At 39.5% G+C, this 144,179-nt stretch overlaps 2 protein-coding genes across 3 annotated transcripts; one reads left to right on the top strand and one right to left on the bottom strand.

The window, feature by feature from the left end:
- Positions 1-513: 513 nt before the first annotated feature.
- On the top strand, positions 514-88,800 carry AKAP7 (A-kinase anchoring protein 7). 2 transcript variants are annotated; one of them, XM_055810658.1, is made up of 9 exons: positions 514-920; positions 3,750-3,899; positions 4,936-5,081; positions 9,765-9,901; positions 15,264-15,424; positions 27,355-27,467; positions 37,941-38,085; positions 86,548-87,179; positions 87,515-87,626. In XM_055810658.1, the coding sequence occupies exons 1-8, from the start codon at positions 737-739 to the stop codon at positions 86,748-86,750; spliced, it is 1,239 nt and encodes a 412-aa protein (XP_055666633.1). In that variant the 5' UTR covers positions 514-736; the 3' UTR covers positions 86,751-87,179; positions 87,515-87,626. The 2 variants fall into 2 exon arrangements, with proteins under 2 accessions (XP_055666633.1, XP_055666634.1); XM_055810659.1 differs by lacking the exon at positions 86,548-87,179 and having other exon boundaries at positions 87,515-88,800.
- MSH5 (mutS homolog 5) lies at positions 30,823-34,749 on the bottom strand. Its single transcript, XM_013305032.3, has one exon. The coding sequence runs from the start codon at positions 34,177-34,179 to the stop codon at positions 31,744-31,746; it is 2,436 nt and encodes an 811-aa protein (XP_013160486.2). The 5' UTR covers positions 34,180-34,749; the 3' UTR covers positions 30,823-31,743.
- Positions 88,801-144,179: the final 55,379 nt, after the last annotated feature.

Here is a 144,179-nt window from a genome sequence, read left to right on the forward strand (position 1 = left end):
GGCTTCTCCCACAGAACGTGGCAACAGGATTTGGCTTCCAAGAGGCACCAACTCTGTATTTCAGAAAAAAAGCGTCTCCCATTCCTTCCCTCGGAGAAGCAGCTTCTCCTACACACTTCAGAGGCCGACTCCTAACAGGAGCCTGTACGGCCACTGCAATGGTGGTTGTGCCCGTGGTCGAGGGTCCCGGGGTGTGCGGTAGGGTGGGAGGGGTGCGGTAAGGAAGGAGCTTAGCGCACATTTAGAGCCAGACTTGGCTGTTCTCCCCCCAGACCGCTGCTAAAGATGTCAAATACTGCTCTGCAGCCCTAAGCTGCAAATGCTTGTTTCGGGGAGACACCAGCCCAAACCACTCCCGTTAAATGCCGCTCTTCTGTGGGACGAGCGCTCAGCCAGCCACGTTTTGTTACAATACCGAGTGAAAACAATGCACGCAAATGCAGATCCTGCATTTCAGGGCGCACCCGAGCGCGGCACTACGGCCCTCCGGGCGGGGGAAGGCGGCGGGCGCGGCCGTGCAAGCCTCGGGGCCGCCGTCCCCGCCATGCCCCGCGCGGGTCGCCCGGCGCGGAGCACGCCGGGAGCTGTAGTTCCCCCGAGCGCCCGGCCCCGCTGTTTTCCGCCCCGCGCTCCCGCCGGCGGCAGCCCTCCGCTTGCCCGAGGGGCGCGGCGGCTGGGCTACATCCCCGCCGGTCCGCGGTTTCCCGGTGGGCAGCCTCGCTCGCCCTAACCGGGCATGCAGCGGCTGCTGCGGCGGCTTCTCCCCGCGCTTTACTCGGCGCGGCCGGCGGCAGCCCGTGCCCTCCTCGCTTGGCGGGCTGTGCCCGCGCTCCCCCCTCCCATGGCGCTGCGGACGGCGGCGGGAGCGGGGGGGGGCGGTGGCGACCCCTCCTGCGCAGGCGGCGCGACCCCGGAGCACGGTGAGGCGGCGGCGAGGCGGTGTTGCGCGAAGCGAACAGGGCGGGCGCGGGGCGTCGCTGCCGTCTGAGCGCGGGCCGGGCGCCCTCCGCTGCCGCGGGCGGGGTGTGGGTCGTGCCGGCGCGGGTGGGGGGTGCTGTGCTGAGCGGTGCTGTGCTGAGCGGTGCTGTGCTGAGCGGTGCTGAGCTGCGCTGTGCTGTCCGTCAGGCGCTAACGGCTGTAAAAACTACGACTCGTGCACACATAGGCACGTATCAAATGGAAAGGGGATTTCACAGCAGGGGTTGTGGGGATCGTAGGGGAAAATGATTCAACCTATTTGTGGGCTGTTGCTGGAAAATCGCCTGCTTGTGTTTTCCCTGCCTGCCCTGCTCTGTCCCGGGACTTGCAGTCAGTGTAAGCGTCCGACCTGGCTGAATACTAAACCTACCAGTTCCCCGCCCCCCCCTCAAAGTTTGTTTTTGTTTCAAATCTTTTCCAGTTCTCTGACTATGTAAACGCTAGTGCCAGCACCAGAGGTTCCAAATGCCTGCAGAATAAGACCATCTATTTCTACAGCAGCTTTCTGTTAAACTGTCTCTAAAAGATTCGTTTGTTACTAAAGATATGAACATAAACATACTAAACATAAACAAATTAAAAAGGGAACAGTGCCTGGAGACCTAATCTCACTGTGATCTGTAGGTGTCAAATGATAAAAGATCTCTCCTTTATGAGCTAGGTGTATCATGTTTTTTTTCTGCTGGAACAGATGACTTAAATACTGATGAATATCAGCCACTTAAGTACAAATATGGGAATGACGTGTGTACCTGTTCATGTATGAAAATCAGGCTAATATAATTAAGCATGCAATTAAGAAAAAAGGGTTTATCCTATAACAACTTAATGGTCATGGAGTTCCTATGGAAGCTGGTTTTGTTACTCTGGGTCTGAGGTTATCTACATTATGTCAAGAATTTTGAAAAATCTTGTTTTCGGATCTAGAAAACAGTTCATTAATTTCATCATTGATTTTTTTTTAATAAATATTTCAGAAAAGGCGAGGGATGGAGTTTTTGCTTGAGGCACAACCTGTAGAATTCAGAAGCAGTGCCTGTTCAGCTAATTGATTTGAGAAGGGGCATTGTTAATTATTATCTGTGCCTTTACTATGACCATCTGCTATTGTGTGTAGACAGAATTTTTCAAAGTGGCACAAGTATGATTTTGAGCAGAATTATTAATGCATCATCTGTAGTATATATCCCTCTCATTTATCCGAGTCCTTGTTCTCTAGCTGATGCTACCTTAACAAATCCCTTTTGCTCCCAGCTGGTTAGGATTCTGCTTTTCTGAGTTTCCTGGGTAATTTTTCTGCCCCAGCCCGGCCTACTGGTTTGTCAGTTTCATGGATTCCTGTTTTGTCCTTCAGTTTGAGATCTCTTTTGAAGGCAGGATTGCTGTTTCCTGTGTGGTTATGGATCACCAGCAACAATCTGTTTTGTGTGAGCTTTAATCTGAATGTTAAGTAATAATTTTATTATTGCTTTAACATCTGTTTGTTTATCATAGTTCTTTAGTGTCTACAGGAAGAACAAGCAACCTATCTCACTGTTTTTTTAATAGCCCCCAGGATAAAGTTAGGTGTCAGACCACAACCACAGAGTGATTTATGCCTCCCTACTTTAGACTGGAGTGAATTAGCATTTAATTGGGTTGTTCTTTTACTTATCTTCCTTAGCATAAAGTGATACATGGAAGAAACATTTCACAGGGTGGTAACAACCCGGATTGGATATGTAGTATTGATTTTATACACGTAGTGTAGCTTTGCATGCCACAGGAACATAACGCGCACTTTTGCTGCCAGATTTTCCTCATGGGCCTGATTTGGGCTATCTGCACTGGTCACAAGAGGAGCTTTGAAAATGCATTGTCTGTAGTAATGAGCTGTCCTGGGATAAACTGCAATTCTGACATAAGGCTTCTTCCACTACAGTAATCCCATTGTGGAGTTGTCTCAAAAGAATACTGCAGGAAGTCTGGTTATATGCACTTTTTTTGCTACTAGAGAAGATTATACTGTTTAATTTTTTATTAGAGTTTACTGATACAGAAATGTGAAGCAGACATAAGGAAATAGCTCATACTTGTTGCTCTGAGGAAAAAGATATTTTAAAAAATTGTTAGTGGAGATTATTCTGTCATTGTATTACTCTGAGATAGACCTTCATGTATGTCTTTATACATACAAGATGAGTTTTGATTTATATTGATTCCTTTAAATACTAAAAGTCAGTTTTTAGAATGAGAAGTTCAAATCATTGCTATGACATGCTATACTGTGTGGGAGATACAGGAATAGAATAATCTCATTCCTGAATAATATCGTCAGCTGAGAACTCTTTGTTATAAGTGGAATGGTAGGATTCCCTTTATGCTCCTTCATGCCTCATTTTCAGGGTGCTTACATTGGAATTAATTTGCCAATGTTTATTTGCACTGAACTTCATATGCCATTACTGTTACATAAAGGAACTTCTTTTTAATGCTTGATTATAAGTCTCTTTTTTTTTTTTTTTGCATGTAATTGCATTTACTTAGAAATAAACAAGACCATAAGTTATTAAATGTAGAAGGCTGAACTCCCTTTTTTTTCTGTTCCACATAAAGTATTTTTGCTGATATGTTAACAAGGAAGAAGAGCAGCATTCTTAAGGGGGTTTATATGTCAATATTTATTTGCTGATAATTAGAGAAACGTATACTTGGTATATTGCTTGTGCATAATGTTTCTACTGTTTATATTAACAACTGAGAACCAGTGTGTTATTTTAAATATATTACAGATGGGCTGGAAAATGTACAGCAAAAGAAAATCTTTAAAGATAATAAGAAGACGACACAACAGAGAGAAGAGCCATGTCCTGCTGATTCGGTAGACTCTCTGATGGCAGAAATGCCATTTGTCGACACAGATATTGAAGATGAATTTGTCAGTAAGTATATTAAGTAGAAATAGTGTGGAAATATAGACACATTATGCATTCGGTTCTTGATCCTGCCTGTTGGCCTGTGCAAGTGGGCTGTGCATGTAGAACAGAGTCTCCCTGCGAACAGGATCCAGGCCAGAGCCTCTTTTATTAGTACTCAGTCCTGCAAATACTTGACGGTGTTGAAAATGTACCATTTCGTGATCCATTGCAGCAATGAGTCACAGAATAAAAACATCTTGTATGTCACATACTGTATATGAGTTTCTCAAGTGATGGCTTTTATGAGCTGTCTTCCAATATGTATATTCCCAGCGTGGGGCTCAAACACCTCTAATTGGACAGTGGATGTCTGCAGCCTTGTCAGTTTATGGGTATGTATCAGGCCACGTGGTGAGAGAGGGTCTGCAGAGGCTTGAGGAAGTAAGCTGGGAGGAAAAATAATTTATGGTGCAAAGGAAGAATTGAGGACACTCCTTTGCTGTGTTGGAAGGTGTCTTTGGGAAAGGAGGAGGTAGAGAGTTGATCTGGCTTGGATTAGATATTCTTCTGGGTTGGATTTGGTCCTTGGACTACAGATTGGCCTGTTCTAGTCTAATAAAACATTTTCCTCTAATAATCCTATGTGTTACCATATTTTATATTTCAAAATGCAGCATGTGTGGGATTTTTGAAGCTTAATATTGGCCCATTTGCTCTGAAGTCATGTCCATGTTCAAGTGTAGACAATTTTCAGGCCTATTACACTGCAGTGTGAATTCGCTAAATGAAACACAGTAGTTTGGAAGCTGCATGTCTGTATTAGCAGCTTATAAGCCCTGCTTAGAGGTCTAAACTGTTAGTTCAAGTATATATGTATGACTACATTAATTCAGGTTGGAGTAGGATCCCAGTCAGACAGTTCAGCACACAGGCAGATCAGATGACTGGGAAGACATGCTCCAGTCAGTTGGTTGAAGTCCAGCTCCTGTTGGCATGATATTAAGTGTATATTTGTTTTGATTTGTCTGTATGCTGAAAGTAATTTTTATTTTCTCTTCAGTGCCTGCAACCTCTGAAATAAATATAAAAAAGAAAAGAAAGAGGACTACTGGAAGGGAAATTGGAGAAGGCAGTGAGAGAAAGAAGAAACAGAAAAAACAGTATCAGCCGAATTATTTTGTTTCTCTTCCAATTACTAATCCAGAGGTGATATTCTTTATTATACTAATTTGGTATAACCAGAATTAATTCAACAGCTGCATGTGTTTATAGTAAGAACAGTGTTTGATCTTAAGCACCTCAATAATTTTTTTTCAGGTATTTTTAAAGGAGTGTTAGCAGCCCAATAAAAGAGTAACTTTATGTAACAATTTTGTGAATAAAATTGCTTATTTGGAAAAGGTAGAGGAAAAATGTTTATCTTTTTATTTGGTTTGTCAGTCTTATGGATTTCACATTATTTTGAATGAAGGTGGCTTAAATTTCCCTTCTGGACTGTTCCAGTATTGCTTATTCACTTAAAATAGGGAGGAGACATATTCCTATTTATTTTAGTAAGTAAATTCCTAGCAATGTTTTTAGCTCTCCTTATAGATAGGAATTTATATTTGTATCTATTGCTGTTTTAACTAGGCAGTTTGTAGTTTAACATTTTCCACTGAAATTGATCATCTTATTTAAAATTCAAACAAACTATTGTTTTAATTAGATGTTCCAAGTGGATTCAAGAAGTGCAGAAAGCTCTGTAAGAAAATGCATTTTCCTGTAGTTAGCATGTGTTGTCTCATTTAGACAATGAATGAGAATGATTTCTCACATGCTGTAGGTTGTCTCTGGTACAGTTTTGATACCTTTTGTGTCTGCAAAGAAGAAAAGTAGATGCATTATGTTTAAAAACTTAAGCCCAACAGTTTACCACCATTCCCAAATTTAAATTTATTTTTTAATACTAGGTGCTATTTCAGTTGAGTTTTAACTCATCCTAATTCTCTACTGTCTGTTCTCTGAGAAGGTTAAAGACTAAGAGAATCTGAATTGAAAATAAACCAAAGTAGGTTTGAAAATTACAGTGCAGTCTTTGATTCTTCAAAACATACATGTGAAGAAGAAATTGTAGAGGCAGGTTTTCTAAGACCTGGGATAGCCTGCAAGAATAATGTAGGGGTTATATAATCTGGTAATTTAGAAATTTTGCTCACAATTGTTATTATGTTGAATAGGAAAGTCTTAACTATGCATGCTTTTTTATGCCATGTGTTTAGCCTTGTATCATTACAGAGGTAAAGGAACAGCTATATGAAATCTCAGAGCATTTGGGAATTCCAGGACTTTACTAGAAAGTTTTGTTTATACTTGCCTTAGATGTAGAGTTGTTTTGAAAGTAGAAGATACTGTTGGAATTTGTATAGGCAACATTAACCAAAATTTAGACTTAAGACACCTGGTTTCTTGATAGCCAGAGGGAATTTGGTAATTACTGGTAGTATTTCAGTTAGTAATGAGACACCATTCTTTTTTTTTGAGGATCTGATTTTGTTCCAGTGAAGTGGTTTAGACTTTAGTACTCTTCTTCATATTTTATGTAGTATTTTAGGCTTTATACAGAGAATAATTTTGTAGTAAGGGATATTTCTGGAACATTTAATGAACTGTTCATCTTGGAAATCAAGCTATTTTCTTGCTTGCATTTCAGTTATGTTCTGAATCTTCAGAAATAAAATGTAGTGTTCCATTAATTTTGAATTTATATTGAACTTTGCATAATTACTTGTGCAAAAATAGTTAAATGGATGATTAATATTATATCATTTTCTGTTACTTTATGTTATGTTTCATCTGATGTAACTTGGTAGGTTAGGGTTTCAGGGTCCTCCAGTCTTGATTATAATTGTAATTAATCTGGTAAATCTTTAAAACTTACAGTCTTTATATTCACTTACTAGTAATACCCTTGCAATAAGCAAAATAAAGAAATTTTTTTTTCTCTGAGTAACATATTCCAATTAATGGGAGAGGGGCCCCTGAAATCAGTATTTGAGGCCTTTTGGAGCACTTTTAAAAATAATCTAAGGAGAGAATTGTTGAGTATTATCTGCCTCCAGGCACTTCTTTTAGTTAAGTTAGAAAATCTCAAGTGAAGAGAAGTAGTCAGCATGATAGCAGTTGAAAGATAAAATAAAACTTTTTAAGGTAATTTAAATAGCAGTTTAAATAGCAGTTTAAAGTTTTTATTTATGCAGTGGGTCATGACTAGTTATACAGAGATGTAGGAAGAGTCCTGGTTTGCTTAGTTAAAATTCAGTGTATTCAACTGTTAATTGCACCTTAGATTTATTGAAGAAAACACAACGAATCTGAAGTTATATTATGCACTGTGATGGCACAGCAATTCTACAGCTGTTGTGTTACATTTTGATCACAACTTCTGGGAGAACACATTAAAAATAAATTCCTGAAATTCACGAAAATTTTTTTCTTCTTTCCAAATAGCATAGATTGTGTAGAATCTTGTCCCTTAACCAAAGAGCAAGAATGTGCTCAGTCTTCTTTCCATTTTGCCTTTATTGAAAAGGCAGCTCATTTTATGTTTTTCTGGTGGATTCAGCAATAGCTCATCTCTGGAACTGCTAACTGGCCATCTTTGGAATTAATCCTGTTCCAAAGGTATGTTATTCATTAGGTTTTTAGTTTGGTTTCCTAATGGACTTTATACAGGTGTGAGCTGCCTATCCGTTTGCCTTGTTATAACCAGGCATATAACCACAAAAATTGAGGTTTTGTGGGTTTTGAAGCTGCTGTGGGTTTTCAATCTGTTGTCCAAATTTGGCTAAAAAAATTTGACATCTTGGAGGTACTGATTTCCTGCAATTTTTGTGAAATTGGTGCTTGCATAAAAGAGGGAGCCTTGAAAGAACATGCTTGTGTTGAATTACCTATTGTTCTAGACCTGCCAGCTGACAAATTAGTATCTGCATGTTTGTTAGCCAGTCAGCCCCGTAGAGCTCAAAGTCAGTCACAGCATGTAACACTTCTTGCCCAAGCCAGAACTGGACTATATGAAAGAGCTGGAGGTGGTTTAGCACATGAGCAGAAACGGATGTTGGGTATTGGCTGCTAATCTGAATGCTGAATAACACTGATTTTTTTTTCAGAGCTAGGATGGTTTTATTACTATGATATCACAGTTCCATACCTGTCCTCTGTATTCTGAAGGGCTTGTACACTTACATTTATATATTTTTGACTTTGCCAGCTCTCATGTGCAAATTAATTTTAGAAGCAACATTTGAAAATGGAATAAAATCGTAATTCGTAGAATAGGTGATTTCATATTTGAGGTTGGGTTTTTTTTTTCTTTATGGGGCTAACTGCATTTGCTTTAGTTTATAAACTTAATTATGCAGTTGATACATTGTAATTATCAGGGATTACATTTACCAGTATTTTGGTTAAATGTGGGTTAAATTTCTCCTGTATCTGAGACAATAAAAGTGTTATTTATCCAGGATAAGATCAGTTCTGAGATATGAAGGAAGATGGTCTCACTACGACATGATTAAGGATCAAAATATCAGTGCAGTTTTTTTCATGTCTTACACCACCTAAGACACTTGTGGTTTTGTAGGTGCCATATCACCTTTTTCTGGCAAGTGGCTTTTACTTTCCTTCCTTGTCCCCACCCTCCTTAGAGTTGGTTCCTTTCAGTTATAATTTGGTTTAATTTATATGGCACTACTAGATGCCTATGGCACATCAGGTAAAACTCCTGCATGGCAAAACTGATCTTAGGAAATTTGGTCAGAAAAATACTGAATGCTGCCATTAGATTGTGGTTTTTTTCAGGAACTTTGTTTCTTATGATCAACAGAGCTACCAAAATGTATCAAGGTGGTGGTTTGTTTTTGTTTTTTTTAAAAAAACTAAGAGCCACTTGTGCTTACGTTATTAAAGCCAGTATGTGCAGTATATTTGTGAAGCATTTACCACTGAGTTTCAAAGAAACAAAAAAATCAGACTGAAGTTTTCTACATGCTTCTTTTAGACCTTACACACCAAAGTCTGTAATGTCTTGCTTACTGTGCTTTAAGAAGTAACTCATTTTTGTGAAATGGTGAAGTTTATTTGATTTGAAGTAATTTCACCTAACATATTCAGGAATTGTTGCAGGGGGGTATGTGTGTATTGGTTTGGTTTTTGGTTTGTTTGGGTTTTTTAATCACTGCAATACAACTATCATAATGGCAAGCACAGTAAGCATTTTGTAAAGCATGTATAACCATATAAATAATTTTCAAAGAAAAAAAAGTGATTCAAACAATTTTAAAGAAAAGACTGATGAAGTTAGAACTGTATACATGTTGGATGGGAATTCATTAAAATAAGTTTGCAGAGAGTAAATTTTATCTGTCTATTAGACAGTATAATCAGAATTGTAAATTGAGTATCTCTACAAATTATTTACTGAATATTCCTGGTTTGTATGTGCTTGATCCTGCAAAGATCTTTTTCCAGACACTTGCATGCACATAGCAACGTACAAGTTTAGCAAAGTGGGCAGAGAAAGTCCTTGCAGAAGCCTTTTATTTGTATTACTGGCAGTGTAAAACTGGATGATCTTAATCTGCTCCAGGAATTTGTCATACTTATGGAAGCAAACTCCTATTAAGATGTGATGGGGAGTGTCCAGTGATTTATTAATCACTCCATTTGTACCCACTTTGGGTTTACTCGGGTCAATTAGCACAGCTTTGTTGGAGGATAAAACTTCCTTCTGCTAGAATGATTTTTATATAAATGTTTGTTTTCACTTTATATGCTTTTTTGTTCACTTGCATGATGGGATACAGTAATTGTAATGGCTAACTGTTGTTTCTGTGTCTTTCTTCCCAGATTACTGGCAGTATTCAGACTGTCCAAGATGCAATAATACAAAAGGATCAAAGGCTTTCCAAAGCAATGGTTCACTCAGGCTCATTGCATGTCACCATGTTAGTGATGCATTTATCCAATGAAGAAGAAATCAGCATGTAGGTATTCGGTATTAAATTAAGTTTATACAAGTATTTTTGCTAGAGGAATTAATAAAAAGACAAGAAGAGGTAGCTGGTGCTTACTTTCTGCAATATACAGTAACCCTAAATTGCTAGGGTTACTGAACATTTTATTTTATATTTTATATTTTATATTTTATATTTTATATTTTATATTTTATATTAAAATATAAAATATTTTTATTAATATTTTATATTAAAATGCTAATCACAACTTATGGTACGTTATGAGCTCTGGACAAAATACATTTTTTCCCTTGTGCTTTTCTTACTGTGTGCTGAACTTGAATGCACAAATCTCATATTTGCTAAAGTAATTATTTTAAAACAATGTTCTGATATAGGGGACACTGAACAGATTGCAAGGGAATTTTCAGAATTTCATAGCTTAACAAATGTTATAAACCAAATTAGTAATTGTCACTGAAAGACTTTAAAGAAATAAACCTTAGCTCCAAGATAATGCCTCATGCAGTTAGAGGGGTTTTTAATGTCCCTAAATGAATTTATTATACTAAAAATTTAAGTACATGAAAAAAAGAGAGGTGGCTATTAGGCCTTATCAAAAATACAATTTTTATGTTGCTTCAGTGATTTAGCTGTTTGGGGGTTTTTTTTGTCATATAAAAGGTAGAAAAGTTGTGGAAAGGCTTAGGACTTGTATGGTGATGTCATGTGTCTAAAATGTTAGGTGCTATGACTTGCTTTATAAAAATGCAGTTCTTTGATTTTTTTACTGTTTATCACATGCTGTACTACTATCTGACAAGCCTACTTGAACGTACAAGTTCAATGGTTTAATACGGTGATGTTCAGACTTAAGTCAGACTATACACCTGTAACTTATGAATGTTCAGTATAATAATTTGTGTGTATAGCTGTAATTTTGACTTGAAAACATAATTGTATTTTATAGTCCTGCTTTACGTGCTTTCTCATGTTTACGTTTCTGTTCAGATGTAGTGCCCAATAGCCTGCATGTGTGAATATAGAGACATCACATATTATAATTGCAGAATTGAGATTGCAAACACTTTGGTAACTGTAACAGAGTATTATGTAAAATGCTGATAAATGGCCTACTGGTATTATATGAACATCTGTGAATCCTCCATTGCTTATGTCAATTTCGTAGTGAATTGCTAATGAATCAAAATTCTTCAGATCCTTGTAATTCTGTGAAAGAGAAGCCTCATGGTTTCATCCTCCCCCATGTGAGTTCTTTCAGGGGCCCTCTGTCATATATGTATGTATCTCTGTGTGTGTTTGTATACATATATATATCTTACTGGTTTTTCTCTGCAGTGGTAGAAGACGTGGTCTATATACTGAATTAACCTAGATCAAATGATGAGTAAGTGCAGTGAGACATTGCTTTGGTTATGGTAATATAGTTACAAAAGAACGTGTCTAGTAAGTGTGTGTTGAATCATTTTTTCCCCTAGAAGGTTTGGCTGTTAAAGTGCAGATTGTTCATAAGTAAGTGAGAATTCAAGATAGAATGTAAGAACCATTTGGTAGTCTAGGGCATGCTTCTAGAAAGTAGAAGTATTTTGGTTAAAAACCTTTTAACACACCTAAAAATAATGAGATATCAGTATATATAACTCAATTGCCCTGCTTGTTTTTCACGCTTGTTTCTTTGAATGCTGTATCTTTGATGCTTCTGTGTTCTTACCTCTCGTGTGAGGATGCAAGGCTGTCAGCATCCTTGTCTCCCAACAGTCTGATCTGAAGGGAGACAAACAGATAGCCAGGAACAGAATAGAAAGGAAACCAAAGGATACTAGATCTGGACTCTCCATGTGTCTTTTGTCTCCAGGAGTAGGCATACTGTCTTTCTCCTGCCTTGTTTGATGAGCAAATTCTGATAGCACTTGAAAATTGGTGAGAACAACCACTGACTGCGTGTGTGTTTTTCTTAAAAAGGGTTTAAAGTATGAACTTTTTAAAAAGAGAATATCAGAGCATATTTCAAAGGTGTTTGCTTCCTCAGTAATATTTTTTTAGAGTCTCAAACTATATCAAAACAAATATTCTCAAATTCAGTATCTTCTGCTACTCCTTGAGCTTCTTCTCATCTTTTACTGTCAGACTGCCACCCAAGCATGCAATTACGGAGTTCTTTTCTGCCTCTCCCAGCAGAACTCCACAGTCCAGGCACCCAGGGGCTGTGTAGTCTAGTCAGCAGCAGCTTCCCCAGAGATTCACCCCTATTCTGGCCAGATGCCTCCTATAGCTATCTAGCTTGGCTATCCCTCAGGTATTCTAGATTCTGTTTTCTATTATATGGGATTTTTTACTTTTTTTTTTTTTTTTTCCCATGACTGGTGTTTTCTATTTGATCTTTTCAGAGAACGTGAAGAGTAAAAATGTGAATTTTCCTTTCTTTGCTTCACCAATTTTTGATAGCAGGTTAACGGAAAGAAACCAAGATTCAGGCTGGCAAAAGAACCTGTGTGTAACATAGGATAAGAGTAATTCCTCAAACAAAGTGCATCTAGTCAACTGGGCATCTGAGAGTTCACACATCCTTAGGTTTGGATGCATTAAGTTACTTAGATATCTACAGTTTTTCTAGTGTGTTTGCACAATAGTGCCTCTGTCTATACAGAAATGAAATGTGTTGAATGCTATTTGAAGTCAAAATGCGTGATAAGAATGTGCTAAACATAACATTCAATTCAGCACAAAGCCCCTTGTATGGTATTTTAGTACGTAACAGCTTTCACCATGAAAATGGAAGATCTGTATTCTAGGCCGCACTTTCTAAGGGAATCCAGACCTGCAATTCCCATGCAAGTTTTCTGACTGATTGGCTGTGGTCTAGCCTTCGTGAATGCACTTCACATCTCTTTTTGTAGGTCTATATGAAGTCAAGAATGTGAGATTTTAAAAACCATAAAGCAAACAAGCAAGAGTCATGACAGCACTCCCTTCAAGCAAAAGAGTTCTAGTCCATGCTAACTGTATGCAAGGTCATAGAATCAGGTACTAGAAATCAGGATGCCTGCCCTCACAGAAAATTACCAGACTATAGTGTCAAGTTATCCTTTCTTGTTATCTGTCAAAGACACTGTGAATCTAACCTTTTCACTATAAATATGAGAGCTGAAAGGATTTGGTTTAGCTTTTTTTGCAAGATCACTTTTTCTAACAAGTAATCAAAATGAACAATTCAGAAATTTCTAAAAACAAAATGACATCAATTTTAAGTGCTGTTATAATGTAAATACTATTATATAGAAAAAAACCAGGCACTGCTTCTGTAATCCTAGTTTGTATTCACTTTGTATGTGCTGCTTAATTCTTTTTTTTTTTATTTCTTTTCTCTACGTTAAAGCAAAATGCTTGTAAACTTTTTGGTTATCCTTGTGGGTTAATTGCACTGTGTAACTACTATTTGGCATCATGAATACTATTTGGTATAGAATAGCAAGAAAATGCCACTGTTGGTTTTTGCTGTGTACTTCAGTGGAAATGTTTGCCCTTGTGTATTATTCCTACAAAGCAATTGTCAGATGTGGTAAAGTGATTTATATGAACATATTGAATATGCTAGAGAGAGGTGACAACTATTTTTCTAAATATTTTAGTGTTTACAAGATTATATGTAAAAGAAAAAGTAGAACTAAATCTTCAGTGTCAGTGTGAAACTGAAAACACACTGCACTGTTTGATTTGATCTCTTATAGACCCTATTAGGTAGAGTTGAACTGGTCAGTGAGTTCTACAGCACACCTTACAGTATGGAAATATAAATCTTTGTTCAGCTGGGGAACAGAGCTTTCCGTGACACTCTTTCTACCAGTTCTCAGATGCAAAAAATCCAGAGGTGGGGTTTAGGTATATGCATGATTCACTACTTCAAAGCCCACTGCATCTTTGACACAGTGTATTTGGAATATCTGTACTTGTTTTGGAACAATTTTCAGGTTCATGTCAGTAAATAAATCTACACACAATTCCCTGTAAGTAATCTGACAAGTATAATCAGTATTAGATGGTGGTTTTGAAAGGTTGTGAAGTATAGCACATATGGAAGACAAAGGAACATGCTGGTCTAATGGTGATAAAAGGGTAGGTAAGTGGTAGAGACTGTGCTGAAAGAAAAATGCCTTTCCCAAAGAAAGAATAATGGCATTGTTGTTTAAAGTGGTTATATAGGAGCTAAAGTACTTCTAGGGTGTACATTAAAGCCCTATAAGAAAGTATGGGAGAGGACTATTATGAATGAAGGGTATTTTGTCATGTAATCAACGTCTTTCTTAACCTGACCTAGGCTTCAATTAAATGCATAGATCTCATCAAGAGTCCATTTTGTTAAACACAGTGGAAACGTGTGTAGAATTTTCTGTAATTGTAGAGGCTTAAAGAATATAATTAGGCCTAGGTTAGAAATCACAGTGATGGCTTTCATCCAGCTAGGACAGATAAAGTAAAATAAACTCTCTTGGGTGTTCTTAACCTGTTACTGCCATCTAGCGTTTGCAGAGTTAGCATTGGTTTAGTGAAAAGTTTAAATTCAGTTTTGTTGAATAGTGCTTAAAACTATAAACATGTGAGAGATCTTTTAGAAGACACTAAGGATATTTATATTTCTATTTAGCACGTGAATCAATTCAAGCACAGGTCAGAAGAAATATATTTCATGTAATAGTACATACGCATAATATGGCTAATTAAAATTATTAAAAGATTACCAGGCTTGATCCATGCTTGTTACATGTAGATTATGTGTGCATGCTACTTAACTCTTAAATAAAGTAAGCACCAATTTAGATAGTGCTTTTAATAACAGTTCTCAGTGAGCTTAATAGTAATTTCCATATCGTTATAATTTATATATATATAATGTCACTAACCTCTGTTTATAATATTCAGTAACAATCTTTAGTAACTTTGAATGCAGCAGAATATTAGTGTGTTCAGTTGAGCTATCAGAAGATTAAAAAAAATAATTATTTTAAGAATGGAAAACCAAAAGCTTCCAAGTAAGCATCTTCTTTAAAGGGGATGCACAAAGTTACAGAGACACTGTCATCTTAATATCTAGTCATCCTGCAGGCTTAAATAAATTCTTGTGAGTAGTTACACCTGCTGCTAGGTCTGCCTATTTCTGTGGTTTTACAGCAAGGTGTATGAACCAGTTTACCTTTACAAAATTGTAGTAATAATACTATCTGCATTGATTAGGAAGTAGTGCAAAATTACCTCAGTAAATAATAAATTTAGATACTAATAAAACTTCGATATTTTTGGGTATAAAGAATAATAGCAATGTAAAAATTATTAATATATGTCACTTTCACATAGATACTTTATTTCCTCTTGACAGAGCAGTTGGGGCTCTTTCAGACAGCAAGGATTTTGTAGAAGATCTCCTGAAAGGAAAAACCGTGGATTTGTCTTTTCAAGGAATTGATCACTTCAAAAATGAAGTTGGATTTGTGAAGTTGGCAGAAAATGATCATACAACTTTACTTACAGAAATAGCAGGTACAACTTGTCAATCTAGTTTAAGTGCTTTAAAGACTTTTTGACAACCTAGATGAGAATGGAGCACAAAGATAAGTTGGTGCTAATTTAGTCAATGTTAGTTTACTTTTAACAACTTCAAAGGCTACATAATGAATTTCCCAGCATAGTTCAAAAGGGTATTAATGAATGACAGACAGTACTGTTCTCAGATATCTTTGTATTTAGTCTATGTAAAAAATGAAGTGCAGGTTTGTAGATGGATATAAAGACTCCATTCTATGTTGTTTTGGTCCAGGTACTGTCTGCTGTTTCTCAGCTGATATTTATACCCCTTTCAATTTGTGTATTCATACTTACTGACTTTAAGAACTGTATCTTTGATGCAAAGTTACGTAGTTCTGTCATTTGTGTTCATGCTGAGTAGAGCACTGAAAGGCAGTGATGTTCCTTCCTCATGCATGGTCTGGGGAGACTTTTAATTTTTCTGTTTCCTGTATGTTATATGTATCAGTCTTAAATCTCAGTGAATTAACTCTTAACATTCCACTCCCACATGTGTAAGTGCATACATACATACGTACATATATATATATATAGGTGTATATATAGGTATATTTATCTGTACTTTATACATACAGTTGCATATATGTATTAAGTCTGGAGTTTCTCTGCACCCATGGAGGATAAGGGAAATTCAGGAGAAGGACATGACTCATCTGCCAGAATAATGGAATTTGAATCTACGCTGCTTTAGCCTGAATTTTTATTATTTTTTTTGAGCAGTGTAAGCACGTCTCTGGCTTGTTCAGTGTTGTCTTCCCTTAGCAATTAGGAAGTTACTGAAAGATGTGGCAGGTACATGCTGTTATACATGTGTACATGTATGTTCAGTTCCAGAGCGAAACTCTCAGTCCTATCTTAACAGTGGAGCTAAGGCCACTTCCTTTGCCAGTCAGATAAAATGCACCCAAAGATACAGTTCAAGTCAGTAGGAATATATAAATCAAAAGGAGTATAAATACTAGCTGAGAAACAGCAGTCAGTGCCTAAACCAAAACAAGGTAGAGGGAGTTTTTATCTGTCTTATGAGTCTATACTTAAATTATGTTGTTTACAGATATTAAATAAAAATTCTCAGAGAACAGTACTGTCTGTAATTCATTGGTGTCCTTTAAAACTATCTCAGCAATTCCAACTATTCCTTGGAAAGATTCTTTAAAAGACTTTTTGAGTATTGATGAATTATCTTTTGTGCTCTGAGGAATCTGAGGTCACACCATTTTTTAATAGTGCAATAACCCATATAGGACATTTTGCCGAGCAGTGAAGACTGCTTCTGTCACGCTACCTCTTTGCATTCCAGTATAGAGAAAAAATGGAAGAAGTCTTTATTAATACAGTGCTTTCTCTAGCACTTTCGTTAGTTTAATTTCTGAAGTACCTTTAGAAAATGTTTAGTATTTTTTAACTTACATTCTAAAGAAAGGTTGAGTAGAAGACTGAGCTTTTCAGCTTACCCAATTGCTTATGCTGTTATTTGGCAATGCTTTATTATTTTAAACAGTGCTCAATGCAGAAGTATTTCTAATATCCAGTATGGTAGAAATTGAACAGTAATTATAGTTCCAGAGAGGCTTTGGTTGTCAAATAATCCCATAATTATTTCAAAGACCGCATCTACCAAGTATTTCTTCAGTCCTTTGGACAATATGCTTCCTCATTCTTGTCTCTTGAGTTTGTCTTTAGATTTCTTTTAAAGGTGACAGAATATTGTATGTATGCTATTTTACAAACTGAGGTAATTAATAAACTCTTGTAAAAGGAGATTGATGGTTTCTGTTAGTGACAGTAACTTTTGATTTTGAGAAGTTTATAGTTAAGAACTCCAAAATAACTGAAGTTGCTAGACATGAAGAGCCAAGTATGTTTTAACTATAGGAAATAAAGAAGTTTGGTGTGAGTAATTTTCTACACATCTTAGACTAGTGAACCAGGTTTTGATCAGAATTAGATGAGCAGAGATGAGATCAGATTTTGACCTTTGTTTTTCAGTTTGACAGTCCTTCGTAGTAGACAAACTCATAATACAGGCACATTTAGCAAACAAGCAAACCTATGTTTTCTTTATAAAGCATAACTACTGACACTCACCGGTGAGCATTCCTTGCTTATGTTAGAACTACGACTGTATGTTACTATTTTCACTTACCACTGCTGCTTAGTAAAAAAATTTCCTATTTCAGTGTTTGGTTTTGCCAACCCAATGCATCATTTCTTGGCCTTACGCCTGTGGTTCAGTCTCTATAGACTTACACAGCGATGATTGTTTTGTTAGGATTTAGTTCAGAAACAGGGTAGGGAGCTGAATATAACCAGAGGAAAATGGTGAAATAACTGAAGATGTTTAATGGGTTTGACTTCAGGATATACTATTTTACCATATCCTAGTGACTGTCATAATTGTAACTTCTCAGTTGCTGCTAATTTCAGGGTATCTTTTTGTGCCTTAAGTGCTATATTATTTCATAACAAGAAACCTATAATTCATGAAAGCAAATTCAATTTTTGTATTGATGCTTGTGCCAGAAATAAAGATTTTAAGTCTGTAATTATGCAACACTGAAAATTATACAAGTTTATTTCAAAAATTAGCTTAGTTACATATTAAACTAGTGGAAAGGCCAGGTATGAGTAGGAAGAAAATGAGTACATTAAATGGTTTCTATGTATGTCTTCATTAGATTAAATTGCAAAGAAAGTAAGAAAGTAATCTGTTAAAACCAGAGAATTTCTTATTATACAGATGACCTTCAGGGCAGTGCAATTTAGAATACAAAATTAATATTAAACAAAAAAATCCATGTGAGCTCTTCAGAACTGATGAGGTAAACAAGAGAGCTGATAGGATTTTCCCCCCTCCCCAAAGTGTATTACATGTATAATTCCTTTAACAGAAGAGTACATTTACAGGGTTAATTGCAACACAGTTTAGTCTGCATAGAGTTTTTACAAAACATTAGCAGACAGTCCTGTAAGGGCCAAACTTCCTACTAAAGGTGTTGCATTTTAGGGAGAAGACCATGTAGTACTTTCTGGGCTGCATTTGACACAATGTAAAGAACCATATTAGCAGAAAAGTGAGTTTATTTTCTGTAATACATTTCATATATTAATTCAGAACAGGCAGTATGTCAAAATTATGTCTTGTATTCCTGCTCTGTGGATAGTATCCTGAATATGCAATTTTAGAGAGACAGCTGCAAGAGAAAATACTAGAAACTCTTTTCTGCTGGGCTGCTGTTGTCAGGATCTGTGTGAAAATTTCTATCAGCTCTTCCTGTATACTGCTGTGAGGTTATATATGTTTGACAGAAATTAAGTGTCACAAGTTTGCCTGTCATACAACTAGTCTCCCTGGAAAACTGCTGTTTTAAAGCTGAAACTTGCAGAAAGAAAAAAAATGTACAGTATTGCCTTCAGAATGTTAATCATTCTGTTGTCCATTGAACAGTAGATATCACTTCTGTAGCTGGTCTGATTTTTTTTTTTAGAAGATCTAAGTTTATGACAGAATTACTGTTTTGCTGCTTCAAGATTGTTTGGTTTCTGCTATGCTGTAAGGTGAATTTTGACTTCATGTGTTACATTCCGCATGAATGTTGAAGGAGAAATACTGATGACACAAGCAATAGGAAATATATGAAATTAAATTAGCTTCTTGTAAGAGCCCATTTAGTTCTGCAAATTATATGGGAATTTGTTTGATATCAAAAGCATCTGAATGTGGTACAGTATTATAATGGTCAGTGCACGTCTGCTAAGACCAATATAAATGTAAGTTTGCCAGAGACAGAAGTTCAGGAAAAGCAGAGCTAATATGGATCTTCATTTTGTTGCAATTTGTTAGTTATTTCCTAATAATCCATTACAAAACATGAGCATCATATAATTATGTACAAGGAATAGTGCTAAACTGTTATGACAGAAGTTAGAGGAGTTTTTTAATCACTTTTTGTCCAAGTCTTTTTAGAAATCCTGAGCTGAAAGTGACATAGACACTCACAGTGATTTTTAAAAAACTCTTCATTTCTTGTGCTTTGCTACACCACAGAATATTTTAAGTACCAGGTTAATTCTGAAAAGGTAATGAATTATTTGACTTCGATTTTAATTTTGATGTTTACATTACAAATACTGATAGAAGTAGATAAGTGAATCCTGATTTTTAGCTGCAGGATTTGCAGATTTTGGTTTTATGGTCTGACCATGAGGGGGAGCTTGTATTTCATGAACAAAAAAGTTAGTCTTCCGTTTATGCAGATAACTATTTCATTTGCTTTTGGTCCTTTGTTTTTAAGAAATGTTGATTTGTTGGGATAAATATTTTAATGCAGTTAGGACTGCACTAGAAAGACATGTAGTACACCTAACTAGTCATTTCCTTTAATTTCATATAAATGACATTTAGTCTAATATCACTAAATTGATTTTCCTAACAGTCTGTACTAGAGAGAGAGAAATGGAAAGCGAGTCATACTGCTCATCTTCTTCTCTAGGTTATGGCCTTACTTAAGTGTAAGCTGGCATTGCCACCATAACAAAGCAGTCCAGCCCCTTTTGTTGTGCTGGGGATTTGTGCAGCCACATGGTGAAGTCAGCTGTGGTTAAATTAACATATTTACCTTTTCCAGCTAATTTTTAACCTATTTAGTTTGCCAGTGTAGTTTATAGGTACACGACAGCACAAAAGATAAGGAGCACTGGCAGGCATGGGGCTGGGGAGGAACAGTTTTGGCAAGGGTAATGGTTTATGAGCTTCTTTAAAGATTATGAAACCACACATTTAGAATCTATTTTAGGGTGAGTTGCATTGCCCTGACTTCAGAGAGCCTAGGGAAATAGTTTAATTCAATTAATTTAGTTCACTTTAGTTCCAGATGGCTGAAGCTAAGATAAATTAATTTTGCCTCTTGTCAGTTATTCTTGGGTCGTTTCACATGATGGAAAAACCTGAGAACTCAAAACTGCTGTATTTTGCTAATAAAACAACTGATTTGTACAAAGTGAACAAAAAAGCTGCTAGTTCAAATCCATAACAGTTGCACTGAAAATGTACTGCTCTAATGTTTGATTTTCTTCTAGTCCATGTGCCATTAGTTAGTTACAGTTCCTACTAATGCGTGTAGCATGATTTTGCTGGCCTGTACAGAAACTTGTGCACAGCAAGAAGAGAAATGTGTTCCGAAGCTGAAAGTGTCAATGTTCTGCTATATTGTGTGATGAATATAACCAGCAGAAAAAAATTCTTTAGTTGATTTCATTATAAGAGCCAAGACATCTATATGCTGATAGTACTTACTTTCCTGAAGGACTGATTCCAATAGACCTGAGCGTTGTTTATGCCTTTTGATACTATGAAGTTTTCTGCATGCAAAATTTTCCAGTTCAGCTTTGTGCTACATGACAATTTTCTTTGTTATAGGCCCCTTAACTAGAAAAATGCTGACAACAGGGGCAAGCATTTTAGTGAAGATGAACAGTCACTATTACGGTCTGGTATAACACCAGTTAGCATTATAAGTTTGCACTTCCAATAGATAATAGCTATTTAATACAGTTTGCTCTGGAGATTAACATTTTATTAGTTGCATGGGAATATTAAATGCTGTGCTGTTGCCAGATCTCTTAGGTCACCTTTTTTGTGTGTCATGTGATGAGTAGAAGAGGCTAAAGTAATATGCAAGAGCAATAGGTTGGGACAGAGGCCTGGCTTTGGAGCACTGTACTGGAGTACCTCTCCTGCCCTTTGACTCTGCTACTCTTCAAGCAGATAATTTTGATCAGCTGTGTGGAAGGAGTCAGAAAGAATCTTTTCAATTTGCTAAGTGATTTGGCTGTATAATGGCATTTTCAGCAAGGTACAGAGAGAACAGGTACAAGGGAAAGAATTAAGGTTTAATAGAAAGGAAGTTGGGGTAGCGGGAATAAGTAGAGGTCTGTTTGTAAGGCAAAAAGAAAATAAATCTTATGGGAGGATTTTGGCATTTACAAACCAGGTGATCCCTAGTTTGCTGTTGTGTAGTTAATGCAATAAATCTTGAAAGCTCCTGATCTGTGAATTCCACACTGACTCCAAATGCTTCTGCCATGTATCCTAATGTCAATGTCCGGTAAGACTCTAGGAGATGGCTATAGGCATGAATTCTCATTTCCCATACATAGTATCAATAGTGAGGTGCAAACAGCCAATCTTTTTTCATCTCTTGCTCTGCAACAGCTAATGACTGGGAAAGGGCTGCATAATGTTTATGCATATATATTATGTTATAACATAAGCAAAGTTTTAAACTGTAGCAAGTAATTTATTCAATTAGTAGTGAGTCTGAAACATCTTCAGTTTGTCACAGTATTTTGTCTTTGCATCTTGATGTTATAGTTTTTATTCTCACTGTAGATGCGTATGTGAAATATATAAAACACGCTTAACTATGTGCATATGTGGCTCTGAATCTGCCATTTAATTTCTTTTTGATCATTTATTATGAGGTGGTTTTGTTAACAACTGTCTGTACAGAACACATGCAATGATCTGGTTAAAGGCCACTGAACACTGCTGTATTATGTAAATAACGAAATTAGGCGTGCGGTTCACTATGTTCATTGCCTTCATTCCTCTAAAACACCCATTAGCGATCTCCACATTTGTTCCTTAATACTAAAAATGTGAAGCATCGTTCTCTGACAGCAAGGACAGCAAATGCTTTTAGATTTTCATTTACTTTCTTCTTCATATTGTGCTGCCAAATGCTGAATAACAATAACTTTGATAAATATGTCATTAAAATGAATCAATAAGATATCATTTTTGTTGTTTAAAAGAAGGTAATCTCACCCACTTCTTCCTGTGACCTTGACAAACTTCTAGGTAGTATTGAAATGGATTAAAGCTAGTAAAAGAACCGAGGAGTTTTACCAGGAAGTCCTACCTAAGTTTCCATTTCAGTCTACCACTTTGATCCTTCACTTTATCATTGTTTGACTTGTAAGACTTACGTATTGGTGTCTGTACACAAAGTGAAGATTGCTTGGTCCGGCTGCTCCTTGGATCCTACTTTGTGAATGAGCACGTCTTTCTTCTATCTATGTGTATGGTGATGGAGAGAAACAGAACAACCCAGGCATACTGCCGATACGTGTTTGAAATAACCATACATCTCACTGAAATGTGATAGTGGTATGGTACAGTAACAACTCACTGTAGAAAAGCCTAAGTAATATATAACTAAGTAGAGTGGAAGAACCATTGGGAAACTGGATTGACTGTGGTTTACCTTTTGGCACAGTGTAAAGCTGACTATTTGCAGAGGAATGGAGAACAAATAGCCTCTTTTCATATGGAGAGGTGAGAAGCAAGGCCTTGCCTTTCCTTTCCTTACATCTGGGAGATAAAACTCACCAGCACATAAGTAGTGACTGACCCTGGTTTAGCCACCATTTTTTCATCACAGATTGGAAATTGCTGAGGTGTTCAGGAGTCGGTGGATTTTGTCAGGCAGCAGCCATGGAAACTCCTCAGGCTGATACTGTCCTTCATAGTGGTCTTAATTGTAGGATGATAGAGTTTGGTGCTTGATACAGCCATTGATTATATATTCCAAGCATAACACGATATCGAAAATATTTTTTTGATGTGTGGTGCTCACCTCTGGTGACATATAGTTGAGGTCGTGATAAACACCACATCTGAAACAAGATGGCTTTGAGTTCTTAATTTGCTTGGAAATTAGGTCTTGTAAGGCTTTGCAAATGCATTATTCTCAGTGCTATCAGGAAAGGAAGAATGACCAGAAGAGCTTCTTTGTAAGCCTTAAACTTCTGCTGATAGCCAAAAGAATACTCCTAAAAAACTAGCTAATAATTTAAAAATTTAAACATGGCTTACATGATAGTTATAACTGTAAATTGTCTATTGTTGGCTTTTCTTCAGTCCCAAGTGTAAAGTAAAAATTTTTTTTCAATAGAGACAGAATACTGTTTCTAGATGCTAAACCGTTTACTTGGGGGAACATGGTTTAGAGACAAGCAGAAATCAATAGACTAGAAGAAATTGTACATAAATAGCAGTTTTACATATCTAATGAGATCTTGGAAGAGAAGATGGCCATGTTTATTACAGAATATGGCTCAATGCAATTTTTTCTATGAATCATTCTGTATTGATCTAGCAGTTGAATTTTTGAGCCTTTCCAGTATATAGTGGTTCTAAGTAAGTTTCATATATCACATTTCAAGTCTAATTATGGGGAAACAGTTGTCTAACGGATTCAGCCACGTCTAGTGTAAGAGAGGCAGATGACATTCAGTAACTTTGACATTATAAAAATAAGGTACAAAGTGGTATTGCAGAGAAATTCAAATTGCATGAAAGATGGTCTGAAAGCTGTTCAGAAATTTGTTCCAGGAAGTCACTGAGCTTGTAAAAATAGCCTTTACTTTTCTGGGGTATACTTTGACACTGCAAACATTGGTCAGCCTGAGACTAATAAGGGAAAACGCAGAACTTGTTTTATTTTTCAGTCTAGTTAGTAATGTTGATGTCTGGAAGAAAGATGGCAGATCCTTGTTTGTTAAGGCCCATGGGCATTGTGTGTCTACAGTTCTTGTCACTGGCCTCTAATTTCTTTCCGTTCATGCAACGCCTGTCATAAACTTTAACCTTTGTTTATTTGCTAAGTCTTCAAATCCACTTTCATGCTGTCCTATAAGCTTGGAACTTTCCCTTGCCCACAGCATCTCTGCTTCCTTCCCCATTTCTTTTAAAACCCTTCTTGTGGCCACTCCAAAGAGCTGCATGGATATTAATACCATTACATTATCTTTTAACCTTCCTGTGCTCTCAGGAAAACATTTCCCTTTGTTCCTGCCCGCCCCGCCCCGCCCCTCCCCCCCCGCTTCATCTACTTAGACATCTTTCTATTTTTATTATCTTTGAAGAAGGAAACATTGTGCTAATTATGTTCATAAATCACCTTAACCAATAAAATATCACACTTTCCTTAAGTGTAAAATAGTACAAAACTGGGGCTATCTGTGGCCAATCTCTTGAGCCTGTGATGTTTAATAAAGACACATTTATAGTGTCGTATGATCAGCCTGCCCTGTTAAGAACGCTGAATTTTAAGTCCTGTGATCAGATGCACGTTGGCAAACCACTGCTCTGACACTAAGCTCTTACTGGAGTTAGGAGGGCACCCTCTGCGGTGCAGATCTTCACCAGCACAGATCTTAATTGTAGGGTGGGAGATAAGACGCTGCTTGGCATAAGCATGATGGCACAAAGAATTTTAGGGGAGAAAAAGGAGTGCAGTCCACAAGACCAAGTCAGAATATCACAGGTTAGCATAAACCTGAATCTGATAAGACTAAGCCTTTGCTGGAACACCAAAGTCAGTGAGTGCCCAAATGATGCAGTTCAGAGAATCAAACACAGGAACCAGAAAATGACTTTGTTGCAGATAATTTCAGTTTTAAATAAATGTTACATTTTATTAGCTTACCAACATTAGAAAATAAGCAGGCCATTGGATGCATGGAAATAACATGCACACTTTAACTAAATGATTTAAGGTGAACTTCCATATCTCAGTTTGAAGAAGCAGCAAACGTTTATTTGTAGTCCTCTGTTTTGATATGCTAATCTGTTGTTCAGCAGCGTTTCTGCACACAGCTGCACAAGAGCTTAGTGGGGATTCAATGAAAATTTAGAAATATTTCCCACAGACACAATTTAAAATAATACAAGTAGGTAAGCTGTACTTGTGTATAGATACATAGCTATATATATATATATAGTATAGATACATAGCTATATATATATATATATATAGTAGGTCTATAGATCTGGATACATAGTTGTGTAGATTCAGGTGCATGCATCTACAGATCCATGTAACAGTTATGCTTGTATATACATCAGTGGGCACAAACTGAAACAAAGGAGGGTCCCTCTGAACATCAAGAAACACTTTTTAACTGTGAGCATGACCAAGCACTGGCATAGGTTGCCCAGAGAGGTGGCAGAGTCTCCATCCTTGGAGATATGCAAAACCCATCCAGACATAGTCCTGGGCAACCAGCTGTAGTCCTGCTTGAGCAGGGAGCTTGGACCAGATGACCTCTGGTGGTCTCACTTCAAGCACTGTGGTAGGTTATTTTCAGCATCTGCCATAATAATATGACTCCTATTACCATTGTGTAAATGCTTCAGAAAAGTTTTAATCTGGTTGTCCTTTCGCTATCCTGTGAGTTAGAATAAAAGACTGAACTAATTCTTTTTTTGAAAAGTGCACCAGCACCTTGTATGTGGGGAGTGAAGGCTGAAAGAGAATTTTCAAGTGGGCCTGTTTAAGAGATGGCAGTTGGGTCTTTGATTGCCTTGGCTTTTTTCAAAATCCCAACTTTTGGATATACTGTGGAGCCTAAGGTTATAAATCATATGCAGCAGAGAAAGAGAAGTGAATTTTGATCTTCAGGTCTCAAGTGAATACTCTGAGCTTCTTCTAGGACTTTTCTGTTGCAAAGTAATTCATAAACTTGTAAAATCTCTTCTTAAGTGTGATTTCAAAGTAGCTCACTTAAATAGTTACTAGAGAAAAAAAATGGTAAGAGTAAGGACTCTGGAATGACATGTTACAGGAGCATGAACTGGCACTTATACTAGCCAGCTTTATATGCTTGTATTTCTCTTCCTTGGGCCTTCCCTATTTTTTTTTTCTTTCAGCCAGCTATGCTGTTTGTTTCCCAGTGTAAAGTTTTCTTCCAGGTGGGAGAATAAAGCACTTGATCTTTGTGTTACAGTTGAACTATCAAGCCAAGAGATGATACACTTAAATGCAAATCCATCGTTATTGTAAGGGTTGATTAAATTAATGTAATGGGATTGATCACACACACACACACACACACACCCCCACACCCCTTTTTAATTTTCATTCAAGGTTAGTATGAGTCAGCTAGACTACAACTAGTGAAAAACTGGAAGTTGTGTTTGCAAAGGAAAAAAATATTTTTTGCAGTTTTTCTGGTTTTCAGTAATAGAAATACCCTACTTACTGGTATTATCTTTGCCACAGGTTTTAACAATTTTATCTAAACTGTTTAAAAAACAATTATAACAGATTTTTTTCATTTAAAGTATTTCAGCTAAAAGAAACATGGACTACAATTTCTAAGTCATACTGAAATTTATTTCTGAGAAATGAAACATTACATTGGGCACATGAGTTGGGAAACAGTAAACCAGGTCAGTGTAGTAGAGTTGCTTTGGCGTGGACTGTAGGCAGATAAAATTGTACATTTAAAAATAGGAAATTAGCTTGAAAGGCAACAGTGAAGCTTAAAAAACCAAACAAGAATCATCAGCATACCTGGTATGTTCTCTAATTCCGCCATGTAAATCCAGTGCCAGAATTTAGAGCTTTCAATTTCAGATTTCCTTTGGTCTGAGTGGAAGATTACCCAAATACTGATAATAGAACTCACCATAGAATAGTGATTTTTGAAGAGAGACAATACTGTTTCAAACTCAGAGTTTTCCTGAAGTTTCCAAAACTTCCAGTAAGAGTAAAACCTGAACAGTTCTAATGTTAAGTTCCTCCTATTTTGTTAGCAAAAGCAGACAGCGTGGACAGCTTACTAACAGCCATTATTCTAGTAAAGCTAAATTTGTGACCCATATTAACTGCAAATGTAAGACTATTTCCACAGGAAATACTGTGTGCCTTTGAATTTAACTAGAAATCTCTCTGCCTTTTAGTACTCATCTTGTTTCTTCCATGTGGAGTGGCTGTGACTCTTATTACAATTGAAAGTACATTTTTAAGCATTCTATCATGTAATATCTTTGTGATGTGAATTCCCCTTCCCCCCCCCCCCCCCCCCCTCTTTAGAGAGTATTAAGAAGATATTTCAAGAAAAGGGCATCTTGGCAGGAGAAGGAAGAGCTTTTAAACCACATCTGACCTTCATGAAGTTGTCAAAATCAACACAGTTACGTAAGCAGGTGAGCTCGCATTTCACATAGCTCAGCAGCAATCTAGAAGAAAGTTTAATCTGGAGACAAACAAAGGAGTTGCCTGTGCTATAGCATCATATTTTCTACTTTATAGCTGAAGAGGTAAGACTTTAAAATACTGATGTTTTTAAGAAAAAATAATCAGTACATTCTGCCATATAAACAATAGTCCTGTACAGTAATTTAAATTACCACTCTTGATATTCTTAGTACAGTAGTACCATGGTGTGCTTTTTTGTGTGAAACTATGCAGGACCAAAGGGTGAAAGTACTTGTTCAAAATTACAGAATTATTATTAGAGTGTAGATTATATGCATGCTGTTTGTTTGGATAGTTTTGTTTTGTTGCTGTATAGGAGAAAACAGGCAAATAAACAGCGATATTTATATTTGGATTATGCATAACAGGCAGACTGTCAATTCCCTTTATTGAGTATGCTTTGGTGAATTTCAGAGTAGTCATGAAACACATCTATATTCTGTCTTGCAGACAGTTAATTCTTGCCTATTATTAGCTTTTAAAACAAAATATACAAATATATAAAAGTAGGTTATAATTGTGATAATAAATATATAGAAGCAATACTACTCTATCTAGTTTTTTATTTCATAACAGTAATATTGTATTATTTAACATAAGGTATATCTCCATAAATATTTGTTGCTGACATTGTATAGAATATTTTATGTGATCCTTTAACATTGACCAGGAAAATAATTTTCAGAAAAAAAATTATTTTAAAATAAGAATCAAAGTGCATAATATAAATATTTTAAGGTGGGTTCTTTTTCTCTTCATAGTAAGCATTAAAGAAAAATACTTTAAAACTTCATTAGAAATAACTAAAAAATGCTAAGGGTCACATTTTAATTAAGTAGCAATATGTAAAATCAGTTGGAAGAAGGCAGTGGGATTTGCAATACATCAAGAAACTTCAAGTGCACACATACTTGCTCTAAAACAGAAATAAGGACTTGTTCACAGGTTGTAGGTGGTACATTATAGCTATTACATTTGTAAGCTCACATAAGCTTTTGCTTGTATTAACAGATGGGTTTTAAACACTTATTTTAAAAATCCACAGCTGTTCTAGAATATCAACTGCTTAGTAATTTAATTCTTTGGTTAAAACATCTGAGACAATCAGTGTGGGGGTTTTGCCATTCTTTTTTTCAGTTGTTTTTTGGCTGGTTGTTTTGTTTACATTTATCTGCCTTGTATGAACTATTAGCTAGGATGCATACTTTCTGTGTACTGATATTCACTGCTGCTGACAGAACCAGGTCAATGTCATTCCAAATCATCTTCCTTAGCCCTCCATAAGGCTGGATAATGCATAGGGTAGTCTAAAGATACACTTTACACAGTATAGAAAGATGCTATGTATTAAAAATCTATAAATTTTTCTCTGTCAATCCACTGTTGGGCATAAGCACTGGTCTTTATTATAATTTTTTTGGTTTATTGCATTTAGTGAGATAGTTTCATGCATTTACTGAAAACAATTAAAACCATGAAACATAAAAGGAATCGGTATTTTGTAGTACATTTTAATATAATGTCTAATTGCATTTTCAGATCATAGAACAGCATGAAAAACAAGGGGGAGTAGATGAAGATTACATGAGAAAGCATATAAAAGAGCAAATAGAACTGAAGTAGTTGAGCATAGTTCACTGCTATAGCTTTATAACAATAATTTTTTTCAATGTAAGTTTCCTTATTTGAAGCAATACTCTGTTAAGCCAGTCTCCTCATAATGATATCTAAATTTCACCAAAGTTATCTTTTGGGGAAAAAAACCAAAACTGTTTTTCAAACCTTGGTATAGCTACAGGCATTTTTGAAATGTGTGTATTCTGAAAAGATTATTAACCTTCTCAAATATTTACAAAGCAAAGAATCTGAGAATTCAAAATTAGTAAGTATCTCAAGAAATCAGCTTTCCACTTTGAAGATACAGCATTAAGCTAAAAATGGTAAATGCAAAAAACTTGGAAACAGACATTAATAAAGGATAAAAATGTGAAATAAAGGGTTACTGTACCCCATTCAGCTTCTCAGATTAAAGAACTTACTTACCTATTCATAAGTGAGAGCAACTTATTCTTCATGCTTACTTGGACAATTCTGTGATCAAAGGGGCCACTGAAAACTTGCCCAAAATAAGGAGGTGTATTGTGCCTCTAGGTGTCCTTGTGGAAGGAGACAAAGGGATATAATTTACTTGCACATGTTTACCTATTTCCACAGTTCTTTGAATGATAAGAATCTTGGGTTAGTATCACTGTCTTCTGTACAAAGAACCTAATGAAACACAATGAAAGAAGCAATTGGAGTTTTGCACTTGAAGGTAACATTTCTATTCCTGCTTCCCTCACTGGCCTGCTGTGTTGCCACAGGTCAGTCACAACCTCTGTTTTTCATTCGTCCAGACTGCTGTTTATTTCAGGGCATATTGTGAGGCACGCTTGATAAATGCTGTGTGACATTTGGAGATCCTTTGATAGTGCAGTCCGAACTGCAAATACTGTGAAGTGGATTTTGTAAGTAGAAGATGACTGACAGCAAAATTGCTCTGATGGCATCTGCTTAATTAATAAGGAGTACAGTATATCTTTAGAATGTTGTATGTATAATTAATAAAAGAATATATTAGTGAGAAAAGTCCATTTGTATTTATAACACCTGCAAGTGTTGTACAAGGCCTGATTCACTGTTACCATTCAGCTTCAATGGTAACATCATCAAGGTGCTAGATCTTATTTTGTAGACAGCGTTGTTATGATTGCACAGGAAACAGCAGTAATTGCATGGTTCAGGAATTTATTCCTGTATTTTTTAATGTAAATTGTGTTAAACTTTTGCCACTATCCTAGTTTCATATAAAAATAACATAAGGTACTTATTTTTTAATAAAAATTCCTTCATCATGAAGGAGGAAATTCCACACTGAATCAAACCCAAAGCAGTCTCCGAATTCAGATCTTTTTGATGTGCACTCATGTTCATCTTTTTGCTACCTTCAGCTAGACATACCACATAAGATGTTTAATACTGATAATTTTGAATGTAGTTACTTTTTTCTCATGTAAATTTTCTCTCAATTTATATGACATTAATTTTTTTGCCTTCTTGAAATCAAATGTGGCTGAAGAGAGATTTAGTGTATCTGCTGATGTCTTTTATAGGCCGTACTGTAAGCAGTTACAGCAAGTTTGGCAGTCAGATAATAAGCTATCTAATGTCTCCTCTGTCTTACTTAGATAAGGAATCTCAGGCATTTATCTTACTGCAGGAATGATTATTACTTCTACAGTACTTAGATATCATGTCTCTTCATTAATTTGTTAATTTTTGTTGCATATGCATACATCAGATACTGCGCTCAGTAAAGATCCTCTGCATGTCAAGAGAAGTTAAAGGAGATCCTCCCCTTCTGGTATTATTCCTTTAATGTTAAGTTTTACTCAATACTGGGAAATAGAATATAAAATGTGAATTTCTGTCTTACATTCCTAGTATAGTTTTTGGTTTCCTAGATTTGTAATTTTGCTTTTATTTGTACCCATATGGCATAGATACATAGTTGTACCGTATAGAACCTTACAAGAAGAGGGTGATTCTCAGTAAAACCAAAGCACTTCTGTTTATCAGTCCTCACTGGTTCTGACCTCCAGCATTCTTTTTATAAAAACTCCTGGGATCTCTGGCATTTTGCACAGAAATGCTGGTATAAGAAAAGCTGTAGAGCTCATTAAATCCCTTTGTTTTTCTGTTTATCAGCCTCTACATCAGTGTTTTTTATTGTGACAACTGTTACTTGCTGATATAGGAGTCTGAGGCACACACCTAGTTGGAATCTTTGATGCTGATCCTAAAATGGCTGCAGCTATCCCTTTGGCACAATACAAAACAATAAACACTTTGCTTTCACAGTCTTATGAGACCAGCAGAAATGTTTTTTGTGATTTTTTTTACCATATTTTTTTAATCTGAAGATCTAACAACAGGGGCAGAAAACTGGGTGACCCAACAGCTGGAAGAGGTTCTTAAATTCTCTGTCTTCCTGCTTTCCCACCATTCACCCATTGCAGAGATATGTAACTACAGTACTTATTTTAAACAACAAGAAGAAAGGATGTAACTATAGAGAGTTTGTTACAAGCTAAAGGTAGCGTGAGTCATTGTTCTTTAAATTACCAAACTCTCCTGCTGAACATGGTAGATACAATGTCATCCATGCATTTACACATGCCCATGTTACAGGACTGAGGCTGCAGAAGCCAGCACCTCGTTACACATGAACTCTTGTAAGTCCACATGGGGATCATCAAGGTCTAGGTGAAGAAACTTTTCCACAACAGACTTGCATTTTTCCATCTGATCTCCTTTTGAAGGATGATCAATACGTTTGATAGCTTTTCCATTACGAATCAGTTCTGACACTTCTACTCCTCTTTCAATAATTTTGGCTGGCATTCCTGCCAGTGCAGCAATGTTGGCAGCATGACTAACAGTGGACAAGCCTGGTTTGATCTGGTAGAAAAATACCAACTCAGCTCCATCTTGGTGGGTCTCCATGGTCAGGTACTCCAGAAGAGGTGTGTCAGGCAGGAGTTCTAGCTGCATTAAACTGTGAAAATTAGTGGAGACAAAGACCTGTGGACACTGTGTTCCTTGACTGATCCAGTGCCTAAGGACAGCAGCCAGGAGGGCCAGGCCATCCAGCGTGTTGGTCCCTTTACCAAACTCATCAATAAGTACCAGGGACCTCTCTGTGGCATTGTTTACTGCCTTGGCAACCTGGTTAAGATCAATCATGAAAGTGGAAAGCCCTACAGAAACTGACTCCCTGCTGTGAATTCTTGTGTAAATCCCATCAATTATGCCAATCTCTGCCTCTGCTGCAGGGACATAACTGCCGATTAGAGCCATAAATACTATGAGACCTACTTGTTTTAAGTAGATGCTCTTTCCAGATGAGTTGGGCCCTGTGATGATCTTTATTCGTCTTGTAGCCTCGCCACTGTTTGCAGGATTGGCCACAAAAGTCTTTGCACATAGTTCCATGAGTGGATGTCTTCCATCCTTGATGTGAAAACCATGGCGGTGAGTAAAGCGTGGCCGGCAGTAGGCGTTCTCCCGAGCCATCACTGCCAGAGCTAGTAGCACATCTAGGTGTGCAGTATACTCAATCACACTGTTAAGGACTTCAGACTTCTCCAAAATCTTTGTCTGCAGCTGATGCATAATAAGTGTTTCCTGGTCTCTGATCTCACAGTGCAAGTCACCGAGCAGTCTGTCTAGCTCCTTAGTCCTATCACTTCTGTAGTGCAGTTTATCCTCTGACAAGAACATGAAGTCCAAGCCTTCAATTTCAAAGTCACTCTTATCCACCATAGTTGGTAGCCGTGGAATGGAGAGAAGAAACCCAATCAAAGGAATGTAGATCACACAACAGGAGGGGATATGATTGTCCAAGGTCTCCAATTCTTTTCGTGCCACTTCTGTAAGGAAGTCTGACAGTCCCATCAGCTTTCGTTTCTTCGCGTCAATGGTAGGGTCCACATTGGGTTTAACAGTGAAGCGGTTCTCTGAGATGCTGCCTTCAAAGTCCACCACTTTGCTGATTAGACTAGCAATGTAGTGGAGATCATCAGTGAAGACATGTGAAATAGTCTGAAAGAGTTCAATAGTGTTGGGCAGAGAACGACATGTGTCTCTAAGGCACACTGCACTGCATGCTGTCTTATAGAGTGCTTGCCAGTCACTAACTTTTGTGTGGGAAAGAGTCATTCTTTTTAGAATAAGAGGTACATTTTTAATATTCTTGAGGCAGCCTTGAAGAGTGAGAACTGTTTCATGGTTCTGAGCCAGCAGGAAGTAGTGGATAACATCTAGACGTTTGTTCAGCTCTGTCAAGTTCCGAGTAGGTCGTGTGAGCCACTGCCTCAGCAGTTTTTCTCCCCATTTGCACCTGCAATGATTTAAAATTCCATATAAACTGAATCCTTCTTTTAATCCACTGGACAGTTTGTACACAGAAGGATGGATATCACTTTTAAATATCTGCAGGACACTGTAAGTATCTTGGTCCATATTCACAGTATCTGACAGCACAAACTTTTTAAAGGCCAATATAGGAACTGCAGTAGTGCTTTCTTCGAGCTCAACTCCAATCCTTCTCCTGTCTAGAAACTTAAGGAGTCCCCCGAGGGCTCGTATCATGAGTGGACTCTCAAAAGGGATGACTGAGGACAAGTAGAGAATTTTCTCTGTTGCAGTCATATGAAATGGGATAAATGGAAATTGTCTAGATAGGATCCGTTGCTTGCTGACTTCTAGGCCAAAATCTATGTTGGGAAACAGGACAATTTCTGGTTTTCCTGTATCTTTATCACTAGCACTAGCTGTTAGGTTGGTCAGGAATTTGGCAATGTTCTGGTCCTGTTTTGCACTGGTCACTATGCATTGAGGATTAACTTCCTCAATTACTTTTTGCAGTAGCCTGAGGTCTTCGTTATCAGGTATGTCAGGCATGAAGTAGACTGAGCAATCTTCTGTATCATAGTAAGTAATTGCCAGCTGCCCTGCATACCACAAAACAGACATGTGTGTCTCAGAGTGTTCTTCATCCTCTCGTTCAGGCCCAAGCAATGGTGGCAAAGCACAACTCTGGGCTGATGTGGCACTCATTCTGCTGGAAAAAAAATATTTCTATTCACAACTCATCCAAAAAGTCCTGAGAAGTAACTGTAATTGACAACAGTAGGTTAACACTCTTTCAGTCCTATCTAAGAATCTACCAGGAATTAAACATACATGTTACCTGTTCAAGTGAAAAGATGCAGCCAGTAACTACAGCCGCCATCTTGCTTCCAAGCAAGGTGTGACTGAGCTCACTACCAGCAATGCTGGAATAGTTTTACAGTTTTTCTTTGTATCCTTTATTTTAGTAAGATATGTGTGCTCAAATGCCCATAAATACAGTAATATACATGGACATGTATATCCACATACAGTATCATCCTCCCTCAGAGTTGCGGGACACCCACATGCACTGACCACAGCTCCTCACAACAATGCAGCACACTGGCTGTCGTTTTGGGGTCCGACCCTGGTGTTTGTGCAGCACCACCACATAGTACCAGCTTCTATACAAGTACATAACGTACTGCACCTGGGCTCAACCATACTAAACAGTTTCCTCTGCTGCGTCCACAGTTCCTGTCAGCAACGCACTTACAACCCTCTCCCGCTTCTCCGTTCTAGTCACTCTTGTCACCACAGACGGGCATCTCCTCTCGGCGGCTGCATCTCCTTGCAGCCCAAAGTTTTATCTTGACCCCCTTCCCCCCCTCCGCGGGCAGGTGCTTGGCGCTCCCCGCGCTCAGGCCTCCCCGCCGCCCCGCTCCTGTCAGGAAGGCGCTGGGCTGTGGTGCTGAGCCCGCCTCCGCGGCCGCCCTCCCGCCCCGCCGTGCTGCCGGCAGCCGCCCGGGCGCAGGCCCGCCGCAGCCCGCTCCGGTGTAGGGCCCTGCCGTCATGCAGGGAATGGGCACCCTCAACCTCTCCTGCGGCCTCCCGGCTGAAAGGGAAGCACCCCTCTCCGCGGGCCTCCAGCTCCTCCTGCCTGCCCCCGCCCCTGCCCCAGCGGCGGCTAGTACTTCCCTCCCCGGCCTCCTCGGGCCTGCGCTGAGGGGAAGGGGATACGGTTGGTGGAAGCCCCCGAGCAGCCCAGCCCACTGCCCAGCAAGGGGCGCAAAGCTCTCAAGTATTATTTCCGTGGCCTGCCTTTGCACCGCCTGCCAGTGCTCCAGTGGGACCCATGTCTGTGCCTGCCTGCTGCCAGGCTCCCCAGTGTTTACCTCTTTCACCCATTGCGCCTTCTGCAGTTCACTTAATGAGCTACTAAGAGCAACTGTAAATGACGCCTCAAGGGACGCCTTGAGTAAACTCCCAGTACTGCCTTGGCCTTCTGGGAGCTGGGTGTGGTGCTGGGAGTCCGGTGTTTTGGCTGCGGGGTCTGGTACATGGAAACTGAAGCTGCTTGCAGGAGAGTGTTGGGCACCTTGCTTTGCACCTGTGTTAAGGCCTGTTGCCACTTGAGCCTGCTGGCCCCTGGTCCCACCAAGAGTGAAACGCTGCCTGGCCGCCCGCTGGCTGCAGCCATGGGGACCCGGTGCAGCTGGAGGGTTTAATGGCAGGCTGGGGGTGGCAGGCTGCACCTTCCCTTCCTGCACGCAGAGGAGGCGCAGAGTTAACGAACATGACTGGGCTACCAAATGCTGTCTCATTGGTGTCCTGCCAGTCTTGCAAGAGGTCCACATGCAATGCTTCTCCAGGCCCACATTACACAGGCACGCCCCTTGAGATTATAGCATTACAGTGCTTCCTCAAAGGCAGGTGTCTTTGTCCTCCTTCCAGCACCAAACGCTTCAAAATGGCCTCTCAAGTACTCGTGTTTCTCACCCTCCCCCGATTATAGCATATCTCTATAATCAGCATCTCTGACTTTCCCATGTGGTAACAACTCCCTTTCATCTCTACTGCTCCAGACCCTTTCAGTTAAGAAATGAACCGTGACCTTCCCATGTACCTGCATTGTTTCATCGGTTCATGTCTCATTACAAAAGTGCTCCAGAAATTGCTCCAAGTTACTAAAAATACCAGTTTTCTTGTGGCTGCTTTTCCAAATATATTTCAGTAGTGCATCACAAGCATAACTCAGTTCTTGAGCATTCAGTATTTGATTCACACCTTACTGATCTCTTTTTGACAAGCAACATCCCAACCTCTTGTAAGTGGTATTTTTTTTATTGGAGTATGAGTGGTGATTTTGATCTTTTCCTCATTTCATTGCATGAGTACTCAAGGCTTCACATTTTGACAAGTGTTCTCCTGCCTGAAAAGGTCTTTTTTTATTACTGATTGATGGCTAAATGTATTTCAAAGAACTGTGAGCTAAAAAAACAAAGAATAATGATTTAACTTCAAAATAGCCTTAGTACATAAGGACTAATCTAGCCATAGAGTATCGAATTTTAAATAATGACTGTGAGGATAGAATAAATGTAGACTTCCAAGGAGATTGTGTACCTGAAATGAAAAGCATCCACCACCAGATGTCAACGTTTCAGAGATTAAGGAAATGGAAAGACAAATTTCTGACCTTTGTTAAATTGGACTTTAAGGGACCAAAAGTCTTGATTTAGTAAAGGGGACCAAAAGTCTCTAATAGAGAATCAAATGTGCAGGTACTTAAGCAAAGGGCTTCTGAAGTCAATAGTTTTGTACCTAAGTAAAAGCTCAGTAGACATACCAGCATTGAGCCCATCTTGCACATGAGTAGTTGTAAATGAAACATCACAAGAAATGCGTGAGTGTGATGCTCAGATGAGCGGATAAAGTGTAAGGGAGGAGACAGTATCTGTCCCCTTTAGGGGTGTCTGGTGAGGGACCTTTTCAGTGTAGAAGGGTATAATAAGAAAAGGAGGAGGCCCTAAACAACACAGAGAAACAAACTTTACCAACATATGATAAGGAAAGCAGTAACGAGCCAAAGCTGGTCAGCCACACAGGCTGATAAGGGCACGTGGAGTGTGAGGATGTTTATTTCAGCGGGATGTCTGGTTGAGAACCTTGTGAAATGGGACGGTAAGGGAAAGGGGGAAGCCGTAAACAAAATATACGGAGACACAAGCCTGTCAAATGTAACACACAAAACCAAGAAACAAACCTCATCGGTCACACTAATTGGTGGGCAAGAAGCTGCAGGAAAACCAGGACTTTGCAGCTGCTGGGTGTTGGTGGGTGTTGGTGGGATTGTTCACATGGGTGGGGGATGTGCAGGGGAAGGGGATGAGGAGGAGCAGAAGAGGACTGGACAGAATGGGCTGTAAAAGGGGCTTGTCCTGTGTAAAACTGGGCAGGTGGGCATGCTTGTCTGACCGAGCTGGTGTGCTGGGTGCTGGCTGTTGGGGGCAAATGTCTCTTCCCCAGACTGTGTGTAAGGGATGTGGGTGTTCACTGCCAAACCTCAAGCTGGATCAGCCAGCAAGTGGGGGAACTGTGCGGTGGGTAAGGGGGCCTTGTAATAGCATGCCCAGTGTTCGCAGCAAGAATAATTTCCAGTTGCAGGTTCCATGAAGACTTGCAAACTGTGGGAAATTAAAGCAGTTGTAGCATTGTGTATGTCGATTTGTATCCTACAGGACTGAAGAGGGAGGGGTAGAAAGGAGGAATAATGACACTTTTATTTCATTGTTTAATATCTGCACTAGGCAGTGCTTAACTAAAACAGAAGATTTGGCACATTATTGTTTCAATATTCTTTCTGCATTTTGAAGTATTTTCCATCCTAAATATACCTCTGGTTTAAATGAAAACTATAGGAGTTAAATATAAAAATTCAGTCTTCTAGTAGAACGTCTAATTAAATTTTATGTTGCTATTTAAAGGTGAAAAAAATTGACTCAAGCCTGTATGAAGATTTTAAAAGCCATTATTTTGGAGATGAAGTTTTGCACCGCCTAGATCTTTGCTCCATGCTGAAAAAAAAGCAGCCAAATGGTTACTACTACTGTGAGTCTTCTATTGTTTTTGGTAAGTACATCTTCCTTTTCCTCTTACATCATTGTGTCTATAACTTAAATGCCTGAAAAGCCATTTTTTCTGGAGTGTATGTTAGGCAATTCTTGTAATAATAGCCTTGGAGTCTGACAGAATTATGTTCTTCAATCCTGGCTCTCCAGGAGCACTGTGCAGTGCTTTTGCTGACAGCTAAAGTTTACTTTCGACTGTCCATCCCCAGAATCCAGTTCCATTTCTCATCCTAAAATGAGTGAGATAAGTGAGATGTATCACTCTCCAGAGCGGCTCATCTCTCTGTTAATGATAGAGACAGCCTGTATGACTAAGTTAGATTAGATGCAGTAATTACAGATCATTAAAGCTAAGTGGAATGTCTCTGGTTTGGCAGAGATGTGACTTTACTTGGACTATATTCATATACAGGGAGAATTTCAGTGGTACAACAGTTTTCATAACTGTTCAGAATACCATCAAGACTTTAGACATTTTATGGGCACTTTGCCTAGATTATTACAATACTAGAAATCACAGTTGTTTCCTTCTGCTTCAACTGAACAGAAGCTTCACATGCCTATGATTAATATTCTGGGCTTGTCTTCTCATTTCTGCCACAAGTCATGTATAGTTGGAACTTCAGGTGGTACGCATGGAAGGACTAAGAGACTATGGGATGGATAATGGCTTGTACAATAAACCTTTCTCTGATGGTTAGATCCCAGTAGCTGATAGTGGATCTTGGGGCTGCTACTAGTCATATTAAGGACATGAGTTTAAAACACTCTCAAGTGGAATAACTAGAGAATACTGAGAATTTTTTCTCAAATGTAGTCACACAATTAATCTAGGAATGTATTGTTTGATGTGTTAGGAATATCTTTAAAAATACCATTCCTGAACCTGCAGATCTTTAAGAGATCAGATGACGTGGGAACATGGTCAAGCAGTAATACAGCAAAATGCAAAGTTTTTTATATTAATTGCTTTTTTCACCTGTCCTAATTAGTCTGATTCTTTATATATGTCATGTTAAAGGTGAGTCTCGAAAGACAGGTTTGTAGCAGGGAACAGGTCATGGTGTTTGGCAGCCAGTTTTTATTTCTCTTCTCTGTACTGGTGCAGCTTGGTTTTTAGGTTTCTGGGGTTTGGGGCTTGTTTTGTTTTGTTTTTTTCTGAAGTCATGTCAAAGGTTGAATGTAGTGGTGTTAGAAGACATGGGATACTGAAATTCATACTAAAAGTTCATGTGAAGATATCACTTTGTCTTTTTTATTTAGAAATAGAAATTTAGAAAGAGCAAAATGGTTTGGCATGGTGTCAGTGAGCAATAACTCCGTCCCAACAAGAATATGGACCGTCTTAATAAAACTTAATAAAGCAAAGTCTTAACTCCAACCTACTTAAGGAAAAGAGAACATCTGTTCTTGTATGGATCCTCTAATAATAGGAAAGAACTGAAAAATCTTTTACAAGAAGCCTCAACAATAATATGCTTACTTAAATACTGTGATAAATTTGTTCTTATATACCTTGCAATGTTTCTGAGATTTCTGGTAATAAGCAGTAATATAGAAAAAAAAAATGTCCAGAAATCATTCTAACAAGCAAATTATTCAGTGGATCTTATGTTTCTCACTCCAAAGCATACTAGCTTTAGTAATGAAAATATTAATGACCAAGGAATGATCGTATCCTTAGAAAGAAAGAACAAACATGCAATGTCAGGGAAATCTTCGAAGACCATTGCCATCCCAACTAGCTGAATAGAAACATCTTCACTGGAATCTTTTCTTGAGTGGACAGTTTTAAAGGAAAGCCCTGTCTTCAGCCTTAAGTAATAAGGAGTCTCAAAAAGATGAAAACAACTATTTTTTATCAAGATACATCCTTAAGGAATAAGAAATTTCAAAAAGCCTAAATGATTTTATGATTCTGTGAAGATATGTTATTAAGGACAAAGAAATCTCAAGAATATGAAGACTTTATGAATGTACAATGTCCATCCCCAAATTCTCCAAAACTTTTAAATGTGCGGTGAGCATAAAAGGAAAGCTTCTGATCCAGACACCTCTTCTAGTTAATCTAATTGTGATGGAAAGATCCGAGTTGCAAAAGCTTATAATTGACAGAAATACACATGAATAATGCATTATACTTTATTTTTTCTAAGCACATACTGTTTTTTTCATAATCATAAAAACTGTGCCTGTTTAATAGGTAGGTTATACCTGGTGCCTCACCTGCTGTTTTTCAGCTGCTTTTCAAGTTCTGGATTGTTTCATTCTTAATGCTACAAAACTGACACTATGTTGGAGACGAAGGGTGTTCATGAACAGTTAGTAATACTTAAAAATTCCTGTTGTTTGGATTAGCTTTACATAAATACCACTATTAAAATTTAGTGCTGGTTCCAGGACTTCGTGTAGGGCTTTGGTGATGACGTGGTTTCTGCCTTGTGGTAACTTCTTCCCCTATGCTGCAGCATTGCTGGTGGAAGTGCTTACTGGTCTTGAGGACCGTTTGAGGATTTAGGATTAAATACTTACACAATGCTTTAGTCAGGCACTTTGCAAATGCTAATTGCTGTTAATGTTTTTGCTTGCATTTAGGGCCACCTTTCTTTTGCTTAGGTAGACCTACAAAACAAATTAAAAGCAGTACAGAAGGAAAAAGAGTAGGATGTCTGTTTAAATCAGTGGCAACACTATGGCAAAATACAGACCAGTCAAAATCAAAGTCAAATATATTTATACATATCTATCTATCTATCTATCTAAACATATTATCATATTTATTACCTTGTGTTATGCATGTTTCATAGTTATGTTTATATTTGTTATATAACTATATATCTAATGTCTTCTGTAGGTTTGTACATTCAAATATTATTTATGTGCATCCAAATGCTTAGAGAAAGGAAAATTACAAGATTATTTAACATGGTATAAAATTTTTAATTTGAGTGAAATTGAGGTTCCGCTATTCACAAATACACTTAAAAATTATTTTGAAATATTTATCTGATGAAGGAATTTGGTAAATAACTCATTACAAATAAAAACTCTTTAGTAGTCTATGTGGTAGATATTGACAATGTTTTCTCAAAACATTTGTCTAAATCTCTCCTCTTGAACTTGTCTTTTGACTGACATCTCAGAATAGTTAAATGAGATAGTCTTTCAGCTGTCTTTTGAATATGATTCCCATTAAATGGTTTATAACATCTGTTAATCAACTTGTATTCAAAGCAAGAATTAGATGCTTGTTTGGCTTCAACTTAATCCTGGTATGACAATGCATAAAGAACTCATGGGAAGTATAATTTTCATAGTCTGAACACCGTTCTTCTCAGAATTATCTTTACATGTGTACTATATCTGGCTTTCTTCAGCCATAGTATTTGAACAGATGTTCTTCACTGATACCACATTAAGAAAATGTAGTATTATTATCCCCACTTTACTCAGTCCTATATTGACATAGAAGCATTGTGCCCAAATACATGCATTTAATTTTGTACATAATATATATTTAACTAAGACCAATAGGAGAAGGAAAACAGCTATATTTGAAAAGTTTAAATGACTCATTTTTTATTTCAGAGAAGAGGAAACTATATTTTAATGAATGTTTAAGAACTCATGTTAAAGTGTTTTAAAATATGATTTGAATAGGTGTTTTAGTAATTAAGATAGCTAGGATATTAAAATAAACACAGGAGGGAGTTAACGCAGTTTTAGTAATACATCAGAAATAGTGAAATTTGAAAATTACTTAATACAGACAAAACACTGCATCCAGCTCCTGTTCTTTCTATATGTATGTGTACTCAAGCAGTTATCTTCTTTCTCTGAAGTGCACGGAAAGCACAAAAACAGAATTTACTTTTTGTTACTTAGAGTTTGAGCCAGAGTTGAGTGTTATGCATCTAATAAGATGAAAGGATCTAGAAAGAGATCAGACTAATGTTAGAAACAGGGATCCATACACAACAAAGAATTGCATACTACCATTGCTAGTAAGTGCCATAACGTGTAATCAGCTTGGTAGCCACACATTTGAAAAATATGTTTAAAAATATGGGAAGCATAGAAAAATTAATATAAATAATGGCAAAGGTGAAACACCTGCTGAGCTCCAGCAATATGCACAGCAGTTAAACAGGCTTTGACAATATGTTACAGAGCAGCATCCACTATCTTCAGCAGAGCCTACAGATCTGCAACAGATTTTCCTGCATCTGCATGGCAGACCTGCAGGGTATGTATTCAGGAGTTAAAATTTGGCATGACAGCGCAATAATGTTCATCTTCCAAGTAGAGCTCAGTTTATTCTTTAAAGCAAACAAAACAGCAGACCAACAAAGTGTCCTCCTTCAGATAACCCACCTCATGGCTGCTGTTGTGTATCACCTCAAATCCCAAAGAAGACCAGTAAACGCTGGAGTAAGTTGAGCTTCTGAATATGTACTCCTTCACCTTTATGTCACAGTGAAGGTGATCAGTAGACCTTCTGACCACCAAAGGGAGCATTATATAAATCTTCTTACGTTAAATATGCCATTAGCATGAAGTATCTCACTTAAATTTTCAGGATCCCGTCATGAACTTTCTTGTAGACTTGTTTCAAAGAAATTTTTTCGTAGTAATATAATGTAAAATGAGATTATGTACACATTAAAGAAAGTTATCACATTCAAAGCTGTATTCAGCCTGTAAACTGTGATAAGGTTCTCCGAAGTGGCCAGTAAGGACAGATTTATATATCACACTTCCCCTGTGCTATCTCTGAGGTAGAAGAACTTAAAGACGTCTGCTCCTTGGTGGACACCACCCAGCAGGTTACTCTTACTTTCTGCACATTCAGAACTCATATATCTGGAATGTGTGCCAAGCTGAAGATTAAAGTGCTATTACAGTTCCACTTAACCCTTGCAATCTAGCAGTAGCAATATGGAAATTAAAATATCAGACTACAAACATCTGTTTTATCTGCATAAAAGCATAATAATAGCGTAAAAGGTAATGCTTCTTGCTGCTGAAATATCTTAAACAGATGCCTTTCTAAGTTGCAAAACATTAGTGGGTCAATTTACATTTCACTGGAACTATGTACAGGTTTAGTCTCCAGTCAGATGTTGTCATTGAGGTACTTTCTGCAGTCTCTCTGAAATGGGAGACACCTACAGGAAGTCATTCATCCAACCCTAAAATGTTTTGTAAGGCAGGCAAGATCTAAGAGGTGTCTAAGATAGACAAGATGTAGGTCTAAGATACATTACTTGAACAGTTGTTAATATTTGTTAATTAGCTTGCTTGCTAATTTTATATATATTTAAATACGAATTTTCAACTAAATGACAAAAAGATGTATAATATTTGCAGGCTTCATGTTTCTGAGGAAAATCGATAGCACTATGGACAGAACATGTTACAAACAAGATTTATTCTTGCCGATTGCTGCTGTTAGGCTATTTGAATCATTTAAGTAACTTGTTAGTTACCTAAACTTTTAATAACCTCGAGTTAGGATTCAGCGGTGCAGTTTATGTTTCCACATTACATTTTACATAGCCAGGCAGCTGCTCAACATCCATGTCTCAAAGAACAAGATGTTCCTGATAGTACCTTGTATAAGAGCTTTCCAGGCTGAAGATAAGTTTAGTCAGCAATAGGTTTGGGGGATACCCACAAAGAAGAAAGAAGTACAGAGGAAAGAAGAGCAGAAGAAAGGACTCATCTGTACCTGAAACAGAAAACCTATATATGTCACTCTGTGAACTCAAAACAATACTGAGAAGAAATAGAAAACTGAAAATAGAAGAGTTGGAAACCAATTGATAGTTGGATAAGATTGTCAGCATCCCTCAGTTTGCTCTTTTTAAAAAATGCACTTACACTGTCAAGCAAAAAATACAGTAATATTCATTATAAGGGGAGAAGAGGGTTCAAATACAGTCTGCAATATGAAGTTTGCCTAGTTTGTCTGACATCTTTTTAAAGTGGCACCAGCTTTAAGAGAAAGGCTGGCATTTGTCACCTTTAGATGCTCTCCTGCTTCTTTGTCTACAGATGGTTTGACCTAAATGTGATTGATTTTATTTGTACAGCAATTAGACATTTTCTCACATTGGAAACAGCAATAGTAACCAAATAAATGCTGATTTTATTGTCCAGATTCTACATCCTGCAGAATTACATGTATCATGTTGGTTTCTTTTACTCTCCTCCTTAGTTGCATGACAGTGAATCACTTCTTCTAAAATAATGTCATTCTTTGATTTTATCTGTTATCTGTCCTTTTTTCTTCTTGTTCTGTAATTTCAAAATACTCCTAGGTCTGTTTCTTTCACTTCTTGATTTTTCTTTCCTTGATAGTCTATTTGTAGGCTAGCTTCTACTTTCTCCACTCTGTTAGGTTGTGAATAACTGCTCTTAAGTTTTTTGCATATCTATGGCCCTCTTCTCAAATTTTAATTATTAATATGGCAGTCATACTGCTTTTGGATAAAAATGTCTTGGGCAGCTTCCCAGGACTATTTCTTAACATTCAAAATTAGTAATTAATTCACTGTTTGTGTTGAGTTTGTCCACAGCCACTGCGATTTTGTGCATGCAGTATGCTTAATAACTTTGCCTACATAAAAAGGAGCAGGTACTGTGTGCTTATCAGCAAAGTCTTCCCATAAAGCACTATTTCTTAGCAATCTCATGTGGTGGAATATTGACTTATAAAAATTATTCTTTTAAACACTGCAGAGAAACACTCACATTTTAGCTATTTATTAAGTTAGAAACCAGGCTTTTTATGGACAGTGACTAGAGAGTGGTGATCGAATGATTTCTTACACACATCAGATCTTTTCCATTCACTGCTGAGGACAGAATGGTCCCCTATTGATTCCTTTTCACTAGTCCTACATTAGAACTTGATGGATATTCTCTTTAGCTGTAGCAACATATCTGATTTTATATCACTACAATGCATAGTTTCTTCTTCTGTATTTGGTTATTTTCTGCTATTGAAACATTGACCATTAGTATAGCAATTTTCATAATGAAATAGCATATTTATATTAATTTTGTAATGGTAGTTATAACTTAAAAACTCTATTGATACATTCTGTGTGTGGATAAGGAGGAGAAAAAGCTGACAGAGAGGGAAATAACCAATATAAATATGGTTTGAAAGTGGAAATTTTCATTTTGGAATAATATTTTATTGTTTTGAGGGCAAGTTCTAATGTCCCTGACTCTGAGATTTAATGTTGTGAAACGTGTAACAAACCTTTCATTAGAAAGTGACAGGGAGCTTCAAAAACAGGAACATGATGTTTAGAATTCAATCATTCATCTCCTAATACTGAAAGTAAGTAAAACCTCATCACCTCTGTGACTCTGTGATTATGAGGTATGTAGTATTTGCTTTATTGTACAGGGTAATTTTTGCAACTTTATTTAAAAATGCCATAATGTAATTCTATTCAAAAGGCTATTGTTCTTTTATTTTTCAAGAAAAAGGTGTTTGAAGTAGTGACGTGTTTTCATGCCAGAGCTGTTATCAGTAGCTGAAAGTGAAAATAAGATTTTCCACAAATGACTTTCAAAAATAGGTGCAGACAATGGGATAAAATTGATGAAGCAAATATCTGACAGGAAAGCATAAAAGCATATTTGACATCAGTAAGCATGTGATTCATGACTGAAAATTTGCTTGAGTATATAAAAAGACAGAATTGATTTTTCACAACATAACATAGGATGCTACAAAATATGAATTAATAACATCCAGCAGCTTTTTTGTATGTTTGGTATTTCTGCTTTAAATAAATTTTTCCTCAAGCAGACTTTGGTGTCCAAAGAACTAATTTATTCCTAAATTTAATATATTAAAAATACATTGAAAATTGCAAAAAGTAAACAGACCACCTAGGAGGTGAGGAATAAATGAAATATATAATATTCTTTCATTGAATAGATAAGTAAAAGGTAATTGCTTTTAAATCTTAAAATTTTCCTAGCTAGCATGTTACTTTTGTTAATATGTATTTATTGTATAGTGTTAACATCAAATGGAAGGTATGTTTGATTTACCATAATTAAATTAAGTTCTTCTGCAGTTCCTTTGAGGAGTGGTTTTCAGTAGTTCGAAGGACCTGGAGTGAAAAGAAAAGCAATCTTCCGTTGTTTAAATGCTACCATTTTCCAGTTAGTATAGATCTGAAGAGCTTTTCCAGTATGCTGCATGGTTACACAGAGGGAGACTACTATGCTTCCTACCTGATCCCTGTGAAGTATTCTAAACTAAGATGTGGTTGCAGATCAGTAGAGATCTGTACTTCAGGGAAAATACAAACACTGACATAAAAATGTAGTTGTTGAGGAAAAGGGCTTGTTATGCTTAATACCACAACTTACATTTATCTTTCAGAATAGTGCTCAGCAATTAATAGAAACAGGTAATAATTTCATTTCCAGTAGTTTTCTTATTCTAGACTGGACATAAAATATTTTTGAAGCCCCTAGTATTTGTAAAAGTAGTTTCTTTTCAGTGGAAATACTTTCAAGATAAAAATGTGACAGTTTTTAAAGAAGCTTTGTTAATGTGGCATATAGTGTCATTTCTTGTTTCCTAGAAAGCAGCAATGCGCCGTTTCTTATGGAAGCAGTAGACTGTAAGAGCAAGATTACATCTACCACAAGATAAAACATGACATTATTGTCTTTAACAGCAGCCTGCCAAATTACTTGGAAGTTTTAATTTGTTCTTAAGCACATCAGAAAGGGCCATCATAACATCTGCTGAATACATAGTATGCGATCTTTGATTTTTCAAATGAAGATCAAATATTTAAGATCTGAATTAAGATTTAATGACAGGAGAGAAATCTGAACCACCCCTCTGTTTATAGGACAGTTACACAGAGCTGTTGGGTATGAACAGTTGGAGGGTGTCACTCAGGCAGTATAGAGAACTTTCTTGGAGGGTGAGCATACAATTCAAAAAAAATGTTGCCTTATTACCTTATTAGGTGAAGAGTTTTGATTTCTTCTTAGTGAAGTATGCCTGAGTCTGCATGTGGGCCCTTATTTGTCAGCTATCCAGCTGGGGACAGTCTAGCATTGTGCTTAATCCCCCTGCACCACAGCTTGAAAATCTACCAGAGGACATGGGTTAGAATTGAATCACTGTAAGCAGAATGGTGCCAAACCTTGCAATTTACAACCAATAATAAATGGCTGAGTGGTGCATAAGAAATAACTTTTTTACACTGCCTTTCATGCTATGTGAGCGTTCCTGCTCTGTTCTGTTACAAAATTAAATGTGTTAACCATCCGTGACTTAATTTATCTGGTATTACTTTAGTTGTTTTAGGTACCTTGCTTGCTTGTGCTGTGGAACTGACAAGGAGCATACAGGATCAGGTAGAGATGGCAATGCTTAATGAAGGCATTCCTGCTGCCTCTCAAGTGTTGGCTGCTGTCTCTAGGCTGATACAATAGTGTTCAGCTATGTACTAATTTCAACATAAGCATCGGTAGGTCAGGAGACTTAGATGCCCAAAGCTGTGGTACCAGGCCTAGGTCAAACATGCATATATACTCATACTTATTAGACATACCTACAGACAGTTGAAGTTAGGCTTCCAATTAAGTTTCTAAACATGTCTACACTGTATTTTCTAAGTCAGTATAGATTCACACCACTTGCATTCTGAGCAGATATCTGGGTGTATGTGGTTGGCATAGTGCTGAGCTTGACAGCTGGAGCTGGTACCACAGATTCTGCTCACCTGGATTAGGGTCAGCAGTGGGTATGGGAAGAATGAGCTCCTTTTTTCCTCTCAGGACTGCATGGTTTTACTTTAGGTGAATAACTTGATTTCTGAAGTGCTGAGACACCACAGTTGACCCTTTGGCACATACTTTTAGAAACCTCTGCTTTAACTTTGTGTTTTGCAAAGAGCAGATTTGTCTTAAAGAATTCTGAGTAACCATCCACAGCCTACGGATTACAGCAGAAAGTAATTGCTGACTGAAGACTGTTTAAAAACCTTTTACCTTTGAAATCATGTATTTAGGTAAACAGTAAAAATAGCTTGCTTATTTTTTAAAAATGTTTAAGGTGTTTTCAATCAGAAACCCTAGATACTGGACTTTATTGCTTTAATCAAGAGAACAAACAAAAGGCTTTCTTACATGTAAAACTGTTCCTAATTAAAACCACTCGGAAAGTGGGTCAAGCTGAACAGGAACAAAGCACTCTTATTCCAAAATAAGCATGTTCATGTATGGAATTATTCAGAAACAGCTCAATACTTTGAAATTCCCAGCCAGTGTTAATCTGTCTTATCTTTCACATGCAGGCAAGCCCTATAGTCTTCCTTCCCCATTCCTGTCTATCTATTGCAAACACAAACCAAACTGGATGTTAAAAATTTACATCACTTGATTAGCATGTTACACCGCCTTTGGCAGAAGAGGAGACTGGTTAGTGTATCTTAGAAATGTTATTTTCACATGAAAACAAGTAAAAGCTATCATTATTTTCCATAGTAAATATACCTACTTATGGATGTACTGTTTTAGAAGCATAAGTTGAATTCTTTGTGATTTTTATTATTGGTGAATTCTGTTTTCTATATATTGTTAATTTCCTTTCCTGAGATATTACCCAAGATGTAGAGATGCTAATTTCCAAGTATCTCAGTTAGCATCCATAGTATGGATTAGCTGGTACCTCAGTCATTTACATCTTCCAGTTATCTAGTCAGACCTTCTCAGATACATTTTTTCTCTTCAGAAATATACAGAACATCTGCCTTACCTTTCTTCATAATTCGTTACCCAGATTGGGTTCAATGTACTTAGTGGTTATTTATATTCTTGAGGATATCTTTTCTTAATTTTGAAGAACACAAAATACATGAAGGCATACTGGTTCTCCAAATTGAGTTTAGAATATTATAGTACAATTCCTTCTATACAGGCATAACAAACATGCATTTCAAAGTAAACCTAAATCCGTATTTTGAAATACAGATGTGTAAATTCTAATGCCTTGGTTGTTTTTAAACTAATAGAAATAATTTCCTGATAAACAGTCATCTGTGGTTTTACTGCTTCTCTGTATTATAGGGGCTTTTTTGGCTTGTATTGCCAATTTTCACCATGATGCTGTAGTTATTCAGGTTTCTTATGAGAAACAAAGGCTAAGAAGTTTTAAAAATTGAGTTATTTCTGATTGTTTATCTGCCCTTTGATTTTAAACTCTCCAATCACTTTCAGCCCCTTTTTTCACATCATTCTTAATTTGGGACTTCAATGGTATAGGGCCATTGGTGGTGAGGCTTGCAGTGAAATTCTAAGGAAAATAACATTATTTTGGGAGAATATTACTCTGTAGTAGGGTAGATTTAAAGGGAAAAGTTATACAGTAAAGTGCAATAGTAGAGTACAAAATATTTTTAATATTTGTGTATTTTTGAGCTTCTACTTAGCATTCCTCTTGTCTGTACTGTAGTTGTGTTGCAATGCTCAAACACATGGAATTAGTCAGCTGCATATATTTCATAAGTTTGTCTTCTGTAGCGGTAGCTATTCTGACTATTGCTTTTTTTATTTGAAGACTTATGTCTTGATTGGTTTATTTAATTTAATGGAAGAATCTGTAAGGGGTTGCATTCTTTCACATATATACATCTTTTCAATGTAAATTTATGTCACAGCACTAGCAAAACTATCAAGCTGCAACAAGGTCTTTTACCATCTCATACCAACATACTCTTCATGCCTGTCCCTCCACTGCCCTCTCCTGGTCTCTCCTCACCCAGGGCACTTGTTCTCTCTTCTCTCTGCTTCTTCCTCCTCTCCTCCTTAGCTGCTCCCTCTCCATTGGCTGCCCAACCTCTTAACAGAACCAGCCAGACCTGCACCTTATCTACATTGGCCAGCCCACAGTTGTATATTATCAATGCTGATTAACCCAGCTTCATTCCTTTACAAGTTTATATTTGTATGAATTCAAATCAGAGTGATTATATTAATAACTTTGTCCTATTAGTGCAATTGTAGTAAGAATTCTCCCTATAGACTCTCTTAAGGGCAGTTTTCCAAACAGATTTTGGTCCACAGTCTTTTGTGCCATGAGATATAATACAGGGGCTGAACGTGTTATCTACCTGACCAAAAAGTGCATTTAATAGATGTATTATGTTGACAAGTCCTGCTTTTTATATTAAAGGAGGGGTTTGTTAAAAGTCTTTGTGTATAAAGAAAACTTTGAAGTCCAAGAAAGGTTGTAAGTGAATATCTTTTGTAGGAATTTGGCCCCAGAATTAGATACCTTCATTTCCAGTTGCGTGCAGCATCCAGTATCTCAGAGCAGAATCAAGAAATTGCAGGCTGAACGGAGTGCTATGTTGAAAAAGCCAATGGGAAATACCTGTTTTTGGTATTCATTAGAGATAAATTATCAGTATATAGGGTTGGTACATATATATGTTTTTCTGTGTGTGTTTGCATGCTTGTCTATATGCACATGCATGCATGTCTACATAGCATAACTCCTGGTATTTACTTTACTGGGAGGTAGTGCAAAACATTCCTTTTAAGCAGCTCTTTTCTTACTGGAAACCTTTTAATCAATTTAGCCACAGAAGTGGGTGGGGTTTGCATGGAGGAGGTTAAGAAGAAGCACACTAGAAAAGCATTGAATAAATGTGGGTTTGGACAGCCTTTGACTATGGGAGTCATAGGGTACCTTGACATATATCAAAGCTGCTTCCTACCAGTTGCATAGTAGATTCCCCATGATAAGCTTTGGGCTGAGTACAGCCCAGATATTTGTTTTCTCATGCATTGTTAGTATTCATTGAAATTCTCCTTTTCTTTGGAAATAGTTCTGAGAGTCTCATACACTGACATATTTATGAATGTCCATTTAAAGGAACATCTTTTTTGATTGTTGCATGTTGTTATCTTCGTATGTGACCTCATTTTTCAAGCTATGCCATCTTTCACATTCTTGCACAAAAGCTTCATTAGCACTTAAAAAGCTCATATTTAACATTTTACTTAAAGAAATAAATCCTATTTTATTTCAAGCTTTGGAACAGGCTTCCTAGGGAGGCAGAAGAATCACCATCCCTGGAAGTGTTTAAAAAAAACATAGATAGGGTGCTTAGGGACATGGTTTAGTGATGGACTTGGCAGTCCTGGGCTAACAGTTGGACTTTAGGCTCTTCAGAGTCTTTTCCAACCTAAACAGTTCTATGATTTATTAATTAGTATAAAGCAGCAATTTGAAAATCAGAGCAGATACTGAAGGTGTAACCATTGATTTATCCTATCTCCAAAACATGTTTGTCAGCGCTAAGGATGAAAACAAATGCATTTTTCCCTTCTCTAGAAAGGAAACACAGTTGTAGTTTGTGCAGTACACAAATTTTATGGAAATAAACAGAATCCAGAGCAAAGAACAGAAACACTTTTACTTCTTTTAAAGCCTGCTTATACATGAACGCATTTTGCAAAGAAATTTTTTTCAGTACATTGAGGAAGGGAGAAAAAAATTTGTTACTTCACATGGTAGACATTGTATCCTCTTGTTCTGACAGCAAATGTAGAATCCCCTTTTTTTGACCTTTATAAATAATCACGGTGTCCTTGGAGTAAAGGAACACATAGTAATACCACTCAGTTACACTTGCAATTTGGGTTAAGATGGATAACACATACTGCAATATACCTATACCAATTAGTTGTCAATGGCTGGCTTCTCAAGGAGTCTGTAATGGGTCACAGGTTCTCCCGCTTGTCTCAGCTATGTTGGGCACTACTTGCTGTAGCCAGAGTCTACCGTTACCTCACATGGGGCACCAATTGTTGCAGCACAAACAATACCAGTAGGCTGCAACAAGGCTTTTACCATCAGTTAGATTCTGCTGTCCATGATGTTTCTCCTTCCTCCACAAACCACCCTCCCCTCCTCAGGGCTATTTAACCACTTCGCAGGAACAAGTTACAGCTGCCCATCATCCATGTCAATCAACCCACTGCCTTCAGTGCAAGGCCACAGCTGCATGTTATCAATGCTAATCAACCCACTGCCTTCATTTCTCTACAAGTTACTTATGTTTTACTTGGTTAATATAGGCATAGGCATCAGTCAAAGCTCCCAATTATTGAATTCCTTTAAAAAATGAAAATAATTTTTTCAAAATGGTACAATTTTTGTACAATAGAATAGGTGTTCATATATGAAACTAAAATTCCAGAACGCACTTCCCTTGTAGTTATGAATAGTAAAACCTAAGATGGAAAGATAATAAGCACGTTTCCAGATAAAGATACAAATAAGTCTTCTAGGCCTATTGCTAGCTGGTGTTTTTTGAGAACTTCCCAGTAAATCACTTCTAGCTGTTAGCTCGCTTTTGACTCCATAGATTTCTAGGAGGACTTCCAGAGTATGCACTTTCAGTGCAGATTTTTATTAATTAGATACCACTTCTATATCTTTTCATGGAGATATGATAGAAGATCATAATACAGAAGCTTTACTTCACTTGTTTGTACTTTACTTTTTACTTCTTCCAAGTATACACAATTCAGATTAATTGTCAATACTTTTATACATAATGACTTACAAAATAACTTACTGATTTGAGTATATTTGAAAATGTGTGTATTTTAATTTTAAATCTGTAAGTGCATTCTGTTTATGTTGCGTCTCTGGTATAATTAGGTTTACATGATTTTAGTGAACTCTAATATTTTATCTTATCTGTAATTGGAGGCCAATGGAAAAACTAGCAGAACTATTTGTTTAAATCAATATTAAAATTAGGAGGTGGTTGGTCTGTAGCTAAAGAATGGCTGGGTTTTGGTAGAAGTTTCTGTTAACTTTGGGGCTGGACATGATTTTTGTGTTACTTAGTTTTTTTCTAAGAAGGATATAACAAGAATCTGTGTGTGACTAACCAAAAGGAGTTTAGTTCACAGTCATCTGAGAAAGCAAAAGCTGGCTGGCATTCCCAGTTCTCCTTTCCGCGTTTTCTCTGCTTTGGTCTCAAGAAAACCTTGGAGCATAATGCCATGAGAAATGAGTCAGTGTTACTGCCTGTCCCAGGCTTTTAGTAGAGACTATCTGGCATTTCACGATGATGAATCCAATAGATTCTCGCACAGGCAGCTGTAGCAGGGTAATACCTATTAAAATTACACCAACAGTTATCCAACTTTCAATCCTTTGGTAGTGTGTTTATGGTGTGTTGGTAGAGCATATGCTAAGGGGTCACATGCAAGTGATAAATGCAGGTCATTTATTACACTTGCTGCAAAGATACATTAGTAATGAATGCATTTTTTGTGCCTGTTTCTGAGAATGAACATTTCAAATTCCATGCTGGTTTTCGTTTCCTTTTCATGAATTGAAAGAGCAGGAAGAAAAATTGTAAAAGGAAACAAGCAGCTTCTTAAAATACAGTCAATAAGTGATTGCTAGACTAATTGTTTACGATATTCTAGAATGCGTGGGCTAGATCCCAAAATATTTTCCATTGCCCCATTTCTGTCTTCTTATGACTGAGAACAGAGTTGTTCCTGAAATAATTTTAACTGGTATACTCAGAGCAGAGCTTAACAGTTTAGCACATTTGCCATTTGCAAAAGGTTATACTCCATGTATCAGTTTTAGCTGGCGTACGTAAGGCTTAACCTTGTGCATACTGCTTTAAATTACATTGTACAGATGAAAGCCATGGTGCTGCACATAAATCAGATAATTCAAACAAGAGGGCAGCCTGAAGGGTACGTACTTGATTTCTGTTTGAAACTCAAGGTGGAGACTGCTGTCTGAAAAATAGCTGTTGAAGCTGCATGAAGTATGAAACCAGAGGTCCAGCCTTATCTCTGCTATAGTGTGGGCTGTTAGCCCACCTGGCCCTTTGCTGAGTAGAATGGGTTTAGATAAGCTGAAAAGATGATGTTCTCACAGGTACACGGTGCAGGTGTGGAGTATTTTGCCTACTGCCAGTGGTCAAAGCCCTGGAAATGGTAGAGAATTAACTGCTTGGAAGACTAAGCTGCATTCTCATCTCATTGGTGTGGAGAAAACTAAAATTCCTCTGGGTATCAATCTTGGTCACCAGTCTGACTTCCTGCATGTTTTGTATGTGTGCACCAGTCAAACGCTTAAAATTGAGGATTCTCTGTACTGAACCTGGTCACTGGTCAGAGCATCCTTCTTTTTCCCTGTCCCATTCGCAGACCTTCTTCCCACTGTGGCTCATCTTTTCAAAGTACTGTTGGCTGAAAGAAAAGAATGTATTTAAGGATATATTCAAATCCAGAGACTCATTTTCTGGAAGGCTTTGAGGTGAAATGTGTTATTTCAAAGGAAAGAGAGTCACAGGTTAATTCTGTCTTTCAGAATATTTTGCTCCTTATAATCTGAACAGATCGGTATGTTCCTTGGTTAGCTATACAGTTTACCAAAGCAAATGACAGCACAGGCAGATTTCAGTGAACCATCTTAAGGTGCAGCAATCTAGCAAGTGCTATCAGCTAAACACCACATCAAACTATTATTAATTGTATTTTTTTGAAAATATAAGTTTTACATGGATTCTTTTGCTGACTTGATGTTACTTTCCTCTTTTACCTCTCATGAATCATGAAAAGCCTTTGATCCAATCTTAAAAACATAGCTGCCATACACAGTAACTAGCATTGGTCCCTTAATTTCTGTTCTCTAATGCTAGGTATTTATTTGCATAGCACCAAATACCACGTTTTCATTGGCATACCGGAATAATATGGCAAAAGCTTCAAAAATTACCTAAAATTCTGGGGTTTTGTTCTCACTAGAAAGTCAGCACAAATAACCTATTACTACTGATTTCCAGAACTTCAAAAAGTATAGAGCATCCACCTATTCAACATCTACTTTTTCTTCTAACTGTAAAAATACATATTTAAGGAGCCTTCTGCTGTTGTACTCTCAAGTAACTCTTAAATAAATTAAAATTTTACAGAAAGGACTACCTTAAATCTCAGTTCTGTCCTGACTTGCATTCTTCCCAGCAACTTTAACAGCAGGAGAAAAGGAACTTTGTAATATTCTCAGAAAGTTAACAAATCTGGGCTCTGGAGTTCCAAATGTAGATGTGGGGAAAGTTGCAATACTGAGGAGTGTTGCAACAGGAATGGAAAGGGGGCTGTAATCAGGACCTCCCTGTGCAACCTTATGCCAGCTAAATTTTGGGCACATTCAGTGAGCCTATTACGTGTGTTCCAAATCCCAGAAGAATTCTAGTCTAGAATGATAATGAGGAGTAATACATTAGCAATAAAATACTGACCAGTGTTACTGGCATTAGCAAATCTGATACACAAAACTGTGGTAAGGAGTCGATGCATTTTACTGACTTTCTTGAAAAACTTTAAAGGGAAATAATATCCATAGTCACCACTTATTTTAATTTTTTTTTTTGCCTTTTTAAGAAGTTCATTCAATTTGCTTGTTCTAGTGGAAAATTAATTTTGATTTTTTTTAGCAAGAATTGTTCTTCTAGGCTATGAAAAACACTCAGAGTTCCAGAAAGCAAGTTTTAACATAATGTGATAGATAATATATGTGCATTGCAAAAAATAACTCACTGTGCTGTGTTCATATTGCATTTTATTTTAAATGTAAAAATGTTTCATGTCTCAATGGAGAACAAAGGAAAGAAGTACAAGAACAGACCTCTAACTTCTTTTTCTTGGTAGCCACATTCTTCAAATTAAGCATTGACAAATGCTAAATGTAATCAGGAAAGTAAAGAAAATATTCAAAACAGTATTTGGGCAAAAAATGGAAGTCCTCTTAAAAAAAGGCAAACAGTGTAGTGATAATTTGTTGGAAATCAAAGTTTACTAATTTAGATGGCAGAACCTAGTCATTAGAGCCTTGCCGGTGCCTCATCTTTCTCTTGTTTAATTTTTATACACATAAGAAAAAAATATCATTATGTTACTCTAGTAAATAAGTTGAAAGTAATGTAAGTTTTTGTATTCTCCTTAAAACTTTTCTGGTGCCCTCACAGTCAGTTTAACTCTCAGTAGACCATCATTGGACAATAATAGCTGTCTCTAGCTACGTACTGCTTGGCAGAATCATGGAGAGACTGGCAGGCTGTGAACATCTCTTTTCAAGCCTCATTATCTTAACTGCTCAGTTTGCCTTTGAAAGTTTAGAAGGAAAAAGTATATAAATACCCACCAACATTTTTGCCTTGATTTAAATAGCACTGGGGTTTTTCTACAGGTGATATTTAGTAATTAAGCTAAGAGATTCCATTTCTTTTCGTGATTTTGGAGAGGTTTTCCCCCACAATAACTAGTGTATCCTTCACTTTCTGGCATCCCTGCTTTTATACATTCCATTCTCTTTTCCACAACAGAAGGAACTAGCTGAATATTGAATTAAATGAATGCTTGATAGGTCTTAGAGGCTTAAGCTTGTAAGGTGACCCTTGGGAAGACCCTGAAGTGTGATGTGTACCTTGCCCCAGCTCTTCACATTGTCAGTTGTCTTGGGGCTTATCTACAAATCTCACATTCAAGGGGCACATGTTCTTGTATGCTGGTGTCCACTATGAAGTCCATCTTGTACATCCACTTTCAGGGAAAATCACTGCAGGAGTAGACGGGATACTTTGGCACACACACACCACAGATAGACATGTCCACTCTGCAAAGAAGGGTACCATGAGTACTCTGCAGAGCTTGAATATATTTGGGGTTTTCACCCAGAGGTGCTGTACAGCTTATTCTAAACATGGCTCTGAACGCATTCCTGAGGGTAACAATCTGAACAGTTGGCAGATTTGGTCTTGAGCCTCACCCTGAGGTTACACTTAAAATAGAAGGCAGGCATATTGGTGGCTGGCGTCCCAGCCTTTGCTGAAAAGGTACGGTGCGTTCAGCAAATAGAACTTGCAGAAATAGTGATTTACAGTGAATAGGAGCAAGATTCTCTCTCTAGAAGGCAGTGTTGTAAAACACGTATTAGTGGTGAGATTTCCCTGGAAGTATTTTAATGTGGTTTTAAAAAGCATAGCTAAAATAGGCATTTCTGGTTTAGAATGCAAATGTAAACTCAGTATGATTTCTTTCTTTATAGTACATGTTTCTTGGAATATTCTTAAGCCATTGAAGAATAAGAAAATCAAATATGTTAAAATTAATTTAGTCTAGTCATTTATACTTTTTCTCCAGAAAAACTGAATTGGAATTATTGTCAGAAGGACACAATTAAAAATTTGATAGAATTGCCCCTTGCATTACAAACCAGTATCAGAAAGAAATGGGAGCAGAGTCTGCACTGTCAAACATGGTAGGAAAATGTTTGTGTTTTGGGAAGTCCAACAGATGGTTTGTTTATCCCTGTTTTGGGGTTTTTTTTCCTAGATGGAGATTATAATTCTGATTTGGTAGGTGCTCCCAAAACAACACTTAAGAGTGATAAGCTGTCCTCTGCATTCTGTGTGTGTTTATATACATAGGCATGGGAACAGCTTAGGTTCTTAGTGCAGGAATGCTTTTAAGTTGAAATGCAGATCAGCTTTTCTTCCTCACCCACTTTTTACATAATTTGCACTATAAGCATCATCTAAAAAAAGCTTTGCTAGTTTTCTTCTGGATCAGCTGAACAGTGTTCAGGAGCATTAAGAAAGCTGAAATTGCCTCTGCTTAGAAAGAATACCTTTTAGTTTCTTATGGTCTTTACCTGCTCTGAAGAGAGACACTTTTCCAAGATTCAAAATTGTAATTTTTGCTTGATGGATACCAGTAGTTCTGTTTGCTACCAGTTTGTCCTGCCTAGTCTAGGCAACCATCCTTGATAAAGGATGGCACCTTGCTATTCTTTACCTGCAAAAATTCCACCTCTCAGGTACCCTCCAGCTTCCCTGCCTCCCAACAAAATATATACCTGTGTCTTTTGGGGCTTGTTCATTTTTAATACTGCTTTCGGCTGTTTAGGCCTCATATGGCTGGAGTTATTATAATTCTGTATCCAGTCACACTTTGTGCCTGAAGCAGCTGAAAGCTTTGCTGCTGTGCTGTTAAGTTCTGTCAAAATGTACTTCATGTATCTCACCAAAATTTAGAGATGTCAAAACAGAACAAACTACAGTTTGAGCTAGCAAAGTGCTCAAAATGTGATCAGGCCCACTTTTGTTGCTGAATGTATGCGCAAATACTTAAGATGGACCATATCCAGCTCTGGAGGTTTAAAGTGACTTCATGGTCCTTACCCTTGCAAGCTGGAGCACATACACTGATCTGGCCAGTGTTACAAGTCCAGGGCCCTCTTAGAACCTTCTTCTTCTTTGCTGTATCCGCATTTGTGCTTATGTGCTTTCTTAGTTTTGGCTAAGAGATGACTTGTAGATTTATGAAAGAGGTCTGTCACTGGTTGTGACTATTCCATAATTGCTTAATAGACATCCATGGATTGCCAGGACTGCCTATTAAGCTACCAGCAAGAGCTACGGTTATTGCATGTTTTAGTAGAAGGATGCTTCATTTTAAATACAAGAGTATTTTAAATACACGATGTTGTGCTTCATATGCTGCTTTTCTAAACATGCTTGTCAAAAGATGACAACACCAGGAGTTTTGTATTCATTTAGATACTACATAGACATGATCTTTCTATATAAAGGAAATTATGCCTACATGAAACTGAAAAATCTATCTTATTTTTTGGTGTATTACTTGAACATTTCTGGGTTTTTTTAAGTTTTCTTGGTGGAGAATATTTGTTTTGTTGCTTAAAATGTTGCCTGTGTTCTTGTTTTGATCCTGAGCAGAACGGAAGATACTGCTCACTCTTAGAAATAGTCACTCTGTGCTTTGATGACTGGCTTCACTTATGACCTGTAGTACTCATGTTTAATTCACTTACGTTGTAGAATATGGGTCATGTTCTTTTCTTTTTGCTCTTGGTTAGGCTGACAGCATCACCTCAAGTGAGGCAACTACACAGCTGAAATGGATTTCTGTGAATACAGAACTTCCTAACTGTTACAGTTATTTTAAAAACTTTTATACCATCCTGATTTTTTGTTTCTGCTACTGGAAGATAATAATTCTCTAAAATGGTAGATGATTTAATTATTGTTAATAACTGAGTAGTGATGGAAAAGAATAAAAGAAATTACAACCTGGCAACCTCATTTTAATGCATTTTAGTTTTTTGGAATAGTACTAAGCTTAAAGACAATTGAATTTTCATAAGGAACCAGGCCTTAAAAATGTGTTAAATATATTACACTTGTTCTTCTCAGATAAGCTAGCATATCTCTGTAAGAAATATGAAATATTTATAGGATTCTCCAGTCAGAGATTCTTACATCTAGGAAAACAAACATATAATTTCATGAATCTAATAGTACTCGAAATTTGAAGCACTAGACTTTTTTGTGGAGAATTTCTGGCACTGATTAAATTATTGGTTTTCTGGAAAGGATGTCGTACAAACTAACACTTAAAAAGTGCAGGTTAATAGTAGCAGAATTGATACCCTCATTTTGTCCTAAATGGATTCTTTTTTCAGCTGTAAATATTAGTCTTTAGAATATAAACGAGAATATTAAAAAAATGTCATCTAAGCCTTGTCATTTATTTTACCAGTGTGATAAGGAAAACAAGTGCATGCTTTATCCATCCTTCATATTAATATTAAATGTTAAGAACCATTGCTGTCACAGGCTCTGTGTTATATTCAATGGGTGCTCAAAAGGTATCAGTTATTGCAGGTATTACCAGAGGAGGTGTGCAAGATTAGGTCTTTTAACAGGAAGTATTTGTGGATTTGGTTTCTGATGATTTTTTTTTTTGCATTCTGAATGTAAAAAAAAATAAATTACTTTCAAAAGCAAAGTGACTGCAGCTATGAAAGGTTAGTTTTCCAGTGCACAACAGATGATCTTTCAGTGAAACACTCAGGTTAACCTGGATCTCCTGGGCAGGAAATTGTGTGCAGACTTTCTAGACTGTAATCCCACAATTTCTATGTATACCTGCATTCCTTTATTATTAGCCTAATGATAGAAGGCCTGTGGGATCATGTTTTGCATATGTGTATGTGCATGTGCTCTCTGTCGGTTGCAACAATAACTTTAAAAGTTGGCAAATTTCTGGTAAACAGATGCAAAAGTGTGAAAATAATAAATATCTACATATTAGCAGAAATACACATCCAGGTAGAAGAGAGAGATCTTACTATTTCCCACAATGAAGGAAAAATTGCAGTATGAACTCAACTTTTAAGAGCCATGGGGCATCCAGGGAGTGTTGGCATCATGAATGGCTTACCATGGGTCAGTCTTAAATATGAATTCATTTGACACCGAAGAGCTACTTCTCAGCCACATATCTCATGTGCGTTCTTTGTTGTCTAGCAGAACAGTTTGTGATGACAGCTATTTCCAGCAAAAGCCAGGATATTCACCACATGCTTACCCTGCAAGGATGCTTTGATAGCTAACAGCCTGTGAGCGCCCCAATACTGGCTGTCCAATTCCTTTAAAATTTGATGAACCACAAGACAAAATAGGTAGGAAGCTGGGTGGTTTTGGTTCTGGTGAATGCAAGAATACTTAAACAAAATATTTATGTATTTACATTTGGTTTTATTTACATACTTTGGATGAATAGACTCCGTTTGCCAATGCTATACAGGCTGTGCTCATTTACTCTCCTGTTTCACTGTGTATGCCAAACTTCTACTCTTAGGTGTGTTTATTTTCAAGTAATTAATGACTGTGTTAAGTAACGTTGGGACTAGTACTAATCCCTGTAGGACTGCCTTTGATTATTTTTCATCTTTAATCACTAACTTACTCTTTACTGATATTGTATCTCATTATTTTTTTATTACCTTAGAAAAGCTTAAGTTTATTACATCCACCAGGTGACCTTCATCACCCGCACTTGTAATACATTCCCTGTTGAGAAGGAAAGCTAGTAACCCGGAGCGAAGATGAGCAGCTCTGTTCCTGCTGCAGTCTGTAGTGAATCCCCACCAAACTGAGAGCAAAAATCCCACTTTGTTTCTCGGTAGCTCTTGCCACGGCTGCGCACTCCTCCTTGTGTTGACCGGCGTGTTTTCCTTGCTTAGCGTGTTTTCCTTGCTTAGCCGTATAACCTCATTTTTGCCTCGGGGGCGGGAAAAGGAGAGCCCGTTTATGAAGTAGAAGTACTTGTTTTAAATATAGAGAGACGTACTTAATATATGCTTAACCGTATTTTGTGCTGTTTCTCAGCACGCTTGCGGAGGGGAGCTGTGGTGGCAGAGGGCACGCAGCCACACACGCTTTCTTAAACGACCGGTGCCTTATTTAAGGTGGCCAAATGCTGCCTGATTTTTAAATGCCCTTCCCTCCTTTAGCGTAAGGACGGGGCAGCGAGGATCGGGCAGCTGTCCGTACGGCGGGGGAGCGGCGCTGCCAGCGGCCCCCGGTGCCCGCGGGCTGGGGCTGCCGGCGGGGCGGGGCGGGCGGGGCGGAGCTGCCGCTCACTGCCGCTCGCTCCCCGAGCGGAATAAGCAATTTCTTCACGGAGTGCAGCCGGCTCTACAGCTTTTGCTTGAGGTGCACGTAGAGAAGACGAGGAAGAGGATAAAGCGGTAGATGCCATGGGCCAGCTCTGCTGCTTTCCTTTTTCCAGAGGGGAGGAAAAAATCGGTAAGCGGGCAGCGGTGTGCAGCGCTGCCTGCCGCCGGCTCGGGGAGGGGAGAGCTGCGGGAAGCAGGCGGGCGTTCCTTGGGCTGCTTTTTTCCTAACTGATTGCTTTAGAGAGGAAGCATAGGGGTAGGTGGAGACGAACTGAGCAGTATTTCCACTAAGTAGATGTGAGATTTCTCTGTAGCAGAGATAAGTAATTACATCTGGTTTTGTTTATGAGCATTCTAGCAGTCCATTTCTTTGCACAAATGTAGCCAGTGTTTTAATTTTCCTTTCTAGCAAGTGTGATTTAGAGTAAGAGATGGAAAAGGGCAAAAAGCATGTGTGATTTGAACAAGTGCAATTTAGAGCAAGAGGTGAGAAGGTTGTGATGTTGGTAGCATACACATGTTGATGGTAATGCTCATTGGAAGCAGATATAATGGAGATTCTGTTGATGGCAATATTGACAGATGATGAAGGAGATCATCAGTTCGTTTTCCGTTTGGGTGGTGGTTGGGTGTGTAATTTTAAGCTGGCCGAATGAGGGAATAGTTGCACTTCATGTATTCATCTGGTAGCGTCAGGAGTGACTATCAAGTATATATCTTTGGTTTTGCTTTTAGTTGAGTAAATATAAGTTGAATTAGAGGAAGCAGTTCTGATTGCCTTACCCTTTGGTGCACTGAGTCAAGCTAGCTAATTTGACCGGAATGTTGTTTCTGCACAATTATGTGCTGAAAACGATGTTTGTCCTAAGTTTGGTTACACAATAAAACATCTACTCGACTTTTTGCTCAGTGAAATATGTTCGACCTTTCTTCTAGGAGATGCAGCCAAATTTCTGTCACATTGTGTCTGAAATCAGTTTTAAGTAAATTCACATAATTCATTAGCTGTAGGCTAGAAAATCCAGTTTTCTGATCTGGTTTATATTTCATTCTTGTTACTCAGAAAGCTGTCTAGGCATAAATAAAATGAGAGATTTTATACCATCAATGAAAAAATCAATGTGTATACCAATAGTGCAAGAAACGTGGAAGACAAACTCAAGAAAATCAGTTGACTGCTTTAAAATGTTTTTCCCTCACAGGTCATGGTATGAGGGTAAATTTTCTAAATTTTGCATAGGGAAAGTGGCTAGGAATCCTTTATATTTCAAAACTTTTTGATCATGTAGCTGGTACAGGACATCTTTATGTGAAAATCAAGTAGCTAGTGCATATCGCTTCTAATATACAGAATAGGTGAAGACAGACAGCAAATACGAATTGGTTGTAAGATTGTTCTGTTGACACAGAACAAAAGATACAAGTGATAGTTTCTTCTGTGTCCTGCTTCTCTCAGTCCCCTCACTGCTTTTTTACTTCTGGCATTAAGCGTCATGCACCAGCTTTCTTTGTATGTGCTTCTGTGAATGAATGGAGCATACACTAAATATAACATTTAGCATAGCATGACCTCAGACTGCTTGTAGTCAAAAAAATCATTCGGGAGATGTCATTGCATGCAAAGACACAAAGGCTTTTGAACGAGGTGGGCTTTTGGCATGTAGCAACTGAAAAGTGCAGCATAAACCCCCGAGAATGAGGAAAGGAGAAAAGGGCTGGGTATAGGACGATGGGAATCTGAAGCAAGGAGGTCTGGCTGTGGATGAGGTAAGAGGGTGGTGTCTGAAATGAGGAGGGGGAAAAAAATAGATGTGGCACTGTTTTACCAGTGTTTGTGGGGGGAGTAAGATAGACTGAGACATCTTAAAAAGGGAAAGATAGAGGAAGTGTGTGACAAGCATGGTGAATATCATTCACTTTTCCCTCAGTCCAGCGCTGCCTGGAGAAGAGAGAGAGAAAGGAGAAAGGGCTTTCCTTTCAACTGATCCCTTGGCTTCCCTCCTTTTCTTCTGCCACACCTGCTTCTCCCTCTGGGTGGTGGGAAGAAGCACTGAGATGTGTGGCTGTGCCCCAGCTAGACGGATGGTTTGAAGCTGGGCACACGGAACAGGCAAAGGGAATTACTTTCACATCCATTTTTCATCTTCCTGTCATATCACGATGGCCTTTAAACTGATTGTGTTGGGAAATTTAACTGGGCTTTTTATTGCCACTGAATTGTTCTGGTTAGCAAACAAGCAGGTGCAAAACACAATCATGTGATTGTTGTACATGAGAAACAAAAAGTACACATGAAATAAAGGCAAGCATTTGCAGTAAACAGCAGCTCACCATGCTATTTGACTCACTTCAGTCACAGTGAAGATGAAAACATCCAAACTTCATTATAATGTTCCTGTAAGTTTTGTTTCAGCTGAAGTTAAACACAGCTGACAAATGCCTGTTACTGAATTGCTGAGAATTCATTACTTATTTGGCAAGGAAATGTTTCCATTTCATGCGCAGTGTAGTTTCAAAAGGTGTTGCGGATTATATTATCTGGTACCATTACATAGTACATATTTATGATGTGAGGTGAAAGCTCACTGCTTTCATGGCATGCTTTTTAAAATCTGAGTTTAGATCTATTTTACGTCAAGTCTGAATTGAATTTAGCTTCAACACATTGCCTAATCTGCATTGTTTAAAAAAGAAAATATAAATTTAACCTTAGAAATTAAGATGCCTATGACTGAAATGCACCAAAGTACTGACAAGTGGAAGCTGAGTCATGTTAAGTTTGAACAGCCACTTGCTTACGTTTTATATCCACACACAGTATGTATTTCATATTGCTCTTTATTCTCTTCAAGTACAGGTATAACCTTGGAAAACATTTAGCCAAGTTTTATGGTTGTGGTGAAATCATAAGAGTGGTTGTTCTGGACCAATTTAAGATCCTTCTCCCTAGCATTATAGGCACAGGGTACCTAATAAAACCATTAGAAACGGGCAGGTGTAAGAAGGTGTTTCCTCAAAGTACAGCTCCAGTGCAGCAGCAGTTCAAGGCTTTTGGACTTTGTGGAGCAGCTTTCTTGATAATTAAAAGTCTTTAATTGGTTTTACTTCCAAGAATTTTTCCAGTCATCTCTTGAACTCATGTAAACTTCTAGTATCTGTACTATCTTCTAGCAAGGAGCTTTACAGTTTAAATACATATTTTGTGAAGAACCTTATTAGCCACGCTAACAAATACAATTTGGTTTACTGAGTACTGTCTAAATAAACAGTTTTGCTGCCACATTTGATAGAAATCAGTTCCCAGAACATACTCTGGGGAGCAAAGAACTGGAGTGTTGTGCAGAGAAGGGAGGGAAGGAAGTATTTGTCTTCACCACTGGTTGTGGGACAGATACAAGTAAAGCATGAGTAGCTGTTATAACTTAAATGTTTAGGACCTTCACAACCTGTTCTTTCAGTTGTCTCAGTGAATGATCGTGTAACCACTCTAAGGATGGGGAGCTTTCTACAAGGATGCAGACACCCACTTCAGCATCTCCACTTGCTGCCTTTATGTATATTCATCTGTGCATCTTATGTTGAGTCCTTTACCAGACAACCCTTTTCAAATAACCAGTGGCTTAACTGGTGTTTTCTTTGGTTTTAGGTACATAAAATGAAACCATATTGATGATATTATTCTGCTCTTGTGCAAGAGATCACTCAGGTTCCTATAAATTTGAAGGAACTTATTTCCATTCATGAGCATAATACTTTTAGAAGTTACATAAATTTTGACAAAATTTGTGAAAATCTTGATTAAAATGTATGAAAACTTTTTTTCTAAATTAGAAGTCTTAGGGTGGAAATGTGGGGATTTTTTTACATAAAACCAAACAAATCACAAATGAAAAAAATACCCCTTTATTTCTTCTCTGATTCAGAAATGTTAAATTCCAGTGAAGTTGATGGGTGGTTCAAAATTTGGTTTGCTATGTGTAAGGAGAGGCTATTGAAAGAGTGTATATTCCAAAAATACCTAGTGTTTAGTCTAACAATTAGTTCTTTGTATTCATGAGATCATGAAGGAATTCCCTCTTTGACCTGGAGTTAGATCTCAGTTGATTTGCTTATGTGAGTGATAAATAAGTGCTTTTTTATATTTTGGAAAATATCTCAAATGATCTTTAATTCCTTTTTGAAATTATCTCAATGCAAGCTAATTTCTGGTCTAAGTTGTTTGTTTATATTAACTTCATAGCGTGACACTTTTTAACATGGCATAAAAGAAAGCATTTTACAAAATAAGCGTTGTTGCATTTTTGTTTTAGCTCTATATGTCTAAGCCCATTTGCTACCTGATAGGAAACCAAGGATTAGAGTCTTTGTTGTACTGACCAGAAACTGTTAAAAAAGGCTGTTGAATATTGACTACATACAAAAGTCCTGTGTCAGGGAGTTACTGATGTGAAATAAGACTGGTCACATCAAAATAGAACGTGAAACTTACTTGCATTCTGAAAGATGTGATTTACAACTTGTGAGGGCAGAACATAGCAATGGAAGCGCTTTTACATGTTCTGATGTAATGAGATTAAGCACTTAATTTGTTCGTTGATAGCTATTACACACTACTACTTATGGTGCATATTGAGTATAACACATGCAAATAGTTGTGGAAATAAGTCAATGAACACAGGACTAGGGACTATGTACCTTGTGCACAGGAGCCAGGCACGCTACCACACACAGCCAGGCCAGGGACTTCAATTCAGATCCTGCTCTTTTGGGCCTGACCAAAAACTTCCCAATGGTATCAAACTAGGGTTAGTTTCTGGGGGTAAAGGAAAGTTTAGTGAATGAAATTCTGTTTTATTTAAGACTTAAACTGATTTTGAAAATCCTGAAAACTACATTTGCAAATCAATGACTTGGTCTCATTTGCAGTTTGTTATAAGTTATCATGAACTACTTTGCATTTATGTGGCTGTAGTACAAAAGATGCATTGTCTGGCTTTCTGTCATGAGAGACAGGACAGGTTTGCCTACTGCAAATAATAAGTCAATCCTCATTGTTAAACAGCCCTTGTACATTTGTCAGGCTGTCTGACTAGTTTCCAATACTGATAGCACCCTGTCCCACAGGTTGTGTGTACTTTTCACTTTTGTTTTGTGATGTTTTAACTCTTAGCTGATCAAAGCGATACCTGCTCTAGTACTATAAAGACACTATCCTTTTCCCTTCTTCTTCCCTGAATGTGAAAACACACCTGTCAGCTAAGCTTGGGGAGTCGTGATACACTCCATTCTCCAGTGCTTATATTCTTTCCTGTCTTGCCAATCTCCCTGTGTAATGTAGATTCTTCACTCCCATGCATACATTCACTCATACACACAAGGTATACATAGATAAAGAGGTGCATGATGTGGATGAAAAAACAAATAGTTTGAAAGAAAGATGCGTTCCTCAAAATGGCATTTTGGATAACAACTAGGTGGTGTTTGTCTGTTTACCTCTTAGAAGTTCAGGCCCCCTATGATTAGGTTGTTAAGATTCTTTCTTTTCTTCCAATAGAGAACGGAAGCAAAATTTAGTGGTCCCAACCAAAACTAAATGTTCAATACTTACCATGTCGAAGTTGAAAGTTATAAGTCTTCCTCCTCCTGCAACCAGTAACGTTAGGTTTGCTGACCAAGACAAAAAGCTTAACCAAGGCCTGATGACAGCCAAGACTGTTGTTAGTGTTTCTGTATCATGAGTTAGCCCTACTTGTATGTCCTTTCTTGGGACTGACGTTGGCTATCGAAAGTAATCCCTCAGTGATGAAGCTAGACTGCTAGAAGAATTGTGTATGCTAGTGAAGACAAAGAGAAAGCAGAGATTTAAGGAAGATCTGGGAGAGAAAATGTGGTGTTTAGATGAACGGTTAAGTTCAACATCATTGCAAGGTATCCAGGAGGGGATGATAGAATAGCAGGCTTTTAAACAGGAGGAAGGACATTTAAAAAAGCCTTCAGCAATAGATGCCTATTTTTGGCTTCAAAAAAATGGAGACTATAGTACTTTTGAAGTAGAGAATAAAAATAATGGTGACTGTGAAATTCGGGAGGTTTTAAGGTGATGTTAGATTTATCCATATGCCTTAGGTAATCCTCCTTGAAATTAAAATGTCTGCATTTTTGGGTTGGCTGTTTTGGGTTTTTTTAATTTTAAAGTTAATAATTGCTTTTAGAAAATAGTCCTATGTGGTATGAACACCTATTTCTGAATCTCCTCCAGTGTCTGATTTATAGTCATTTCAGGTGGCATTTGGCTTTTAATTGAGAAGTGATATTACATTTTTTTCTCTCTTTATATTTACATATGTAAGTCCAAATTTAAATCCTATCAGCATTATATGGCCCAGGGACAGAAATTAGTTTATTGAATTTAAGTTTTGTACCAGTTTTTATTTGAGTATAAGGAATTTTGAAGCATAGAATTGTAGAGTTTTTAAAATTAGGCTACGTTTTACTATTTCATGAGTATGCAGCAGATTGTTCTGCTGTACAATCTATTAAATTGCAGATGTTAGGCTCCCTTCTACCCTCTTGGCAGGATGTTTTGTATAAAATGAATTGCAACTAGAAATTCTGGAGATGAGTCAAGTCAAATGTGATTGCCTTGCCTATTAATTTATGTTACTGATGGGGGGGGGGGAAAGCAGCAGTGTTTATTATATATTTAGACATGTGGCAGAACTGCTTTTTTCCTGAAAAGAAGCATGAACAAAGACAAGGAGTTCTTTGGTTCATAATCAAAAAAATGTCCAGGTTAATCTGTAGCTGTTCTAAAATAGTGAAAATTTAAAATTTGGTTAAAAGTCTCACCTTTCTCTAACATGCACATAAGTATGAAATTAAGACGTGTGTGGGGCGGAAGGCCTTATTGGGGAGTACTTTGGAGCACAGTGATCCGCAACTACTGTACACTGAGAAACTCGAGCAAAGCCCTTGACCAAACTTGTTTGTATTAAAGGACTTGAGGAATTACACATGAGAAGTTACAAAGATATTTCATTTCAGTTGTAGCAAGCAGAAGAATAAGACTAGCTAACTGGTATAGGTGACTAGTTCCGTGATAGGACAGGTGCCAGCGCTTCTTGATCACATTAAGAGAAGATGAGAAGGAAAAAGAACAATAAAAACTTTGAAATGGAGATGAGGTTGCTAAAACTGACTTTGTGTTGATGGAGTTGGAACTGTAATGAACTTGGTCACTTTTCAAAAAGTGTCGGCAGAGAACCAGCCTCCAGTGATTTGTGACTGTGTAGCAAGATGAGAATTGCCCAGACCCCAAGGGCAGGTTGCTGTTGGTGCAATGTATTGGTTGTTTTCTGTCTTCCACTGATGCCACCAGAAGGTGGTTGCAGAAAATGGCTGCACTGATGGTTAAGACCCTCTGAAAAATTCTCTCCTGGATATTTTTGTGGTCAGTTTGTTCCTGTCTGTATCTAGACTGTCCATTAGCTGAAGTATTCAAGGGTGAATAGCTTAATGTCTTTTCTGGTCAGTGTAATTGCCAAACCATCATTTTGCATAGGTGGGAAAAAATAAACACCTTTTTGGCTATCAGATGATGCATAATATTTTGCAGAAGTATTTGCATAGAATCCTCCTATATTGTTGAAATTGTATTTTCCATGCTGGGGCCAAGTGTGCCATCCTCTGTTTGCCTGCTACTATTACTTTACTGTCAGTACCTCTGCAACTGTATTAGGTCCCAAACACATTGGGAGAGAAAGAATTATATATATATATATATATATATTTATATCTGTTTAAATGACTGGCAGAGGGGGCATAAGGAAACTCTTGTCTTTTGCTTTCACTTTCATTATGATCACAGTCCTTTTTACCCCCTGTGTGGGACTTGTGAGATCTTTGCTGTGACTGCCTCTCTGATAAGACTATCAAGGTGAAATCTGGCTGTGCTTTTGGGAACTCTGCTTGTACTTTGTGGTGGGTTGCTACAAGCTGCCATCTTTCATAGTGAGTTCTACCAAGAAATGTGTGGTCATACCCAGTACTGATTAACATCACTTGTTACAAATAAATGTTGATAGAAACAAAGTTATTATGCTGGCAGTTGTTAGATAAGCAGAACAATAATGGCTCTATGGCCATAAAACCACATTCTCTCCTAGATGCAGAAGTGCTGACAGAAGATGTTGCTGATCTCGGGTAGTCATTGTTGCTACCATCCCCAGCCATGTACAGTGGTGGTATGCTGTGCACGCTGATCTATAGCAGAGAGGGTTATTGAGCACTCCTTTCAGGCAAAATCAGCCCAGTGATGTTAAACACTTCTCCATCATTGGCTGACTAACCTGTCTAAATTTGCTTGAAGTAAACTAAGGAATCCTCAGAAAGCCTGGAGCAGAGGACAGTAAGCACCTTTAGCCACAATAAGTTGTTCCACTATATTACTGGATCTAGTAAAAAATGCCTGTTGCTTCAGAAATACACGTGCTCAGTCTTGCAAAGTGCTGAGCAGTCTTGATACCTTGTGAACATGTGCGCATATGGTGACGTCAGCATCATTCCTGCTGCCATCAGAGGATGCTGGGGTTGCAAGGAGCTGAAGCCTTCCATGTACAAGGGAAGCATTAGTGGTGCGGGGACAGGGGACATTGACCAAAATAGATTGATTATGGTGTCTTTCTCAACAGTCTCTATTAGTAACATTTATATTGAGATAAAGTAAAACTGTGCTATTTGATGCAATGAAAGAAATTTACTGTTTCTAAAGTAATAAGCTCTGTTTCTGTGCAGATTGATCCGCTGATAACTTGTGGATCAGACATTAAATCATGTAGACATCAGATGGGTCAGCCTTCCCGCTAAGTTCAGCATTCTCATGACAGTGAAATGGTGTCTGTGCACCTACCCTGGACTGAGATGGAGACAACAAGGAGGACCTGTTTGGTTGTAGTCCAATGCTTTTCAGGAACTGCAGCAAGAATAGTTGGAAGGGCAAATCTTGGAGAAGTGTATGGACTATGTATCTCCCTTTTGCCCTCCCTCCTGGTTGTATTGCCTCATACGGCTGCTGCCCCACAGGATAAAGTGCTGTGCTCCTTGTTGGTTGGCTATCTTCCAAAGTCTTGTAGTGTTTATCATGCTTACATTTCACAAGGTTAGCTTCATATTTGTATGTTTTCCCATCCTCTTCTCATCTGCAAAAGCATAATTCTCTGAAAAATCCAGAAATGAGTTTATTGACAAAGAAGCAGTAGTTAGTTAGTGCCAGTCTGGGAATGTTAAGAGCCATGGAAGAAAATGAAACAACTGATGCAAGTTTATACCTAATCTCTGCTGTGAAGGGCATTGTATGAACCATTTGTGGATTTTTACGTAAAATAATCTTATTTAATTATACCAGAGCAGATTCTTCACTGTTCAGTCATGTTAGTACTGCAGTGGATAACTCTGCTATGGGATATTTTTCATTGAGCAAAGATGAGAGACAACATTGAAATTGTTTTGTTTACAGCTGAAGGCTTCTTTCAAATTATGGGAACTGAGCCTGTGATCTCAGTGAGCCCAAAGAAAGGTCACCACTGCTGGAACTAGTCAGCATGCTTGTCAGACTAACAGAGGCTGCTGGTTGAGGGGGTTGCGAAAAATGTGCTCTTAGTTATACTATGGTTATGCAATGCTTTCTGGGTGGAAATAAAACACAGTAAGAGACAGTGATCAGTACTATGCAGCATTGCTGCTATTGTATGTACAGCATTGTAAAGGAAAGAATAATCCTCTGTCAAGGAGAGGGACCTTTCTTAAAATATTTATTTTACTGCACATTGATGCCATGAATTATTTCTGTCACTGGTTTTCTTGCTTTTGCTCTCTGTATTAAAATCTATGGCCAAGTAACTTTGCTACAAGGTCAGGCAGCCCACATGGGGAAGTAATGCACTGGAAAGTTGCTTATGTGGAGAAGTTTCTAGCTGTGACATTAGCCAGACGTTTTATTCGTTGTTTCCAGAAGGTATTTCATTCAAAGAACTGCATGAATAAACAAGCAGATTCCAAAGAAAAAGTATTATTTTCTTGATCTCCTTACTGAGCTCCTTCAACTAAATTGATTGGCAAATGTTTGGAGAGACAGGAAGCTTCAGTAGATACAGAGTTGAACCTTGTATTTCTTGGGGTTTATAGATACCAGTTTAAATTCCATCCATTTCCTTGGATTGGTCATTTCCTTGCCTTGTTGAAGGGGTGGTGGTGGTGATGGTGGGGAAGGCCCAAGAATATATCCAAAAAAACACTCCATATGGCTGCAATAGCATTCAGATAGCCCTGGGCATTTCAGTGGGCCACCAGCTGCAGTGGCAGATTACAGCTGAAAATTGCATGTAACGTTTCAAATTGTGCTGTTGCTTGGTTCAAAAAAACCAAACAGTAGTACAAACCAAAGAATGGTGAATACCGTTTCTCATGGGGCCAAATCTTTCAAGTGCAGTTAGTTTGTTTTGTAAACCTCCAGCATAAAGTTAGAACAAAAACTGGCATAGAAATGAATAACTCTCTTAGAATATGCTGTAAATGGGTAATAGCTTTTAATCTTTTGTAAAGGTGAAATAATTGGCAGTTAATTATTGTCTATCAATTTGCAACATAACATAAATAAGAATACATGTTGGGTTTGCCCACAGATTTATTTCCATATAATAAAAATTATACTTTTCTGGTAGTGATAAAATCACAGAAAGATTTCCAGTGTACATTAACCAAACTGGGAACTTTAAAAATGCTTATGTTCATTAAAAATAAGAATTTCAAGGATAATATACCAGTTAGTACTGCAGTGCTTGGAAGCTGTCCAAAAGGACACCTCAGTTGGAATATTAAATTAGAAGCAACAGTGTTTAAGGATTTTTTTCTAAAGATGCAAATAAAATCATGAAAGTGAGACAAATTATCTGGGGCACGAATCAAGCAGTAGTGAAAATGTCAAGTGAAACGCTTAGCAGCAGCGAGCAAGAATAGTGCTGATTTATACCGAGGACCCGGCCTGCCAAGTGTCGTGGCTGTGACAGTCTGCTGGCAGTCCTTGGAGTCAAGGGCTGCAGTGAGATGGATGAGAATATCAGCTAGCCCATTTAAAAGCAGACCTTCTATAAATAATATCTGAGAGATTGGTTCAGATGGCAAGCCAACAAATTGCCAACTCCATCTGGAATCCTCTTTGTACGTACATACATAGCAAGGGAAGGATCCTGCGTAAAGTACTGTTGTTTCGGCCCTGGGCATTCAAAATCAGGCTAGTACTCTGCTTCCACGCCTCTTGCAAGAGACTTCCAACATTATTTCTTAAAGCCAGAGTGAGCCTGGAAGGAAAGTAAGATCACATTTAAATTTTCTGCATTTACACTAGTTTGCTTAAGCAGTGTGTCTGCTGCTATCCCATATCCTTTTGGGTTTGAAAGGGAGAGAGAATAAAGGGCAAAAGACATTGGAAGCATACATACACATATCTTGGGTGAACTGAAGAGAGTAACTTCACTGATTGTCCTATATACAGATGTTCCATTTAAGAAGATGAAGTGTTTATTAGATTTCTCACGCCTTTGTCAGTACACAGGTTAAACATTATTGCTCATTAGTGGAAAAGATGTTTGGTGGTCACCCCATATACACCTAGGTGTGAGATATTACATCTTTCAAGCTGTTAAGATATTTTAACAATTATCTTAGCAACAGACTGGGTTCTCAGAGGAGCTCTGCTTGCTTTACCCTGGCATACTACTGAATAGGGCAAAGTCTGAAACATTTTTTTTATTGATTTCCAAAGGGTAAACTACAGGCTATTGCTATCAGGTAATATTAAAAGCTGCCCTATATTTCCAGTGAGCAACATCCAAATACCTTATTCTGTATAATGGAAATCCCCTTTGTACAGTTGCTCGTATGCATTATTATTTACGCCTTTCTCAATTTACTGACCAGTGCCTCTCAACTCAGTATACAAATTGCGTCACTTGTTAACTCGCCAAGCAGTAGCAGGGGCAGCAAGTGCTGTTAAGGCCTGCCCTGAAAAGTAAAAAAGCATCGGACAGTCAAAATACTTCGAGTTATGAATTTTGTCTTTCCTTTTCTTTACTTCTGGAGATTAAGTCAGGACTACAGCAGGAGGATTTCCTTGTAGTGGAAGAGGAAATGGAAATTGTGTTGTTCCCTCAGCTTTACTGGAGTCACAAGCCAAATCCTGTCTTCTGGCACACTTGTTACTCTAGCTACTACTGCATTACTCTCTGAAACTGTTCTTAGTTTGTTTCTGTTTTCATTTGTGCTGGGCTGCTTTGGAGTTACAAGTCAAAACCTCTGCCAATAGAAATCCACAGAAGTAACTGTTCCATGAATGCAGAATTTGGCTCAATGTACTTCTCAGCTTTGCTGCCTACAGACACACCCTGGCTCTGCAGACCGCTCTGCATGCCTTGGACTCCTGTGCGCTGTGTGATGGGGTGTCTGGGGATGCACCTGCACACTGGGCCTGCCTTGTCTGTGCCGTGACCCTGGCACAGCTCTGGCCCTGGGAAAAGGACGCCTTCTGCAGCAACTCCTGGGTGCTGGCTATGAATTAGCACCAACCCAAGTCCATTCCCAGCAGGCATTTAGATGCAGCTGTGTCGTTTCCAAGGCTGTCAGAGCTGGACAGGATGGACCTGAGCTTCTCTGTACTAATTGGCCTCATACCCAAAGAACAAGTACTGGCATTGTAGAACTCATCTGTGTAAGCATAGCCAGGTACCTCTGAATGGAACACTGGCTTTTGGAGGTGCTTTTCTTGTTACTGTGAGGACAGGTATTTTATCAAATGTCGAGACAGAACTTAAGTTGAATTCTCCTTCTCTATTCAAAAGTGATGCTTGAGCAAGTTGGTGTTACAGCCAAGTAAGAACTGTGACATGCTAAAGATGAAATACCGTTCTCTGTTACTGCGTGTGAAGAGCTACCCCAATTTAGATACTAATTTGCTTTGACCTATTGTATTGCTGTATGACAAGTCCTACTGTAACCTAATCACTGTGAGCTTAGAGCAGAGCCATTCACAATGTAGAAACTAACATATGGAAAAAACATCTATTACAGAAATAGAACAGCCACAGTTGGGAGTGGAAAAGTGCTATACAACCAAAATGTGGTAGTTGTCTACTTCTTCCTAACCTGGTGTGTTAAATGTGCTTTTTTTTTTTCCCCTCGTAGGCTGTCTTATTTGTGATGCTTAGTGCTAGCTAAGTGAGTGCTTTGTTTTCTAATGGAGAGTGGTATTCCTGGAAGCAGGCAGGCATGTTTTAACGTTTATTCCAGAAACCATTAAAATACTAAAATTAAAATTATAAAATCGGTCTGCACAGCCTGTCTCAAAGACATCATGTAATTAAGAGAGAGAAAATAGGTTATTTTATTTTGTTTCATTAAAGGTTTCTAGAAATCAAAATCTGGACAAATAATCAGACTTTCAAATATGACAGTTCCATACTGACCTGGAATGACCAGGAGGCTGTACTGAGTCCTTTTTGAAGAGAGGTGGGGGGAACAGGTTTCATCTGTGGAAAAGGTTCACCTCTGGGAAAGAAATAGGGTTAGGGTTTGCTTTTTTCTTTTTTCTTCTCCAGCAAGACTGTGTGCCACCAGACCTACAACCTTTTAGCACAAATGGTGTGCATGCAGTGCTAGCTAGACCTGCACTGGATCTGACAGTCTGACTTTTGTCCTAGAAGCTTAAGAGGCACAACCATGGAGCAGAGGAGGAAGTTTGGAGTAAGGGTTACATTTTCAAAAGAAAACGCTACAAATGACAATAGGAGCCCAGGCTGCACTTTGAGAAAATGCCTGTAGAGCTACATCTTGGGGGCAGCCTATGTGCTCTGAGAGTAGGAACTAGTTATTTTTTGGGGAAAAAAAGCTACAAAGCCAGAAGGCAGGAAGAGGAACTGGTTAACGTGATTAAGCAACTGTTAAGATAGCATGGGATTTCTTCTATTGCATCATGCAAAATAAGTATGAGATCATTTTGTATAAATTTCAGGGAGAGCTTCCTGTTGGTGACAGATGCTGGACTGCAGAGAGTCTCTGTTTTGCAATACTGTGACCAAGATTTTCAGATTAATGCAGACAAACAAAGCAAGCAAGGCAAACAAAGCAAGCAACGCAAACAAAGGTCCTTGGTCAAGTGGGGGATTGTCCTTTAGATGACACTGGTCTGTTACTATTTATGGAATTGTTATAGGCAAAGTGGAAAATGAGATAGTAAGGCATACTGACACCTTGTTCAGCAGCTGATTATTGCTGTTTTAATAATGTTTTTTACCTAATAATCAGGGCCATTCCTGAAATTTGAGTGATGCTGTTTCCACAAGCTTGAAGTGTAGATTTGACAGAGGAGACTGGGATTTAGAAGAATTTGGGGTATAAGGCTGTATATGATGCTATGGAAGTTACAATGGAGAAAGTACTAGGACATTATCCTGCCTTAAAAAATGGAAAATGAACTGGATGCCGCAAATACGGTTTAAAATTTAGATACCTTCAACTGATAAACATTTGACTTAAGACTAAGTCCTTGGGCCTGAAGTAGCTTAAAAATATACTGTACCAGTGATAGATCTGGCACTGCCAAACTTTTACAATAGTTGGTGCTTTTAAACTTGTAATTCTGATGTTAGCACACGCAGCTGAACTTTTGTCAGGCTCTTGATCCTGCCTGTAACTCTTCTGAACCTTAGGAATTGCTGTCCTAAATTGGTACAGAGACAATTCACTCATTAGCTATCTCCTCTGGTTCCCAATCCCCAAAATTTCAAAATCCACCATTAACTTTATCTTTTCTGCTGATGACTAAATCTCTTTGAATATCTGCCAGTCTCAGGTGAACTTCATCTGGGCACTTGCTGAGATTCCTGTAAGTTAAATTCTTCAGGCATGGATAATTCATTTGCTGTCATGAGAGAACTTGTATCCTTTTGCTAAAAGGAGAAACGTCTCATACCATGCCCTATTTTCATGTTACTCATTCTGTTTCACATCACAGCAGTAATTTTTTAAATGACATTTTATTCAATTTTCCACTTTAGTACAAAGCGTGAGGACTGAACAAAAACGTATTAAGTATCAGTCATGTTTTCTGCAGCACTTACTGTGGCTGAGGCAAATCAGCAAATGAGTAACATCTTTTTCTGTCTTAAAAGTCCATTACCATCCAGTATAGCCTGATGCTATAAAAAAGGTTTTCATTCCTCTCATCTCTCAGCTCCCTGTTTACTTTTCACATACACATCGTTACAGAATGTGAGAGGACATTCCAGCACAAAATGAGAAGCTTGTTCTTGTAGTTCCACAAAATATAACCTGTGACTAGGGTGGGTTCTAGTGATTGAACGCCCTCCTAAAGTCTGGGATTACCATTCTCTTTCTAAAATGAAGTTGGTATAGTGTTTGCATGTTTTGAAACACTGTTGATCCTCTGATTTAATGCAATAAATGTTACTTCCAGTTGACCCCACCTGTGTGCCCTATTCACAGATTGTGTATATGTTCTGTTATAATTTGGAAGGAGAGCCAGGTGTAATAAAGACAGAGGGATTGGTGTAGCCCAGCCCAGATCATGGAGGTGTTGCCTTTAATGCCTGCTTCAGCGCAAGTGAATAATAGTAACTGTTCCAAAGCAGTGCGTAATTTTGCTTTGAAAGGTTAATTTCATTCCCGTGGTCCTTTTTTAGCCATAATCTCTATAGAAGGCATGAAATATGAAGAGATTACAGGATTACACTTTGGATAAAAACACGGTATATGGTAAGCTGTGTCCAAGTATCAGCAGTGGGATACCCGGATCGACGTGGTTCTGCACCTAGGTTGTGAGGACAGGCTAATTCTCAAATGCTCTAGGTTATTGCTTCTGGTGTCCTGCATGGTAACAGCACATAACCCTCTGATCTACAGCTGTACCTGCATTCTTGGAGTTAAAACCACATTGTGCTGTGCCGTGCAACTGTTGTTTGTGTTTACCCATTTCTGGAAATCTCAAAATCATGAATGATATAATTTGCTATTGAGAGGAACAGTCTTTTTGTTAAGGCACGGTATTGAGCAATCCGTTACGTTACAGAGTGTAAGTTGGTAAAAGTTGTGAGAATTAGTTCGGTTTCTGGCATAGCAGACAAATTTTTCTGGATTGATTTAATTGAGGTGCTGCTAGAATAGGCTTTGAGTCACTGAGTTTGAGGAAGTAGAAATGTGGGGGAATACAGAGAGGAAGTTATTCTTTTGCTAGAGTTCGGTGTAGGAGCTGTAGGGAATTTCTCTCATGAAAGAAGTGTTGCTATTAGGTAGGGAAATGTTGGTTATATTCTTAGGGAGTTTTGTGTTGTTCCACAAAGAAAATGCTTTTAGAACTATATGATATTTAGCATAGGAAGAATGTGGAAATAAGGCCCCACTGGTTTAAACAAATAAACAAAGAATAATTGAGCCCTGATTCTAATGAAGCAGACTCAAGAATAACATTAATTTTGTTTACTGGGTGCTTGTTCATCAACTCTAAGATATATGTGCTATTCCTCCTAATGAAAGTAAGATGAAAAAAAATTAATGTTGCTGTCTAATTTTCTTTCATTTTTTCTTGTCCTTGATTATAAAGTCTGCTTATTTTATGTGAAGGATTGACTGCATTAAGTTTAGTTTTATGACATGGTAATGTTTCAATTCTTTTTCATCCACAGATTTCATTTAGTGATCTCTCTTTATGCTGTACTCTAGCAGCAATTTTTAAGTTCCTGTGAATTAGATTAAGTGAACTGTACTCATACCTTCAGCATTCTTAACTGTTTAACTGTGACTTCATATAATTTCTGATCTCATGTGGCTGAAGTGACCAAAAAAACCCCATGACGCAGAGCAATTCTTTATGATCAAACACATATCTGAATTTGCTGCTTATCTTGCCTGAATATTGTTCTTTGGACATCAAGATCCGCTGCTCTTGCAAGTGAGTATATTTGGGCTTTTAGAGATAAATTGAAGTTGAGGAAAAGTTTGTCTTAAAGAGGGTCCTGAGCAGTAGTTTTATGGGCCCAGAGCAAGCATTTAAAGAGAGGTCTAAACTTTTATGAACTAATCTTTCCAAGTGTCAAAAGTAAATTTCATATTTACAGACCTTTCGTAAACCTATATGTGGTAGAGCAATGAACATTTATACAGCTCTGTCTCACAAAATCAGAATGAAAACTTATATCAAACTCCAACCTTAAAGAAATAATATTTAAGGTGGAGGTTATATGACAAACAAAGGGAGGGAAGAAAGAATAAAGCTAAATATGTTACTTAAGACAAAATATATGGTAGATAAAGGGGATTAAGATAGGAAATGCCATGAAAAGTACTTAATGATTTTATTTTTTTATGTGACATTCCAGTTGACTTACAGGTGTTATATTAGTTTTTCTAAAGCTACTAACAAATCTGCTCAGATTCTGTAGGCTTGATCCATGAAATGAAAGATGGCAACAATACTACTCATGCTCAAAAATGCATAACTTCGTGTTTTGCCCAAGAAACTGATGAAGTGGGTTCAGTTCCTTCATGCAAGAACCTGGAGAAAAGGATTACACCCATCCAGTTTGACATCTTAGGATGTAGTTGCACTACCAGTTCAAACTGATGTAAGATGCTCCTACCAAAAGAGGCAACTCTAACCTTATTCCATTAGATTTAGGGTCTAATTAAGAAGGATTACAGAGCTGTTATAAACACTTTGCAAATGACAGTTTTCCATAAAAATTGCACCTTATTACAGTATTTTATGGACACTGTTGGACATGCTCTGGAATTGCAGTTATATCTTAATATTCTTTGGACAAGATTTTATCTTCCTTTTGCAGTTCAAGCAGCATGCAGCTGTGTTTCACAACTCATGTTACTGCAATTGAAATAATTAAAAGAAATGTTGATTAAAAGTTGACTTTTCTCTCCATAATTTACAAATATATTCAAAACAGTCTCTCACACAGTATGACTTTTTCCTCAGAGAAGACAATCTGACAGCATGAGTTCATATGGAGTCTTTTTCTGAGCTCAGGAGGAGCAACAACACAGGATCAGCTTGTTAAGATTCACTTATTAACACTTGTTTAACACCTGTCTTAAAAAAAAGGTTGCTTTTTTAAGTCTATTTGACAGTAGCATGAAGAAGTCTCAGCCAAAATAGTGTCCCATTGGAAGCTGTATAGAAGTAGATAAATCCTAATGAAATTAAATTGAATTTCACAGAGAATGTGAGAAGGATAGGAAATAATAATGAGAGGTCAATATATATTAAAAGACATCCCTCATCACGCTTGTGAGTGAACAGTTTTTGCAGTTGACTGGTCCATAAGTAGGGACTTGAGGATTTGGCAACATGTTTGGACTCTGGCAATTAAAATCTGTGTGTGTCCTGTTTTGATTAGCTGCTGCATTTCTTGGACCTGCACCTCCCTCAGTTTAGTGACCTTAGTGGGGTGTTTCTTCTGCCTTCAAGACCATCCAGCTGTCTGTGGTCACTGGTGACCAAGGCTGATGGGGAAGCAACCCCTGCTGTCCCCATAATGCTTTACATCCCCAGTATTATTTCTGGAGGGCCATTGAAGATGAGGCACAGCAGAGTCTGTCCTCTTCCAGAATTCAGCTTTTCCCTGGGAAGCCTTGTCTCTCAGGCTCTGAAAACAGTGAGAAGGTCCACCTTGGCTAAGTCCTGGAGGGAGAGGGAACTGTTCTGCTCTCTCCTGCTAGCCCTGACAGCCCAGACATCTCCTTTTCACTGTTTCCCTTGAGCTGCTAGCACCAGGCAGAGCTGTGGGTGGTGAAGAGGGGTGAATAATTCTGCTTGGAAGTTTGCTATCACAATCTGCCTGGATGTTTTTGTTCTCCTATGATCAGCATGCACAGTGGATGTTCCTGTGGTTATGTAAAATCACTTTTGTAACTTGGTCTGTTTTCTTTACCTGAGTATCAGTGAGAAAACTGAGTAAAATCCACAGCTTTTTAAACCATCTTCTTTTCTGCAGCCATTACGTTATCTTTCTTTCCTGTTCCACTGGACTGCTTAAACTTAATTCATTTATAAGAATTAAAATACCTTGAGGGAGTCAGGAAATTTCTCTGTCAGCGTATCTCTCTTAACAGGAAAACAAAACCCGAGATATGTAACAGAACTCCCAGTATGTCAGGAGTAGAGTCTTGGTTTCCTTATGTTTGTTTGTTTTGAAGGCTTGTGGCTCTGGCATCTCACCCTTCAGTGCTCACAGAAGGAAGCTGTAGGTTTAGCAGAGCACCTCCTGTTTCTCCACTTACAGTTAGAGGTGGTCAGAAATTCTAGATCACTGAGCTTCAAACAGTTTTTTCTGAAACAAAACAATCTTTTCCCATGTTCACCGAGCCTGTCAATCCTGCTGTCATCACTGAAACTGGCAAGAGCACCATTTTTCCTGAATAGCTGCAACACCCTTAATTTCCTTTTTATGAGAAAATCCTAGTTTTGTTGGGTTTATTCCATGATGGGCCAAATCAAATAAAACTCCCCTAGCAAACTAGAAACCCATGCATTCAGTATAAAGGACAGATTGATATTGCCTTCTTACACAATCCTATATTTACAGAACAACATACGTAAAACTAAAGAAGTTTGTTAGATTTCCCAGAGGAGACCCAAACTACACACGCTTCTTAACATCAGGTGGGAACATCCAGCAACACAAATTTCACCATGTCATAATGAGATTGTAATTTCAGCCTTCCTCTCAGTGCTATTTGTGCCAATTTCTTAAGTGACCACTCCAACTGAAGAGATGTTCTGTGGAAGCCTTTCCTAATTAATGAGGAAACATTCAGAGTTGTCAACTTTCCTGTCTATGCTTATTGTGTTGATTAGATATGGGCACATGCTCGTGTTTGTGTTCATTACTTCAAAACCATGATCTTGAATGTGCTGGCTCATTCACAGTCTGTTGCAGGGGTGGGAAGCATATGGTCTGGTGCCTGGTTATAGCTTGTTATTCAATTTATTATGGACTGTGGACTTACTGTCTTTGCAGGGTGAAGGGGGATGGTATTTCTCTAATGCTATAATTCTGTTAATATATATGGCCTTCACATTTATCTGTGAAGTCCTCAGTGAAGGAAATGTTCAACACGTTGGTCTGATGCATGGGACATTGCAGTTCAGTATGTAGGTGTGGGAAACTCATTTGATTCCCATGGAAGTCAATGAGATATAATTTAATTTTGAATCAGATTCCATAGATGCGAAAGTCTAGTGTAGCAAAAACTGGATGTTTCCGCAGGCTGTAGCTGGGCATGGCAGCATGGCGGTAGTCTGCTACATCTGCCCAAGTGTTGTGAGTATAAATGCTGTCTTCACTCTTAGGTCTTTTTCTGCTAGTATAGACATAGTGAACCACGATAAAGGCATAATGACTGGCATCACAAACTGTGTGAATTCACATACTACAATCTATCTGGAATTTGTTCTATTGGCTGGCCTTTGTTTTCTTCAATCCCATCGTATGCAGAAGTGATTGTTAGTTATCTGCTGAAGGTTTTTGGGTCCATCAATAGTTAGGGTAGTTGTCTCCTTCCTTCTAGTCCCACTATACTGCACACCAGCAAAGTTTTTGCCTCTGTACGGAGGGATTAATAATGAGTTATTTTATGGTGAGGGATTATTATGAGTTGGAGCCACTGAGAAGTCACCACAGTAAGGGAGTCTTGTGAAAGTTTTGCCTGTATGCAACAGCAACTTGGCCCACTGTATTGGTGTTAGTAAGAGGCACAGTGTAAGCAGAAAAATGAAGTTTTCCAGCCTTCAGAAGTGATTTCTTAAATTTAGTTTTTGAAAGATTGCCCGAGTCCCTCATGGTTGTTTTGTTTCTAGAGTTTTTAGAAATAGTATTAGAAAACTGATGAACCAAAAGGTAGACAGGCATGTCTGTTATCACAGCCCTCCCCAGGGTGCAGACTGTAACCTCTACTGCCAGAGTATGGACTTCCCAGCTGGTCTTAGTCACCTATTCAAAATATCAGGGATCTCCTTTGTAATTTGCCACAGGTTGGCATTACTTTGTTGTGGTGAAAGGTTGTTGAAAGTGGGGAAAAAACCCCAACCTGAAACAAAACAAAAACCAGCAGTGTGTTGAGGCCATGAGGCAAGGATTGCAGAACATTGTCTTGGAGTGTAGCTGGTAAAATGTTGTAAAATTGGCTTTTCCTGTAATAGGGATCCACTGTTGGTTCCTTCAATTAAGTCTCTCAAAAAATGGACTAGTAGCATAAACAGGAGTGGGATCTCTCTGAATTTGAGATATCCACGTAGACTCCAAAACAGGCTGTACCTGTACCTACAAAATGCTGTACCAGCACCACAAAATTTCATTTTTTCCAGTGCAGTATTTCAAAATCCAGAATCAGTCTTGTGAAGTGTAAGGGGTTGTAGGCTCGGAGAGCAGACCTAGTCCAGTAGAGAGATACAGCAGTGGATTTGCATCCAAACTTGGATTTGGTTGCAAGCATCTGGCTCATGTCCATAACTGCTAGCAGCACACTGTAGGATCATAAAGCCCCTTTTGAATAATTCTGTGCAGTTGCTAGTTACCTTTTGTGAAAAAATGGTGGTCATTTCAGGACAATGATAGGCTTCGGTGTCAGTAATAAAAAGCACTGCTTAGTATGGATGCATTGAGATACACACACAGACTGTGAATTTGTTTTCATCTTTTGAAAATCGTAGAAGAGAATTCTGGGATAAACAAAATCAAAGGTTTTTTTTCTTTTTTATTCTGAGCCACATGCAGGAGAAAGCAGTGGAAGGTATTTATTCACAGGCACAGAAATAAAGTAGTTGCACAGTCCATACTGAGAGGCACAGCATAGATTCAAATACAGCACATGTGGTACATCTTTTCCCTTTTCAAAGCAGAGTTTACAAACAAAGCAATTCTGATTATTTTTTTTTAACACCTCTCTTTTAAATCTAAAACATTCATATCTACAATGACTTCTTACTGATACTCTGATAACCCCAATAACATAAGACAGTCTACACAGTGAAACTTTGTCTGCTGCATAGGAATTGTACATATTTAAGAAGCAGACAGCAGCTTATGCATCATGGAGAGAGACATAAACAGGATATATGTGTGTTAAATATTCAAGTAAATATAGGTGATAAATACCTGTTGTTATTACATGACCTATTTTTGTCAACAGTCATGAATAGGAATGATACAATAGTATACAACTACCTTGCCTGCAAACCTCCGCGTTGCACAGACACTTGCACAAGTTCTATTTAGGGAGTCTGAGAATATAAATCGAGCATGAGTGAATCATATAGCTCCATGTGCCAGTCCACCACCAAGGTGGCCGGATGGATGAATCCAAGGGCATTCTTCATACAGGGGTGCGCACACATTTGCATTCACAGGTCAGATCCTGTGTATGTCTTTCCAGTGGGAATGCGGAGTTCACATAGGAGGTGCTATAGACTCAACTCCAGACTGTTGGTGAGCCTACAATATCTCAAAATATTAAAAATAAGTGAAGAAACAAACAAAAAACCCCAAACATTCCCAAACCATTCTTCTGTAGCTATATAAACTATACTTTAAAAAGCTCATTTTAGGTAGCCTGATTGGTTTTATGCTTGAGAAATTACTTACACAGTGAGCTTTACTCTTTACTTTGAAGCTTTAAATGCGATAACAGAGATACAGATTTTATACATATATATAACTGAGAACTGTTTTGTGGAAATGCTTAGGAGCAAAGAGCTCTGTCCTTTTTTTTAGACTCTAAGAATAATACATAATGTGCTACAAGGAAAATTACATTCTGAATACATAAAATCACTACTGTTTTGTGGTATCTGGAGACCTCTGTGACTGATGAGTCATATTCTGCTTATTAGGTACTATAGGGTCAAGTGTCAGAGTGGCTGAGTGCTGTATTTCCCATTGGTTTTGTTCAGAGTTGCGTGAACGGATTGTTAGAGCTGTGTGAATAACAATGTCAGAGGGCTGCATTGAAAGGAGTATGTGGGCTCAATTCATAAAAGCTGGGAGGAGTTGCTGCTCATATATAACCTAGGAGAGACTTGAACCCAGGATTAACGGATAGTGAAGGAATGTGGTAAACAGTGGGCCAGAGAACGTAGAGTATGTAGCTGTCTGAGTTTGGGGAACAGTCCCTGTGCCTCCCTCAGACTCATATATTAACCTGAAATGTTTCTTCTTGGAAATGCTAAACCTGTTTTTAATGGTTTGGTTTTTTCTTTGGGTTTTTTTAAGTTTCAAGCAAACTTGTTCCCGTAGCTGCCTTGTAAAAATATTTTTTAGAGTATTTTTCCAAACTTTTTTCAAAATATAATGAAATGCATTACCAAGGTCTAGTCTGATGGCTCTTTAGCTGGAGAACACGGTTCTTCCTTCCCACAATAACAGTGCTGTGGAGGCCCAGAACTGGAAGTTTGGTCTGTCTTGCTGTTCTAGAGTGGGATGCTGATATTAAAAGCTAATAAAGGTGCTGCCGTTGAAAACTGAGAGTTTTGTTTACCTCTCCCTCTCCCCCTTGAATCCCCATATGAATTACGTTTTATCAGTGAAATCACTCCTGTGTTGTGCAATCCACCAGGGAGATTAATAAAAGTCTTTTATAACTATAATCTATATGTGCTGGCAAACTTGAATACATTTACATATATGAAAAAGAACAAATTTAGATAATTGAACAGTACAAAGCTTTGTGCTAAGAGCATACAGTAGTATCTCTTTTACCAGATGTGTGTGACTAAACAGCTTCTTAGAATTGGTTGCAGAATGCTAACTCCAGAAGAGGACATTAAAAATATGACCTTTAAATACAGACAGATGGAAACAGTTAGTTACCTAGTGCAAGAAATTGTGAAGTGGCAAATTACATGGCCAGTGGAAATCGGGAAATAAAATCTGCTTTTCCTGGATTACATTCTTTATAAAGGGAACATGCTGTAGTAGGCTATATAGTTTATTATAAGGAAAAAGTTTGATGGAAAAGTACCATTTCAGAATACATGTAATGGTGTATGCAAGTCCTCACTATGTAAACAGTTATTTTGTTAAGAGTCCACATGAATAAACATATACAACAAAGCAAGGGAATGCCAGCTTCTTACTTTTATCAGTAAATATCTAAGAAAAGGCCGCTGGAACAGTGTAAGAGTAAGTCTGCATTCCTTCAATGGCAGAGCTTTAAGTTAGAAGACAGAAGAGAGGCAGGGAGGGGGAATATATGGTTTTCCAAGTTCTACGCTTTGTTTAGGGAAAAAAAATTCTAACCTGTGCTTAGAGTGTTTAAGTCATTTCCCCCGCTATAAACTCCTGAATTACAAGCAATGAGGAAACAGATAGAGTTTTAGATTTATTAAGCAAAATCACAAAACAGGTGCAGCTAAACTTAAGAATGTTGCTAAAGTGTAAATTCATTGTGTACTATGTTTTTCATCTGCACGTAGATGGCACAGGTGATTGTTGGGCAGAAGAAATTAAATTTGCATGTTTACTCTTCCAAACTGAGTGGATGCTCATAGTGTTAGCCAGTGGCTTTTACTGGAGTGTTACAATTAAGATATGCAGTGAAATATTTTTGATCTGATACACTGTATACATCTTCATGAAACTTTTGATTCAGAGCTTGAGGAGGGGGAAATTACTTTTTACAGTCAGGAAGAGGTAGCTACGACCTTAAAATCCAGCTCAGACAGAGGCTCCTGATACAATTACAGCTGCTATCTTTCCGTGGCAATGAATTCCTTCTCTTGTCTGTTGTGACGCATAGGTGAAAAACATGCAGCAGAGCCAGACGATGCAGAGCTGGTGAGCCTCAGCAAAAGGCTGGTGGAGAATGCAGTGCTGAAGGCTGTACAGCAATATTTAGAAGAAACGCAAAACAAAACCAGACAGACTGATGGAAGCCCTGTGAAAACTGAAGAAGCAGCAAGCAGCAGTAAGAATGAGAGTGATGATGATAACAGCAAGTGAGCACTGTGCAGAAAGCCTGGGAGCAGATATCCCACCAAGAATAACCACAAAAACCTGTCCCAGCTCCCCGCTGAAATTTGCTAAGTGGTGCTGAGTGACAGGCACTCTGCTTTGTGAGTCTCGTATCAAAAGTTTGTTCTGAATCGAAGGACACTCTCTACTGGTTTAATAAGTGCTTGCACTGCTGAAAATCCATTGAGTGCTGGGAGGGACGGACTGTGGAAAAAAGACAAGAATGGTGAAGCAGGTGGCTCCAGTCTTCACTTGCTCTTGATACCAAGAGTCCCTTCCTTGCTTTTGAAGAGAAGCTGAACCCTTTGTGTTTGCATTTTGGATTGTCGTGGATGGCCATGGAAGAGGCCTTGCCATAAGTGGAAGTGATGCTTTTCACCCGAGGGTTCGGCACTGCCACAGGGCTGCTTACTGCATGTGAGAGCACGTGCTGTTTCCTAGTCAACAGCAGTCAATCCCAAGCTAAAAATTACCACTACAGATATTCATCACAGATACTATTACACAGTATGTAATATGACAGGAGTTTCTCCTAAATGTGACGCTGTGCTGTTCTTTACTTTTTGGTAGCATTTGTTGATGTAACTTTTATTTTTTTGACAAAGTACCTTTTTATAAAAAACAAATATGCACAAAAGGCTGAGCACTTAATACTGTCCAGACCACATACGATCTCTTTATCCTCATACATTAATGATTCTAAGTGACGTTAGTTGTTATAAAATGTATTATATTGTCTTTTTTTCCTGTAGGAAAGAGCCATGAAGCAGACTTAGTAAAGGAAGCTTTGCACAGAGAAACACAGGCCCTGTTATCCGGACTGAATCAGATAAAGGAGCTGTTATCCAGTTCTGAGATCCGCATGAAAATTAGAAAAGAACTGTTTGAAGACAGGCACAGCTCTTAACAGAGAATAGAAAAGTGGTATTGACTCTGGATCTCCAAATGCATGGTTGTAAATTGCCATGATGTAAAATCTCATCAGGTCGTGTAAAGACAAAAAATATTTCTTAAAGAAATTTTCCTTTCTTTTTTACTGAAAATATGGATGGGTATAAATGGCTCATGAGCAATCATGCTGAAATACTTGCACAGAAGGATTATATTTCATCATGATGAAGTACAGCCACTCCTCAGCACTGCTTTGAAACATGCTTGGATGTGCAGGTATATGTCATAACTCCAAAGTGGAAAAATACTGGTTTTAAGTAAACCTGAGCAAACACTGTGCCCTTCCTTTAGCATTGCAGATAATTCAGATTTTTCTCAAAGATCCCTTCCCTAGCAATGCTGTACAAATATTTAAAAATGGATGCTTTTAAATACTTTAAAATGTGTATTTGAAAGAAAACTTTTAATTATCTGCCTTTTGGATATGTACTGGCATTTTTTGGTTAGCACTCTTTTGTTTTTTTTTTTTAACAGCACTTGAATACTTGTATAGATGCTGACATGTTGTTTCTGCTGATGTTTACACTAATGCAAGAATGTTTTAAATTTCAGAATAAAATTCAGGCTCCACTGATCTCAATGGCAGACTCTTAATGGCTTTAATGGAGTCAGGATGCTGCAATTAAGTTTTCTCATGAAAATAATGATATTTGGGATAATATTTGCTTTTTTACTTTTGTAGAACAGTGGGTTTGTCTTTTTGTTTTTGTTGTTTTCTCCATCTCTACCTTCTCCTGCCTGAGGTGGGGTGTCAGTTTGCTCTCGTTGTTGCCTCCACACACCTGCAGGATTCACTGAAGCTTTGGATGTACAGCAATGCAGGAGTAGGTCCAGTATTTGCATTTTTAATAAACTGTTTAAAATTGCCTCTGATCATAAAAGCTATAGAATATCTGTTGTGATTGGTATCAGAATTGTGCTGTTAGAACAGCTGTGTGCATATTCTTCATTGGTCTCAAGCACTGGTAACTTAACTCATGCGTCAGAGCTTTTTTTTTTTTTCCCCTTCTCATTTGATACATGATGCTGTGTTCTGAAATGCGTCTCATACATGCCTTGTTCACAATAAAGTATTTTTTCCTTTCCACTCTGTGTATGTATTCACCTGTCTCCAAATGAAGTACTTGCAAGTAACAGGATTGACAGAAACTGTGCTTGTAGGAATCATGCCGTTGACTACAGGTGTTGTGCCAAGATACTGACCTAGAGCTTGGCTGCTGAAATCATGTGAAGAAATTCACACAGATAAGCAAGTCCCGAGACATTAATATTTTAAATGGCAAAACTTTGAAACTCTAGGGATTAATTTATATTCTGGGGAGTGTAGCTTTAGGAGGAAGTACTGGTACAACCTCCTAGAGGTCCACTCTTCAACATCAAAAATTGAGTGTGTCATATCGAACGTTACTGAATACTACTTCATTCAGAGACAGCTATTCATTTTGCATCAATTAAAATCCAACTTGCAGATGACAACACAAAACCAGACAATCAGCTTATGAAAACAGGAAAACAATTAATCATATTCTATCTGAATCTCAGGTTGTCATCTGCCTTTCCTCTATAAGAAGTCATTACTATGATACGGCTTTTTTATGTCATTCAACTTGTAACAGTCATTGTTCTCAAGTTTTGAATAAAACTGTAGAAATTAATCACAGAATTTATGTTCAGAGACTTTGATAGGCAACTTGGTTATTAGAGACTCTGTTCAGTCATAGTTCTTATGGATGTCATCAAGAATAACAGCTCTGAAAAAGTTTAAGAGGCTTAATGGCCTGAACATAGGCTGCTACTATCATTGGAGATGGCCTAGAGTGGGTCTGGCAAATATGACACAAACCCGGGAGGAGGCATGTGCTCTTCTGGATCAGCAACTGTGGGCTAGAGGATAGTCTAGAGCCTCTAAAAAGACACTGGATACCTATGTTTAAGCAACTAAAATCCATCTTTGATTTTTTAGATGTTTTGACCCATGAAGGTGAAGAGGGCTTTTGTTTCTAAACCATTCACATCCTTTTGAAATGCCAACCGTAGACTTTATTTCTGGTTTTGATAAGACACTGCTATTCACAACAAAACAGGGTAAAAAAGATCCTGCATCCAGATTCATTCTCTTATGACAACCCATCTTCTTGTGGTCTCTTTTTTTTTTTTTTTTTTTTTTTTTTTTTTTAATTGTATTTTTCTCCTACTGGTAGTGAGCCATGACTGCCAAATGAAAGCATAAATCTCTTGCATGGAGCTGTGAGATGAGCACCAAAGAATGCAGATACATGGAGACTGAACCTAATATTGACAGGTGTGAAGCTCTGACTGCAAACACCAGAATAAATATGTTGCCCTCCACAGACTCGTAAATAATTTTCAGACAATTCTATTTTTTAATTAAGTGCTTCTTTTGGGGATTGTCTTGTGGTAGTGATGCACCAGTTATTCAGGGCAAGCATTAGCCTTTCAGAACAGATGGTGCAAGCTTGTCAATGTTTTGTTTTCAGTTCTACCTTCTGGCTTGTTCATACTCAGGTGTTTCTACGCTGCTGGTTGCAGAGTTGTCTGTGACAGGTTTAAAAACAGTAGCTCAGTTTCCAGGACTAGTCTAGCTGGAAGTCTCTGGGCTGCCTGTGACCCACTGAGAAACTTCCTGACATCTATGCTTGGTCTAGCCATAGAGCACAGAAGTTGCAGAAGCCATACATTTGATATCTGAGCAGCCCTTGCCATGAATTGTCTGCACTGTTGAGCTATACATCAGAGGTGTTTAAGAATTGATAGAGTGACCACAGAGATCGGTAAATCCACGTTAAGTCCTGACCAACAGGCACTGATTTTCTGACGGAGGAGAAGAGACTTGTAGAAACCAATATGTCCAAGCATAGGTGAACGTGGCATAAGGATGCTCATTCTGATAGCTAAATAGTAATGCAGCAGATGAATATGCATCAAGATCATTGTGAAAGGAAACCAGTAGTGTTTCTGTGTTGACTGAAGGTGATATGAATCTAAAAAGGATTGGAGCTTAAAGGTCAAATTCAGACACTATATCCAGATACACAGATATTGGGACCCCCAGTGGATAATGCCCTGTATCTACTAATGGTCCTACTGAAGTAAGTGTGATGCTTTCAGTGGCAAAATACTACTTCATGGCAAGGTTATACAATCTTGAAGTTAGGATTCAAGAGGCTTTATGTTATATATTTATAGAAGTTTCTGATTATAACTGTGCACACTTCTGTGTGTGCTATTTTAGCCTGAAGGCCATGTAAGTGTGTCATGGATCAAAGACCGTCAGCCATGCTTCATTCTGCTGACAAGAATGATACTTTTCACTTTTATGTCAGTCTAGACATGACTCATTCTTGTTAGAATTCTGATTTTATAGAAGACCTGAGATATATCCTACATGTTCCTGTACTCGGCAAGCAGGGAAGAAAGAAAAAAAAAAAAAAAAAAAAGAGCGTAGCCACTGCATTCAATAGAGCTTGTAAGTTAAGTTTAGTAAAAACACACATTTACTTTTTAAAATCAGTTATGTCTGAGAATATGCTCATGAAATGAAGGTAAACCGAAACTTTTTCACCACAGATGAAATACTACCTGCAGAGCCATCTGCAGTCTCATGGAAGCCAGGAGGGAATCTGGTTGCCTCAGGTAGTCTGGTAGCCACACACCTCAGGGTTGCTTCACTCTGCTTCTAGCCTGGGCCTTGTTTTGCACAATCTTTTTCAAAGTAGTCTTTTATCTGTGAATGCCCTCTGCCTCTGTTCAGCTGTTAATGGCGTATTGTCTGGGCCTGAGAATATGAGGGACTGAATCAGTACCGTGGCTTTCAGCTGTTTCCATCCCTTTGGAGGAGGGGGAAGTTGTCACTGAGATGCCAAAGATGTTGATGTCTTTGCAGACACCTCTGGTCTCATTCAAACTGCCAGAGGTCAGAGGAGGGCCTTCGTGACTGTTCCCTGAGGTCTTTATCTAGAGGTGACTACTGTCTGATCTGAGGCAGCGGAGACAACGCAAAATCACCAGACAAAAGCAGTTCCCAAGGGATATAACCTCCCAGCACCAAGACGTGAGTGGATCAGCTGCATGATTAGTGAGCAGTTGGATAAAGTAAGTGTCATTTTAGCTTTAAGAAAATTGTAAGTCATGGTCACATAGTAATTTAATTTGTGAAAACCTTTTGGAATTTTAATTCTTCCGTAAGTTTTTTCCTTAGTGATAAAGGGCCATCTCTGATGAAGGTGCATTTGCTTCAAAGAGCTCCTTAGTGCCTTACCATAATGTTCTACAGAGATGCTTTGCACTTTTTATTTCGTTAAACAAAATCATTATGCTGGCCTGGTTTCAGAGGCAAGGAGTCACACCATTCTTATGGGAAAGGAAACTCTGAACCCTGGAAATAGGAGCATGTTAATGCTGACATGTGTTTTAGTCTGCTGTTCCTTTGATCAATACTGTTTCTGTATAAGCAAATTCTTAGCATGCATTCATCTTCTCATTTATATTCTCCTCATGTTAAATCTTTATAATGAGAACATTTGTACTGAATGAAAATCAGTCCTGAGAGACGGCTGGGCTGAGAAATAAAATGCACTTATAGTGGAGCAATAATTAGAACAGTACATAGGAAAACAAAAAGTGATATGCCTGTCATTCCTGGCATAGCAAAAAGGGCACTCTGGCATTGATAAGCAAATACTTCTGCAGCAAGAGGCTGGTGTTTGACTGCTGAATTCTGGTCTCTGCTCCCACTGCTGTTTACGTGCTTTGTTTAGTGACTCTTGGATGCAAAATGCATTAGCAGAAACTAGGACGTGGAATTGTCTCTTGTAAGAGACTCTCCTCGTTGCTGGAAAATAAAGCCCCTTTTTTGCTCTTGGTGATTAAGAATTAAACCAATCAAAAATGCAGAATTAGGGTAGTTAAAAGAAGTTGATTAAGTAATGACACATGAGGATTTCAGCAGAAGCTTATTTGAAATATTTTTTTTTTTTTCAGATAAGAAAGGCAGAGATGTTTCAAGGTCAGAATTGGCTCTAGAGATTCCAGTGGCATTTCTTTTAGCAAAATTACAATTTGAATTAAAAGTCAGAGAAAGCATTGCACTTTCAGAATCCTTTTTTTTTTCTCTTTTTTTTTTTTTCCTCCCCCAGACATACAGAGAACTTCAGGCATGAAATGGTCAGAAGAGAAGATGAAGAAAACACACTGATATGATTTAACTCAGTCATAACTCAGACAACCAAAATGTAATAGAAAAACAAAGCCAAAAAAAAAAATGCCAGCAGCTACTAATAAAATTTGAACATGGCTGCAAGTGTAAAAAAGATGTTGTAAGTCGAAGTGTTTAGAAGCGTAAAGGATGAAATGAAGCAAAGCAATAGCATTCTCTGCATCTGGTCAGTCAAATGGTGCACACCTGTGTTTGTCACTCAGCTGTGCTGGACAGGCAAATGTCCCATTTCTCGGTCGCATTTTCCAACCAAATACATCTGAGAGGGAAGGCTGAACAAGCATGTGGCTCTGAAATAACACTCTGGCAGAGCACTGAAGTGAAGGGCTATAAGAAATATAGCTGGATAGAGGCTAAGTCAAAGTGAAGTCAAAGAAGAGCTCAGGGAGATGATCTCTAGAGGAGCAGGAAGAAGCAAAGAAACAAAGCATGCATTTGAAACTCCTTTTACTAATATGTTTCAGTGTTGTGCAGGTCCTCTGGACTTCTGTGTTTAGAAATCAAAGTGGACTAAGAAGTCAAATCCTTAAATGTGCAGAGACAGCTACAGAGCTTAACTACAAGTAATCTTAAATTCTAGGTTATGCATACTGCCAGCCAGGGGAGCAGAGTCAGAAACAAACCTTCCTCCTCCAGAAACAAATGGATGACTGAATGCTTGCAAATGCCTGAATGTGATGGCTGCAGCATCAAGCTGCTGGCTGCATTACTTTATGTTTGAAAAGTACAGGAAATCGGAATACAAATCATGGGTAAGAGGAAATATATCTATTCTTTGTACGGATAATGTCAGCAAACTTATTTAGGTTAATTACCAAAAAAGATCCACTGCAAAACCAGGCAGAATCATCAAGCAAATATGATAGCCAGATAAATTAAAAACTGCTTTACCATTATGCTCTCAAACGAGATGTATCTATCATGTATCGTTTGTAGAATGATGGCTAACAAAGGGAATATGTGGAGAATGGCTAAACCAACATCCTAAATGAGTAATACTACAAAGGTAAGGAAGACATTTCAAAAATGAAGGTACGAAAAGGAAAAAGCAGATTAATTTTTTAGTAAATCCATATATGCTTAACTTCACCCTTCCCAGCAAAATTTCAAGTGCAGGACAAGTCTCTAATACGTATAGCTCTATTAGGCTTAAACCATAAAAAATGTGTTAGTCAAGGAAACACATAACGGAAACTGCTTTTAGTGGTAGATGTAGCAGACACATAGAAATAGATTCATTGCTCATCAAGCTAACATTCATTGTAAATTACCTGGCATTTTTGTTATGTTTGTATTCTGTAATTTTCCATGTAGGCATAGTAATATTTTCTCTAGAAACTGGAAAAGCACTGAAATATAGAGGACACCCACCTAATCTGTACCTTAAAAGAAGGAAATGAAGTTATGCAATGTTTTCTCAACAAAACTTTCCAGTCTCTCAAACTGGAAATTAGCTTAATTAATTATATACTAGACATTTCTGCATTTTTAGTATATGAGGGTTTATTGCTTTTGAAATAACACAGACAACACATTACTGGACATCACTGGATTTAGCAGTGACACAAAAGACAAGCACAGAGAAGCCACAGATCAATTTGCGTTGTTTTGTCTTGTTGCTATCCTGTAACTTCAGACCATTGGAAGACCACTTTTATCTCTGGTAAGTGTGGAGATGCTGCTTCATAATTACTTGTTAAGCTTCTGGGGTTTTACTAGTGTAGCATTTCTGAACCGTCAATGCAAATTAATAATGTATACACATTAATAATTTACACTACGGAGTCTGATAGACTAACAGAGGCTGGAGGCTATGGGATCAAAGGGAAGAAGGATCTTCTCTGTAATCAGTGAAGTCACCAGGGTCATGAAGAGAGTCTGAAAGATAATGTAGGAGAGTGCCCTCTCTTTGTGGAGAAGAGCAATGTGCTCTACCAAGCTGGGTGAACAACTTACCCCACCAGCACAGGAAGACGTGGGCTGGGAAGAGGAACACAAATAGGTCCTAGCTCAAAATGTGTTTGGGCATCTTTAACCAGGCACAAAGAAACTCTGCAAACAGGACATGTACAACTCAAAAGTGTAAAGCGATCATTTATTACATGGCACACATTAAAAAGTGGGATTTGACAAACTACTAAACTAAGCATTAGCATGCTCCCCACCCCAGAACCTCTCTGCTGGCCAGGCTGGCATCAGACAAGAGGAGAGGGGTCAGTCTGCACAGTCCCATGGACTGGAGCCTCCCCGGTGCTGAGCAGCCTCATGCTGCCCCCTCCACCAAGGCCAGTGCACCAACCGTGCAATCCAAGGATTCCCGGCACTGTAATTTTTCATGGTTGACCTTCTGCCACAGCATCTCACATCTCTCTTAGCAACCTGAATGAGAGTTGTGCAGGGGGAGCATGTCAGAGCTTCAGCATAGGTGAGCAGCTAACTCCCAGCTGGAGGGAGGCTCATTCCAGGAGCTGGCTTGGCTTTGCCGTGAGCTGAAGGTGGTCACAGAAAGGGAAGAAGAGCTAAGACATGGTTGTAGGTGGCCTGTAGCAGGCAGAAGAGCCAGCTCCTGGCTGGACATGCATGTTGTTCCTCCCTGGAGGAGCAGGGGCGAGCACTGGCGCTGAGGAAGGCCAGCTGTGCCTCAGCGTGTGTTGGGCAGGACCCCGGGCAGGCAGGGGCACTGCCAGGTGTGGGTCACCACATGGTCTGCGTGGCCTCAGCTGGCCCTTCCTGCCCCACTTCACCCCCATGGCCACAACGTCACCGGTGACCTAGTCACATCCACAGTTGCCATATGAGCTGTTCCCCATACCAGCAGACATTTCTGTCCAAATACTGCATTAGCTTATGCATGAGTAGATTAACATTACTATTAATATTCCAGACTCAAACTAGTCCTTGCAAGAAGAATTCGGAGGTTTCACAAAAGTGTTAGCTAACATGTGCTATTCATTACTCTTGAAAGAAATCCGATAGCACTTGGCTCCACCAAAATGTTTGACATTTTCTCACCCTGCCTCCTTTTCTCGCTCTAAAGAAATCCAAAGAAAAGATTGCTGTAGCCACGGCCGGCCCCAGAGGGTTACTCACAAAGGCGTGGGAGGCATGTGGCCAAAATCAAATGGAAACCTAGAAAATGGACACCGAACACACAGATAGTATCTCCATATTGCATGTAGTCTTTTCCTTTCCCTGGTTTGCCTGGGAGCCATCTTGCAGTGCTCCTTGGTTGGAGGCTATGCCACATGGAAATGCTCATGTTCAGCTGTTTTGTGTAATTTGCCCTTCACTATCCGTGTTACTTAGATGTGTAACAGCTTAAGAATAAACATGAGCCCAACAGAGACCTAGCACAGTCTGATGTGAACACGCAGCAGCTGAGTTATGCTCCCCTGATATTAAAGAATCTTTGTCTCCTACCAATGCTTACCCTTGAAACCATACAAATAAATGAAGAAGCTTTCAAAAGAAACCATTTCTTAAACCAGAGAGAGAAAAGTTACCAATGGGTTTGCAGCTCTCCAGAGATTTTATTAATTGCATGAGTGGCACACCAGGGCACGCAGTGAGCCGAGGCCCAGGCTTTGCCTGGCAGCTTGGTTGAGGCTCCTGCAAGGTCACACGTGGGCCTGGGCTCACATCGTCACTTGCATTCCCTCCACTTTCTACTGCGGCTGCAGAAGCCTTTGTCACCTAAGTTACCTGTATGACAAGAAGGGGTTTGCCCTTACGTGTGAGCACCACAAGGTGCATTACTGGACACAAAAAAAAGTCGGAGTGGCAGTACACCCAGAAGCTAGACAAACCTGGGCTAGGTGACTCCAAAGTTAGAGAAACTGATTTAAAATCAAAGTAACCTTCAGAAGGGCCTTTCATCACCCAGATTTCTGTATTGAGAGGGCAGAGGTAGAATTCCAAGCCTGAACCAGTAGATATTTATTAGGCATTTGTTTATAGAGTGGGCTCCTAGCATGATGTGTAAATGGCCCTATTTTTAATCAGACTACTTTAGAGTGTGTTTAAAAACTGAAAATGCCATTGCTACCCATCTGAGGTAAATTTGCCTAACAGTCTACACGAAAAACATACCCTGGATGGGACATTTACATTAACAGAAATGAAAGTAGACTTAGGCCATCAGTGAACACTTCTAAAACTCATTCTGAGCCTCTGGAATAAACACAATTAAATAATGCCAAAATAAACCTGTGAACATATTTACAAATTCATTCCACGAGTCACGTCGTTGCTTTTTATGGGCTCAAAAATCATTATGCATAAAATTATGCAAGAATAATCAGCCCAGTTTTTATGGCAAAAAAAAAATTAGAGAAGAATAACATTTTTTTTTTGGTCATTTTTTGTTTCTTTTCCTATAGCACTTCAGTCAAATGAGAATAGGAAAACTATCCCCTGTCATAACAGGTATTACACATATCAAACTGAAATTTACATGTGTAAACATACCATTTCAAACCAGAATTTTTCAATATACACTTTACTCATGTGAACATAAGAACTGAGTTAGAGCAAAGATCCATGTTGCTGGCTTGTAAGACCAGCCAGCAGTGGCTGCTTAAACAGGGCAGCTGAGTGTTTCTCTTCCTGGCAGATCCTACCAGTTTCCAGCAATCAACACTTTAGGGATTTTGTGAGTGGGAGCTTGCGTCTGGAACTGGAGGCTTTGATTACCAGCCTGATTACCAAAAATGAGAATGATTTCCAAAAAGCAGAGAGGAGACATAAGAAGACAATAATAAGACAGTTGAGGTCTTAAGTGAATTAATGAGCTGGAGAGAAATTCGATTCTATTTAACAATAATGATTTGAGTATTATTTTTAGAGTCCCAGACTTCCCAGAAGTAGAAATGGGCTGCAAAATGCTGTGGCTTGGGTAGCTCACGTGCCCTGCTACTATGGGCTAGGAATCTGTACCCATAGCATGCACACGGAATGACAAAGCATATACCACACCACGGTTCCTAGCATCCTGTAGGAAGCCTTGCCCAAAGCACTGAAATACAGAGATTAACAGCTGTCCTTTTATTGCCATGCTGAATCAGAAACGTTTGGCTGTTGTGGTACAGAGGATATTCCCAGCAATGAGCTGGTGAACAGCTCTGTTTTTCAAACAGGACACTGCAAATCCTCACCACCTGGGAAGCCCAAGTGCCATGGCCACCAGCTGAGGAGCAGTCATGCGGTTCTGTCTGGCATAGACATGGTGCCATTAGCAAGGGCTCCTTCTCACAGATAAGCAATTTAGGTAATTTACGCCCTCCCAGCGCAAATGAATATCAACTAGTCCGGAGGGTCAAATGCAATACATTAGACAAAATAGTTAATGTATAATAGGTTTGTGGCTGCAGAAAATAAAGACATGTTTTGAAAAAAAAATGTACTTCCTGTGCTATTAGGTCAGGAGAAATGTTGCCTGAATAATAATTACAATTTAAATTAGGCTTTTGTTTTTCCACTTGTTTTGAGGGTGAAATAGCATTGCCACAACTAGCAGAAGAGTCTGGTTCTTCTTAGTCACCAAACTTGCTAGCCAGAGAGAAAGTATTATTCATATTCCTTTTCTGTTATGCTCCTTTCCTATTTATGTTCTTTTAAACTATGGTCCTCAAACACATGGCAACAGTCTGGGTACATATTATTGTTTGTTGCTTCAACAGCCTGGATCTTTTCAATATACTGAGTTGCAGTAAGGGGCATCAAGGGAAGATGGCAGGACACAAAACAAGCAGAAGGGGGTTGTCACGCAGCAGATAATCGACCTGTGGAACCTATTGCAGAATGATCTTATATTAGTGGAAAATCTTTACATGGCTTAGGGGGATGAATGGGTGAGTACTTGGAGGGGAAATCTACTGTGGATTGATATGGAAACCATATCCACTTCAGGAAAGCCCCAACTGTAGAACTATTTCTGTCTTTTAAAATATGAACTTAAATTAAGTTTTTAATTCAGCTAGTCTGTAAAAGCTGTGAGCTTTGTTATCCTTATTCCTTGGGCTTTGGCAAGTTGCTGTAATATACATTTGATCATACACAGGAAAAACATTGCTACTAAGCTGTGATCAGATTACAAATAAAAATATAATCATAGACTTGGTAAACTCAGGACAGCCTATTGGAGGTGATAAGATGTGCAGATCACTCTTCTACAGCCCAAGGGGATTTTCATGCTTCAGCAGTATATTTCCCACCACTGCACAGAGAATTATCTTCCTTTGTCCCTTGCCCCTTAGTTCAACTTAAAGCTCCTTACTAGCACAAATAACCTACTTGCTATTTCTTTTTTATTTGGGAGGGTGTTTTCTCTTCTCATGTGGGAACCATTCTGTATCTTTGTATTTTTATCCTTGTTGGCTATTGTTACACCTCTTTAGCTCTGGGACAGGCCCTCTGGGCTGATGTGACTAGAACTGAAGACACCGTTGTCATTGCAGAAGCATATACAGTCCGGCATGATGATGTTTTCTTTTATATTCCCTGTTTCTTTCCCAATAATTTCTAACATTCACTTTAGCTTTTTCATCAGGTCCCTGAACTTAGCCGAGATTTTCAGAGACATATTCATAATGATTGCAAGACCTTTTTCCTGGGTACCAATAGCTAACACAGAGACTATTTTTGTGAATGTGTAATTAGGGTAGGTTTTGCATTACTTTGTCTTTACCAGCATTGACTTTCTTCAGCCATTGCATTATTTACTGATACATTTTCACAAAATCTTTTTACAGCTCTTGATGGATTTTGCTTTGACTACTGTGAATAATTCAATATCATCAGCAAAATGTGTCTCCTAATTCTTCACGTTTTTTTCATGATCACTTACGAACTTTTATGGAGTTCTACAGCTATTCCATTTCCTCTTACTCTACTAATTTTATACTAATAACTGCTTAGTTTCTCTAATGCACTTTGAGGAGAGACATTGTTCAAATGATTTGGTGATTAGGTCATGCTTAATTGTATATTTGTTGACATCTTCAAATAACTCCAACAGATTTTACTCTAAAAGCCATGTTGATTCATTCCCTCTATAACGTATTTATTTTTTATTATTTCTTCCATTAATCTGCTCAGTAGATAAGGCAGATTTATCTCCTTGTAATTCTCCAAATTTCCCCAGGGGTCTTATTAAATATTGATGCAACATTTACAAATTTTCCAGTCCTTGGGATCTGAGGTAATTTTAAGCAATGGGGTACAGTCTGGTCATTTCAAACCATCCTAGGACTGAGTCAAACAGAAATTACTCATGATCTGGTAGCTAGACTTCACCGTGTCTGTTTTGCTGCATTGCTGTGGAAAATTTCAGAGGAAAAGCAGTGCCACACTGCAGGCTTAGCACCTCATCCACCTGCAGATGAGCATACCTTTCATTTGTATCAGTTGCTTTTGACTCCACGACTTGCAGGATTTGTTAGACTATGTATAAAGGCATGACAGAAGGTAGTAAGGACAGGCATCTGTTGCCAGTGGCCTTAATTGAGTGTACAGTGCACTTCCAATGGAAAGGTTTCAGTGGTCCTTGTGTCAAAATATGCTGTGAAAACTGTGTTTGATCCTTTATCAATACAAGTATAACAAAAGTAGCATGGATTAGTTAATTTCACTGTATGAGAATCTCAAACAGTTGAGTTCATGTGCAACTACCTACTTCTCAATTTAACAATAACCAGAAGAACCGTGGACCATACATGGTCTTGCAACTGAAAAGAAAAAAAGTATTCCTTCTCTTTCAGGTTAATAGTTTGGCTAACTATATAGTTTAGCTAGCTAAAGCTCCCAAGCAAGGTGAGCCCATGCTCACCTCAGGGGAAAAAGTGGAAATACTGGTAGAGGTCAAATCGCACAGGCTTCCCCTTCATCCTTCTGCCAAGGCTCGTGCAGGTGAAATTACGGCAAAAACTCAGACAGCAGTTCATTGTAGGAAGGAGAAGATAGGAGATCTTCCAAGCATTTACAATAGCTTTGGTCTAGACTCATTTCCTCTTGTCTATATTTAGATTCAGGCAACTTGAGGGGTAGGAAATAAGGATCTGATATAGAGATGGAGTATAATCTAACAAAAAGAAAAACCCCATATGCTGAAGTTAATACTTCATACAAGAAAATTTATTTTTGGTCTTCAGAAAGAAAGCTGCTTTCAATTTTCTGTCATGCTAAAGACATTTTGCACCATCTGGATTTCTGTTCCAGTTTTCAGGCAGGAAATATTTTCATTCCTGTAGAAGCTTCATATCTTCATTGCAGTGATCTCTAAAATTCAGTTATAACAATAATATTGCATAAACTATACTAAATATTGAGCATCAAATGCTAGATTGATCTTTGCTTCAGAGATTCCATTTCTTTAATGTGCACATTATGTCCTCACAAGGAACCTGTTATAGCATTTTCCCTTCTGCTAGTGCTAGAAACAGCACCAGCATTCAGCCTGGGGCTTGATCCCAAACCTGCTAAGCATAGTGACAGTGCTGCTTGCTATTTTAGCACTGCAGAAAGCAAACTTGAAAGACTCAAGGTACCATTCTGAAGGATGTGGCAAGAGTTAACAGTTGCAAGAATCCAATTTAAGTCTTCATTTTCAAATGCAAAACTCAGCACTGGAGGAGATCTTTGTCATATGTCAATGAGTTTATTCCACTTGAGGACAAGCCTACCTGAAAATGTACTTTTACGATTATGTTTTCCACAATTTCAGAGAAACAAGTCTATCCAGACAGAAGTCTTCTTGTACATTTAGACACAGTCCACAGTGTACATCTCCTCATTTGCAAGAGTACAAATGCTTGAACTTTGGTTCACAGGATGTGTTTTCTTAGTATTTAAAATAAGTTTAAAAGAAATGCAACGGTTTCATGCCTCCAGATATCACAACTGCCATTGGTATGTAATCTTGGAACATCCACTTAGAGATAATAGTAGGTGTTTAGATAAGCAACCAGAAAAGCACCTAGACCTTGTGCCTGGATTAGAGCAAAGTTTTCCTCATGGTTACTGGGGTTTCCTGTTTCTGTTTGGGCTGAAAATACTTTGAGAACAGGTTAAGAAACACAACTTTGTAGCAGATCCAGTCCTAGCAGCATCTGTGAAACAGAGAACAAAACATTAACCCCCCCAAGTTATCAAGTTTTAAAAATCCCATGAAGTTTTTTTGACATCAGTAATTATTTTGAAATTAAAATCTGAAGCAGAAATCTTCCTTTGAGGCATAGCTGCTCACAGCTTTCTTTTGTTGGAATGATCTCTCCTCCCTCAGAGAAATGCTGAAAACACCAAGAACAAACATAGGAGCTTCACATTTTTTTCCAGCTGGGGGTCTTGTTCTGTTAAAATATTTTTACTCTTTTAAGTGTGATCAGTTGCCACTTCTTTGCAGGCTGCATAAGTCCTCTTATAACCTTGCAAATCGAGTTTTATATGTGTAGTTGTCTACAGCTCTCATTTGCAATGTCAGAGGCAATTTAATTGTTCAATATTTTCATTAGTCTCCTATTGATTGGTTCCTTTTCCTCCTGGCTGTGCAAAGAAAGGTACATTTCCTGTTGCTATTTGCTATTTAACGAGGCCCTCTTACCATTTCTTTGTAATTTTGATGATATTTGATGCTAATCTTGCCTAGTTGTAGTTAAAGCAGCATTTTTATTTAATGTTTTATTTAAAGCAACCTCTTAAGCAATTTTACCTGGCAAGTTCTTTTACTCTGAAGCCTTTGTAAATCTCCCTGCCTGCCTCCCAGCATCTGTTAAATCGAATGCTGGGCTAGGAAGGGGGAGGCTTTCCCCACCTAACTGAAGGCATTCATAAACTAATGCTGTCACCGTGCCCTTTAAGGCTACTTTTTAGCATGTGCTGGGACATATAGCACCCTAACACACCACAGGTGTTGTTAGCCAGCACATCAAGGCTTCTAAGACCTCAGAGAAGCATCTGCGATTGCCATAGGACCTCGCTGGAATCAGGTGAGAGAGCAGCCATGGGAAAACCCTGACCTTCCTTGTTCCAGCCAGGGTGTGTTACATGAGATCACTATGATACATTAATTTAAAAGACAGTCTTTTCTACAGACTTAAGCTTGCTTTCATGCCATAAAGCCACAGGTATGTCCATTTCTCCAGCTGGTGCCTCCTATTCCTAGGACATTTGCTGACCTCTGGGAAAAGGGCTCCTCCAGCTTGGTGCAAAAAGTCCTTGCCTTTGGAGACTGCTCGTGGCCGCTGGGCTGCATCAGGCTCCCTGTGATCACAGGGGGATGCCTCCACCTTGTGTTTTATGTTTTGCTTCCATTCTGTGGTCTTCAGAGAGTAGGACCTTCTGTTTTCAGTTTTCAAATTAGAAATCTCATTCATTTCAACATTTTTTCCGAGATTGGATTGGTTTGGTTTTGTTTTGTTTTCATTGGGTTTTGAGCTTATGAAACAGCTTAGATGACTAAAGGTCTAGAAGAACATGTTTAGGAGCTCACTAGCACAGAGGCAAAATTAAAAACCTCTTTCTCTTTTTTTACAGTAACCCCCAACAGATTTATACTATGTGTTTTATACACTTTATTTTTAAATCGTTCATACTCGTATTTAAGAGTCTTTAGGTGAGTTACTGCAGCAGTTACCTGCTGTAAAGCAGGAGCTAAACAGGGTCCCAAAGTCCATGTAGCTACTGAGGAACCAACTTGCCCCTTAAAGGAACTGACTCCCCAAAGTCTACATATTTCAGACACGTCCCCTTCCCTCGCCACACTCTCTCTGGTGTTAGTGGCAAGGGACAGAGGTCTCGGGGGGTGCTGTGGCCTCAGAGGTCTCTCAGCTGTCACCAGGGAGCTTCTTTCCCCCAGGGGAGGAGACAGTGCCTGTGGCCACCCTGCTTCTGGCTGAGGGATCAGGAAGGGCCCCATCAGGACCAGGCAGGCTGGACCTGGTGTTGAAAGAATGAGAATAGTGAGGAAAGAGTGTTTCTTCTACCAAACCACCTTAAAATAGCTAAAGATACATACATAGGTACACACAGTATGCCCCATTTGGTGGCTCCCCACCAAGTGCTGCAGGTGGGAATGAGCTGGTACCTATGGGATGTTGCCAACATGTCCTGGAGCTGCTGCTGCTGCCAGACACAGCCAATCTCCACTGTGAGATAGACAGACATTTACAGGAACACCATTCTGGGGCCAGTGGTTACTGGTGGTTACCCCAGTCTGATATGAGAGATGCATCACAAGACAGCAGATATCTGTAGTATGTCACTGTATGGTAATTGCTAACAAATAAAAGGGCTGCAGTTGTGTGACAGCATCATGGTCTTCAGCAGTTTTACAGATTTATTAGTTTACTGTTTTTAATGAGTTACCAAGACCCATAATCCTCAATGACCTTAAATGTCTCTCAGATGAGAAGCAAAACTGGGGCTCAAAACATACACTTTGAAAGCTGTACTAAGATTTAGGGACAGAGGACAGATGAGCTTATAAGTAAGGAAGAAATGTTCTAAAATGCCACATCTGTGTTGTCTTATGTCCCCTGGCCTGCACGGGACAGGACTGAAAGTCATTGGCAACATGCCACTTCATCAGCACTGAATTCTTCTACCAGCATGGTTCAGTTTCAGCCAGAAATATCAGATATTTCTTCTTTCAGAAGAAAAAATATGAATAAGCATTGACATTGATTTATATGAAAGATAAGATCCTGAAATTTAAATTGTAACACATTTTTTATCAGAAAAGTAATAAGACAGGCATGAAAAAAAGCACCAGTGGCGATGTTGTCCATTGCAAAGGCCTTTCCTGATGCTAGTGCAAAATGTCAGCTGAGTTTCCACCCTGGTCCAACAGAGAAATCTTCCTGCCAAAGTCCCAGCATGGAAATCCCAAGTATCACACAGTATACACCACTGAGAGTTTAACATCAATATGGAAACCATTGATCTGGGGTTTATTTCTGGTGCTTAACCATGCTTCCCAGCACTTCAGATTTGCCCATGAGGTTTGTCCTCATAGATTTCTTCTCTGTCCTCAGCGCCCTCCCACCCCTCGTGGTTCAGGACGAGACAGGCAGGCAGAGCTGTGCTTTGCCAACCTGCAAGCACACGCTGGGGCACCAAGCATCCCCGCTGCCGGTGTCTGTTGTGAGAGAAACAACTCTTCTTGCTGCTGTTATTGACAAAATCATTGCCTGGTGCAAGTCATGCGGCAGGCGTCTTGAGAGAGTCCGGCTCCATCTTGGTTTTGTAATGGTCACCGCTGAGAGTCATGAGGCCTGAGCACTCAGCGGGGAAAAGAGGCAATACTGGAGTAAGGTTAGAAACAGCGGGAGCCTCAGGGAAGGGCTGCCGGCACCTGGCCCTTTCGGCTCAGCTTTGCAACAGTGACACAAGGGAGCAGCCTGGTATGTCCAGGGCATCTCCTTGCCCTGGACCCAGAGCTGCTGGACATCTCCTTTCCCTGCCAGCACACAGTGTCCCTCAGCCACCATGCTGGGAGGGCGGTGGCTGCTGGGACAAGGGGACAGTGGGCTGCCCAGAAACAGGAGGCCTCCCAACTGGCTGGGACACCCCATCTCAGCTCCAGGCTTAGCCAGAAATGGCTTCATTTGGTTAAAAACTCTTTCCCATGGAAACGAAGTCAATGAGCTTGTCTTGGGACAAATTCTTCATATTCCTTTGGGGCATCAAGCATCCCACGCAAGCCACAGCCATTCCTGGGCTGGCCAAGGGCCCTTCAGCACTGCCCTGTGTTACAGATCCACCACCTCCATCCCTGAATCCATTCTGCAGAGTCCCTTAGCAGTGTCTTGTGCATTCAAAATGACATGCCAGTAGTCCCCAGGAAACCAGGTGCTTGGTGGTCTCTGGGGTTCTGGGGCGATACTCCTGAGCATACTTACATGCTTGTTTTCAGATGATGGCTGGGAGGGGATACAGCCACACAGTCTTCAGCCTTTCCAGTCCTTAAAAATAATACAAGTCTCTCTCCTGCAGCTTGCACAAATGGGGAAGTTTTAATGGCATCCAGAGAAAAAATGGCATGATCTTTACCTTTGTGAGAGCTCAGGTTTTTGAGTGCAACCCTTTCCTTCAGCCCCCCGGGCCAGAGCTGGGCTGTGTGCACCACATTGCAGGTCTGCTTGGGGGTCCTCTAGTTTCTCTCATTCTCTCTTCACTCCACGAAACAAGGGCTCAAAGCCCCTGTGGAGGAAAGCTAGCAGAGGCAACATGCTCCTGGATTGCCACCCACCTGGCACTGAGTACAGCATTTAGCATCTCACAGTTGGTTTGGGAAACAGGTAACCGAGCAGAACAAATCACCAGGGCTCATTTGGCACAGAATAAACACCTGGGCTCTGAGGTAAGATGCCATTAGACCCTCAGGGGCCACAGATGGTGCGGGTTATGTTTTCCCACTACTGTCCAGTCCACGTGACTTGTTGGAAGTGGGATGACAAAACCAGAACTAAACTGAATAAAAAACCCAAATCATCATTTATTGGGGAGCCAGCACAGAAAGGCAGCTTGGAAAACTCTTTTCTAACAGGCTGAAACAAAAGTGAAAACATGATGCTGCAGTCACTGCACACAAGCACTGACTTTGTAGGAGCACTGAACTGAAAAGGACCAGCTTGTGCCCAGGTAATGGGTGGCTAGAAAGGGCATTTACTGAAGCCATTCCCCATACATTGTAGCAAATTTAAAACCGTCTGCAAAATGTCAAAACCAGCATGTATAATGTGCTGGAGGGGAGAGCAGGGGGCTGTAGGCATTGCCCATGGTTTGGGTTCGCTGCTGCAAGGAATACATTAAATGAAACTCCTGGAAAATGGACCATACCTGAGAGAAAGGAGAAAAACAAGCCCAGAACAGTCACAACACCTCAGGAATATCTTGTGTGGGTTAGCTATGATTACGATAATTTGCAAAACCAAATGCTGGGTGGAACTCTTAAGTTCTGAATACACCATTTATTTGCATCAAATGCATACCTTTCTTAAAGCATGTTGGAAGTTTTCACAGGGGGCCTGCAGAGTGGGTAGATCTTTTTTTTCTAATGCCTGAAAACTGTGAAATTCACAAAGCAATACAGAGATTAAGTATTTATCAGCATTACATGGCCAACCCCCTAAACAAATATTGTGGAAAGGAACCTCTTGTAAAAGGTTGACTTCTGAGGCCAGAGTAGGTCGGGGCTTGCTGTCCCAGACTGACGACTTCTAATACCCTGCCACTTTGTTGATGCAGCACAAAAAACCACTGCTGCACAGCTCTGTCCATCTGGCTTAAAATTACCACTGCTCGTACATTTTGACTACATGGGTCATGTTTATGACTTAAAAAGTACTCCTACCTATCATATTGCCCTTCCTTGCAAAACTTCCTCTGTGTTTTCTCATTCTCCTTGTGCTCAGAATCAGTCTGCTTTTACATTAGATATTTCTGCTACATTTTTTCAGTGTATTATGCCAATGCAATGCTGAAGCATGAACCCAAGGCTGCATTTCCCAAAACAGACCTGTGTGGCTGTGTTATCCGTGTTCCTCTACACGCTACAGGCCTGGGGCTTTCAGCCAGGCTGTGCAAGTCCCTTGTCCCACTGCATCACTTCATCCTCCTGCATGTGCCTATAATGGCACAAGGAAACCCTTGCTGCAGTACTTGGGTTTTTTTGCTGGCATTAGGTGTGAGAGGGACCACCAGCGGCTGCCTAGCACTTGCAGTAATATCAATCCTGGGTAGTATAACTTATGTTGCTCATTAACAGCAGAAGTACCCGAGGGAGAAAGGCATATACTGAGCACGAGTTGGGAAGATCAAGGCATGTTGGACGAGGACACTGATAGTAGAAGCAGCAAGGAAGAAATCACAACTGCATCTGAGATAGATGAAGTATCTTCTTACCTATGGGACAAAGATCATAATCACAGGATAAAATCCAGATGTGAAAATACCAAAATAATATATATCCAAATGGCAAATATAAAATGCAAAAGGATATTGTGTGGAGCTCTCTGTATGGGGTAATTTGATGTCCACTCTCTTCACTAAACCTAAGACAGAGGAGGTGATTCTTCTTAAAGAGAGTTCACCGAAGTCTTTTCTTCACAAGCTGTAGGTTCCCAGGGCACTTATCATCTAAGAAAGCCATCATAAAAAAAAAAAAAATAATCCCTAATTCATATACATGAAGATCATCTATTCTCCTTCAGAAGAAGGGATTGAAAATCTATTGGCAGGCACCTTGAACCTCTCCAGCTTTGTTAATTGGTTCATTTCTACTGTGACTATGCTCTGGAGTTTGAGTCAGGACTGAAGTTCATGTTCACCAAATGGCTTCTGCCCTCATCATGGCCCAAAGAGAAAAAATACAGCTCAGGCCACCTTGAAAATCAGTTCCAAAAGCTGTTTTAAAAACTGTCATTTTAAATGTGAATTTTCAGTAAAGAAAATTAATATTTGTCAAGACACATCCACAGATTTCAGAGGCCTTTTTGCTCCAGGATGTTTGCTACCGTCTTACAGTTTCCCATGTTCTTGGTATTTCTGCTCACCACCAAGGTGGCTGCAGACAGCTGTGAATGAGGAGTAGGAGGGAGGGAGAAAGCAGGGCCCAGGGAAGCCACTGTAGCTGGGAAGCTCTGTCCTTTGGCTGGGGACAAGAGACACAACTGTAAACTCTGACAGAAAGAAAGCCCGGTTCCAGCTCTGAAGAGGCAGCCTCTGTGGTGTGCCCTCCTCCTGAAAGGAAAGTCATGGCTGCTGCAACCTGCGTGGTGGGGATGCAGCACACCCCAGAAGAGCAATTTCACACCATGCTTGGGGGCCAGGCTGGTTGTGCTGTATGCTACATCGCAATTAGTCTGTGGATGCAAACCTGCAGAGTCTAATTACTGCTGATTTATTGCATCAACCATTGAAAATCAAAGGGTGAAAGGGGGAAAATTACTTTTTTTCTGCAAGTGGGCAAGTATTGAATGACACAGATCCAGTCTCTCACCATTACTCTCTAATTGTGACGCTTCTTCTGTGTCCACTGCGTGAGTTTAGCTCAAAGTGTTTTCTAGAGGCAGGAAATGGGACAAGTGTCTGTAAAAATTTTTTTTTGGATTTTTTTGTCCTTGCCTAGAGAGCCACATGTTCCATCTTTTATTTATGCTGTACTGGAAGAAGAACACAGCCAACACATTTCTGAAAATAAAAATATGGAATCATAGAACCATTTACGTATGAAAAGACCTTTAAGAGTCCAACCATAAACCTAACACTGCCAAGTCCACCACTAAACCATGTCCCTAAGCACCACATCTACACATCTTTTAAATACCTCCAGGGGTGGTGACTCAACCACTTCCCTGGGCAGCCTGTTCCAATGCTTGACAATTCTTTCAGTGAAAGTTTTCCTAATATCCAATCTAAAGCTCCCCTGGTACAACCTGAAGCCATTTCCTCTCCTCCTATCACTTGTTACTTGGGAGAAGAGACTAACACCCTCCTCAATCCAACTTCCTTTCAGGCAGTTATAGAGAGTAATAAGGTCTCCCCCAACTCTCCTTTTCTCCAGGCTAAAGAGCCTCAGTTCCTTCAGCTGCTCCTCAGAAGACATATGCTCCAGAACTTTCACCAGCCTCATTGCCCTTCTCTGGCCTCAATGTCTTTCTTGCAGTGAGAAGCCCAAAACTGAACATGGTATTGGAAGTGTGACCTCGCTAGTGTCAAGTACAGGGGGACGGACAATCATTTCCCTAGTCCTGCTGGTCACATTTCTGATACAGGCCAGGATGCTGTTGGCCTTCTTGGCCACCTGGGCACACTGCTGGCTCATTTTCAGCCGGCTGTTGACCAACAGCCCCCCAGGTCCTTTTCTGCTGGGCAGCTTTCCAGCCACTCTTCCCCAAGCCTGTAGCGTTGCATGGGATTGTTGTGACCCAAGTGCAGGACTTGGTTCTGCAAGTCCTAGCCCTTCACTGCAAGACACAAGTGATCTGCTCACAAATGAACGTTCAAGACAGAACCAGAAGGTGGGTTACTGCATTCAGAGATCATCCTGGTATCAGAAGACAGGGAGCAATTTCTGTAGAAGTGGCTTCAGCCTGGGTTGTGTGAGTACTCTTCAGGGATGAGTGGCTTTTCAAACACAACCCATGCACTTCAGAAGGCAGTGGAAGCTTCACGTTTCCCCCAGTGCTAACTGGGAGTGTATCACAGAGCAAAGCACTAGTGGGCTTTCTCTTCTCTCATGGATGGCACTGTAAATATTAAAGAGCACCCACTTGCTCCAGACACCCCTTGCTGCTGAAGTGGAAGCAGGTGGTGCCAGCCATTGCCTTTTTTTTATCTTGCCTCCTCTTCTTTGGAAGCCTAAAATTTCATCCTTTTTTAAAGATGCATCTCAGTGCTTTCATCGGTGACATCAGCCCTTTCCTTCCCTCATACCATGTCACTGCAATTTCACAGCAAGTAACTGAGAAAAAAATGTATTAATGGCTCTAGGCTCTGCTGTGCTGAAGCAGCAATGCTATAAAAGGGCTAATTGCAGATAGAAGGCCTGCTGAGTTACACATGCTGAACATGAGGATCATTTCTTATGCCTTTCCCCCTTGCACTTCCTTGCTGTGTTGTCCATCTAGTCCATTCCAACAGTGTTAAGACAAAGATTTTTGTGAAGGAACAGGTGTGGTGGGGGCAAGGGTCTCACTCTGCCAAATCCTGCAGTGAAGGTTTCCCTTTGGTGAAATACTTCCCCTCCTTTTGCTCAGGTCAGGCTGCTTGGCTTGACAATCTGCCTTTTGGCTAAATACTACATTTCAAATACAAGATTCCCAAATCTGCAGATGAAGGATATCTTTAGTTCTCACTAGTTGTTCCCACATAGAAAGTAATTTGAATTTCAATGAGGGGAGAAATGTAGTGTATATGCAACAAAGCTACTGAAGGCAGGCTGAGAAATTGTAAATGAGCTTCATTTTTGTTGCTTTCAAGTTGCTTCTGTACAATCTCTTCAGTTCTTATTTACTGTAATCAACACCGATCCGATGGCAATTTGTAGGTAATTGTGCACTACTACAGTTTGTGTGACATACATAGAAAAACTGCAAGTTTCTGAAACCTGAGGTAAAACCCTGCAAATGCTTGGACTCTGGATGGAAGATGAAAAGGTCTCAGACCAGAACGCTCATTTTCCTCCAGATAAAGGTATGAGGAAGAACAAACGGGCACCAGTGGCTCCAAGCAGCTTTTCATGTCAAGATAGTTCCAAAGACAAAAAGTTTCAAAATGAATTAAGTTTTTCAGCACCTGTGGACTTTCTCAGGCTAAGACACATGGTTCCAGCACTTCCCTCATACAACTGGGAGACATTGGAAATGTTTTCTGTTAAGCCTCTTCCTCTTCCCCAGCCACTCCACCTCTGGGTGGGTGATGGAGAAACCTAATCTGCTGTGAGGGCAAGTGTGGCGTGAGGAGAACAGGTAGCACCAGTGAGTGGGTGTTTGGGTGTCTTGATGAACTGAAGCAACACAAGAATTTACACCAATTTGCTGAGCTGCAAATGCTGGGGAAGGTGCCTCTCTTGGCACCACTGTTTCTGTCCACACTGCTTTCGCTTCTTGTGCAGCTTCCTTCATGCAAAGCCAGGTTTTATTGCAGGAAGGATAATGGAGGTGGAAAATGCCTAGTGTTGAATTGGCTTTTATCGCTGGTGATGCCAGGTGAGAGTGACGTTAGTTTGAACTCTGCCAGGCTGAGATCGATAAACTCACTGATGTCCCTACATTTGTGGGGAATCTCTGAATCATACTTGAATAGCTCATTAACCTTGACCCAACTATTCTCCGCTCACAACACTTTTTAATGGATACAGTACTTCCTTGGAACAGGAACAAGGTACTTATGTTTGTAAAATGTTATGTAAATTTATAGGGCTACCTCAGTAGTGAGCCATAATAAATGTTATCAAAGGTCAACACAGCCACCAGACTGTGTGGCTGTAAGCAGTAAGCCCAGTATGAAAAAACTATTGTAATTATATACACAGATAGCATGATCCTCTCCGGCAAATCCAGTGAGATGCTACCCTGGGAAGAAAATGGAGCAGCCAGTGTGGAACAGCAATTTATAGGGGCTGAGCAGCATGTGCACATCTTATGCAGTGGCTGCAATTCAAGAAGGGCATCTTCCCTGTGGCTTTTGTCATTGCTGAAAACTTCAGGCGTCTGAACTTGTTTAATGTCTTGGGGCAGGCTGTGATCTGACTGCCTCCATGTGAAAGGTACTTAATTTCTGTGCCTAGTCTTTATCCTGGAGCACAGGTCTTCCTTTGTATTTATGAGATGATCAGGGAGAGTACTTTCTGTGGCAAGCCTGAAGCATGACCAATTTAATTTTGAATAAACTATTCTTATCAGACAGATCAGCTGTTGCCTCTGCCCTGGGCTGACAACCAGGTCCTTTTGCTGTGCAGCCAATAATGTTTTAAAGCTTCTTTAACGCCAAAAAGCCAGATCCTTGCATAAACAAACCAAAAAAGCTAGTTTGTGAGAAGTCAAATTCCCCAGGGAGGTTTAAACGCTCTGCAGCTGAGAGATGCATATGAAAGCTGTTTTGGAATAGCTAAACACATTTAAATCCATTAAAAAGCCCCACAATTAAATTTGCACGCAACCAGCAACTGCTCTGTCTCTCCTGAGTAACAGTGGGCATAGCAGGCTGGAGAAAGTCAGGGCCATGTTTTCACCACTTTAATCCCATGTTTTCCCAGGCAGACTATGGGAAAAGGGCATTGCTGATGAAGTGCCTTGGTGGGAACTTGATGGGGAAGATTCAAAGCAATGAAAGTACAAACAGACCAAAGGAAAAAAAAAAAAAAAAAAAAGGCAACATGAGCTAAGTCACCTCTCCCTCTCTCCCTGAAGAGATTAACTTCTGAGCAACAAAGCCAAGGTTCAGGCATAGCCTGGAGCTCCTGGTCTTCCTCCCAGCCCAGGGCACAAGGGTGGATGGGCTGCAGCCGTGGGGCTGGTGGGCACCAAGCACTTCAGGCAGCATGGTGCTGATAGAGGGAGAGCATTTCTGGGGTGGGGTCCTCATGGACAAGTGAAGGGGGCAGCAGGACAAGTACCGAAGAGCAGAGCTTTGCTAATGAGCCCGTGGTGCTGGTTTGGGGGCAGAAAATAAACAGAGGATAACTGGGCTCCCAAAGCTCTTCCAGCAATCGCTGCTTCTCATTAAAAGGCTGATGATGGCAGAGGTGTCACTTGGCAGCTCTCTGTCTTAAGAGACAGAATGGAAACGTTAGCTTTGCCATGCACATTTAGGGTCCCACCTGTCCTTGGGTGCAGATGATCTGTATTGAAACAGATGGCTGCTGTGGATGGATAAATTGCCAAGGGCTTGTCTGTTGGGGTTAGAAAAAGCACATCTTCCTGTAGCCACACAGAAATCCTGGGGCTGGTTAAACAGGCATTTCTGTCTGCTTTGAAATATGGGCCAGTGCCATGTGTAACGGCAGCTGTGTGTTCCCAAAACATTTCCATGCAATTAGGTTGCAGGGAGACAAAACCAGCCAGCCCGACTCGCTTTTCCTTTACTCTTCTCCAGCCTCAGGGACTTACTGTGTCCTGACAGCAGCCTCAGCAGGGATGCTGCCCATGAGGTTTTCAGCATTTTCTAATTGAACCTTGCTTCCTAACTCCTGGAGCAGGGAAGACATCCCCGTCTCTGACCCCCCATGCCCTTTTCCTGCTAGCTTCCCCAGAAAGTCAATCAGTGGGTCACTGAGCATGGTGTTGGTTTTTTTAGCTATTAGGAGCATATTCATAGTAGGTTATTCTGGGTTTCATTCAGGGGAAAAAAAAAAAAAAAAGAAGATAAATTAGACACTGTTTCAGTCTGAAAAACACTAATGAGTAAGGAAAGCTCCGTGACACAGTTTGCATTCAGAAAAATCTGTGAATTTTAAAACTTGTTTTTACAAGATCACAATGTAACAAGTCAGGGTTTTTTTTGAGATACAGGACTAATCCCACCTTGACCTCTCTGGTATGTGTCAGAAAGTATTTTATGCTTTTATCCAAGGACATCAAAGTGCTGCTGCACTCTGTATGGTACACTATATTCCCTTCAATCTCTTGAATGCCTTTTGTCCGCCTCCATTGCAAGTCCTGCTGCTCCAAGTGGAAGTGAGCTGATGTGCAGAGCTGGCTGCTGAACGTGTGCCTTGCTGATGGTTTGTGTAGCAAAAATACTGTTTGGGCTTTGTGGGGTGAGCTTTTCTGTTCACACTGGCTGGGCACAGCTCCTTCCCCTCTCACTTGGCCAGTTCGGACTTCATGGAGAGCGACTGGTTGCAAGAGGATGATGGAGGAGGAATAGAGGCTGGCAGCTAGAGGTGACAGACGCTCACCAGCTGGTGGCCCTTGGTGACCTGAGAGCAGCTAAAGGGAAAGAGAAGCAAAACTACTGGATATCAATGGTCTCACAAGCTTAGACAATTGCAAGTGCTGAAGCTTTAGGTATGATTAGCTTAGATGTTTGGTGTTTCTCTTCCCACTTTTCCCATTGTAGGAGGCAATAATACAAACCTTTGTCTTTTTACTCAGTTCTGTATTTTCAGATAGTTGTAAGAGATCCTTCAAGAGCCTTTTCTTTTAACAGGATTAGAATTAAGCAGAGGTAGAATATATACCTCTTTTCGGTCTCCATTTCCTGCCCACTTCTTTTTTCAGATGAGCCTAGAAGAGTTTTTTATAAATTATTGCAATGGAGTTACTATAATGCTGGAGCACATTCATCCACATAGCCTAAAGTGCAAATTGTTGTGGAGAAAAGATTCAGCAGTGGAGGTGTTAAATTTCTTTCAGTAAACTAGAGCAATGATTATTAATCCTCCAGCTGTTCAGAAATGCTGTCAGAACATACAGTTTTAGCAGAAGAGAGAAAAGGAAGTGTGTGCTTGCATGTGTTTGTGCTACGTTGTTCCTTCAAATTCTCCAGGCATGAAATCATTACATGTCTAATGAAGTGGCAATTAGAAAAGCAACAGTCTTTATTAGTCCCTTTGGCACTCAGGATATTTCTAGATGTTCTTCATCCCATGTTTCACATATTCCACTGAAATTCAAGGTGAATTTCTGAAGTTTTTCCACCAACTTCAAAGGAATCAGTGTTACCTCCAGTGGGCTGATGGCTGGGATTAATTCTGTGCACTGGTGTCTGAGAGGCTGCGTGTTTAACTGCCTTGTGAGTGGTAATAATACTACCAGTGCAGATACGATTTGTGGAATATATTACCAAAGTAGTGTGAAAAAACCCTCTTAGGTTTTGCAAATTGATACACTAGAGCTGGGATGGGGAGGGGTCAATTTACACTTCAAAAACCAAACGGTGCCCTTGGATATATTTGCCAAGCTCCTTCAGAAGTTAATAAGGACCGTGAAATTAAAGAAGATAAATTTTAGCTTAACTTCCCAACTATGTCTTTCCAACTACGCTATTTAGATGGCTAATCCCTTTCACTGTGCCTATTTTACATCTTCCACAACCAATTTTTCAAATGAGTTTCTGAATGTTCAGGATGAGGCACCTTAAGGAGAGGAGGCAGTCTGGGGTATTCTCCAACAAAAGTCTCTTAACATAATAGATACCAACAAATTAAACAGCCCTCAAATCTCCAGGTTCTTCAGAGAATGGGAAGAGGGTTTGTGTATCCCAAAACCTATTTTTTCCAGCTAAGCTGCTTCATTCAGTAAAAAAAAATTAACTCTTACCTACAAACATTGTCTTATCAACATGCCTAAGAGTAAACCACTTCTTTTTATGATATGACTCTTCTCTAAATTGTTCCTGTTTGAAAGTCACCAGTTTTTCGTGGAGGGAAGTTTTCTGTCTTTTACTGCTTCCTTCCTTTTTGAAACAATATTTTGACTGAAAACAACAAACTTCATTGTTAACAGACTGGCAAGATTTTTAACATAAACACAAACCTAAAATAAGTTTGATGTTTTAATTAATCTTCTCATATCAATCAAAAGAAAATGATGACTGAAGTATTTCTTTTTAATTTCAACCCTTTCCATACAATTCAGTGATTTAGGGTGGCTGCTGGATATTTCTAAACTCGTGGAATCATATGGCAGGTTGTGCCAAGCTGTGAAACAGGGAGAATGGGTTTCCTTTCTACCAAAACTTAATTCCAGTGAAGGATGTTCAAAGCAGTAGCAGATCTGACCTTACTGAAAAAAGAGTTATGGGTACTTCCTTAATCAGTCTGTCTCAGGACAATTACGTTCCTTATATTGGCATACTGAATAGACTGAGGTCAGTTTAGCTTTGTTTACACTAACTGAAAAGTCCACATTAAAAGAAATCAATTTTATGATCTCACATAAACTGCAGGAAGGTACCAAAGCAGAACCACAGCGGTACCTTTTTTCATCCTGCCCTGCTCTGGAAACAGGTGTGTGGGACATTGGCACATGCACTATGGAGGCTTCTGTAATTCTTGGAGGGATTAGAATGGGGCAGAAAAATGAGCAGGAGCTCAGTTCCCATTATCTTTTAAATAGACGTGATCAGAGAAAACATTTTTTTAAAGAAACTTTTACTGTTGTTTTCTTTTAAACATTTTTTACCATGGTGATGATACACCACTTATTCCTCTCCTTCCCCTCTGCCCTTGTCTGCCTTGTTTTGGGGGGATTTAAGAAGCTGCTGCTGTCACAAACCTTGCAACGAAGAGGATGCAGAATGACTCTGTGGGACCTCCACATGGCATGGGAAAGTGGGAAGAAACAAGCATGGAATGCATTCAAAGATATAGTTGGAACTATATAAATAGTTTTGTACTGTAACAATAAAGCACTTTTACAGACCTTAGATACTTGAGCAACCTTCCTGGCTGCCACTCACTGCTGCTGGCTGCACCTTCCCGGTAGTGTTTTCGGGAAACTGAGCTGTCATTGCTGCCTTTTGGCTTCTCTTTCCCCTTACATGCAAAGACCACCACTGTGACTGTTTGCCTAGGTCCTCTCACAGTGCAGCTGTCTCTGCTGAGAAACTGTGTGGTGCTGAGGATCAGAGTAAGATTTTGAGTACAGCACTGACGGACTTTGTTTTGCACCACTTTAAAGCCTAAGCCAGATGAATCTGACAGCAATGATGAGGTTGGAATTTTAGGGGGCCATTCTTGGTGCCAGAAGAGAGAAATGAAATAACCAATTTTCAGCTTCTCTACTTCTAAACAAACTTGTCATTTGATATATTCCAGGACAGGGAAAAAAAAAAAAAAAAAGTGCGGTAAAGGGAGAAATGAGATTTCTGGATCTTAAACTTGTATAAAATGGAATACTTTAATACCAGGAACAGAACAGGAGAGGAAATATTTTGGAGGGTTTTTTTGGTTTTTTGGTGTTTTGGTTTTTTTTGTTTATTTGTTTTTAGGCAGGTCAGACATTTATTCATCTTGTTGGAGGCGAGTAATAAATGTCACCGAAGTTACATTCTATTCTAAAGTGCAACTGAGTAGGTCTGCAAATATCTTAGGTGGGAAAAATACTTCTCATATACACAAAGATACCTGATCATTGGTAAGCTGAGTTTCAGAAGCAGCAATAGGACTCATACTAAGTTTTGGCTTCAAAGGGCTTGTTCCTACACATCGGTCCACAAAAGCATTGGGTCTACCAGTGCAGTTTGCCAGCTCAGCCTGTGATCATGCAATCAACTTACAGTGATTTTCTTCTGTGCAAAAGTCAATAAAAAATTTTTAGGTCTATAAATACCCCAAGGCTAAAGGTACAGATATGTTCTAAAAGAGGAACAGTAGGAGAAGTTGGAATATATAAGATATGTAATACAACTTTTGACACATAACAGAAAAGCACTTCAGGAATCTACCATGAACCTGGTAGAGCTTGGTGATGCTTGTCTGTAACCAAGCCGTGAACTGTCCTTAGTAGCAGAGAAGGAAAATCATGACTTTTTTTTTGTCAAAACAAGTGAATGAATTCTAGTCTGTTCACATCTATTGCTTAATTAGACTCAGTAAAGCTGCTGCTTTCCCCCTAAGAAAAGACTTCCAGCAAATCCAAGTGTTACTGATTTGCTATTGTCCTGCCGAAATACTAACTCACATTTACTTAATGTCGTATAATAGTACTCACTATTGTATCTCTGAAGAGTTGTAAAATACATACACAGAAAGATGTGAACAAGGGCTTGTCCTCTTAGAGGAAAATACAGTATGGGATACGTCTTTTTAGAAAGGCATACCATGAAGCTTTCCTTTTAACGGTGTTGCTAATTGACAGCTCCTTTGTGGTAGTAGGAACACTGTCACCTTTCAGGGTTCACATCAATATCTGTGACCATAAAGACCATAACAATGTCTCCTTACAAATATTTTATCTATTTTTATCTACTGTGTACTTATTATCCTGAGATATTGAGTTATAGAATAAATTAAGGTGGCAAGGGTTCCTGGAGCAGTGTAACTTAGATTAGGTTGTTCAGAGCTTTGTGTAGTCTAGTCGTGAGTATCTCCAAGGATGGGGAGTCCACAACCCTTTTCTGCAACAGGCTGACAATCTGAATCTAAAGAGGACTAGGTAAAATTTTGTGTTGTTATTTATCATTTGCCCTCAGCTACACTCTGCCTGTTCCCATGACTTTGTGTGATGTGTAGCATTACATTAATGTGTTTTACTTTTCCTCTGTGTTCCTGTAGCCCAGGGCTTGGACAAGCCCCTGTGTAATGTTGGCACCCTGGAGCATCTTCACTGTTTGCTGTCCTTCTTCTCAGTCTGATGGTACATTATTTTCTCCCCATGTTCCTGGGCTAAGATGAGCTGTTTCAACTAGCAGATTCAGTGCAAAGGGAGGCTGAAATTGAAACTGAACTGCGAAGCCTTTTTTCCCAGTCCATGAGAAAATATTACTTTGTTTTTAATTTCTTAGTATCAGAATCTACTTTTTAGCCTTGCTGGACAGCAAGCTGCAGATCTTAGATGTCTGTTGCAGTTACAACCCTGTGGTCTGACATGCTCCAGCTAGGAGGATTAGCTTCTCCTGAGAAACATTAGTATGTGTTGCTGGCAACGTTTGACAGCTGTAGGAAGTAAAATTGTTGCTGCAGAATATTTGCTTCCTGAATGAAGTGGCAATAGATACTAAAAATCCCTCTGTGCTTTAATAATCCCATAGTTCAGAAAAGCCACCTGGATCTTGTGATTAAAATACTGATGAGCTGGGTGAATTAATGCAGTGATGGTACAGCATTGCCTTTCAGCATTTAGCTTGACTGCTGTGTCTAGCGTATTTAAAATGGGCTAATCCCCAGACTTACAAATGAAACTGAATTCCCTGGGGCAGTGTGTGTGTGATTTTTCTTTTAACAAGAGATATTGAATGTGATGAAAACAACCGACTGCACCTATAGACTGGGGAGGCACATGGTGCTTTTATTTACTCTCCAGGTGTCAGCAGTTTGCAGTCAGCATGGCCAGGGGGGTCCTTGTTATGTGTTACGAATGCAACACTGCAAGAAGCTTCATTACATGCAAAACTTGAATCCACAGAAGCCTGAAGCCTGTGTTGGTGTACCTGGTACAATAAAGCTGACTTCCCAGAGCAGACCTGGACCTCTTCCAAGAAAGGTTTCAATAACACGGGAAATGAAAGGAAGGATAAGAAATCAAACAGTACTGAAAGCAGTCTATAGAAGATAGATCATCAGATAGTGTAAATTCTGCTGGCACCATGGATATTAATGTCTCATCAGGACCTTTCCTTCCTCCAGACCCAGCTAGAACAGGATATTGATTGCTTTACAGTAAGTTCTTGTTTACTGCGGGCTAGATTCAATCACAGAGCTGAATAATAATGTGGAAGTGGAGTTAGAATTTTTCTGGAAAAAAAACCCCACATTTTTTCCCTAGGCTCCAGTTCCATACAGTCAGTCCATAAACTATTCCATTTTAAGGTGTAGGCCAAAGCAAAGAAATAAAGAAAGGTACAGGATGTCCTTGTTTACCATCAACACAATTAATCCTGGATGCAGTGTTGAAAATTACCTTAGATCTTACATAGGATGCAAATTGTTTGAAGGAAAAAACTATTGCAGATTATCACTACTTTGTTCTCCATTCTTCCCATCTCCCACCCTCAAAGAAGTTCAGAAAACTCACTGAGATTTCTGGTGCCTTCTGTCCCTGTGTGTTGTCACAAATAACCCATAAGTTTAAAAGCTCCAGAGACTAGTGATATAACTTCAGGAGCAGACCTGCAAAACTGGCATTGTGTCACACACATCAGATGGTTGAAAATGCATCAGACTGTGTGCCTGGCAGCACGTGGCAGCTGTCAAACCCAGGATGCTGTTTGTGTACCTGCAAGCTGTCTTCTCTATTTGCCTTTTTGACATCTGAAGGGGTGAGCAGAAACTGGAATTCAGAGCAGGGGGCTCAGGGCAATGGCCTTAGTGTAAAGCAAGGAAGCTCTTCAGTGCCTCAGTTTATCCATCTTTATGTGCAGCTAGGTAAAATACTTCTGCTTCAAGGTAGTAGTACAAGAACTAAAGCCAGTAAAGTATTTGTGCATTTCTGGATATAAAGTGCCATTGAGAACACATTTCTTGACAGTATTCACAATCAGCACTCATCCTTTTTTTCTGATGACAGGCTTCTTCTGCATAATGGAAATGGTCTTACAGCATCCTTGATAGCAGAGCATACTCTACTATGTACTACCCAACTTGCTGGTCCAGGCATATTTTATGCACCTGAGAAATTATATGCCATTCAATTTGTTATTTGTTTTTTTCCCTCTGGAATTTTCAGTTGGAGCAGGGCACTTCAAGGTTACCCAGAGTCATGCAAACAAGAGGTTGTACTTTGCGTCAGGAACCTCTGAAGCTCAACTTTCAACGAAACATATGGATAATCCAATAAAAAAAATTAAAAGAAAAGCCTTTAGAAAGGTCGATAAACTGCTTTTATGCAGCTAGGAGTAGAATTTTAACCACGATTATTTTTTTCTCCATGAATTATTAATGTATGCCATAAAAGTGTTATAAGCAGAGGACAAACAGGACACTGAGAGAATTTCAGAGTTTTATGTTTTCACCTAGAAATCAAAAAAAACCCCACCCTCTTCAATGATACAGCTATTAAAATAAAACCAGCTATAAAAGCTGTGAAACAGAAAGAGTTTTACTTTCTTACAATTACCTGTAAGTAGCTGTAAGAAATGCCCGAAGAAACTGAAACATGCTTGCTTCTTATGTACTAATGACAAAATTTATCATTTTACTGTCATGACCAAGAAATTAACATGACTACTCAGGAAAGTATTCCGACACACTGTTTCTTTAAATAAATGTCTTCTTTTGAAACTGCTTTTCTACAATACTGAAAGAATACAGCTCTGCCAGAGATCAATGTTTGTCTTTTTACAAATCTAACTCCTGTCATAAATACTTCTCTAGGAAGGAAAAATGAAAATTTTCCTGGAAAATTGTTTCAAGGCATGTTTTCTGAACCTCAGAATTGACAGCAGTGGTCTTACTTCGCTTTGTTGTTTCCTAATAGCATAAGTGGCACAGCTGTTAGCTTCGTCTTGGTACAAAAATTGTTTTAAAGAGGTCATGTATGAAGGACTTGGTTGTTCTGTAATGTTTCCAGGTTTGCCTGACTCTAGGGCAAAACAAATAACTCCAACACTAACCTGGAATGATTAATGAGGGAACTGGTCCTTGCTCCAGCAGATGAAGGATCCTGGCTCCCACGTGTAGGCTGGGAATCTTCCCTAGGCCAGTCCTGCCCAGGAACAATCTGGCTTCCTATGGATGCAGGATTCCTGACCCCCAGTCAGAAGAAATCCTAACCTAGCCTGAGTAGCAAACACACTGAGGAACAGTGAGAAAAGAAGAGAACAAAAACTTGGTTAATGCTGCCAGCTCCTTTCCTCCTGTAAATTCCAGTTTATCTAAATGCCAGCAATGACTTTTGTTCCTGAGGCTATTGATTTTCCAGCACTAATCAGTATCCTGCATTTAAATCCATCCAGGCAGAGAATTACACTTGAGAAAAGAGAGAAAAGATGGGCTGTAATTGAAGGCAGCCACCTTCATAACCCCTCAGGTGCTGCAGACTTGAGCAAATACCCTCAGTTATTTATCAGATTTCAGAAGACATAAACGACTATGAAGAGTGCAGGTGTGGATATTCAGTGAGGCCATTAGTCCTCTTGGGGTTCAATCCTAAATCTGTGATCAGCTTACAGAATCATCCCTGAGGTACATGACAGGAATCAGTCTGCAAAAGCTGAAGAAAGGCTTTGGCGCCAAGCCAAGCCAAGCCAAGCCAAGCCAGCCTTCTTTCTAGCTCAGCCTCCCGTGTAGTGAGGTCCCCAGCTGAGGGACTGGAAGCTTTGGATTGCCTCATTCAAACACCAGATAAAACCCCAGCCTTAAGCTGAATGACAGCCTACACACCCACCCAAAGTCACATGCAACAAACCCCCTCAGTTATTACCATCAGCCACACTCCTGGTGGTGGTCAAAGTCCTACTAAATTCATGAAAAATTTCTGGGCTTTATGCCATTTTTTTATAACCCTCACAGAAACCATAACTTGGCACAAACTCTACTAAGAAAGAAAAGCAAAGCCCTTTTCTGCTAAGATAACCAGCTGCTTCCCACCCCCTGGGCATGGAAGACTGCACCTCCAAGCCATGGCAGAGGCTACCTCCTCCAGGGCCTGGTGAGTGATGGACAGCCCTTCCACAAAGCAGAACCAAACACTTTTAGCATCTTGCAGAGAGAATAACTGTGCTTAGATTTCCAATGAAACTTACACAAAAAATACCCTCCAAGAGCAAAGAAAAAGGTGGGTGATGCTGCAGGCTGGGCCATGGCCAGGCATCTGGTCTGTCCAGGCTGTCACTGAGGTTCTGTTGGTCTTAGGGTTAGGGTTAGGAGATGGAAAAATGGAGTATAGGGGCTGTTTGAAGCAGTGGACTCCAAAGCTGGGTGTGCACCCACCAAAGCTGCACAAGACAAGCCATTGGGGTGTGGGAAGAAAATATTTTTTGTACCATTAACTGATTAATTTTTAAAATAAAATATTTATCTCATCCTATTTTAATTTCTATTTTTGTGTATGTTTTATAATATTCATACTATATTACTACAGTTGCACAAGTATTTGATTTATAAATAAGTAAATATAAATATATTAGGGGTGTGTGCTCAAAATTCTTTTACTGCACAATCAAAAAAGCTTGAACACCACTGGTCTAATTTCCTACCAAAGAAAATACTAGGGGAGGGAGGTCCTAAAATACTTCTTCTCATCTAACTTAAGCCATGCACTAGCAGCTTACATGAGGTGGAAACCCATATCATTCTTCAGGTCCTAGCTTTGCTGCTGTGGCTACATCTGCCACTCTACTTCTGGTCAAATGACCTCTCTTAAGATACCACCTTCTGTTTCATTCTATGTAAAAGTTTACAAATGGCCTAAAGTGAGGACATCATCCTCTACTCACTTCGGTTCCCCTGTGAGGCTTCCCACCTTGGCAGTGTGGGTGCAGGTGGGAGCTCCTGGCTGGCTGCTCCACTTTCTCACTCATAAAAACAACCCTGACAGAAAACAAAATATGAGGCTCCTGGGATGGCATAAGCAGCATCCATATTTTACAACAGATGTTATAGAAATAGACATGTGACCTACTGCTGACAAATCCATAATATCCGTAACTGGTATTGCAATAAGTCGCTATTTCCGTGATTGATACCTTCTGAAAGCTCTGCACCAGGTGCTGCAGAGACTGAAGGGACACTGCCGGTATGTAAGGAACACAGGAAAGACAACTACAATGACAAAAACCACATGTCAAAACTTGAAAAACATTTGCGAGAAATTCTAGCTAACCAGAGATGAAAAATTTATAAATGTATCATTGGGGGAGCAGGACACTCTGTACAGTAAGCATCAGTATTTTCTGTGGGCGATGGATGTACACAAACTGCAGCTGTGGGAGCTGCAGCAGGGAGACCTCAGCTGCTGGGACCTGCTCGTGGACTGGGAAGCTATGGTCAGAGCCTTTGCAAATCCACAGTGCCAGCGGAAAAGCAACCAACTTTTTATATCTGTATGGATGACCATGGCAGTAGGGCTGCATAATGAAGTGCTTCTTGCAGTATTGGAACATTTTGTCTTTCTGGCCCTTTCACCACTGTTACTAATTCTTCCATCATTTCCTACGGTGATAATGAAAGGATTAATTCAGTTGTCTGTGGTGTGTCAGCCTGTGTCAGTATTTCTCTCCCAAATGAGAAAAACTATCTACAGACTTCTCTTTTGCTTCTTTCATGCCCATCAGCCCAATATTTAAGCCTCTGTGAATATATTTTTGCACTGGTTCTGATGAATGCTCTTCACTTTTCTGCTCTTTGCCCGAAAAAATATACAGGTGCAATTCCAGCAACTTCAATGAAATTAAGCCAGCTATGACTATTTCATGAGCTAGCTATGCCGTTTTATATTCCACATTACACTTTTCATCACACAGCTGCTGCCACGATGCAAGCATGTTGTTTATAATTTTTTTATCAGACGAATCTCCACAAGGCATCCCTGTCTTATCCCTTTCTCAGCAGATAAAATGCAGATGTACTTCAGTACCTGATTTATACATTTTATTTTCTCCATGGAGCCAGAAGAGTAGTCATATACATGAATCTCTCAAGATGATACAGAAGAATAAAAAATGTGCTGCCCAATTTCATAGGGCTGAAATCTTCAGTCACTATATTTAGTTTGAGAAATAAGTATTTTTTTACATAGCTTTCTTCTGTTCATAATAGCAACCACAGGAACATCTCACAGTCCTGTCTAGAAAAATTAAATTAAAGCTTTTCGGTTGAAGTAGATGATGCTTACAGTACAGAAATAGACTGTTTCTAGTCAGCAGGATTAAAGGAAAGAAAAGCTCAGCAAGAATGAAGTTGCATTTCAGAATTATCTCTATCTAGGCAGCAGACTGTAATTTCCATAAACTAAAGAGAAAATTCTCATCAATATTTTGCAGGTCAAAGACCCATTTTTAAATTCCCTTATCTTCTCTTTCTTTTCCTTAGTTCCCCACTGCCTCCTCTTTTGTGCTTTTTTTGACAACCGAAGAACAGTGAAGCATAAAAAGACAGACTCAATGATTTTATAGTATGTTTAGTTGTCTATGTAATAGTGTATTTTGCAAGTGAAAATTTAACAGAGGGCAGGGGAGGAAATACCTATTGCAAGTGATGCTCTGCAAGGGTGTTACTGTCTCTTGGTCACTTAAAATCAATGTGAGCTGTGTTTTACTAAAATGATTGGTTCTGTAGACCTCACTACCTTCTCCTGACTCTTCTTACTGCCTCCCTTGAGCCAACACTACTTTCACCCAGCCAGCTGCTGAAAATTAACCTGTCAAGGGTTGTTACAAAAGTAAAGATTGGCTTTGAGCCATACAAACTGTGGGATCCAGCTCATTGCAGGGCCTTGTGAACACTGGTACCAGTTTGAAGGACACCACAACAACGTGCGGCCAGTGGCAGGCTGGAAGGTGGCTGAGGGAAGATAAAGCCACCTCTTTTGACACTAGCCCACCCTTAAATCAGCTTTAAGAGATGGCAGAGCAGAATCTTTAGCTAAGCAACATAAGTGCAGTCATGGAGCTTCCTTTTTAAAGCTGTGGCTTGCACTGGGTTATTTCCTAGACAACAGGTTGTAATAGGTGTCTGAGCTAACCCAGGCAATCACTCATCTTGAATATAGCAAGAGAAGAAAACACCATTAATGAAACACCGAAATTGTAAAATAGTGCCACTGTTCTCTCTAGTCTTTGATTCAAAATCTCAAGGTGAGGAAACTTAAAAATTAAGTAGCAAAATCCTGGATGTCTCACAGCCTATGGAAGGTACCAAGGCAGAGTCAGGTTTACATCTCTGCTTGAAGTAGTGGTGTGAACATGGACAACACAAGGTAGGAATCTCACAGCTTGTCAAAAAACCACTGAGATTAACCAGAAACTTTTCTCTCAAAGGTAAAGTTGGAGGAGGAAGTCCTGGTGAAGCAGATCGCCACTGGCTCCCTTCCTTTTGCAGAGCAGCCACACAACAGGGGATGTTGCCCCTTGGCAGTGAGATACAGCACCCTCCATTGCACTGCAGGGGATCCCCAGGATGCCCAGGCCCCCTCTGCATTGTTACTTTTTTTTATTGTTGTTGTTATTATTATTTATTGCTACTACTATTGCTATTATTATGATGATGCTGTTTATAAACGTGTCAGTCCTCAATAAATAATTAAATGGTATTCTTGCCAAATTTTGAATTTCAATATCCAATTTCAAAAGAACTAAACCAGGAACTGTTTGGGTTTTATTTTTCCATGATAAAAATAATATCAAGAAATTATATTTATTCCTTCAAGAACACTATTCCTTGTTAGGCTATTCAAGCACAGAAAACCGTAGGCCAAATACTCATGCCTTTCGTTCTGAGTATGTAAAATAACAATACTTTTGATGGAAAAGGTGTTGCAGAATACCTACAGTGAGTGCATACTTGATATCTGAAAAGCTTGCCCGCATTTGTTTTCTCCCCAATTATATACATGTGGACAAATATCAAAATGTGTAAGAGTTAACTATAATAGATACACATATCTATGTATGTAATATGCTAGGAGAAATATCTATAAACAGAACATAATGAATAATGTATCTTCTACATTCTTGCTCAGTAATAACATTATTCATTCACATGCCTTGCTATCCAAATAACTTATTCAATTAATATACTATTGGCTTTTCAAGCTGGCACATTTTCAACTAAATTAGTAGCAGAGTTTATGGACTCTGCTTCATTAATCTATTTAGGGATGGTATTTAGCATCAAGGAAAAGCAAAAAAGAGAAAATCATCCAAGCAGCCTAAAAGGCAGACTATTTCTGAGTGCCTTTGTGTTTGTTACAGCTTTGGGCAGCCACCATGCAGCCTCGTAACCCAGCTCCAGAGCAGCTGAGCAAGGGGCTGAATCTCTGCTTGCCCCATTTGGGAAGCTGATGGTGCAAGCCTTTTTCTTTCCACAGCTTCCCACCCTGTGGATGGTGAAGTCATGATCTAACTTAATGTCATCCCATTTTTTGCCATGGCCTGGTTTTGCACATCTGTCTCCACCATGGGAGGAGGCAGAGCTGCCCAGGAGGAGCTGTGGCACCACAGCTCTGCAACAGCAGGTGACTAGCACCCACAAGGGCAGGGGAGCCCAGAGGGACCATCACTCTCATGTACCCATGTGTGCCAGGTCTCAAGGACCACACTCTCTGTGAGCCCTGAGGAAGGCAAGGGAAGACTGGTTTTGCTGCTGGTGGTGTTAAATATAACACTGAAACAATTAGAGGAAATTAAGATGGAAAAGCAAAACATAATAATAGCAGGAGAAAACCATCTTTTACACTAATAAAGGCTGACTGGGGAATGCCTTTGCATTTACCAGCAGTTTTTAAAGATTTAAAGTATTGTATTGTGATTTCTATATGCTACCTGAACTTCTGCACGTCTGCACAGTTTTTACACAGTGTCTATAATGAAATTCCAACAAGGTTATCTGGGACTTTCTATGCATATTCAGCTGTGATTGACTCACAGTCCTGGGAGTCTGGAAAAAAATATATGCATGGCAGTTTTCTTAGCTCTTCACTTAAAGCACATTTATAGACACCTCTGCATGTTTGCATCAGTGTGATTGAAGATGAATGTAAAGAAGACTTTATTCTTATGCTAGATCTTGCCACTATAAAGATACCACACGCTTGTTCTGCAATGAAAAGGATGACTACGTGGCATATTTGTAGGTTAAGCTCTGAGCAAAAAAGGGTGTTTGATAGAGATTTACACATAGCTGTAGTAAATTCTCTTTTATTCCTGCTAATTTTGTTTCTGCTTTTGACTAAATAATAAATCCCAATTGAGTATCTGAAACCTTAAATACTGACAGGACTTCTTGCTGAGTGGAATACCAACTAAGATTGTTCATGCTGCCAAAGTGAAAAGCAACTCCTTTATGCTGCTCAGCTTAATCCCCCTCAAAACCTCCTCCTCAAAGCCCTTCTGAGGCCTGTTACAGACACTGTGTTGCTCAAGCTAAGGAAATTTCACAAGGCTACGTCGTTAATCAGGTGCAAACTCAGGCAAAGACCTGGAAGCCCCGGTCCCATCCCTCACTAACACACCTCCTGAGGCAGAAACAGATGCATCCTTCGGGCTGTCCACAGGGAAGCGTGACTGCTGTCAAAGCAAGTCTTCACTTATTCCTGTGAGAGAACAGTGGCGCAAAATTTCAGTCCTGCCTCCTGCTTTGTTCAGTTAACAGAGAGCCTTGTGCCAGCCCGGCTGTGAGTGATGTGCAGACCACCAGCCTTTCCTCCTCCACACACAAGTTTTCCTTGGCTGACAGCTTTGACAAGAGAGCCCTGGGGTTTCAGACTGGTGAGCCTCCAGGGTCAACTTTAGTGCCTTTTAACAACCACAGAAAATTTGGCTTCAGCTTTTTTTTTTCCCAAACTATCACTGACTTCCAATGTGCAACTGGTATTTACTCCTGGAGAATATGTGGGTATTTGGCAGGGAAGGCAGAACAGGCTCAGAAAAAGAAAGAAGATGGAAAACACAGAAGGCAGATAGCAAAGATGGAAGAGTAAAGGTCAGGACTATAGGGAGGAAGATATGAAGGAAGTTAGTGTGATATTTAACTCTGTAACACTGTTGGTTGACTGGGTTGATTTAGGCAGATACACTGCTGTTAAAACCTCTTTTAATGTTTAGAGATGTCCGTGCACCATCCCCCAGTGCTTTTTTCTTTCTTGCCTGGAACAATCCCTGTAAACATTCTCTTCTTCGTGCACAAATACTGCACTCTTTATCTTATGTTTTCTAGGCTGGCGTAAGGCCTTTTGAACTGCAGTTTCTTCTGGAGTCAGCAGCCCCTTCTCTTTGGTGTCTGCAGACAGGCAGAGTGAGAGAAGCAAACAGCAGCAGGAGAGGTACCCACAAGTCTTCTGTAAGGCATCTGATGGCGCCCGCATTTTAGGCTGGTGAGCTTTTGAAACAAGCCTTGGCTACGCTGTGGCTCAGAGCCATTGCAAAGTATTTGGGACCTGGAGTGTTACCGAAACAGCAGAACGGCTATGTCATTGCACTGCAGCACCAAGAGGGAGAATTCGAGCTGCACCCAGGGTTCATCCCGAAGGTGGCCCCAGCAGCCTGCAGGTACCTATACTGGTGGAGCTCAGCTGGTCACATGGGAAACCTGGAGAAGCTGCCTGCTAGTTTCCTGTGCTTCAAGTGCAATAAACAACTTTTTGCAAGGTTCCTAATTCCTATTCATTTGTGTACTTTTATAGGAAATTAATTATGTCCCCCTCCAAAAAACACTAGAGAAAATAGCTCACACACAATAAGCCTGCCGTTCTCCAGGGCTCAGCTGGTTTTTCACTTAGAGACTGGCAGTAAGGGCTGCCTTATTAGCAGTGGTGCTACACCATACAAAACTGGACAGTTTACACCTTAATCTGAGCCTGAGCTGATAGCTTGTTGCACTGGGCTAGGACTGCACCAGCCCACCCAGGACTGCATCTTCTGGGCAGCCAGGATGTACCTTGCTTTTGCTTGTGGAGCAGTGTAAGTCTGGATTGCAAAGTACAGAAGTGTAGGTGCCAACTTGAGATCAAAAGCAGAAATACCTGCATCGTCCAGTTTTTTCCATCATTGTCTGGAGTAGAGCCCCATGGCATCAGATAACACCTTTGAATTCCAATGTATGGCTCAAGCTGGGAGATGAAAGGTGGAACAGGCCAGCTCGAACCCACAGCTTCTCCATTTCTAATACTGAAAATATATGAGGTAATATACTGCTTCAAAGCAAGGTTTTTGAATGGCTGTAATCAGCCTGAACACCTCAGTCACACGTGTGCTCCAGTAAAGCCAATCTGTCAGTGCACCTACAACAGCCCCAGCACCGTGACCCCTATTTACCAAGAGCTTATCTGAAAACGAAATAGGAACAAATCTGTCAGTCTTACATTACCTCTCAGTATGTTCTGAGCAAGTTCTGGATGCTGTTCCCCAGTGAAGGAGGCTGTGAAAACTGACGCTTTGCCTTTCTCAAAGGCCGCAGGCACCTGGCCGGGGAGCACCTGGTGGGGCTCTGCTCCTCACCTCACCAGCTCACCCCTGAGCCCCAGCACCTGGGGTGCTTCCTTCCTCTTGTGGAGACTGCTTTGCAAGTGAAATGTATCAGGATAAATGGAACGCACTAGGAAAAATCAGCTTGTTTGCAGTATATGAGACTCTCACAGAACATGCCCTTATGACACTGTAAGATGTAACTGCAGTTTCTGTAGTTATACCTGAGTTAGCGCTAAACGGGGCAGCTCAAAGACTAGCGTCACTGAAGCAGCGGGTTCAGCCTGGGCTCACCGCCTGGGGGCTGCCAACTGCATTTGCTTCTGGGTTTGGCTGACAGTGTTGCTGTGCAGGTGTTTCATGCCTGGCTCAAGCTCCTTTACTTCCTGCATACCCAACTGCTTGCTCCTACCCTGGCATCACCTACTGTTTGGTGCTGGCACTGATGCTTCTGCAGTTGCATGGTGACCCAGGTCCAGCTGAAGAATAAGCAAGCTGGAAGTTTCCTCACCGTGCTGCTTCTCAGTGGGAGCAGCGGGTAGCCATGCCCGGGTGAGTGCATGCCTTGGTGTAGCGGAAGGGGGAGCAGGGCAACTTTGTGCTGACTGCGCAGTCACAGCCAGAGGTGCAATGGTTAATGCCCCAGCTGCCCACACACAAACTGCCCGAATGGTGCAGGGGATGGTGCAGTTTCCAGCCCAGGTAATTACCTGTAAATTGGAGCAACTGACAGAGTCCATGACTGTGCTGGGATGTAGGGCCAAGATGCTGGTGAGGGAAGGATGTCCTGCTGAACTGCCTGTGCCATCTGTGCAGTAGAGGGCCAGGACAGCAGCCAGGGCAACCACCATTTCCGCCTTGGACAGCTAAAGTTTGCCACAGACGAGTGTCGTGGCCACCTCTCTGACTTCCCTGGTAGTCACACTCACATGGCTCTGAGACATCCTTGTGGAGAGCAGGACCAAGTCAAACCCAGTGGCACTTGTTAAACTCAAGTGGGACATTTAAACTCCTCTTTGCTCTCTGACATGACTGTTTCCCTTGGACAAGCTGACTGGTTAACCTCTTTTTTTCCTTTTGCTTTCTTAATTGTTTTCATTTAAATGGTCATGGAGTCAGAGACAGTAAGACCAGAAAGGCTACCATGGATGTCTACCTTGATCTTCTGTAATATACAAACCACAGGACTACTGTGATTCAGTCTTCATTACACTCTTGGTCAGGCTTTAAGGAAAATCTAGTATAAGCCAAATGGGGCATGAACTGACTAACAGGGCAGTATGTGTGTGTGTGTGTGCACTGACCAGCCAGCTGGCATCTGTGCTAGACAGTATGAGGTGTTGTCACAGCTGCCTTCCTCTGCATAAGAGCATGAATCTACACAGTGCTCTGCCCAGTCGCTTGTTAGGACACTTACGGACTTGTCATATCCTTGAGATTTCTATTTTCCCACTGCTTCAACCCAGTAACTTTGGTTGTAACTGGGTGAACATGCTAAAGGTATTTTAAATTTGTCTGTGTGGGAAAGGAGAAAGAAAAACAACGGGTGGAACTGGAAGATGAACAGATAGCTCAATTGCATTGACTTTGCTGTCCCTAGGAAATCACATGAAAAATACCCTGTCCTTGGCCAGCTTTGTTTCCAGCTTTTGAATTTTCTTGTTGGCTTGAAGGTGAACTATCATATCTCTGTTCCCCGTTTAAATAGTTAACAGCTCCCTGGCCAACATACTTTTGAATAAACTAAGTAAGTTAAATCCCTTTATTTCTTTCTCAAGAGACATGTTTTCCAGTCCCTCAGTAATTTCTGCGGCTCCTTCCTGAATCTTATCCAATTTAATCAGCATCTTCCTTGAATTTGTAGTCATCAGATGGTCCAAACATCTCAGCAGCAGCCTCCCTGTGGACATGACATCAATCTCTCCGTTTCTTTCGCTTTGTGCTTTTATAATCAGGATATAGCAAAGATGACAGCCGGAGGTTTTGCTATCAGCATTCTGAAGCTCATGTTCAGCAGATGATGCATGAGGACTTCTAGCTTCCACTACAGTCCTCCCCAGGACTTAACTTGCAGTCTTGATAGAGGCATACTTTCATTATAGGCCACACGCAAATATGCATTGTTTATCTGAATCTCATTTACTGACAGATACATGTTGCTCTGTATCAGGGACCTGTTTTCTTCATAACTTTAGTGCCCCTTTCATGTTTTGTTTTGTTTTGGTTTGGTTTGGTTTTTTTAACATTTGCAAACTACTGCATGTCTCTAGGCTGTTAATGAAAAGTTTTAAATGGCATAGTGCTAAAAATTGATCTCTGTGGGAACTAGCAGAAATACAACCATTAAAACAGAAATCCCCATTACATTTTGAGACCTACCAGCCATTAATCCACTTTGTGTCTTAATCAAAATGCCATGCCATACCACATCACACACCCTGCAGAGTCTATTACAACAGCCACAGTTAGCTTTTGCAATCTTGTAACATTATCAACCGATAACAAGCTACTTTTCATAATTGCACTTTGTTCATCATTAAATATACTGCTTTCTTTTAATTATTAGTTGACTCCCAGATCTGCTATAGAGCATTTTACCTGGGATTAGTTTCAGGCTATCAGGCTTGTAATTACATGAACTCTTCTGTTTGTCTGGCTTGAGAAAATTGGCACGATAAGGCTGATTACTTGGTTTTGTCCATGGGTGCAACAATAGATGTTTATCTATAGATGGTTATAGTGTGACCTCAGATGGACTGTTTTGGGACTCTTTGAAATACAAGATGAATGCGTGAGACATCAGCCTTTTTTTTGGCTGGGAAGCTGCTGGGTTCTGGTCCACTGCAGAGCTTCTTTGCCTTTCCTGGGCTGAAAAATTTTAGAAACAACGTTTCAGCCTCCAAGGTCAGACAAGTCTTATCCAGAAGGAACAGAGTGGGGGGAACCTCAGGCCTGATGCCAGGAGAGCAGGGTGAGAGCATGTGGGGAGGCTGCTAGCCCATGGGAAACGCATCTGGGGGCCCCAGAGTGGCAGTGTCGCTTTTGGGGTCCCTGTGCAGGACCCAAATTCCTTGTGTCATGCTCATCACTGCTGTTTCCCTGCGTGTCTATCCTTTAGGCTTCCAACTTCTTTTGGGAGGTGTAAAAGTATTGTGTGTATCTCTATACTCTGTTCCTTTCTGTCCCACCTTAGTTTTTCATTAACCAGTGCTGGAAGGGATAGAAACTACAGCTTGCTGTGCTTCTGTTTCTTCATCTGGCTTTACAGAAGAGACCTGCCATCTGCAGAAGAGTACAAGCTCTACTCAGATTTCCTGAAAAAAACCCTTTCTCTACCTGAAGGCAGAGAGTGGTTGTTGCCTGCTTGAGATTTGTCTGCAATGACAATATTACTTTTCTATTTTTACCTTTGGTTTCCTCAAAAGGATTTTGATGTTCATCACAACTGCAACAGGAGGAAGCTTCACTTGAAGCCAATAGCTTTGGTGAAGCTGCAAGCCTGTATTCATTTCACTAACTGACTGTGGAGTAGAGCTGAAGCTGGTATGAATCAGGACAGCTGGTATGTTTTCAATGGACCTGTCACTGATGACATCTGTTGTGGGTCTGACTCTGAAATGAAGGACATGCTTGCACAACCAAATATAGGAGAAATTATTTTTTTCTGATTACTAAAATACATGGGGAATGAATGGGGTAGGTCCTTTATACAGAAAGAATCAAATAAAATTGCTAACAAATGTGCCCTTTTGCACTTCACAGCCAAGTAGAAAGTAAAATCAGCTTTTTCATTAAAACAATTTGGCACTAGAACTGGATTTGCTGGGTCCTTATAGTCATGCCTAAGACCTTGTCTCAGTTTCCTCCTTTCCCCCTCTACCCACTCCTTTAGTAGTTGCCTGAATAGCTGTAAAACAAAGACAGTACTGGAAAGTATTTTTTTTAAAAAAGCAGCAATTTTAAATTCACTACATGAATAAATAATCCATATGTTGCCTGAATCTTTTATGACATGAATTCCAAAAAGCAACTTAAAAAGCTTTTTCTGCTGTTTTGGAACTGGGTCAGAAAACTCGCTCAGGGAATTTTTAATGAGCTAGGCAGCCTCCCAGCTCTGGGTTACTGGATCAAACATGAATCAGGTTAGTAGGGAGCAGCATTTGTTGCTGCAGCTGAAAATTCACCCCAGACACCTACATCGCTGTGGGCAGTAGTGGCACAATAAGCACAAAGACTCAGGGGAAAATAGAAAAGGGCCTGGAATATAAGAACTGCTGAATCACCTTTCTCTTAACACCTGCACTTGAGCCCATGCCCTAGCTTGGACCTTGCACTCCTGTGCCTTTACATTCTTTCAAAACCTTCCCCACTACCTCCAGCTGTAAAGGAACCACTAACCTCAGCTAGCTTACAGATAATAAAAAACATGCTTCTGTCAAGGGAGATTTTAACACAAACTAATATCAGCAGAACTTCAAAACGCATTTTTTTCTGGAGCTGTGAATCTTCACTGTTGAAAAAACTACCAGGCTTGATGTTGTCTTAACCAGTACAGAAAGCCTATTTTTGACCCTTTATCATTGCTTGGTAGATCTTGTATAGACTAGCTGTGCCCAATTTTTTCAGTATTTTTCCAAGTAATTTTACTAAGATATACCATTCCATGCTTCCTTTCTTCCGTTCTTCCCTATGCTTACTCTGCCCCTTTGCCTTTTTCAGCTCTTCCATCCTAATTTCTCTGGTCTCTTCAATTCTCTAAGGAAGACACTGCTACAAGGGTCACATTTCTTTCACGAGTTCCCTGACTATAGCATACTGTTCTCTTACTGTCATCCCTGGCTCTTCCATCAAACTGGCCAAGCACTTTTTTTCCTTCCTAGCTTTCAGATATTGAACATAATCAATCCCACTGCCTCTGTTGTTCACCCCCAACATTTTGATCCATCAAAATCCCAGATGTCTCATCTTAATGCTCCCAGGCTGGCTCCCACAGCCCTCATGTCCCACATGGATGCAGTCAAAGGACACTGGAAAGGACATGGAGATGAGAGGAGCTGCCCAAGGCACAGCTTTGCAGCAGCATCCCAGCACCCCGGCATCCCTGATGGACTTCTCATTTCCTTCAGCCTTTTTTTTTTTTTTTTTTTTTTTCCTGCCCTGTAAACTGGGGTGCTGGAAAGGGTTGCATCGTGCTAAGATCTGTTGCAATACAGACCCCATGAACGGGGCAGTGTGCTGCAAAATGGCTCTTTCTGGTTCTCCTGTACTCCAGGCAGGTGTGTGTACTGATAAAAGCAGAAGGAGAGCACAGGTACTGCACGAGGCTCCTTCATCAAACCACATGGCTTACATCGTCTGTGAGTCCTTAAACGTTTCCTCCAGCCCCAGCACTTCTGTGCCGATGAGGAAAACATTGACAAAGGGTCGGGTGCAGGTGGTGAAATCAACACCTATTCTGTCCAGTTACGCCTTTTTTTTTTTTTTTTATGAAGGATTGGTAGATGCATAAAAGGTATCTTTCGCACATTAAAGGAAAAGAAGCAAGAATTAAGCTGCAGATGCAAAATGACTTTGTATCTTCTACAAATTAATAACAACTATTTTGTATCACTGGTGCTAAGTTACCACTGTGAATCACAGAAGGCCTCAAGGAAAAAGATGGTAAAAAAGGTAAGGTGTCTTTTTGACATCACAACCAGAGGGAGCTGCTGCCTGTGGAACCTTACACAGTCATTAGGAAGCCAGGGGAATGACACTCTTCATGTGTATGTCAATAGAAACTGTGATTATGCCCTAAATAGCCAAACACCACATTTTTTTTGTACGCTGAAGGGAGGCTGTGAATTGCACTGGAGAAATTTCACTGAATTATTACAAAAGAGATCTAGCAATAATAAAAAGAACAGAAAATAGAAATAAGAACAGAAAATAATCACTAGTTTATTTTACTTATTTCTTTTGTCAGCTGAAGAGCAAAAATAGATGTATTTACTGAAAAGTTTTTTTGTGAACAGTACAGATCATACCAAAATATGCATTCCAAATATAGTGACCTGTTTGCATTAAGGTATCTGAGCATTAATTAGCATGGAGTAGGAAAACTAAATTTCCTCTCTCCCAGCTAAAAAAAAGAGTCAGGCATTTAGGATCTTCTGATTTACCTGGAAAGAGAAAAGCCAAGATTAGGGCTGGCTGAATGACTTAGAACAAGCCATTTCTGGAGGAAGGGAAGGGAAGGGAAGGGAACGGAAGGGAAGGGAAGGGAAGGGAAGGGAAGGGAAGGGAAGGGAAGGGAAGGGAAGGGAAGGGAAGGGAAGGGAAGGGAAGGGAAGGGAAGGGAAGGGAAGGGAAGGGAAGGGAAGGGAAGGGAAGGGAAGGGAAGGGAAGGGAAGGGAAGGGAAGGGAAGGGAAGGGAAAGGAGGCCCTAAGCATAAAGGCAGAGTTGTCAGTCTGGAAAAGGCAGAGTTGGAAAGATATCACTAGGAAAAAGGCTATAAAGTCTTGGCTCACTCTAAGGAACTTGTTACACTAAGTAAACTATACTCCAAGAAAAGCAAAACATTGTTTGGACAAGGTCTGCCCATGACTGCTCTTTGGCACCAAACTCAGTATTATTAAAACTTAGGGGCATAAAAAATAATAGCTTACAGATGCAGATGGTTAGTAACAATCAAACAGCTGTTTACAGAGACCTGGAAATAATACAAGACCGAAGGAGACTGCCAAAGTCACAGAACCACAGATCCCAGCAACTGGATCAGGTGATCCTCTTTTTAAGTGCTTTGCTTTAAGCCTGGTTGGGTTCAGGACTAATACACACACCAGCCATTCCCTATCAGGCAAAATTTAAGCAAGGGACATCCATTTACAAAGATGACATACATTTGATTTTTATTTGTGTCAGGTTGACATACTAGGTTATTTTGTCTTGAAGCATGTGGCATCAGCATCATATCTGAAGTGCTGGGAGGGGAAGAAGCTTCCTGGTGAGTATTTGCTCACAAATGGCCTTTTGACAACTTCTCAGGCATGAAATGGTGCAAGAGAAGACATTGAACTGGTCTTGCCCTTTGCAATTCTTAATTTGTAGTTCATATCTGCCTGGGAGAAATTTGGGTTTAGGCAGTAAGGATTAGTATTTCAGGTAAGTATTTAATGATAAGAAAGTCGCTTTCCTCCAGTTCGGATCTCTGGATGTCTGCCACCCTAGGTCTGTAATACTAAGATACACAAATGAGCAACTGGTGAAACACCATGACTCAAAAGTGGAGGTATCTCACTGTATTTTGACTTGCCTGACTGTTGCTTTTTACTTTGAGATTTTTTTGCTTGAGATTGAGGACTCCAAATTTCTGTTCCCAGAAAAGGCCTTGCAATCTGATAAGCACAAGTGATTTGTTCCAGTACTGATCAGGCTAAACGTACATGTTTTGTTCTTTATGTTTCAACAATGAAGACATTGTGGTAGGGCATGGCTCCTTGCCACCCAGGAAAGAAAGAACAGAGAAAGCCCAGCACTGGTGCAGCCGTGCGGCTGAATGCTGCATCGATCAGTGCTTTCGGGGCACTCTGGGGCATGTCACTGTGCCAGACATCCATCCATACGGCACCGTTAAATCCATAAATACCAACTGCCGCTGGTGTGCAAAGGCAAGTCACGAGTTTCTGACAGATTGTATTGGCTACGTCCTAGCAAAATTTTTCTTTAAGGAATTATAAGCAGTCTGTGAAATCTTCTGACACTGCTACGCTTGCCACTGCTTCCAGTGGCTCTGCAGTCCCTCATGGAGGAACAGCAGGCTCCAAAACAGAAAGGTAATGACATTCAGGGGTGGCATTTACAGCCAAAGCTGGGAGACAGGATTAGTCTTGCAGACACTTCTGTGAACATTCTTCACACATAATTCTTAGCAAGTGTTTGCAGGAGGAGAAAAAGTCTTTCTTTCTTGGAGGGAAAGGATTACTTTAGTGACTGGAAGAGATTTATGGGGTTCCCCAAGTAAATTCTTGCCATGTAAACTCAACTTTTAAAGCTCAGAAACTCTCAAACTATTTTTTTCCTTTTTTTGGGGGGTGGGGTGGGGGGGTAGGGGTGGGTGGAGAGCAGGAAGAGAATTGATCCCAAGGTTTCTTAGTATAGTTTTGAGACTGAAAAATAAAAAAATAAAATCCCAAAACTTTGAGACTGAAAGACAAAAAAGCAAACACCAAGAACACCGAGATACAGCCCTTGATCACTTTCATTAAGTTTGTTGTTCATCTTTCCACCTTTCTATTTTTTCTCCTGGTGCTGACTTTCTCACTTTCCTCAAGCCAGGCATATTCCTGCTTCATAGAGAAGGAAAGAGGCGGTAGAAGTGATGAAAGGTCAGACTGGGGTGAAAAGAAATGGAGAAAAAGGAAAGATGAGGAAGATGAAAACAAAAAAGAGCAGGAATTTGTTCTGTGTCTCCTGTGTCCCATGGACTTACATCTCCACTTCTCCAAGGTGCATAGGACATGAGGATCTTCCTGGGCCACGTTGTGTAGGCTCTGCTATTTCTGTGCAATGCCTCCCTCAAAGTATTCAACTGCTGCCTTTAAGTGGAATTCAAATCTGATCCCCCACTATTCTGCAGGAAGGCAAAGCAGCACTTCACAGCTTTGATGCTTAAAAATCTCCTAGTTTTCAGGTCACAGTTATAAATAGCTGGTTCCTATCTGTATATTTTTGTGACAACACCGTCCTTTAGCTTCAGTAACTCCTTTCATGGCTATATCATGTCAATATCTCATAGCCACGAGTAATGAATGCACCCAGGTCTTGGCTTTGTTAATGGTAACATACAGTGGAAACTTATATTATCAGCTTTAAACTTGTGAAGCTGAATAGCAGGAGTAACATTTTGGTACTAAGTAATGAGTGTTCTGTCAATGCTTTTGGGGTAAAGACATCTCAAAATGCACACAATTAGTTTAAAATACCATATGGTATCATAAAATTTTATGCCCTATTTTATTAAGACTCCTCCACCTGAAAATGATAATTTTTCTTGCCTGACTTCATTTGCATTTCCTCTTCCAGTCTGAGTATTTCATAGACAATGTACCCCTCTCTTTAAGTCTGTTTGCATTTCTTCTATCCTTCTGTCACATTATGGATGTGCCCTTCCAAAATCTCCCTACCACGTAACAACAGCAGCAGCAAAGTTAAAGATTAAGAAACAGCAGATACAAAGGAGGAGGGAGATGGAGAATAAATATATAAAAAGAATCAAACCCAAGAGAACTCTGCAAGAATCATTAGAACATAGAAATGCATTAAACTCTAACAAAACATATTAACTAAAAATCCATGACAAAAATATCTCTGTACCCAAGAAAATGAAGACTCCTCAGATTCTCAGTGCAAAAGCTGTGTACCCCATTGAGGTTCCAGTTTTTAATTTAAAATACTGCATCAGGTAACAGTTGTACTCATTAAGAAATGCAAGTGGAAATTGTGCTATTAATGGTCAGCAATTCATCGTTAACTCCACTCTTTTTTGATGCAGAATTGTATATTAAAGATCAGACTTAACATCAGCTGAGAATGTGGACGATAAGGAACCCCAGTATGTACTAAAGAGGGTTTCTTACCAAACAAGCCTTCATGTTTGCTGTAATGAGACAGAATTTTTAACTGTATCACAACTTACATTGCATCACTCTTGGGGCGCCAGGGACTTTGCAATCTATCCATAAATGACAAGCAGACAAGTCCTCTGGCCTTGGAGTCCATCACTGGCACCTCTATTGTACCCCTGTCCCAATCCTTCTAGTTTAGTAATTTGTCATGAGAGATCAGAGTTAAGGACATCTTTGCATAAAACCCTGCATGGATTTTGTCAGAGTGAGGAGCATAGAACTAATTATTATGTCAAGGTCTTTGAAGCGGCATATTGGGTTTTTTTGTTTTGCTTTTTTTCCCTTTTTGACGGCTAAGTTGATTTCATAGGTTTGAAAATACAGTCAGACTAGAATTTACTGAATAAAAAAACATTTTGAAACCAGCAGGATTTTTTTCCCCTTGAATCAGTGCTGCAGGTTTGGCCTGACATTAAGATCTGTGGAAATTCCAGATAGCGCACTTATCTGTCCTGCCCTCCTGACAGCTATTTATACCATTTTCTCTTTCTGAAGGATCAGTAGTTTAACTTAGTAGGACATGGGGTTGGATTATGCAAGATGTGCGTAATCCAAAGGGTATTAAAAAAACCCACCCAACCACCAAAACAACCCAACTTCAAAAGCTGTCTCTATACCATCCAAACCAGTCACGAGAATGAGTCTGCTTTGGTTATATCCTGAAACAGTGCTCATTTACCTTTCTGTAGAAAAATTATATATCCTTCTTGACCAAAGTCAGACATTGCTAGACTTCAAATTGTGAACTGAAATGAATGCAAAGTTTTTTCTCTCTCAATTTAAAGTTAACATGACATTACATAGATTTCAACTTCTGCTCTGACAGTGCCTTAAGAAACATTTTTAGGATTAAATATTACATAACAGAACCATCCCTGCCACCTGTCAGTACAACACCCTCTGTGAGGGACATGCTGCTGACTTCTTTCCCAGAGGGAACCAAGTAGCCTATGTATTTAGTAATCTGTGATATGATTCAATCATTGACTCCTCTGTTCTAAGGGACGCTGATGTCTACTATAGCTGTTCAATCACCCAGGCTCAGAAATCTCTTTTCTAATATGCTACATACCCTCAGTTCCCTTTTACTCAGGGTAATTAAAGGTTGAAACAGCCCAAGTGATTAAAAACTCAGTGTGACTTGTGTGGCAAGGACACCAAAGCAGCACCTGACAAGCGTCTCCTGGCTCAGTTTGCTGTAGCGAGGGCTTAGCCCAGTGTTTGATGGGATGACCTCCTGCACCGCTGTGCACAGGCTAGCTGGGGAAGCAGCGCAGTCACATGCCATGTCCCACCCAGGGCACATGGCCATTTCCACCGACCACCCAGGATAACTCACCCCAGGGCTTGGGCTTGCTGTGGGTGGCTGAGATTTGAGTGTTGCCAGCAGGATATTCCCCACTTTCACCTCCCAAACAAGCTTCTGGTCTCAGTTCAGTGCAAGTTAAACACAAATTTAAAAAGCAATCCAGGATCCTGACCTGCACTGCCAAAGTTTGGTCTAAACGTGAAAAGAAGGGGGTTTCTTCTGTATTTGTAACTGTAAATCCAGGGAATTCAAGGGAAGTAGGGCCTGGAATATTGAAAGCTAACATGTGAAAGAAAAGTGTGAAAAACACACAGCATGAGTGTCAAGTCTCTTAATTCAAACAAAAAGTTTAGTCAGATTCATTTTGTGTTGAGAAGTCAGGAATTCAGGAGGGAAGAGGAAGTGTATTTATCACTATGTCCCTTGTAACTAATTTATGTAGCTGAAAATAAAAAAAGGTGTTGTTTTGTCTTGAAAGCTTGGATTTCAGGATTTTTCAACTTCAAGTAGTCTGAAAATTGCATATTCAGAACCAGGAGTGATGGAAGAGCAGTTGTCTTAACATGAACCCTTATCGATTACTGGATTAGAGTTTGTCCAAATCAGAAAGAATGAAATGTTGTGCATTTTAAGTAAGTGTTGTCTTAGTTTTTAATGTTACCCACCTAAAACACTAAGAAGTAAATCAGTGAGGTGGGCTATAGGGGTGACCATAGTTCTCAAATACCCATTGGTGTTGTAACATCTGCCTTTCATGGCTGCTAACATATTTTTAAATAGCATCTAGTTAAAACTGTGTAGCCCTTGTACTCTCAGTGTAGACACTGCCCTTGACAGGAAATTACACCTGTTCAGGCAGCAGCTAGAGCAAAGAGTACATACGTGTTCTGGTAAGTAACTGTAACAATAAGGAGGACAAAAAAAGCCCTATACCAGAAGTAAGTTGTCAGGGTAACAAATTAGTCCACTTTAGGTTTGAGGCCTTGCACAGAAAGCAAAGCAGATGGACAGGCCACACGAAGGGTGGAAGACATCACCAGTCTTCGCATGAGGACTGCTTTACCTGGGGTATGGAGGCTAAACCCAAGGAGCTACAAGTTAGAAGGTACAAGTCAAATGTTTACAGAAATGTAGGCTCAAACTAACAAGCCTTCTACTTTCAACATGGTGATAAATTGCTTCACTGTGAGAAAATGATATGAAATTGGAGAAAGCATGTAATATTAAAATAAGGTGCTCTAGCTCAATGTATTTTTGTTAAAAAAACATCTCCACAGAATTTTCTATATTGACTGTACTCCTTCACTGTAAGAAAGCAGAAGAAGAGAGGGAACTAAACTACTGATGTTTATATGAGCATGACTTTAATCAAGTTTTTACTAATCTGTGCAAAAGCTGAAGTATCTGCAGTTCAGTTGATTTCAAGTAATCCTGACCTGTGCTTGTCAAATAGCGTTCAATCATGTCACAAGAACAAGCATGAGGAAAACCACATTTTCCCTGTTTTGTTCGTCTGCAAAATGTATTCATTCATCAAGTATAAGGAGAGCTCCACGAGCAGGAGTCTTCAGGGGAAATGTGCTGCTAGTTCTGCCCTCTGTCCTCTGGGACAGATGTGACTTAGGCTACACAAACCTGCGTTCCCTGTTTGGCACCTTTGACAGATGTATTTGCTGACCCACTTCTGCAAGACCACCTGGGAGAATCTTGGTGGCATCAGGCAAAACTTCACTCCTTTTTGTACAAACTGACCTGATGCCATAACATAGCATTTAGGTGATAGCCATCATGTATGGGGGCTGGCAAAGAGAGACTATAAAGAAAAAAATTAACCATGTTACAGTCCTTTAAAAAAACACCAAACAGAGCTGCTCATTTTCTTCAGCTTTCAAAGAGGAATCAGTGCCCTCCATCTGCTCAAGAGCCTTCTGATGGTGGTAGGAGCCTGGCTGGTGCTCTTCTCTACATGTTGGAGGAGAAGGTTTCCCATGGATATGCTGTTTGGGGTGTGCCTGTGGAGGTCCTGATAGCAGATGTGAAGTAAGGGGTGACACTTCCAGATGTCCAAGAGCCTTTCCTATTGCCAAGGTCCTCAGGCCACCAACCCCTTCAGCATGCATGAGAAGTGTGTTGGACGTGTGTGCTGGCCCACCCAGGGACAGGACAGCTTGCTAGCCACAATCAGATCCTTCAGCTGCATCAGCCCTCGCTGTTCTGTGGCAGGGAGAGAAATAGGAGATGGATGTCAGAGACCTGTGGGCAAGGCACATGTTGCTGCTTTGCTGCAGGAACTGTGTAGGTGGTCCTGGTCCAGACCACAGCAAAGGTTCTGCCTGAAGGTGCACTGAGCTGGCACAAGTATACACATTAAGAAAATGTTTATTTCAAATAGCTGGTCTTCTGAGACGGTTTATGGTGTCTGATTTTTGAACATTTACATGAAAAGACAAGGGAGGGGAAGGAAAAAAAGGGGAAATATCTTAACACTGAGTCTTTTTGTCTACAGAGATGAACATCAGCCATTGCTGAGCTTTGAGCTCAGGATCAAAAAAATTATTAGTTGCTTAAGTTTTCCTGCTAGAAAGACCAGAACCTTGTATTGTGCAGAAAGCCCTCCCCCACCTGCTGGTTTGGCAGGAGAGGGAGACACACAGAACAGCCACACAACAACATAAATACATTTCTGAAAAGGCTCTTAATTAAAAAAAAAAAAAAAAAAGCATTGTATATTTCATCCACATGATACTGATGCATTCAGATTTCTATTATTTGACACATAGTTTGAATATGTACTGATAACTGTATTAATGATCCAAGCTTTGACAACAAAATATATTTCAAGGCTTGGATTTCTTTGACATAGAGTTGTTCTGTGCTGGAGATAATTAGTGCTGCCTGCTTTCCCCTTGTTCACAGAAGAACTTTTCCCCATGCTATAAAGATTAGTCAGAGCTCTTAAAAATCCTGATCTGTTAAATCCAACCAATAAAGAATGGTACAACATGTCAAATAAGAGGCAAAGAAAAAGTAAAAA

This window comes from Falco peregrinus, chromosome 7 (assembly GCF_023634155.1).
Source record: "Falco peregrinus isolate bFalPer1 chromosome 7, bFalPer1.pri, whole genome shotgun sequence".
Classification (NCBI taxonomy): domain Eukaryota; kingdom Metazoa; phylum Chordata; class Aves; order Falconiformes; family Falconidae; genus Falco; species Falco peregrinus.

What these genes read in the sequence shown, in the direction of transcription:
- AKAP7 (XM_055810658.1), top strand. Translation starts at nt 737, where the DNA reads ATGCAGCGGCTGCTGCGGCGGCTTCTCCCCGCGCTTTACTCGGCGCGG. An exon ending in CGGCGCGACCCCGGAGCACG is followed by an intron (nt 921 to 3,749) that starts GTGAGGCGGCGG and finishes AATATATTACAG; the next exon opens with ATGGGCTGGAAAATGTACAG. An exon ending in TATTGAAGATGAATTTGTCA is followed by an intron (nt 3,900 to 4,935) that starts GTAAGTATATTA and finishes TTTTCTCTTCAG; the next exon opens with TGCCTGCAACCTCTGAAATA.
- MSH5 (XM_013305032.3), bottom strand. Translation starts at nt 34,179, where the DNA reads ATGAGTGCCACATCAGCCCAGAGTTGTGCTTTGCCACCATTGCTTGGG.